The 110360-nt window shown below is 48.2% G+C and overlaps 1 protein-coding gene across 2 annotated transcripts; it reads left to right on the top strand.

The window, feature by feature from the left end:
* The first annotated feature begins 47545 nt into the window (after positions 1-47545).
* On the top strand, positions 47546-88654 carry LOC132597868 (uncharacterized). Of its 2 annotated transcripts, XM_070046318.1 has the most exons (8): positions 47546-47805; positions 68730-68809; positions 77333-77478; positions 79426-79613; positions 80231-80616; positions 86036-86127; positions 87249-87438; positions 88356-88654. In XM_070046318.1, the coding sequence occupies exons 4-8, from the start codon at positions 79427-79429 to the stop codon at positions 88557-88559; spliced, it is 1059 nt and encodes a 352-aa protein (XP_069902419.1). In that variant the 5' UTR covers positions 47546-47805; positions 68730-68809; positions 77333-77478; position 79426; the 3' UTR covers positions 88560-88654. The 2 variants fall into 2 exon arrangements, 1 of the variants encoding a protein (XP_069902419.1); XR_011377714.1 differs by lacking the exons at positions 47546-47805; positions 68730-68809; positions 77333-77478; positions 79426-79613; positions 80231-80616 and having other exon boundaries at positions 83194-86127; positions 88351-88654.
* The last annotated feature ends 21706 nt before the right edge of the window (positions 88655-110360 follow it).

Below are 110360 nucleotides of genomic sequence, written 5' to 3'. Positions count from 1 at the left end.
GGGTTGGAACATGAATTTATCTCAATTATGTTTCCATTGATGAAACACATTTCAATAATGCATCTTTTGAAACAGGGAGAATGTGAGCCCCACAGAAATATTCCTTGTGTCGCTTTTTCATCCCTCGCTACGTGGAGCCCCTCTGTCCCCTCCCACCTTGAGATCATGCACACCCAGCTCCCATCTGCCCAGCGCTGGGTCTAGCTGGCCCCAGGTTCCCAATATATCTTACCTGGAGAACTGCCCAACTCTTCTAGCATATTCCTGCCTTCTCTCCTCTTTAAGTCCACTCTACAGGTTAAAAAAATCCCAAGGGCTTCTCAGACTGCTCGGCCTGACCCTTCCTTATCTGTGGCTGACCTAGTCCTTCACCCATGCCTGCCCACCCACCCTGCTCCTCAGAAAACTAAACACCCCGGTCTCTTTGTCCTCCTGTGCCTTTGCTAAAGGCAATTCCCGCTTTCTAGAACGCTCTTTTCCACTTTCGCTGTCTTGAGATCCTTTTGACTTTCCAAAGACCAGCTCACATGTGACCTTTATCCTCAATTCATCCCCAAGGAAAATTGATCACTTCTCTTTGTGTCACTTTGGACAACTTCTATCAGTGCCTACATTTCTCATTATAATGACTGTCTTGTGTATCTTTCCTGCTGAATGGCTAGATCCTGAGGTCCTGACTGAGAAGAGTGTCTGGCATGTAATAGGCATCTGCCAAGCTGCAGTAACCTGTAGATTCATGATATAAATGATTTTTGTTGCAAGCCACTGAGATTTTTTTTAAGTGCTTTGTTACACAGCATTATTATGTCAAGAGCTGATGGAGACAAATGGGTCCAGGGAGACGGGAGCAGTACGGGACTGAGCATGCAGCCTGGGCAGAGAGCTATTCCATAGGCGGGGTGAGTGAGTGAGTACTGATGTTGGGGGTGGGGTAAGGTTGCTCTTAATGTGCCGATAAAGAGTCAGACCTCCCAGGTTCAAGTCCTTGTTCTGCCACTTGCTGCCATGTGTGTGTCTCTGGGCGAGTGACTCATTTTCCTCATCTATAAAATAGGGAAGATAAATCATCTCTGTCTCATGGGGCCGTTCTGAGGAGCAAGTGAATAGATACCAAGCCCAGTGCCTGCCGGGTGGTGAGGGTTCCACAAGTGTTTGTGGTAGACGACTACGACTAATTATAAACAGTCATCGTCTGCCCCTCATCCCTGGTCCAGCTCGCCGGCCCTCTGCCTGGTTCTACACAGCATGAGCTGCACCTGTCGAGAGGAGCTCCACGGGAGGGAAGCAGCTTTCCTCTGCCATTTTCCATCAAGGTTCCTCTTGATCTTTGATGTGTCGCGAGGGCCTGGTAGCAGCCTGTGCCCTGCCTTCCCTCAGAAGAACCGAGCAGCTCTCTGGCTCCTGTCACAGACCTCTCATCATGGAGAGAGAGTAAGTCACAGCTCAGAAAGGCAGGGCTTGACAAAAGCAAGGGATGGAGGTGGCACTGATGATGATGACTCCGTCTTCCCAGCTCTTATGAGTCATGTAGACCCGCTACCAAGACCCCCAGCTTCTAGACATGGACAAGAGTCTTGAAGTCTCCAGGTCACCTCCTTTTTGGTCACGTCAGCGGACAGTCATTGTACCACATCCCCAGGAAGCAGAGACTGTGGGGATTCAGAGTTGGGGGTGGCTCAGGGCCTGCATTCCAGCCTGGCTGGGGTCAGAGGGACACTGGAAATAGCCGAGCAAATCACCACATCACGTATCAACAGGACCCTCAAAGCTGCCCAGCCGAAGATCCCATGACGAAGGGAGGTCAGCATCTTCCAAGGAACACCCGAAAGGGGCTGGAAGGATGGCAAGGGCTTGGATAAATGGAGGCGAGGGCAGACTGAGGCATCCCGGGCGCCCCTCTCCAAATGGGAGACACGCCCTGTGTGGAAAACTGTGACTGTCTCATTGCCACCACAGCAGCTGTTCCCTCACCAACTCATCCCAGGAGGGGCCAGGCCTCATCAGCAGCCTCCTTCCAGGCTCGGCTGGAAATGGTCCCCAGACGGAGAGACTCCCTCCTGGGCTGCCATTTCCCAAGGCTCCCAGCACCCCAAAGCCAGAAATAGGGGACGGGGGAGGAATCAAGTCCTGCAGACAGCTGGTGTCTCCAGGCTCTGGGGCTGGCGTGAACAGAGAACTCAGAGCTCCCAGGAATCCTGCCCCCACTGTGGCCGCAGCAGGAGACATGGCAGAAAGAATGGTGGGTGGGGAGGGTGGAGTGCGGAGGCGGGAGCTGACGCAACTGGTTGACCTGGAGCAGGCCACCGCCCCATCGCTGCATGGCCTCTTCCTCACCTGGAAAGTGGGGAGACCACCGGCCGGGCCAGAGCAATGAAAGAGACAGACTTGGGCTCAGTGGAGGTGAAGGTGTGGGGGGAGGGCTGTTAATGGTGAATATTAGGGTAGGGTACTTCTCTCCTCTTCGAGAAGAATTCCAGGCACATGGACCCCTCCAGCAGAAGCAAAAACCTCCAGCCCCATCTGTACCCTCCACCACTGGCAGCACAGGGACCAGCATAACAGTAACAGCACTTACACAGCATTCACTGTGTGCTGAGCCCTGCTCCAAATGCTTCACACGCATTCACTCATTTTCCCTGTGAAATAGTTTCACTACACCCCTTTTTTCAGATGAGGGGGCTGAAGCACAGAGAGGTTGAGTAACTTGCCCAAGGTCACACAGCTGGTGAGCCGTGAGGTTGGATCTGGACCTGGCCGTGTTTGTAACCCCTCTCTTATGCTGCCTCTACTCCTCAGAGGTCCCCGGTGAATCCTCTGGGCAGCTCTTGAATCGAGAACTGGGAAGATCGAGACGGGGCAAGTCCCCAAGGTGTGCCATGAAGCAGTTTTCTCTGTGTGGTGCTCAGTAGAATCCCCCGGAGTGACTTGGGGCAGGGGCGGGGATGGGGAACGGGGACAAGAGAGACACCTCGAGGTAAATTAAATGACTGAAACCAAGAGATGCTCACGGAGCTGAGAGCAAATGAGAGGCCGAAGGTGGGGCTGGAAGCTGCTGTTTTTAAGATTATTCTGAAGGGGAAGAAAGAGAAGGGCCTGGAGAGATGGATGGATAGGAAACAGCACGTGTGCTCCAAGCAGGGCCCAGCGCCCCGCAGAGGCCTCGGCTCTCCTTGGTTCACTCATCAGGTCTCCGCTGTCACCGAGCGCCACCAGCCTTGAGGGGAGGCGTGCAGGCTGGGAGACTCGTGGGGTCAGAGATGCGTCCCAAAAAGCCACTTCCTGATCAGAACTGGCTACGCTCCCGGTGAGGGCCACTGAGGGCCACAGGGGTGCTGGCTGGGCAGGGCCTGTGGTGGAGGCGTCGGCCGCCCCTCAGGAAAGGACATGGCCAAGGGTGTGAGCACTCCTCTCCCGCCTGCAGCGTTGGGCTGGCAGGGAGGAGGCCTGGGCAGGGGCACGCAGGGCAGCTCCAGGGACAAACCTCTTTGCAGTCGGTGGGTCCTGGCCTCCCCCGAGCAGGACGCCGGGGGCTGGGGGCTCCGAGGCTCACTGGCTCCCGTGTCTGGCAGCTGAGGCTGACAGAGGCTGGAATCTCCAACACCCACACATGGCCTTTCTCTGTGGCCTTTCTGCTTGTGAGTCAGTTTGGGCTTTTTTACAGCACGGCAGCCTCAGGGCAGTCAGACTGCTTACGTGGCAACTGAAGACTTCCAGAGTGAGAACTCACTCCAGCCAGTGAAGCAGGAGCTTTATCGCTCTTTCTGACCTGGCTTTGGAAGCCATGTAACGTCGCTTCCACCGTCCTCGCCCAACACTACCTTGCAGCCTCACCAGCCACAAAGGTGCACTGGGGGTCAAGGTCAGGGGACATGGATTCCCCACCTGATCTGGGATGGGAGATACCATCCTGGAAAGGGCAGTCTGCCACACTTGTAGACTATGCCCACAAAAGGAGGTAACCCTTCCTTTCAAATCCCAATTATCATGCCCTGAGTTCCGCCAAGCCCTCCCTCCCCCAGGTTTATCAGGGAGCGTCCCAAAGGTACTCCATGTCACATTGTCACACAGGAAATTACCTCCGTGCACGGTCAGACTAGCTGTCCCAGAGCTCACGGGACAGAAAGGCTCACAGACCAGATAAAGATTCTCGAATTACATGGCTTATTAAATCAATTAAACTTGCACCGTGAGAAGCATGGGGAAAGAGACGGGTAAGTCAGCACACTTAGGCTGGGGTGCCCGCGGGTAGAAGGAGCACAGCACCGAATCCTGGGTGCCGGTGTTCACGTGTCCTGCTTCTCCCTGCTGCATCAGTCTGGTCACTGATGGTCAGGGGAGCAAAGGGGCTCCGTGGATGGCGGTGCCTGGAGCCAACACTTGCTCTATCAGAGACAAGCAGAGGCAAGGCTGGCTCACCAATGAGCCTGTAGAGCAGCTATTCATGTTTTTAAAGATTCAAACCCACTTGGTGCTTTATGTAGATTATTAAAGGTATTTTCCACAGTAGGTGTTAATAGAAGTTAGCATCTGGGATGCTTGAACTTAGTAATTTTCTTGGGCACAGCACACATGGAGCCAGAACGAGTGTCACCGGTGGGCAGCCAGATTAGGACCTTGTGAACACTGAGCATCATGTCTATTTAGTGTATCATGGGTATTTGATGCCTGTGTTTTTAGTCTTTCTTATCTATCAGTAATACTCTTATTTGTTCCGTTCTTTGTCTCTCTGTTCACGTACATAGATTCTCTATACTTCACAATGTTTCACCAGCTATTTGCTTTGAGAGTCTCTCTTAGTTGTTGTTTCTTTTTTATCAGAGTTGGATATTCTTAAACAATCCAGCCAACACACATTATACACATTCACTCTGGAAAAGGCCCTCCTGGGTGTCTTGGCTCTGTTTTCATCTTCTGATGCACTGCTGCCTCTCCTTCCAGTCACCACTCTTCTGCATCCCTAGGTCTCTGCTGGTGACTATGGCTGAGGCCCTCACTCCAGCCTTAGGAAGGGGTCACTCTTCTCTGCTGTGGCTCTTCCTCTGAAACCTGGACAGACTTGCCAACTGCCATTAGAAGTGGCTGTCCTTGGAGCCCACAGGCCCTAACCTGCTCTGGGTGGGCTGGCCCTCTGACGAGCACAGTTTGCACTGAATGGCAGAGACCAGCTCTCTGCCACCCTAAGGATGTTCCATGAGAGCTAGGTTTGACTCAACAGAAACCTCCCCACTCTCAGACCTGCCCTGTTTCCTATGGGACCAGCCATACCTTTTACAGGCAACCCAAAAAGGCTGTGGTTGACCTTGTCCTGACAAGACCATCCTGAGAGTCCAGCCACGTCCTTCCAGAGCCGGGTCTATGCGGTCACATCCCTGCATGTGGTCACCGACCATCCGTCCCAGGTGTGCTGGCGAAGCCCATCCGAGTTCTGGACTAGGTCTTTCCTCCAATGTGAGGCGAAGTGAATGTCGGTCTTGGCCGCCTCATCCCCCAACCATATTCCCATTTCTGCTCCTCATCTCTAATGAGCAAAAGCTTCTGTTTAATTCAGTTGCATATTTGTTGACCGTCTGCTAGGTAACGCCAGGCACTCTGTTAGGCACTGCCGATTCAGCAGTAAACCAAGCAGGCACGATCCCTGCCCTCATGGCTCTAAAACCCTAGTGGAGGAGACACACGAGACACCACATCAACACATAATACAGTGTGTTAGAAGGTGCCAAGTGCCGAGGTCGGGGGCTGAGCACTAAACCAGGGAGAAGGTGGATATTATGGGAGGAGGGGAATGGGGCTACCACGTTAAATACGGTGGTCAGGGAAGGCCTCACTGAGAAGGTGACATTTAAATAGAATCTTGAAGTACAGGAGAGAGCCCACCATGTGAATAGCTGGGGAAGGGATTCCTGGGCAGAGGGAGAAGCTCATGCAAGGGCTCTGAGGCTTTGGACAAAGACGAAGATATCTTCTAGGTTTTAGATTAAAAAAAAAAATCTCTTGGAACTTCCTTGGTGGTCCAGTGGCTAAGACTCTGTGCTCCCAATGCAGGGGGCCCGGGTTTGATCTCTGGTCAGGGAACTAGATCCCACATGCTGCAACTAAGAGTTCTCATGCCTCAACTGAAGGATCCCACGTGGCACAACGCAGATCCCGTGTACCGCAACTAAGACCTGGCACAGCCAAATAAATAAATATTAAAAAAAAAAAAATCTCGCTACCTCTGCAAGGGCAGGTTCTTCCAAAGATGAGATGAGGGAGGACCAAACCACAGACCAAGCCTCCACTTTGGGTTAGGCCTTTAGGTCAGCAAGTGTCTGCACACCCGATCCTCCAACAGGGAGCAGGTCCTTGTCTCACCCACACGACTACATGGCTTCCTGAAGGGCTCATTTCAGAGCACAGGGAAGTCTGGTCCCAAAGACAAAGCCAGGTTTCCACCCTCCAAGGCAGAAGTCGCTTGCTTTTGTTTTCTAAAGATTGTTTTTTTGGATGCGGACCATTGTTAAAGTCTTTATTGAATTTGTTACAATATTGTTTCTGTTTTATGCTTTGGTGTTTTGGCCGTGTGGCATGTGGGATCTTAGCTCCCTGACCAGGGATCGAACCCGCACCCCCTTACATTGGAAGGCGAAGTCTTAACCACTGGACCGCCAGGGAAGTCCCCAGAAGTTGCTTTTAGTCCTAGAAGAAAAATCGTCCTAACATTCCACATTTTAAGTCCAGTCTTTCTGACAACTTCTCTGCACTTACTGAATTTTTGAGGCCAGTATAGCTGTGAAACCCTTTTAGGAATGATTATTGTCACTCCAATTTTGCAGTTTGGGAACTGAGGTTCAGAGAGGGCAATTCCCGTGTCCAAGGACACACAGCCAGTCCCTCCTCCCTGTCCTCTTTTAGAGGCTGTGTCTTTGGCCAAACAACTTGGCCTCAAAGCCTCAGGTGGTTCATCTGAAAGATGGGAATGATGCCTGCTTCCCAGCAGGGTGTAGTGAGAACTAAATGAGGTAAGGTAGGGTGGCACATAGCAGAGGCTCGATGAATTGTTAGTAGTATTACTGCTTTCACTCTAGGGTAGAAAATGGGGCTCTGGATCTGTCAGAGGTACCGGTTCCCCACCTCCACCTCAGTCCGGCCTAGAGGGTCCCGCGGGGACACGAGGGGCACTTTGTGGGGCGCAGGAAGGGGAGGGGCTCTCAGGATAGGGGCTGGGCTCCTCTGGGCTCTCTGACCATTTTCCATCTTCCTTTTCTTCACAAGCTGCAATAATTTAACAACCCTGGAAGTGAAAAAAGATAGCTGGAGAAGCAAAGGTGGACTAGCTTAAATTAAAATTAAATTGAAGTAAATTAAATTAAATGGGCAACTTTCCGGTGCTCATCTCTCAGGCCAAATTATTGTGGAGCGCTCGGGCTGCAGAGGAGACATCCTTGGGCGGGATTCTAGCACTTCCTAGTGGTGGTGCAGGGGGGCCCTCAGCTGCCCACCTGCCCTCTGGCGACTCCTCCTGGTTGAGGAAGGTGCTAGCGGGGAGCACAGGAAGCCAGAGGCTCCAAGCTGGCCGCACCCACCCCTGCCTCCTTCATCCTGTCTGCTTCCACCATTAGCTACCAGGTAGCTACCACACTGACTCCAGCATGGGTGATCTCCACTTCCAGGTCCCTTGGCTGGAAGAGGTACATCTCTGATTAGCAGCCGTGGGGCTAGAGCACCACCAGGGCTGCAATCATCTTGACCCCTTGGGATTCTAAGGCCTAACTTGGACTGGGGTGTGGTGAAGCCCAGCTGCTCTGCAGGGCACAGGCCCTTCAGCTGATCCTCCCCTCCCAGGCCACCACGGGCGCTTCAGACCCAAACAAACCAGATTCCACAGGCTGCAGGAGGATGATTAATTAATTAACCTTCCTTAAGGGCTCAGGCACAGGCTAATGGGCAATAGGCATTCTCATTATTATTTTTATCAGACTTTGCAATTTTATAGCTCCCATCACCCAGGGCTATCAGTGTCTCTGGAAGTTAATTAAGCCTGCCAGGGATGGACTCAGAGGGAGGGGGAGGCGAGGGCAGGGTCTGGGGGAGAGCTGGGGGATCCTGATTCCCCTCAGGGTTCGGGCCCAGGGCGCAGGGCTCCCCCACTTTAGGGGGAGACACAAGAGGGTGGGGGAGGACCCACCTCTGCTGTGCTCCGTGGTCACATGACTGAGCCTGAGGGGAAGCAGGGAATGGATGGGATTGAAGGTAGCCAGAGGGCCCCAGGCTCCAGTCTCTGACCCTCACACAGGGACAGGCCCCCTGCTCTCAGTTTACCTCGCTGAGCAGTGGGGAGAATTAGGAGCTAGAGACTGATAACAGAGCTTCTCTTGTTCTCCGTGACTTTCATTCTGCCAGCGGCACCAGTGTATGCAGCACTCTCCTTTTATGCCCCTTTTCCTCATTTCATCAGGCAATAAATACCTCTTGGGTGTGTCATGCCTATCCCTGGAGCTGGAGACAAACGGGTGATCCAAGTGTGGTCTGCCCGGCGCCGAGAGGACAGTGGTCCTTGGGTGGCCTGTGCTCCTGGCTGGGAAGACAGCAGTAAAAGTTCTGGGGATAATGGAGACTCTGGGAGTGGGGACAGTGCAACCATCAAGTGGGCCTCCAGGGCCCCCAGGCAGCCCACGAGCCCCTGAGGCCCGCAGCTTCGGTGCCCAACCCTCCAAGCTGGCACCAGAGCAGACCCAGCACGTGTGGCAGAGATGGGGCAACCCACCCCCAAGCCCAGCCTGGAGCCACCCTCTATGGAAGCAGCAGCAGGAAAGAGCTGCTACAGACTTAGGGTGTTTGGTACAGAACAGACAACCAGGGAATGGGAACCCAGGGCACTGTGGATATCAATCTGACCATCCAGGCAGGGCCTCCAGCCCTCACACTTACAAACGGAGCCCCATCATCTCAGCTGCCACACACAGCAGGTAACCCTGGAGATCACCGGCAGAGAGAATCCAGGGAAGTGAGCTGTGGAAATCAGGACAGTTTAGGAAAGCAAGACCCCTCAGGGCACCCAGAGGCTGTGTAGCCTCTTAAAACAGGCCTTGTCACATCAAGATGTCCAAGGATCCTGCTTCCCTGCTCTGTCTATTCTGGGATCTGATTAGGCCCAGCCCTTGTGTGCAGGGAGAGCTGGAAGGAGCCTTTTGGGAAGACAGCAGAAGGATTCATTGAAAACTACTGGCCTGAGAGCCATACAGAACCCTGTATGCTATCAATTGAACACAGTTATGCCCAAAAACCTATGGCCAATATGCAAACCATTCTGATACACATTTATATTTTTTATGATTTGGAGTTTGAATTCATCTCAGTTACAAATCAATACATGAATCTATTCACCTTAAAAATTATCAGAATAAATCTCAAGTCTCTATTGGCCCAACTCTTCTGCTCCTCCCCGTCTCCAGAGGAAGCCACCATCACGATTTGGGTGTGGGTCCTTCAGAGTCAAAAGAATTTTTTTTACTCCATTAGAGAGACCCACAAAAAATATATAGTATTATTTTGGGAGAGTGCTTTTAAAAATATGTAAATGGGGCTTCCCTGGTGGCACAGTGGTTGAGAGTCCGCCTGCCGATTCAGGGGATGCGGGTTCGTGCCCCGGTCCGGGAAGATCCCACATGCCGCGGAGCGGCTGGGCCCGTGAGCCATGGCCGCTGAGCCTGCGCGTCCGGAGCCTGTGCTCCGTAACGGGAGAGGCCCCAGCAGTGAGAGGCCCGCGTACTGCAAAAAAAAAAAAAATAATAATAATAATAAAAATAAAAATATACAAATGGTATCATAGGTATTCTACGTAGGGAAGAAAAAATAATTTTCCCTCTACCCTTCTAGGTTCTTGCCTGAGACCCCTTCCCCCTTCCCCCTTCCCCCGGTAATAGAACACAGATTAACAGGAGAAAACAATTTAATTATGTACATACATATAGGAGCCCCACAAAGATATGAGACTCAAAGAAATGACCAGAGCAGGAAGCGTTTATACCTTTTAGACAAAGAAACAATATATTTGTGAAGAATTGACAAGACAAAGAGGCTTGCACTTGGGGTAATAAAGTGCTGAAGAAGTAACAAGGTTTGTTTTTACAACCTTCTCAGCCCTAACTTCCCTGTCTCTGGTGATAAGGGTACCTCCTCCCTCCCAGAACAGAGAAGGTACCTTTCACATGGGAGATTTGTCGCCTGCTTTTCAGGGAGATAAAGGAGGGTCAGAGGGTCCTTCTTACACCAGCTGTTTCTCAAGTTCCTTTAATTCAAAATAATCAATATGCCAAAATGCCATATTTGGGGGGCGACTTTCTGAAACCTTACATCTGCAACTGACTTTTTCCCTCAGTGATATTTGTCACACTGATACATTTAAACCTGGTTCATTCCTTTGGGCTGAAGTGTCATCTTCTATCCTAAGAAGGTATCACATTTGACTGCTCTTTTTTTTTTAAATTACTACCACTCTTTTTAAAAAAAATACTACCACTCTTTATTTTAAATTAATTTATTTATTTGGCTACATCGGGTCTTAGTTGCAGCACACAGGAACTTCGTTGCAGCATGCGGGATCTTTCGTTGCAGTGTGCGGGCTCTTCCTTACGGCGTGTGGATTTCTCTAGTTGTGGTGCCCAGGCTCCAGAGTGCATGGGCTCTGTAGTCTGCCACACGCAGCCTCTCTAGTGGCTGCGCGTGGGCTTGGTTGCCCCGTGGCATGTGGGATCTCAGTTCCCTGACCAGGGATCGAACCCACGTCCCCTGAATTGGCAGGCAGATCCTTAACCACTGCGCCACCAGGGAAGTTCCTATACCACTCTTGTTATTTCAAAAATTCCTCAATGATCATTCTTGTGCATGCCTGTGTGCACATCTGTGAGTATTTCCACATGTGTCTGTCTCTCTAGTGTGGACACAGAAGCATAATCACTAGGTTCTAGGATATGAACGTTTTCCATTTTAAATAGATACTATCAAATCACTCTCCAAAGTGGCTGTACCAATTAACACCCCTCCCCCAGCCGCTATATGGGCATGCCCATTTCCACACACCCTCACTAACACTTGATATTACAAAGAAATTTTTTTCCAAGTTGGTGATTTAAAATAGTGGAGTTTTGAGTCGCATTTCCTTGATTACTCCTAGGATGAACATCGTTTGTTTATCAGCATTTATATTTTCTCTTTTGTGAATTGGGTACTTATACCCGTTGTTCATTTTTTTCTATTGGATGTTTTTTCCTTTTTCCTATTGATATAAAGATATTCTATAAATGCTAGATTTTAATTCCTTTTCTATATATTTAAAATGTTTGCCATCAGTGTGTTGATTGCCTTTTAAATGTGTCTGTGGTATCTTGTACCCTGTATGACTTTTAAATTTTGAGTTGTAAAGTTTCCTTTATGTAGAAATCTCCTTTATGATTTGACATGTAGACTTTCTGTCATGTTTAAATAAGCTTTCCCTGCTATAAAGTAAAAAAGATAGTCTTCTATAATTTATTCTAATAATTTTAAAGCACTTCTTTTTACATTTAGGTCTTTAACTCATTTGGAGCATATTTTTATGACAATAATATATCCAGATAAAACTATATTTCCCTGCCTCCTCTTCAGGTAAGGGCTCCATGGGACTTAGTTTTGGTCTAGGGGAAGCAAGCAGAAGTCTACGGGGGAATTTAGGGGAAAGTTTTACTTTCCTGCTATAGGCACTGCCCTTTCCTCTTTCTCACTTCTTTCACTGCCCAGAATTCAAGTGTGTTACCCTTTCACAAGAATTTCAGAATTAGTTTGTCAAGTTGCACAAAAAAATCTTGTTGGAAGTTTAACTGGGATTTCTACCAACTTTGAGTAACAGAGGCAACAGGCACTTAACATAATATAAATTTTAGTTTTGCATAAGTAAATTCACAAGAATGCAGACCAAAGCTGGTGCAAAGACCCCATGATGTCAACAAGAAACTGAACTTCTTTCTTCTCTACTTTTTTTAGCATGTGGCTTTTATATTCTTGGACTCAGGATGTGCTGTACTCCCAGGGATGGCATCTTAATAGCAATGTGAACTCTAAAGTATCTAGCATAAACCTAATGAAAAATGTCCAAGTCCCATGTGGACCCTTCCCACCCATGAACATGGTATAGCTTTTATTTATTCAACTCTTTTCTTGCAAATTCTTCTGCAACAACCCTACTTTGTCACTGATTGATTCCTATTTGTATATATCTCTCTTTCTACATAAATTTTCATCTATACTTATTTCCATATCTATGTTGAAGGCCATTAGTTCATACCAATGTGTCTAATCACAGTCCAACATCATAGGGTTCTTTCTAATTTTCTCTTTTTCGTATTTGAACTTTTTCCACCTGTGAGAACTCTGAATCCCATCATCCTCAATATATTTGCTTATTTGATCAATTCTCATATGTAACCAGTCTTCTATTGATGCCGACATATTGGAGAGAGAGAGAGAGATTTTCTAACTCTGTCTACTGAGAGGGCCTGGAAGTAACGCAATCCAAAATCAAAAAGCACACTGACTGCCCAGATCTTGGTTTCTTAATACCACTGTCCCCTAAAAGGAACCAGAGTTCCTTGGAGATAATGGCTGATTCCAAGGCAGAAGCAAGAAAAGTACAAGATAAGCCTGGAACATCTTGTACCAGCAAGTAAGGACGTGCTCAAAACATGTCAGAGGGACACAGAGGCCAGCCTGAATGAGTGCTCACTGGTCAAATCTGGGACTATTTGGTTATTAAATAAAATAATAATAACAACAGATTATAACTCAGTGAATAAAGTAGGAATCCATGAACTTATACTGATAGAAAGCGAGAAAGAGAGAGAGACACACAGAGAGAGGGAGAGACAGAGAGACACAGAAAGATGGAGACAGAGAAAGGGGGAGAGACAAGGCAGGTGGGGGCAGGGAAGAATAGAGATGACAAAGCTTTTCTTTAATAATAGGATGCCACCTAATAAATACAGAAGGAATGACGGAATTAGAAAATTTGGCAACCCTCATAGTAATAACGACCTCAGCCAAGAAATATCAATGGGTGCTAAAACTAGTGAATGAAAGTTTGAAAAGTAACAGGATAGTACAGAGCTTCAACGTACTTATGGATTACCAAGAGGGAAAGAGTGGCTTTCAGTGGAGACACCTGGCAGTCACTACCTCTGTCAACTAACAAGGTTAACATCATCAGTAATGAGACTAATTGAAATCGTGTACCACCTGCCAGGACTCAGTGAGAAGAATGTAGCATCGCTTCTGTGATACTCCTGCCAAAGACGCATAACCTGAATCTAATCATGAGAAAACATCAGACAAATCCGAGCTGAGGTACCTCTACAAGATAACTGGCTGTGATCTTCAAAACTGACAATGTCCTGTAGGTTAAGGAAAGACCGGGGAACTATTCTAGACTGGAGGAGACATGACAACTAAGTGAAACACATGATCTTGGATTAGATCCTTTCGATGGAAAAGACATTATTGAGACATATATAAAGACATCAGTGAAGGTTGAATGGAGTGTGCAAATTAGGTGGCAGTGATGCATCCATGTTAACGTTTTCATTTTGCTGGTGTGTTGCAGGAGAATGTTCTTATTTGTAGGAAATGTACACTAAAGGAATCCTGGGTGATGGGGTGTGATACCAGCAACTTTCATTCAAACAGTTCAATAAAAAGTTTTTTATACTATTTTTGCACGTTTTCTTTAAGTTTGAAATATTTTTGAAAACAAAAAGAAAACAACAAACAAAAACACAAGAAAGAATACACAGATGAGAAAGCCAACAGTCAAATGCAGAATATGGGCCGTTGTAAAGGACAACTGACTAGGTTTTTTCAATGTCAGTGAGATGAGAAATAAAAGGGCAGGATTCAGGGGGAGGGGTTAATCTAGTCAAAAGAGATTTAAGAGACACAGTAAACCAGCGTGGATCCTGATTTCAACAAAACAGCTCTGAAAAGACATTTTAAAGACAATCAGGGAAATCTGAGTAAAGACTGAGTGTCAGATATTACCAAGTGATTCTTGCTAATATTCTAAGTGTGAAGAAGCCATTGTGATTATATAAGGAAATGTGCTTTTTCTCCCCAGATACACATGGAAATAAAATAACTTGAAGTCTGGTGTTGGCTTTAAAATACTTCAGAAAGAGGGGATAAACCAATCAAGTAGAGAAAAACCTTTGATAATTACTGAATCTGGGTGATGGGTGTTGTATTAGGTAGCTCAGGCTGCCATAACAGAATACCACAGGTTTAAACAACATAAATTAATTTTCTCACAGTTGTAGAGGCTAGACATCCAAGATCAAAGTGTCAGCCAGTTTGGTTTCTTCTGAGGCTGCCTTCTCACTGTGTCCACACCTGGTCGTCCCTTGGTCTGTGTTTGTGTCCTAATCTTCTCTTCTTATAAGGGCACCAGTCATGTTGAACTGGGGCCACCCGTATGACCTCATTTTACCTTAATTACCTCTTTAAAGCCCCTATCTCAAAATATGTCACATTCTGAGGTCCTGAGAGTTAAGACTTCAACACACAAATTTGGGAGGAATACAATTCAATCTCTTAACAGGTATATGGGAGTTTATTATACCATTCTCTCACTCTTTTGAGTATTTAATTTTTTCATGATAAAATTTTTTCATCATAAAAACAAATGAGGAAAAATTAAGTGAAGAGAGCCACTACAGATGTATCTCTTTTTTTTTTTTTTGGCTGCGTTGGGTCTTCGTTGCTACACACGGGCTTTCTCTAGTTGCTACGCGGGCTTCTCCTTGTGGTGGCTTCTCTTGTTGTGGAGCACGGGCTCTAAGCACGTGAGCTTCAATAGTTGTGGCACACAGGCTCAGTAGTTGTGGCTCATGGGCTCTAGAGTGCAGGCTCAGTAGTTGTGGCGCACGGGCTTAGTTGCTCCATGGAATGTGGGATCTTCCTGGACCAGGGCTCGAACCCGTGTCCCCCTGTATTGGCAGGTGGATTCTTAACCGCTGTGCCACCAGGGAAGTCCAAGATGTATCTTTTGAGGAATTTTGCTGCAGAAGACATCAGAGAAACGAGATCATGCCTGGAGGTGGGACACGAGGTCAAGGGCATAATATTTTTCTTTTAAAATGACTCTTTTTTTTTTTTTTTTTTGCGGTACACGGGCCTCTCACTGTTGTGGCCTCTCCCGTTGTGGAGCACAGGCTCCGGATGCGCAGGCTCAGCGGCCATGACTCACGGGCCCAGCCGCTCCGCGGCATGTGGGATCTTCCCGGACCGGGGCACGAACCCGCGTCCCCTGCATCGGCAGGCGGACTCTCAACCACTGCGCCACCAGGGAAGCCCTAAAATGACTCTTTTATTATGGCATATTTGTATGTTAATAGGAAGGATCCAATAGAAAAATCTGATGTACCATGGAGAAGGCAGGTGACGATTGCAGACAAAAGTCTCTGAGTTGGCAAAGGGGTTGGAATATTCTGATAGGAATGGAGGTCCTGCCCACCGGAAGGGCAGGCTGCAGGGGGGCAGTTGCTGCTGGGGAACCTGGAAATCCTCTTCCAGTTGATTACGCTTCCTCAGTGAAATAAGAAGCAAGGGCATCCATCAGTTAAGAGTGAGACTTGTGGTTGCCAAGGGGGAGGGAAGTAGGGGAGGGAAGGGTTTGGAGTCTGGGGTTAGCAGATGCAAACTATTTTATATAGGATGGATAAACAACAAGGTCCTACTGTATAGCACAGGGAACTGTATTCAGTATCCTGTGACAAACCATAATGGAAAAGAATATGAAAAAGAATATATATGTATAGCTGAGTAACTTTGCTGTATAGCAGAAATTAATACAACATTGTAAATCAACTACACTTCAATAAAATTAAAAAACTTTAATGAGCAAAAAATAAATAAATAAAAGTAAATAAAAGCTATCAGAAAATTATTTTTTTAAAAAAGGGTGAGAAGTGTTGGAAATTTGAGGAGAGGAGAGAAGATATGAACTGTTCAGCTGTAGAGTGGAGAATGAATTGAACACGGAAATGGAGAAGGAATGCCAGGGATTAGGGAGCCCCCTTTTGCAGGTCAGGAATATGGTTTGCAAATATTTTCCCCCAATCTGTAGCTTGTCTGTTCATCCTTTTAATAAGGTCTTTCTCACAGCAACAGTTTTTAATTTCAGTGAAGTCCAATTGTTCAATTGTTCCATTTATTGAGCTTGCTTTTGGCATCAAGCCTAAGAATATTTTGCCGAGCCCTAAATCCCGAAGATTGTCTCCTACTTTTATTCTAAAACTTTGATAATTTTTACATTTTACAATTCAGTCTGTGATCCGTTTTGAGTTAATTTTTGTATGAGGTGTGAGACAGCTCAAAGTTCATTTTTTGGTCTCTGCACCAGCACCAGTTGTTGAAAAGGCAATCTTTCCTTCATTGGATTGCTTTTGCACTTTTGTAAAAAAATCAGTCCAATATCTTGGTGTTGGGTCTATTTTTGGATTCCCTATTCTGTCCCATTGATCTACGTGTCTATCCCTTTGGCAATAACACACAGTATTGATTACTTTAGTACCTTAATGTCAGGTAGGGTGATTCCTCACACTTTATTATTCTTTTTCAAGATTGTTTTAGCTATTCTAGGGCTTGTGTGCTTCCAGATAAATTTTAGAATAAGCTTGTCTATTTCTGCAAAAGAGCAGTTTGGGGAGAACTGACATCTTCACTATGTTGAGTCTTCCAATCTTTGAACACAATATCCCTCTCCAAGTATTTAGGTCTTCTTTGATTTCTTTCATCAGCATTTCATCATATTAATGGGATCTAGGTGGGGCAGAAATCAGTGTGTGTCTGATGCCTTGAACTGGAGACTTTGCTTTGGAGCCCTCCCTTCCTTCCAGTGTGCTCTGCCACCTCTGCCATTGCTTATTAATTCTTGGGTTAATCACTACTTCCCAGCTGTTGGCCCTACAGCTTTCTAATGCCCTCTCATGCTAGTGCACATTTCAGTGACAGTACATTCACAATATTGTGCAACCATCATCACCATCTAGTTCCAGAATATTTTTATTACCCCAAACCATGAAGGATTCACTCCCCATTTCCCCTTCCCCTCAGCTCCTGGTAGCCACTAACGTGCTAACTGTCTCTATGGATTTACCTTTTGCAATTATTTCATATAAGTGGAATCATACAACATGTGGCCTTTTGTGTCTGGCTTCTTTCACTTAGCATGTTTTTAGGCTCGTGCATGTTGTAGCAGGTATCAGTACTTCATTCCTTTAAATGGATGAGAAATGTTCCATTGTATGGACATACCACATTTTGTTTACCCATTCATCAATTGAGGGACATTTTGGTTGTTTCTACTCTGGGATATTATAAATAATGCTGCTATGAATATTCACATACAAGTTTTCGTGTGGACACGTTTTCAATTTTCTTAAGTATATACCTAGGAGTAGAATCACTGAGTCATACAGTAATTCTATGTTTAACTATTTGAGCAACCACCAAGTTGTTTTCCATAGTGACTGTAACCATTTTACATTCCCACCAGCAATGTATAACGGTTCTCCAAATCCTCATCAACACTTGTTATTTTCCTTTTTCTTTCTTTCTTTCTTTCTTTTTTTTTTTTATTATTGGCATCCTAGTGGATGTGAAGTGGTTTCTCATTGTGGTTTGTTTTGTTTTGTTTTGTTTGCGGTACGCGGGCCTCTCACTGTTGAGGCCTCTCCCGTTGCGGAGCACAGGCTCCGGACGCGCAGGCTCAGCGGCCATGGCTCACGAGCCCAGCCGCTCCGCGGCATGTGGGATCTTCCTGGACCGGGGCAGGAACCCGTGTCCCCTGCATCGGCAGGTGGACTCCCAATCACTGCGCCACCAGGGAAGTCCCCTCATTGTGGTTTTTATTGTATTTCCCTAATGACTAATGATGAGGAGCTTCATTTTATGTGCTTGTTGGCCATTTGTATATCTTCTTTTCAGAAATGTCTATTCAACTCCTTTGCCCATTTTATTTATTTATTTTTAAAATTTTATTTATTTTTGGCTGCGTCGGATCTTCATTGCTGTGCGTGGGCTTTCTCTAGTCACAGTGAGCGGAGGCTACTCTTCTTTCCAGTGTGCGGGCTTCTCCTTGTGGTGGCCTCTCTTGTTGTGAAGCACAGGCTCTAGGCCTGTGGGCTTCAGTAGTTGTGGCGCACGGGCTTAGTTGCTCCGTGGCATGTGGGATCTTCCCGGACCAGGGCTCGAACCCGTGTCCCTGCATTGACAGGCAGATTCTTAACCACTATGCCACCAGGGAACTCCCTGCCCATTTTAAAATTGGGTTCTTTGTCTTTTTGTTGTTGAGTTGTAAGAGTTTTTAATATATTTTGTATATTAGACCTTTTTCAGATTAATGATTTGCAAACATTTTCTTCCATTCTAAGAGTCTTTTTGCTTCTTTGATTGTGTCCTTTGATGCACAAAAGTTTTAATTTTGATGAAGTCCAATTTGTCTATCTTTGTTGTTAATTCCTTGTATTTTTGGTGTCATATCTAAGAAATTATTGCCAAGCCCAGTCATGAAGATTTACCTTCATATGTTCTTCTAAGAGTTTTATAGTTTTAGCTTTTACCTTTAGTTCTTTGCTCCATTTTCAGTTAATTTTTGTATACAGTGTGAGGTAAGGATCCATTTCTTTCTTTCTTTCTTTGCCTGTGGATTTTCAGTTCTCCCAGTACCATCTGCTGAAGAGATGACTATTATTTCCCCCATTGAATGGCCTTGGTACCCTTGTCAAAACCAATTGACCATAGAGGTATGGGTTTATTTCTGGACTCTCAATTCTATTTCATTGGTCTATATGTCTACCCTTATGCCAGCAACACCCTATTTCGATTACTGTAACTTTGTTTTGAAACCAGATGTCTGAATCTTCCAACATTTTTTGTTCTTTTTCAAGACTGTTTTGGCTCCTGGGGGTCTCTTGCAATCCTACATGAAGTTTAGGATCAGCTTCTCCATTTCTGCAAAAAAGGCCATTGGGATTTTGATATGGATTTTATTCAACCCGAAGACCACTTGAGGAGTATTGTCATCTTCACAATATTCAATATAAAGTCTTCTGACCCATGAATACAGATGTTTTTCCATTTATTTAGGTCTCTAATTATTCAACTCAGAGCTTCCCTGTTCTCATCCTTTTTACACTCGGTCTTCCGGGCGGCCTCTGCTTTCCTTCCCCATATGCTATCAAAGATCTTTCCTTTTAACTGCTTGAATTTTCACTTCACTTTTACACTCTTTCTGAAATTCTACTAATTGTATTAGAAATTTGTTTGAGTTAATAAGATTTGTTCTGCTTAAAATTTTTTTAACTGTAAAAGGAGAAGGGTTTGTCAGTTATTACGGTTTAATGTGAAATTGTTTAACCTCCTAGTCAAAGTTTCCCACCCTGAGGAATAAGAGTCGAACTGATGGAGTGGAAGGGAAACATGTTGGAAAACAGAGTGTCCCAGGTGGGCATTTGGGGTGAATAAGGACACTGGGATGGCTACCACTGTCTCTTCCCTCTGCACGCTTCTCTCCCCTGGGCCAGAGCTTTAGTTGGTACTAAAAGTCTATTCCTTTATAGGTTCAACAGACTTTTCAAGGTCATATGTAAAACAGTCCATATGGAGAAAATACATTCTGGATTCCAAAAAAGGACCAACCAACATATAAAACAGTGTGAAGTCTATCCGTATTACTACAGGGAACACTCATCCACACTCCTGGGTGTGTAAGGAAGGCTCCATTGGTGTAACTGCTAGCTTTTCAACACCCTTTACTCTCTTTTCCTCCTGGGCATGAGCTCATCCCAGCCCGGGAATGAGTAAGCGAGGCTGCCTCCCTTTGGGGTTCAGTTAGTGAGTCTTTTTCTTCTCAGGCTGAGTCCTGCAGTTTAGGCCTGGTCATCAGGAAAGGTGACATTTTATTTCTCCACCTCCTTGTTCCTGTCTTATTTTTCAATTTCTCTAGAACCTAGTCAGAGAAGAGAGATGCTATTTATTGGACTCTCTCAACATCTTATTGAACATTGCTGGTTTTCAGTGTCCCACTAAATCCTGGACCAGATTTAACTAGTCAGGGAGTCTTAAAAATTAAAACTTTTTTCTGCTTCTGAAAAATATGGTCTTTAAAGGACGCAGACATCATTAAGGTGAGCGTAAAATGTGTTCACATAATCATTTATTCATAAATCTCATCAGTGGAAGATTGGATGTTTCCACCTGTTCACATAGGAATTTTTATTATTTGCAAAGATTCCTTCCGCAGGCATTTCTGGACTCACCAAGGGGTGTCCTGGACTGATTAGGCACCAGTCTTCGCCATCACTTGTCCTTGCTCTGAATCCTGCCGCAGCCCTCCCCAGCCGCTGCCTTTGCCATTTCTGTTTCAGCCAGACAACTGCCCCTGTCTTCACTGTCACAGCTGGTGGTGCCAGGGTTCTGTGGCTGCTGGCCTGACCACTGTGCAAAGCTGCCCCTGGGCTGAGCTGCAGCAACTAGTGCTAGGGACCCTCTGTCACAGACCCAGGGAGGCTCCTTGGGTGGGAGGAGAGTGCTCCTTCAGGGGTACATTGAGTTAGGTCAAGGTGGCTTGGGTTCTGAGGAGTTAGAGTCAGCGGACAACTCATCCCAAAGCCCTAGGTCTCTCCAGGGCACACTCACACTCCTGGGGTGGATGAAGCAAGATAAGTTCCAGGGCAAGCAGCCACCCGGCCCGTGCTGGTGCCGACACCCACGGCTGATCTGGCTGGCTGGTCCAAACTCCCTTCTCTCTTAGAGAGACCTGCGTACAAGACCCCCGTGGTCTCTGCCTATAGTGCGGTCCCATCCAGCAGCCCCTTCTGCCAAAGCCCACAGAGCGTAGCAGTGTGTCCCAGCCTCACCACCTCAGCTCGGACGAGGTCAGGTTGATTTGCTTTGGAAGGTGTTGCAGCCCTCCTGTAAATGTGGACACAGACAGGTACTGGGGGCAGGGTGGGGAGGGGAACGCCTACCCAGGGGATCCTTACTACCTGAACAACCATCTCCTGACTAGAGCTTTACCAGCGTCCCTGATTATCCTTAGTGTGAGTCTTAAAAGGCCAGATGAGAGCAAATACGGATGAGCGAGTGATACCCTCCAAGCAGGAGCCCCATTTTGGGGTCGTGTTTGGAAAAGCCCCTGTTCTGAACTTCCTCAAGTCAAAAGCGGACAGTGAGATGTTTACTCTGGAATGGGGGTGGGGGGTCTTGGTGGGTCATGGACCGTGGGTCCCCTCGTTCCACCTCCCGCCTGGAGCTCGGGAGGGTGAGCTGGAGGCTGGGTTTGAAGGAGGAAGAAGTCCATTCACAGCAGCTATGGGGTTTGCCACCCCCTTCCCGGGTGGGCTGCGGGGACGAGGCATCTGCAGCGTGGGAAGGAACCTTGGGGACCCAAGGGGGCCGGAGGATTTGGCCAGGCCGTCGCCCCCAGCCCTCTCCTGGCTTGGAGGGAGCCTCACTTCTGCCCTGGGTGAGCCGCCGCCGGTCCCAGGTCGTCGGGGCCGGGGCGGCGCCGCGCAGTGTCTCAAGGTTCCACAAGGGGGCGCGCGAGCTCAGAGTCTGCGGCGCGGCAGGCACGCAAGGCGGCGGGAGGACCGCAGAGGCGACCCCGGCCTGGTGGGTGCCCTGCAAACCACGCACCTCGGGAGGATGGGCTTTACCTCGGAAGCACAGCAGATCCTTATACAAGTTTTTGTTGATTGAGTCATAAACCGAATTACACTGAGAATTTCGAGCTTTAACTTGTTTTATCTTATTCTATCGCCAGACGGGGATAATTCTTTTTACATATTAAAAGAAGCCTGCTGGAAGAGGGCGATGCAAGCCCAGACGGCCTTATGCGTTCTATCTGGGGAAGAAATGACTGAAGAGGTGGTGTGGGATGTGCTGGCCGGGGGCGGGGAGCGCGGAGAGCAGCTGTCCCACCGGCCCTGTGTTACCTCTTTCTGCTCAAAGCCTCAGCTAGGTTGGCCCCAGGCCCCGGGGAATTTCCTTGCCCTGGTCGGCTTCCTGGTTTCAGGTTAAGGACAGCACCCGAGGGCCAGAGGCAAGGTGAGCTAGCGCCAGGGTAGGGCATCTTTCCAGCCTTCCCAGGGACTCTCTTCCCCCGGGACACCCCCCAACACCGCCGTGCTCAGACGTGGGCCTTTTCTGGCTGCTCATCCCTCTACGGGGCGTGGGCATCACTTCTCCAGGAGAGTCCGTAGCCAGCTCCCCCAGACGCCTAGGCTGGGTTAGGACCCCTCTTCTGTTGTGTTGACAACGGGGGATGGGCAGTTCTACAGACCCAAATTCAAATCCCTATTAACAGCTGTGTGATTTAGAGCAAGTTACTTAATCCTCTTTTTCTTCCCAGTTACACCAAGAAATGGGACCTACCTACCACAAGAGTAGCCATGAGATGCTCTAAGACTTTAGAACAGGAACTGGCATATCTTGACTAATCTCAGCTGGGAATGCTATGGTACCTTTTCTTGGTGGTGGAGACAGGTCTCCATCCACTGTCTCATTGTCAGTGGATGTAAGCCCTTCAAGGGCAGTGGCTGTTTTACTCATCTGGAGCAGTGCCCTGCACCCAGGGCCAGGCTCAATAAATGCTTACTGCAGACAGTATGTCCTACCTGGGACCAGGCTGACCCAGGGAAGGACCTCTCACAGCTCCTGCCCACCCCCTCCTCCAGAGGTTCTCTGGGTCCCTGCTGAGGTCCTAGAATGACCCCCTGCTTCTGCCCTCTCTCTTCCCCAAGCCAGCTGCACAGCCTACAGCCCAGCAGCTCCTCAACTCCACAGGCTCTTGTGACCCATCCTTGCTAGCAGCTCCTGGTCTCTGCATGAGATGGTCCCAGCAGGGGACCCACACCCCAGAGGGCTGCTCCCTTATCACCCGCCTCACCTCACCCAGGCTCCGCCACTGACCCCATGTTCCCCTTTAGAGTGAAGAATCCTGTGGAGGCCCCCGGTCCTCTGCTCCCTGCACACTCTGAAGTGCGTGACCCAGTTCTCTGCTCCTTGCACACTCTGAAGTGCGTGGCTCTCGACTGCAGTCTGAACACAGGTGTTGACAGAGGTTTAGCAACAGTGGGAGAGGGCTGCATGATGGCGTGGGGCGGAGAGCTGAACCCGGCCCGGAAGGAATGGTGCTCTCCAGCGCTCTTGCAGTCTGGCTTCAGCCTGCTTCCTGGAAGTGTGATGGTCTCTGCTCAAATGAACCCCCATCTCTGTGATTCTTGTCCCCTATCCTGCTTTATTTTTTCCATAGTGCTTATTACCACCTGGCATATTATAGATTTATTTATTGTCCATTATTTCCCATTAACATTCCCCACAAAGGCAAGGGCAATGATTTATTCAAAGATTTAGTTCTGAGCTGGGGTTTCCAGGAATGCCAAGTAGAGACTCTAACAACAAAAAATGCCAAAGAGGGAGAGGGAAAAAAACCCAAACCACTGAAACCTTCTACTGAAAATTATGAAACATATGAGGAATTCTAATGCTAAGAAAGACAACAAAATCAATGAAACAAGACAAAGTCACTGAAGATTGCATTCATTTATAGAATAGTTTGACAAATTTTTAAAATAAATATGTTGAAGGGGCTCAAGGAGATGACTGAAAGAATAACTTCTATTAAATAAAAATTTTTTAAAAGAACAAGACATTCTAATAAGGAAAAGTGAGCCAAGAAATAGACATCTTGGAAGTGAGAAAAATTAGCCATTAAAAAATGTCATAAGATAAATTCCACAACTGAAACAAAGGGTATATTAGTGAATTTGAAGATAGTACAAAAGAATTAGCCTGGAATGCAGCAGACAATGAAGAGATTTAAATAAGGGCTAATTAAGACACATGTATGATAGGAAGAGGCTCCAACGTATGAAAATAGGAAGGGGGGAGAAGTAATATCTGGAGAGATAAAGCTGGGAATTTCCTATATTGAAGAGGACATGAATCCTTTGATCATAAGTGCACTCAAGGTGCCAAACAAGGTTAAAAAAAATGGGTCTACACCTAGACACACTGTACTGAAACTTAGAACAGGAACAATAACAAGACAATCGTAAAAGCTATTGTCTTAGTCCTTTGGTGCTGCTAGAACACAATACCACAGACTGAATAGAGATTTATTTCTCACAGTTCTGAGCCCATTTGGAAGTCTGAGATCAGGGTGCCAGAATGGTTAGGGGAGGGCCCTTTTCTGGGTCACAGACCTCATCGTATACTCACATGGTGGAAGGGGCAAGAGCCCTCTCTGAAGTGTCTATTATAAGACCCTAATCCCATTCATGAGGGCTCCATCCTCATGACTTAAGTACCTCTTCAAGGCCCAACCTCCAAATGCCATCACCTTTGCGGGTTAGAATTTCAACATAGGATTTTCAACATTCAGACCACTGCAGTATTATAAAGAAAAGATAAAATACAACTGAAGGCAAGTCCATTAGACTGTCAGCTGACTTACCATCAACAGTAATATCTGTTAGAAGACAATGGAGTAATATCTTCAACCCCTTGAGTTTACATGCAGCTACATTACCATGCAGGAGCAAAGATAAAATAAAGACACTTCCAGACGCACAAAAACAAAAAGAATTTTCCTCCCACAGATGTTCACCACAAGAAAAAGTAATTCAGTGAGAAAAGAAATGAACCCAGAAGGAAGATGTGGGATGCAATAAACAATGGTAGCCCAGACATTGATAAAACGTGTTAGTAAAGTTATTAAACTTTAAAAAGATAGTTTTTGTGACTTAAAAACGGTGAAACAAATTTTAAAAAGACAATAAAGTCATAGGGAGGTATGGTGTTCAGTGGTGGTTAAAATAAGCTAATGGGCTTATGTTTAGGAGAGTAGAAATACTAAATTTTGACATTGCTAGAATAATTTATTACTAAAATGCATATTAAAAATATAAAGGTAATTATTAAAAGAAAAGAAATACAATCCTTATTGTGTTAGTCTGCTCAGGCTGCTGTAACAAAATACCATAGACTAAGTGTGTGAAACAACAGAAATTTATTTTCTGACAGGTCTGGAAGCTGGTAGTCCAAGATCAAGGTGCCAGCATGGTTGGGTTCTGCTGAGACCTCTCTCCTCAGCTTTCAGACAACCGTCTTCTTGCTGTGTCCTCACATGGCCTTTCCTCTGTGTTAAGGCAGAGAGATAAAATAGAAAACAAAACTAAGAGGTACGAAAGTCAAAAAGTAAGCCCACATTCAAGGGAAGGGGAATTAGTCTTCACCTTTTGAAGGGTGAAGTGTTGAAGAATGCATGGGTGCTCCATCCAACACATTAGGGGTGGATTTTTCTTTTTAATGCATCTTGCTTAGGAAAAATGAAGATTGATGTCTTTCACCAAGTTTAGAAAATTCTCAGCCATTATCTCTTCAATTCTTCTCTATTCTTTCTATTATCTCCTCTTGGACTCCTGTCAGACATATACCAGATTATTTCATATCTCTTAATCTTTTTCATAGCTTCTATGTCCTAGTTGGTGCTGAATTATTGGTCATATCTTTGTATTTCTCTTCCAGTTCACTAATTCTCTCTTCAACTAAGTCTTCAATTGGGTCTAATCTGCTATTTATCCCACTCTGACTTTTTAATTTTAAAATCTTATTTTTCATTTCTAAAAGTACTATATGTTTATCAGTAATTGCAACTCTTCACAGTCAGTTTTGATAGTCTTTCATTGCTAGCCTATATTCATGACTCAGTCTCTCATATCTTTATACACTTGCTACAGTTACTTTATCTAAAGATTCCAATATCCAATATCCTTAAGGACCTAACTCTATTGTTGGTTTTTCTCTTGACTCTCACTAATGGGAGCTCTTCCTTGTGTCTTTGGAGATCTTTTACTGTGAGTTCACATTGAGGGATACTAATCTGTGGAAATCTTTGGGCCTTAATTGAAGATGACTTTCTCTAGAGAAGATTTGCATTTGTTTTTTCTGGATGCCAAGGGATGTACCAACACAGGGCTGTAGCCACTTTAGCCATCTATCAGTGTTCGAGCTCTTTGCAAGTGTCTTGGGTTCAGCTCCTCCTTGCTGCTGGATGAAAGTTTAGTCTTGCAAAGTTTATCTTGTTGCACTTATGCATGGACATTGGCACTCAAGGCAATCCCATCATTCCTGTATGCTTATAATTTCACACTTTGGTTTCAGCTCACTTGGTCCCCTAGAAGTTTCCCATACTTGCTGCAATCCCAGCTGTGCAATAAGAACTGTTTTGAGAAAGATAATCATGATTGTGGCCACAAGTCTTGTCACAGTATCTAGGCTGCCTCTTCTAGAAATAGAAGTCCCAGGAATTCTTTACCATGAAAATATCCAGAAAAACAAATGGAACTAATAAGGGAACTCAGAAAATTGCTGAAAGAGGTCAACATAGAAAAATCCATACTATTTCCATACATAGGTAATAACTAATTAGAAAATACAATAAAGAAGTAATTCACAATGCAATAAACTTTGAGATACTTAGGAATAAATCTAACAAAAGATACGTAAGACCTTTACAGAGAAGAATGACAAAATATTATTGAAGGACGTAAAAGAAGATCTGAAAAATGGAGATTTTTATATGTTCATGGAAAATATTCATGGGTTGGAAGATAATATCATAAAGGTGTCATCTCTTCTGAACTTAATCTATAAATCCAATGCAGTACAAATGAAAATTCCTGTGAATTTTTTTTTGTGTGTGTGGAACTTGACAAGCTTATTCAAATATTATTATGGAAGACCAAAAAAAAAACCCCACAAAAAAACAAACAGAAGAAGAAGAAGAGCTAAGACAATTGTGAAGAGGCATAACAAGGGACAAGGGGTGGAGCAGACTTTCCATAGTAGACATGAAGATTTACTATAAAGTTATATAGTAAGACAGTGAGGTATTAGCACAGAGACAGAAAAGTAACTCCATGGCTTAGAATAGGCTAGAGTCCAGAAAATAAACCCACTCATATTTGGAAACTTGATAAATGAGAGAGGTTGTTACATTAGTGGGGAAAGAAGGACTATTTAATAAATGATGCTGGGACAAGTTATTATCTTTATGGGATAATCAGTCTTCACAGATACCATACAAAAATTCTATGTGGACTTTAATGTGAAAAGCAAAACTTTATAATACTTAGAAGAAAATATAGTAGAGTATCTTCGTGATCTCCAGTTAGGAGGGGAAGGCTTTCATTTTGTTGTTGTTGTTTTTTAGGAGGATTTCTTTTTTTGTTTTGTTTTGTTCTGTTGGTTTTTTTGCGGTACACAGGCCTCTCACTGTTGTGGCCTCTCCCGTTGCGGAGCACAGGCTCCAGACGCGCAGGCTCAGCGGCCATGGCTCACGGGCCCAGCCGCTCCGCGGCATGTGGGATCTTCCCGGACCGGGGCACGAACCCGTGTCCCCTGCATTGGCAGGCAGACTCTCAACCACTGCGCCACCAGGGAAGTCCCCAGGAGGATTTCTTAAACAAGGCACAAAACCTCCCATTTACAAAAAATGATTGATAAATTTGACCTCATTAAAATTTAGAACTTGTGTACAACAAAAGATACTATGAACACAATTAAAGACAAGACACAGATGTTTTTGCAATGCAAATAACCAACAGTGAGTTAGCATCTAGAATATATTAAAAAGTCCTACAAATCATTTTTTAAAAAGGTATAATTTAAAAATGGCAAATGATGCAAACAGGCATTTCTCAGAAGTGGAAGCCCAAGTGGTCACTATGCCAATCTGAAAAACTGCTCAATGTCAAAATTAATCAGGAATTTGCACATTAACTGCACATCATGACATTGTCAGTTATTAAACATTTAGTATTAATACATGTTTACAGTTTTAAGTGTGTAAACTGGTATAATCTCTTTCAAGAGCAATTGGCAAAATCTAGCAGAGCTTAGGGGTGTATCCTTACAGCCAACAATTCTACTCACAGGCACATCCCCTAGGGAAATCATTATGCATATGCATAAGGAGATTGTAAACAGGAACTGTCACCCCAGCATTGTTTGTAATAATGAAAAACCAGAATCGTAGGAGAATGGATAAATCGTGATGTGTCCTGGGACTTCCCTGGTGGCGCAGTGGTTAAGAATCCGCCTGCCAATTCAGGGGACACGGGTTTGAGCCCTGGTCCGGGAAGATCCCACATGCCGCGGAGCAAATAAGCCTGTGAGCCACAACTACTGAAGCCCGCGTGCGTAGAGCCTGTGCTCCACAACAAGGGAAGCCACCGCAATGAGAAGCCCGTGCACCGCAACGAAGAGTAGGCATCGCTCGCCACAACTGGAGAAAGCCTGCGCGCAGCAACGAAGACCCAACGCATCCAAAAAATAAAGAAAGAAATTTATTTTTTAAAAATTATTTTAAAAAACGTGATGTATCCCTATAACAGAGTACAGTGCGGCAGTTAGAGTAAATGAACAAGAGCTACATATAGCAATGAGGATGCCTCTAAAACCAGTGTCTACATCATTCAAGTTGCAGAAGGGTGCATGCTGTCTGATGCCTTTTGTGAAAATTTCAAAATATGCAAAACGATTCTCTATATTGTTTATGGTTATGGCTACTCCATAAATTTGTAGGAAAAATATAAAAACTCGGATGGGAAGCAAATACAATAAAATGTTAAAAATTGAAAAAGTGAGCATTTGATGAAGTGGGCACAGGGGTGTCTCATTTTTTGAAATATTTGAAAAAAGCATTCTGCAGCTGTGTGTGGGATGGATTAGAAGGGAGCAAGACCCGTTGGTGGCTTTTGCGGTGGCAGGAGTGAGAGGTAGTGGGTGGCTGCATGAGGGGGTGTGGAGAGAGGATGGTTTTAGATTTGTCCTTGTGGATATGGGTTTGTGCTTGCTTTGTTTTGTCTTGCCCTGAACAACTCTATGGCTAAGTAAAAATTGAAAAGTCTTAACAATTTCAAGAGTTGTCAGTGAAGTGAGGAAATAGCACCCTGGCACAGTGCTGGCCTGGATGTAAATTGGTTCAGTGGCTTTATTGGCAATCTGGTGGCAGCTCCACTGCACTCAAACCTATGTGCAGAGAGGCTTGTGCAATGATATTCAGTGTGGCAACAATCCTGGTGTCCCACCAAAGAAGGATGTGGTAAAGATAATGGCTGGGAATACTGAGGTCTTTGCCAGACTGATGCTTAAAATCTTGAGAAGCTTTTTAGTTAGAAAGCTTCTGCACAGCAAAGGAAACCATCAACACAATGAAAGGGTAACCTACGAAACAGGAGGAAAATATCTGCAAATCATAACCGATAAGGGGTTTATATCCAAAATATATAAGGAACTCATACAACTCAATAGCAAAAAAAAAAAAAAAAAAAAAAAAAATTCAGTTAAAAAATGGGCAGAGGAGGGACTTTCCTGGTGGCGCAGTGGATAAGAATCCACCTGCCAATGCAGGGGACACAGGTTCGATCCCTGGTTCAGGAAGATCCCACATGCCGCGGAGCAACTAAGCCTGTGCGCCACAACTACTGAGCCTGCGCTCTAGAGCCCGCGAGCCACAACTACTGAGCCCACGTGCTGCAACTACTGACGCCCATGCACCTAGAATCCGTGCTCCACAACAAGAGAAACCACCGAAAGGAGAAGCCCGCACACCGCAACGAAGAGTAGCCCCCACTCGCCACAACTAGAGAAAGCCTGTGCACAGCAACGAAGACCCAACGCAGCTAAAAAAGAAAAAAAGGGGGGGGGGCAGAGGAACTGAATATACATTTTTTCCAAAGAAGACATACAAATGGCCAACAGGTACATGAAAATGTACTCAACATCACCAGTTATCAGGGAAATGCAAATCAAAACCACGATGAGATATCATCTCACACCTGTTAGAATGGCTGACATCAAAAGAAAAGAGGTAAGTGTTGGCAGGATGTGGAGAAAAGGGATGCCTTGTGCCCTGTTGATGAGAATGTAAATTGATGCAGCTACTATGGAAAACAGTACAGAGCTTCCTCAAAAATTAAAAATAGGACAACCATATGATGCAGCAAACCCACTTCTGGGTATATGTCCAAAGGAAATAAAAACAGTATGTCAAAGAGATATCTGCACTCCTATGTTCACAACAGCCAAGACACAGAAACAACCTAAATGTCTAAATATATACTGGAGTATTTTCCAGCCATTTGGGACAACATGGATGGACCTTGAGGGCATTATGCTAAGTGAAATAAGTCAGACAGAGAAAGACAAGTACTGCATGGTATCACTTATACGTGGAATCTAAAAAAACCAAAAATAAGTCAAACTCATAGAAACAGAGTAGAAAAAGTGGTTGCCAGGGGCTGGTGTGTGGGGGAAATAGGGAGAGATTGGTAAAAGGGTACAAACTTTCAGCTATAAGATGAATAATGTCTGAGGATGTAACGTGTAACATGGGAATATAGCTGATAACACTGTATTGTATAATTGAAATTTGCTGAGAGAGTAGAACTTAAATGTTCTCACCAAAGACAAAGGATAAATATGTCAGATGGTGAATGTGTTCATTAACTTGATGGGGGGAACCCTTTCACAATATATACATATAGCAAACCATCATGATGTATACTTTAAATATCTTACAATTTTATTTGTCAATTATACCTCAATAAAGCTGGAAACAAAGAGAAAAATAATCCATTTTCCTATGATTTGAAATGCAAATACATGCATATAGTCATTTATCATCTGATTCTTCTTATGGTGGCGTTTGCCTTACAGACATTTTTTTATCTCTACATAGTTGAATTTACCAATCTTTTATGGCATCTAGGTTTTGTTTTGTACTTCAAAAGACATTCTTCACTTTGAGATTATAAAAACTCCTTCCATGGTTTAAAAAAAAAGAAAAGTTAGATCAACATGTATCGACATGGTAGATCTCAAATGATAATATTGAGTGAAAAAAGCAAGATGAATGAAATGTGCAGCATGACGATGGTTTATGTAAATAAAAACTGCAAAACAAAGTTATATATTTTCTGTGGACACAGTTATGTACCTAAAATGCACTTTTAACAATTAGAAGGAACTCACCAAATTCATAATAGTATTTCTCCTAGTGGTGGGAGAGGATTAGGATGGGGTGTTGGTAGAGGTAAGGGGAGACATTCGTTTTATTCATTATGCCAAAATTTTTTTGGTAAGGGACACTGTATGTATTTATTTATTTATTTTAAAATTAAATTTATTTATTTATTTATTTGTTGCTGCATTGGGTCCTCCTTGCTGCGCGCGGACTTTCTCTAGTTGCGGAGAGCAGGGGTTACTCTTCCCTGTGGTGCACAGGCTTCTCATTGCGGTGGCTTCTCTTGTTGTGGAGCATGGGCTATAGGCACGTGGGCTTCAGTAGTTGTGGCACACAGGCTCAGTAGTTGTGGCTCGCAGGCTCTAGAGTGCATGCTCAGTAGTTGTGGCACACGGGCTTACACGGCATGTGGGATCTTCCCGGACCAGGGCTCAAACTCGTGTCCCCTGCACTGGCAGGTGGATTCTTTTTTTTTTTTTTTTTTACGCGGGCCTCTCACTGTTGTGGCCTCTCCCATTGCGGACCACAGGCTCTGGACGCGCAGGCTCAGCGGCCATGGCTCACAGGCCCAGCCGCTCTGCAGCATGTGGGATCCTCCCAGACCGGGGCACAAACCCGTGTCCCCTGCATCGGCAGGCAGACTCTCAACCACTGTGCCACCAGGGAAGCCCTGGCAGGTGGATTCTTAACCACTGTGCCACCAGGGAAGTCCCGGAACACTGTATTTATATATTACTTATATACTTTAAAAATATATAAACATAAAATATAAGGCAGAAAAGCAAAAATACCAAAATGTTATACTGAGGTTATTTCTTGGAGGTGAGACTATAGATAATGGCATCTTTATCCCTGTATTTTTTTGGGTATTATTTGAATTTAAAACTTTAACAGTTTGCCATTCAGGGAGGTTATGAAGAGCAAGTAAAGTCTTACATATAAACTGTCCTGTGGACTGAAAAGTGCATTATAATAACAGAGTCCCAAGACATATTTGCTGATTTGGAGGTAGAGAAGCAGTGACAACTGCTTTAGAGAAGGCTTACCGTTACATGGAGCAGATACTGACGGGTCTTTGACCATGCAGGGACAGTGGGCATGGGTATTTGGGTGAGTATGGGTGCTGGCAGCTCAGCAGGGTGGGGATGGGGTCGACTGCTGTCAAGAGCCCAAACTTTTGAGTAAGACCCACTTGAGTTCAACTTCTTACTCTGCCTTCAAGTAGTTATACACATTTCAGACGTGTCAATGAAGCTGCCTGGGCCTCAGTTTTCTCATCTGTAAAATGGGGTCAAGAGTACTTACCTTGCAGATGTGCTAGTGATCACTGACCTAGCTCTGCAGATCTTGAACTGGTTTGATCCTCCAAATACCTACCCCTCCCTACCTCTACCCCATTTAGAACTCAGGAGTCCACGCCTCTTTTCTGGGGCTTGAGGAGTATGGAAAGGTTAGAGGGTTGGCAGGGACTGTGTTTCGGAAAGCCAAAAGGTGGATTGGGCAAAGGATTGCCTCTGCTGGCGGTCACTAGGCCAGGCTGAACGCTGGCAGAAATGGCAGTGACTGGTTGCCTGTGTGTAGGTGATGGCAATACTGTTAGAATGGATGGGAGGCGCTCCCAGGCAATGACTTGGCTTCCATCGGGTGCTGGGGTTTCAAATAATCCTCCTTGCAGTGGTTGTTGGCCAAGTCTGCCCACTGAGCTCTTTTCAGGCAAGGGCCCTCCTCTTCTTAGGAAACTACCCTCTCAGGAAACCCCTTCTCCCTCCTCAATTATTTCATAAAAACACTTGATGGCTCATTAACCTAGAGCATGAGCCATTCCCTCTCTGGGAAAGCTTAAGCCTCCTAGCCTTCCAGAGCAGCAAAGAACCAGAAGGCAAAGGGGAAATGGTCTGAACTCTCATACCCGCGCCAAAAGGAACTGAAACCTTGCCATGCCTGGCACAAAGCAGGTGCTTGTAGATGACAGCAAACATGCTTTCCCCTCCAAACATTGGATAAGCAGTTGATATTAGTAGGTAGCTAACAAATTGGGGAATTGCTGACTTAAAGTTAAGCGGGTTTATTGTGGGATTTGTCTGAGCCTTTATTATTTTTAAAATAAGTTTATTTATTTATTTTTAGCTGTGTTGGGTCTTCGTTGCTGCGGGCGGGTTTTCTATAGTTGCAGAGAGCGGGGGCTACTCTTCGTTGCGGTGTGCAGCCTTCTCATTGCAGTGGCTTCTCTTGCTGCGGAGCATGGGCTCTAGGCATGCAGGCTTCATTAGTTGTGGCACACGGGCTCAGTAGTTGTGGCTTGCGGGCTCTAGAGCACAGGCGCAGTAGTTGCGGTGCACGGGCTTAGTTGCTCCGTGGCATGTGGGACCTTCCTGGACCAGGGCTCGAACCCGTGTCCCCTGCATTGGCAGGTGGATTCTTAACCACTGCACCACCAGGGAAGTCCCTTGTCTGAGCCTTTAAATTCTACTGCTCTTGTGACTTTCCAGGGAGAAATTTACACAGGAGGACTGTTCACAGTTCCCTAAACTTCCTGCACTGCGAGGCCCTTGTTCAAGGAATATGTGTAAGTGTCCTGTGGAACCAGAGTCTGAGAACACTGTTTCGGAAATACATTATGTAATTGGATTACAGTAATTTTGAATACTGATGATCATTCATCATCAAAAGAGTGATGATCACTCTTTGCCTTATGAAGACTTGGGCTTAGACAGTGGCTGCGGTGGGAGGGTCCCCCAAACCCAAAGCACCCGATTTCATGCTCTTAGGATAGATTGTTAGTCATGGGGGATGGTACGGGGCCGGGGTCCCATATTTTAATCAGCTGGGGAACTTCAGCCCACACCACCTCTCTCTCCCCACCTGTCTGCGGTCTGAGTTCTCCTTACACCCTCCCCTGCATCTCTAGCTTTTAAACACAGGGTTCGGTGCTCAATACTCATGGGCTATTTTAACAATAATACACCTTCTCACCTGGGCATATTTTTAAAAGCATTTTCTTATTTCTAGGGTGAGGTAGATTAAACTTCCTCAGGTGTGAAGCAGGGTGATTGTGCTTGGCTAGTGAGGGGATGTGTGTGTTAACTTCTAGTTAATGAAAAACTTCAGATGTAGATAAAAGTAGAGAAAATTGTTTCATGAACCCCATGAGGGGCTTTTGCACAAAAGGTTAGCTTCTAATTTGTTGATCGGGACTACAACCTAAGATTTTTTTAATTAAAATTTTAATTTTGAGATAACTGCAGATTCACAGGCACTTATAAGAAATGATACAGAGAGAACCCAAGTAGCCTTTACCTCATAGCACAGGAACGTGACATTGGTACAATCTACCGATCTTATTGTGATTTCCCCCATTTCACGTGTGTGTGTGTGTGTGTGTGTGTGTGTGTGGTTATTTCTACACAACCTCACCACATGTGCAGGTTTGTGTATCCAGCCCCACAGTCAAGATACAGAGCAGTTCTAACACCCCGAGGATCCCCTCCTCCCTCAAGGCCAGTCAGGGTGCTTCGGTCTGGGGGTGTGAAATGCCAGAGACTAAGGAGAGGGTGGGCTCAGGAAAAAAGAGGTAAGACCCTGTGTGGCAAAATAAGAAATGTATATTTGATCTCTGCCCCACTTCCTGGGGCAGATTTCCTAAACCCCTGAGAATTTCCTGGGTGATAGGAGGGTTTTTTTGTTGTAACGAGGCAACTCTTGGTGGGTTCTTGGATGGGGGCTGGTCGTAAGAAAAAACAAGGGAGAATTAGAAGCTTAGATCTTTCAGCCCCACCTCCCATCCTCCGGGGAGGGGAGGGGGCTGGAGACTGAGTTAATAATCGATCATGCCGCTGGCATGAAACCTTCATAAAAATCCCTAAAGTATGGGGTTCAGAGAGCTTCCAGTTTGGTGAACACATCCACGTGCTAGGAGGGTGGTGCACCCCAAATCCACGGGGACAGAAGCTCCTTTGCTTGGGAACCTTCCACATCTCACCCTATGGACCGCTTCACCTGGCTGTTCATCTGTATTGTTTGTAACAAACCAGTAAACGTAAGTGTTTTCCTGAGTTCTATGAGCCACCATAACAAAGTATCGAACCTGAGGAAGTGGTCTGACGACTCCGTATTTGTAGCCAAGGTGGACAGAAGGGTGAGTAACCTGGGGCCCCACTACGTGTGATTGGTGCCTGAAGTGGGGACAGTCTTGGTCACCTGTGGGAGCTGCATTAGCTCCAGGTAATTAGTGTCGGAATTGAATCGTAGAGCACCCAACTGGTGTCCAGAGAGCTGGATAACTGGTCATAGTGGGGGAAAACCCATACATCTGGTGTTAGAAATGTTAAGTGTCAAGAAGAAAGTGTTTTCCTTCATCTTAGAAGACTGAGGCGGCTGCAGTGGGAGAGGGACCTCATGGAAAGAACAGAGAAGTTTAAAGGGGATTTTCAGAAAGTTCTGATGTGCCGTGAGTGATTCAACACCTCCATTTCCCCACAGAAAACCAAAGAATCTTCCATCGATTCCTTCAGAGTTGGATTTGCTTGGGGAGGGAGTGCTGAGGTGCTGAATCAGGTAGGGATTCCTAATCAGGGTCAAGGGAAATCACAGCTGATCCTCACTACCATCCAGACAGGGATGAGCAGGAAATATTATCTCCATGTTTGAAAGAAGAGAAAAGATTGGATAGAAGTGAACTGCCCCAGGTCACAGAGCTTGTAAGCAACAGGCTCTGGAAAAATCCAGGTGTGGAAGCACCTGCTCCCTGGGCTCCAAATCACATCTGGTTGAGTCCATTAAGGCTCAAAATCATGAATTCCCTGGCGGTCCAGTGGTTAGGGCTTGGCGCTGTCACTGCCAAAGGCACGGGTTCGATCCCTGGTAAGGGAACAAAGATCCCACAAGGCACGTGGCCAAAAAAAAAAAAAAAAAAAGACTCAGACTCAAAGTGGCCCAGCTGGAACCGCTGCTTCCCCTAGATCTAGATCTGCTCCTTCCCCGTGGTCCCCTCAGTGAATGGTGCCACTACCCAGTCAACCATGACTGCTCTCCTCTCTCACTCCTGCATCCTGCTAATCAGCACATCCTGCGCCCCAAGCCCCAGCACACGTCTCACCCCAGAATCCTCATCACCTCCACCGCAACCACCCAAGTCAATCCTTCTTCACCTCCTGATGGATGATTTTGCAAAAGTCTCCACAACAGTTTTTCTGCTTCAATAGCGGTCCCGCCTGAGTGATATAAATCAAGAGCTGGCCAATGACAGCCCGCAGGCCAAATCCGGTTCGTGAGCTAAAAATGATTTTTACATTATTAAATGGTCAGAAAAAAAACCCAGAGAATATTATTCTGTGACACGTGAAAATATGCAATTCAGGTTTTATTGCCCATGAGTAAAGTTTTATTGGAACACAGCCATGCTCACTCCTTTATGTTTTGTCTGTGGCCGCTCTCACAGAGTGAATCGTTGCACCAGAGGTCATACAGCCACACAGCCTAAAACCTTCACTGAAAAAGTGTGCTGCCATCACCCCCTTCCCAACCTCCTCCATGGGCTTCCTCGGCCTCTCAGAGTGAAACTTGAAGGCCCAGAGGCCCCTGCCCACCTCTTTGACACCTCACACCTCTTCTTTCCCTCGTGTCCACCATCGTCACACTCCGGTCACGCTGGCTTTGGGGCCCCCCCAACCAAAACCACCACCGCCCATTTACTGTACATGCTAAGCTCTTTCCCTCTCAAGCCTCTGAACCGCTGTTTCTCTGTCTGGAATCCTCTTCTGCTCTTTGCATGACTGACTCCTTTTCTCCAGGTCTCTCCTTAAGTGTCATCTCTTCCAAGAGGCCTTTCTTGTCCGCTCCGTCGCCCCATTACCCCATTTCATTGTGTGCTTCTTCCTTCATTGCGTGTTTTTCTCCTTCATTGCACTTTTGTCGGTCACCCCCACCAGGACACAAGCTCCATCTGGACAGAGCACATATTAGAGGCTCAATGATTGTTTGCAAATGAATGAATGAGTGGCCTTTCTTGGCCCAGGAGCTGTGTGTCCATTTCCCAAGCAGAGTGATTTCCGTCTCAGGGATTGAGATAATTCCCATCAAGTCCTCCCCAGTATTTTATTCTCCTCTTGGATCCATTATTGTTATTAACCACTGAGTTTCTCTTCCAAAAATGTTATCCTTAGGTGATTCTGCAAGAAACCAAGGAGACAGCTGGTACTTAACCAGTTTAGGGAAGAAATGTGTCCCCTTCTCAGCAGGTGAAGAGGCTCCTTGTTCTACTATCAAGAGACCCAATCCATAAAATATATTCATCTTGTAAACATCCAACTTTGGTGAGTGGTACAAATATAAAAAATTCCAACTCACTTTTTTTTTTTTTTTTTTGGCTGCCTTGGGTCTTCGAGGTTGCTGTGCACGGGCTTTCTTTAGTTGCGGTGAGCGGGGCCTACTCTTCATTGAGGTGCATGGGCTTTTCATTGGGGTGGTTTCTCTTGTGGAGCATGGGCTCTAGGCACACGGGCTCACTTGTTGTGTCTTGCGGGCTCTAGAGCGCAGGCTCAGTAGTTGTGGTGCACAGGCTTAGTTGCTCCACCGCATGTGGGATCTTCGCGGACCAGTGCTCGAACCCGTGTCCCCTGCTTTGGCAGGCGGATTCTTAACCACTGCGCCACCAGGGAAGCCCCAACCAACTCACTTCGTTTTCTAAGTAACAGAAAACAACCTAGGCTAATGAACACAGTAAATTGCTGGGGGCGTGACTGTGAAAAGTACAGTGACTAGGCTGGATTGCCTAGGATATGACATACACCCAAAAAAAAAAAAAAAAATTTCCTAAATCCTAGTGTCTGAAAACAACACAGGTTTATTTCCTGCTCACTTCACACCTCCATCATGGTTTTGGCAATTCGACGTGGTAGTCATCAGGAATCCAGATTGGTGGAGCACTTCACCCACCAGCCAGGGCTGGTCTCAGGGGCTCAGTCCCCAACCACAGGGGACAGGAAGGGCAGTCTATCCTGTGCCTGAAAGGGGTGGGGTTGCTAGATGAACAGCAGTAATGACAACATAGGGGGGTGAAGAGAACGCGTTCTCTTTAGAGGCGAAATAAGACCAGGGAAAAGGAGGGCGAGAAAGATGGGAGCCAAGCAAGAAGGGCCTCAGAGGCTCCTAAAGGCATGTCAGTGAGACTAACAGCTCTGGTCACACTCCTATGTTCACCTGAGCTGTAAATTTCTGTGTCATCTATTGTCATGGTGTTTGAAAAGCTGATTCTGCACTCTTGCAGAGCTCTTCAACGACTCTTTACTCTTCGACATTTATAGCACCTTTCCAAACGGGTGAGTTACAGCAATCCTCCTCAAGTAAAATTATTCTCCAAGCTCCTGCTTCCTTGAGAAGAGGCATGTAAACCCCAGGGGACACACAAACCAAGGCATGAACTCTGGCCAGGCTCAGTTTCTCACACCTCGCAGTAAGGACAGAATCAATACAAGACAACTCATCTTTCTCTTTAGGGCTGACCCTAAAATGTGCTTTCCATTTATAGCCAACCCTTCCTGTTCGGTCAATATCTTCCTTTGGAGCGGTGTTGTCCAACAGAACTTTCTGCAATAATGGAGATGTTCTACATCTGTGCTGTCCGATAAGGTAGCCACTGGCCACATGTAGCTCTTGAGCACTTGAAATGAGGTTAATGTGACTAAGGCATTGAATTTTTAATTGTATTTAATTTAAAAAAAATTAAATTAGAATAGCCACATGTGGTTAGTGGCTACTGTATTGAACAGCACTGCTTTGGAGTAACAAGGAAAACTGTAGCTTTGTATTCAGCTCCTATCTTTGCTACACCAAGAAGAAGATAACAGTGGGCCAGAAAGACCAATACAAATGCTGGTCACGGTGCATTCGATTCTGTTATCTCCTTCTGACTCATACTGCCCTGCACATGGTCACCTATCCACGGAATATGTCTCGACTGTTCCTTGTATAAGAGTGACCTCTAATCGGAAGGGGGGTTTGTGGTGGACCATTGACCAAAGGGTATGTCATCCATCCATACGCTGGCCAGAGCCCAGGAAGGTGGCCTGTCTGGAGCCTCTGAAGGAGCCCTGGTGATGGACTAAGCCAATCAGGCTGCCTTCCTTGGCCTTTTAAAAGGTTTGGCCAATCAGCTGAGAGAGGAGGTGGGAGCCGGCAAACCAGGAAAGGCAAAGACCCTAAAGTTGAGAGAGCTGGGTTCCCTCCTGGCAGCTGTCCTGTTCTAACCCCAGTTGCCAGCCATATACATCCTTAAATAAACAAGCAAATAAAGTACCCTTTCCTTTAAGGTGGACTGAGTGACTATTTCTTCTTTACTTCAAGAGAAATTAACTAAAATTCCTCTAACTCAGGGTTTCTCAACCTGGGTACTCTTGACGTTTGGGGCCAGAGAATTCTTTGTTCTGGGGAGCTGTCTTGTGCATTGTAGGATGTTTAACAGCGTCCCTGGCCTCTACTCACTAGATGCCAGCAGCACTGCCCGCCCACCCCCACCAGTCATGATAACCAAAAATGTCTTCAGACATTGCCAAATGTCTCCTGGTGGGTGGGGGGACAGGGGACAGGGCAAAAATCTCCATTCTCCACCCCCTTGAGAATCAACTCTCCAAATGCATCCCAAGTCCACCTCTTCTGGCCTCCTTGAGGACAGAAAGATAAAAACAGCAGTTTATTCCTAGCAACTCGCGGCTCTCCCTCCCTCTCTTCTCCAGGCTAAATAAAGATAGCTTTTTTAGTCTTTTTCCTAGAGTCTGTTTCACAGATATTGATGGCGACATCTAAAGATGAGACTGAAAGCATTTGGTTGAGAGGAACTTAACGCTTAACGCTCCCTATTTATAGAGACTGTGGGCAGACACATCTGTGCAACCCTGGGACAGTGACAGCTCCCTGGTCCAGGAAGGGGCACCTCCAAACTCAGCACAGCACTGGGTCCGTTCTTCCCATGAGCTGATTAAGATCTGCTGAGCCAACAAACAGCTGATTTACAGAAAAAGAGGAAATGATCTTTCAAGGCCATTGACATTTGTCTCTTCCCCTCCCTTTGAATATTCCAACTGTTTTGGAGATCTCTCCACTTGGTATTCTCACGGACACCTCAAACTCAGTCAAACGAAACTCCTGTCTTCTTCCACAAATCCATGCTTTTGCCAGTGTTTTCTATTGCGTCCGCCTAGTTTCTTGAATCAGAAGTCTGACAGTCATCCTCTGAAGCGATGTGAAAGGAAGAGTTTGGTAGAAGAATCTGCAGAGGGAGATAGTAGCTGCCTCATGGAGGATTTTGTGTGCTGTGCTAAGGCTTTTCAATGGTGATAGCTGCTTCCCCTTTCTCCTTAGTCATCTCCTCATTCACCTCCTGCAGTTTGACTTGCATCCCCATCATGCCACCGTAGATGCCCTCTTGAAAGCTCCCATCATATTCACAAGTCCAATCCACGGGGAGGGGTTTATCCAGGGTGTGTATGCCAGAGGGGTCAGAAATCTTATGGGTCAGCGCATAACTCTGTACTCTACTGTCCCCTGTTTCAAACTCAACATATTCGAAAACAGTTATTTTCCCCAACTGACTCCATTTTCAACTTCACCATTTAAGAAAATGAGGCAATGGCAGAAACTGTTAGCTCTCTCCCAGGGTCCGAATTCTTCTTCTTTCATAGAAACAAAATTCACTTCTACCACAGGGGGTATCAGAATTTTGTAGCCAGGTACAAGGCCACTTAGAAAATAAAGACCACTTTTCTCAGCTTCCCTTGCAACTAGGTGTGGCCATAGTCAACTTTCCAGACAATAGAATGTAAGTGGAAGTGATGAGTGACAGCTACAAGAATCCTCCCTCACAGAGCCCCTGGCTCTTGCCTTTTGCCAGTTCTTCGTTCCTTTCCCCATAAGGATGCTAGAACCCAAGGGCCCCAAGCTGGTACCATGAGGACGGACACCACGCTCCAGGATGGCAGATGAGTGAGCTGCCAGGAGCCTGGCTCTCCCAGGACTTTGTAGAACAGAGCTGCCTTCCCAGCTTTGAACTGAACACCACTGGACGTTCATCTGGGAAGGAAATAAACTTCTATTTTGTTTAAGCCGTTGTTGATTTGAGTTATCTGATACTCAGAGTTAAATATAATCCTAACCAACACAAGGGTTATTTCCCTAGTCCCGCTAGACTTGAAAACTTAAATTTATTTTTCTTCCTTCAATCCCTTTAAACTCTTACGTCCATGAAGGTCCTAAATCCTGTTGATTCTTCCTTTGTGCTTCACCTCACACGCATCCCTTCTTTGCGATGTCTACTGCCTGTTCAGGTCCCAGACTATTCTCTAGGCTCCATCTCCCTCCCTCCACTCAAGGCTGCACAGCCCTAGATTCCTGAGATGTCATGTTCATCATGTCACCCCTCATCCTCAAACCCCCAAACCTGGGCTCCTGTTGTGCTTATTAGGATGAAGCCCCAACGTGTCACCCTGTCATGAAACCGTTCCTCCGTAGAGTCCCGACCATTTTAATTTCTCCTCCCTCTGATGCGGATCTGCCCCAACATCCAGGAGAGCTCCCCAAACAACCCAGTGTGTCTTTTGCTTCGTGCTGGAGATCTTCAGTCCTGGCTCCACATTAAATCATCTGGAGCCATTGAACATAACCAGTGCCTGGTGTGTTAGTGTTTAGCGTGTGAAAGCATTATCTCGTGTGAGCCACAGAGCAGCCCCGTGTACCGTAGGGACTGTCATTGTCACCATTCTACAGATGAGGAAACAAGAAACTTAGGAAGTTCAGGACATCATTCCTGGTCAGATGGCCGTTGAGTGTGGAGGCAGGACTCTAACAGACAGGACTGCCCTCTAAACCACTGCTGTTGTAGTCCCTAGAATTACAACAAATGAAGAATAACTGATAGCATGGCACATGATTAATGGTCGATAAATCACAAAGTACAAATGAAAATTTTAAAAATGTGAATGCCGGGGAATTCTCTGGCGGTCCAGTGGTTAGGACTCCAAGCTTTCACTGCTGAGGGTGCAGGTTCAATCCCTGGTCGGTGAACTAAGATCCCACAAGCCAGGAGGTGAGGCTAATAATAATAATAATGGTAATAAATACAAATGCCAAACCTCCACCCTAGACCAATGGAATCTGAGTTTCTTGGGAGGAGGGCCTGAGCATCTTTGCATCATCTTTGGGTTGAGCCCAGGTTTATCCCAGGATGATTCTAAGGTGAGCCGGGGTTGAGACCCACTTCTTTATACAGTTGCTCCCGCCTATCTGTCTTCCTCTCATTTCCTCTCCCCAGCCCAGGTTCTACTTATCTTTTGAAGTTCAGCCCAAGTGTCATCTCCCCTTGTGGGGCTGGCCGGCTTTCTCCAGCCCGAGCGCGCCTTCTTCTGAATGTTGGTTGCCGAACTTGTCTACACCAGCTGAGCTGGTACCTCTTCCACCTCTTGGTTTGAACCAAGAGGTGGAAAATCTTGGCTTTATACCACTGGATCCTTGGCAAGTTCCAGATTTAATCATTTGCTGCTCATCTTCCTCCACCTTTGCCCGAAAGAGCAACAAGCATAATTGCGCCCCTATCAGAAGCAAGACCCGAACCTAGGGTCCTGCATAGTTGTAACTTTGGCTCAGCGCTCCCCTTGCAGGGATTGAAAGCTAGGAGGATGTGGGGAAAGATTGTGGTTCAGGAGATGGGGGACCAGTGCAACAGAAGAGAGGGAAGTGGGTGGGGGCTTTCTAGGACCCTCAGATGCAGAGCTGGAGGTTGGTAAGATGATCGGGGGTGCTGCTGCCTCTAAGGGAGAGACTGGACCCATGGACTGAGAAATTTTAAGAGCAAAGCCTGGGCAGGACCTGGGATGAAATCTGGTGGTCAAGGAACGGGAACTGAGAGAAGAACAATTTGAGCAAAAATGGCATTGGACCAACTGAGGTTGTTGAATGACTGAATGAATGGATCTTCACGTATGTTTTGGGAAAGAACTTAAAGCACTGTGGCATCCTTGCTTGGTGCAGGAACCTGCCAGACAAAAGAGGCTAAGGAGGCACCAGATGAGGGGTTTATTGGGAAAGAGAGACCCAGCCAGCCATAGGCCGTATCCCAAGAGTGCAGCTCACTCTGCCATCTGCCCACCACAGCCCCCAGGTTCAAGGGGCTCCTGTTGGCTGGGTCAATTTCCACTGAAGTTAAGGGTGTGACCAGGTCTCCACATCCATGCTGATAACCCTGCTCGATTATCTCCTTCCAACAGTAGGTGAAGTAGGTGGTGAAAAGAGTCCCAGGGAACAGACATCAGTTTTCTTGAGTTACATGGTGACTTAATGGCAGTGCTGGGATTAGAAGCCAGTTCTAATTCTCAGCCCAGGGGTCTTTATTCCTGACTCTGTTGCCAAGTTAGTCACTTTACCTTTTGGGGGCTCAGAACAAGGCCTCTAGTGGGGAGTGGGGGGACTGGATGCCTCTTCTCCTGGCCAATCTGTGTTCCGCAGGAGTCCCAGGTCCTCTCTGACTGAACCTGTTTTTGAAAACTAAGTGGGGGTTGAGTGGGACAAAGAGCAGTCTCTGGGGAGACAGTCTGGCAGGCTCCTGCTGTCCTGTCATGAAACCTGCTGTCCACATGATGAACCACATCCTGATCTTTCCAGGCTAGGGGAGGAGGGAGAGGTCAATTCCAGAGGATGTTTGTATTGGACAGGCCAGCCAAAGCATTCAACACATCAAAGGAATCTTTTCAAGAGGGTCACCATTCCTACAGCTCTACTGAGGGCCGCCTCCACCCCTACTGGGTCCTACTCCAGCCCTATGGGTTAGTCTGAACTCAAGGTCCTACAAGCCAAGGGTTGTAGATCTCTGGACATCCCAGGAGCTTCAAGGTGGCCTGGGGCAGACGTTCTGGCTGACCAAGGACCAAGGTTACCCTACCTGCAACATTCGGGTTCTCCCCTTCTTAGCAATTTGAACTACAGCTGCAGAGAGAGGGCCAGGAAGCAAGGACACATGAGCACTGAGCAGCCCTGGAGGCAACACTCTAACCTGGCACCTTGCAGCTCCTGCTGCCTCGGGGCTACAGGACACCCCAGGCAGTCAGAGAGGCCCCCGGATCCAAAGAGCCCTCCAGGCCCTCTGTGCTCCAGTATCCACCATGTATGAACATACACAGAATATCCCAACTGCCTTATTCCCAGCCGTCTCCTCAAAACACAGCCGGTCACCCGAGGCAGCCTGAGTGAATCTCTGTCACCAAATGGCCCAGAGACACGCTTGAGGAGAGGTGCATCTTGGAGGCAAAGTGGGGTACCGCTGCACCTCCCTGCACAGAGAACTCCTCCACGCCCCACCTTGAAGGGCAGGGAAGTGTTCCATTAGGAGACCCCAGGTGTGCTGACTGGGATTCAGAGCTGAGAGTCTAGGGAAGCACTGCAGCCAGGATGGGGCTGGGCCGCAGATAGAGCCAGTCACAGGACTGCATGTGCGTGGAGGGGGCTGGCGGCTGCCACATTTTCACTGGCTGGGGCAGAGCCCCTTCCTCACCCACAGTCCCTGGTTTATTGTTGTTTGCTCAGTAGCAGATGCTGCCATGGGCCCAGATTGTGACTTTGACCCAGGTGGGTTTCTTCCTTCCATCACCTCCCCACCATACTCCCAGGTTGCCAGACAGACTCTGCACTTTCCTCCAGGGTAGAAGAAAAGCAGGAAGGATTCTCTGCCAGGGCCTCCCTCCTTGGAGCTGGGTGGAGTGGGGCATCCCCAGACTGAGATTGCACAGGTTTCTCCAAGCCCAGGTCTGCAGAGATATCACCATCAACATCACTCCCATCTCAAGGCAGGTCCTCGGCTGAGAGACGGTGAGCAGACCTGCAGCGTTCAGGTCAGCAAACATCTCCTGAGCTGAGCTCTGTGGGGCACGTGGAGATGGGCAAGACCCAGTTCTGGCTCTGAGAAGTTACGACCCGGCAGGGAGATGTAGAATTTACACAGAGAACAGTAACTCAGGGCAGGATAAGACCAAAGTCATGAGAGCCCTTCCAAGCGATCCAGAGACTAAGGACAAGTGAGCTCATATCCCTGGGGACAGAGAGGCCTGCATGGAGGAGTCAGCATTTGACCCTGGCCTTGGGGACCAGGTGGACTTTGACATGGAGAGAGAGATGGAAATAGTGGGGCCGGGGCAGGAGATTCCCAAAAGAAGAACTGTCAGTCATTACGTTACCAGCAATTAATGTCAGCTGCTGTGCCAGGCACTGTACCAGGAGTTGCTGGGGGAACAGAGTGCCACATATCCCTGCCACGGTCCCGGGGGGAGCCAGACAAGTAGATGATGGCTGCAGCTCAGTGGGACAGGAGCTGTGGGTGAGCAGGGCAAGGGTGAGGGGATCCCAGATCATGTAGCCTTGGTGCAAGTCCTGCTGGAAGTTAAGCCTAGAGAAAGGGAAGCAGAGACACACCATGTTCACCCCCACCCTACCTCTAGCCACCGCCACTTGACTGACCTTGAATCTGAAGGCTTTAGAAACCTACTTTTCGGCTTTGGTCAGAGGCTGATGATGTGGAGGAAAAGAGCACACATGCCAACCTTTTGGGGGCTGTGCACTCGATGTCACTGTTTCCCCGCTGTCCTTTTACAGGCTTCCCCCAAAGATATCACCAGGGAGTGTATATATATTGAGGAGTGTGGGTTCACTCACTGTTGCAAAAAAAACCACCCACAGGAGGGTCAGGACCAGAAATAGAGCATGTCATTTCTCCAGCACATTCTAGGTATCATCTCTTGTCATCTTCACAACAGCCTATGGAGTGAGCTTTATGACCTGGCTTTGCAGATGAGTCCCTGCAGCTCAGGGAGTGAAAGGCATATGCAGAGGAAGGACACACGGCTCACAAGGGGTAAGGCCAGGCCTGTTCTCTCCAAAGCTTGCTCTTTGGTCTGGTTCCTATTTGATAGGTACAACTGGGTGTGTCCACCAAGGTCAGTGTGTGGTTGCCTGTTTACCATCTTTGTGGTCAACAGGAACAAAGGCCAAGTGTGGATACCACGGGTCAGGGTGCTATGTGAGAAGCAGCCCTCCCCCCGTGCTGCGGGACAGTGTGCTGTGTGAGCCAAGTCACTGTCCTGAGGTCTGCACACAGCACAAGGAGACAGAGTCCTTGGGGGACATGTGTCCAAACCCCAGGCACACACCGCCTTCCAAGCCAGAGAGAGCAAAGGTGAGAGAAGCCCAGGGTGCAATGAAGCAGAGAGAAAGGACCTCTCTGCGACCTCTGGGAAGAAGGGGAAGGCTGAGCCGTCTCGAAAGACCCTCCCTGCTCCCCCCCCACCTACACTTAGGTGCACTCGGAGCCCGCCAAGCCCGCTCCGCCCAGCGGTCTCAGCGTTTGCGCTCGGAGTTCCCAGGCCCCGCGCGCAGCCTCCCAGCCTCCGCCCCAAGGCTAAGCCCTTGCTATTTTGATCCGGAGGAGCCATCTCCTCACCCTCGCGGAGGCTGAGTCAACGGCCCAGTCACGGCAGGACGGAGAGCTTAGTAAAGAGCCTCTGAAGCTGGGTGCTCACGTTTCTGTGTGCCGGGCCCCGCCGAGAGCGGGAACGAGGAGACGCTCAGAAAAGTCGGTCGCTCCCCAGCACAAAAGATTCCAGAGCCTGTGACAAGCACCCCGGCCCCCAGTGCTTCCGTCCGAAATCAGTTCTCTCCTGATGCCAGAGGGTACGGGGGCGCCGACCTGTGGCTTGGCGGCGGGCTGGACCCCTGCAGGGTTCTTCCTGCCCGCGGGGTCCGGGCGCGGCCGGGGGAGAAAGAGCAGGGGTGCGCCTGCTGCCTGAGAGAGGAGCCCCTCCCGCTCGGGTCTGCATAGGTGGGTGTGGATGGGCGTGTGGAAGGAGGTCCCCCGCCGGCCGGCCGCGCGGGGTCGCAAGGTGGGGGGAGGGAGTTCGTCCTTCAAAGCCCGCACGCAGGGCAGGAGGCCCTGACCTGGACCTACCCTTCTGCCCCGGGGCTCTGGCCGCACACCCCAGCAAGTCCCTGAAAGAGCCCGAATGCGGGGAGCGCCTGCCCGAGACAGACAGACCCAGATGTGCTGTGCACTGTGTGTGTGTGCGTGCGCGCGCGCGTGCAAGGCGAGAGGGTCTCGGCGTCCCCCGCACCCTCTCCGGGATTCTAAATTTTGCCATCCTTTGTTCTCAAAATAGTCGGCGAGCGCGCTCGGCGCTGCCCTCGGAGCGGGTGGGGACTGCAGCGCACTCGCTCGCGCGCGCAGAGTTAGCTGCAGGGTTACAAACAGTCTCTCCCTGCTCCCCCGGCCTGAATTAATGTGTTACTATTTTGGGCGCGCCAGTGTTTCCAGGGGAAACCTAATGACGCAATGACGTCAATGCAGGTCAGCAGCGGACTCTCCGCGAGGGCGGGCGGGCTCCCGGCTTTCAGGCTCCGAGCAGTGTACGGGCGGCAGGTCGCCGACGAGGCGGCGCAGGCGGCGGGCGCGGGGGCCAGGGAACCCCGGCCAGGACCAGGGACCAGAGGGCGCTCGCTCCTAGCGCCCGCACCTGGGTAACTTCCCGCCGCCCGGGACGGAGTTTCTTTGCTGCCCACGGACAGGAGGCGGCTTGGAGGGCACGCGGGGTAACCCGCACTCCCACCACACCTGTATCCAGGGGGACCAGAGGAGCCTGCAGGTCCGGACTCGCTGAGGGAGCTCCATGCGGGGCCTCCCACGCAAGGTACGCGCAGGTCCTCAGGGTGTCCCCAGCATGGGGGAGGGAGACACTCGCGCTCACTCCCGTCCACACTCCTCTAGTCCGTAACTGGGCGTCTGGGGAAAGGAGAAGAGGTGTCGGAGACCTAGCCCCTCCTCCTGTCTCCCCCACCCTTCTGAGCGCAGGAGCCGCCTCTCTGCTCCTCTCCAGCACCTTATCGGGTCTCAAGCTAGAACTGGGCCTTCCCAGTGGCTGTGCCTCCCTTGGAGGTGCGTCTGAGTCCGGGAAGCTAGGTGGGGAGGGACATCCAGGCCAGACTTGGGGATGTGAGACTGGAGTGGGAGCCTCAGAAGCCTGGAGGCAGGAGCCGGTCCCGTGTGCAGGGCGCGTGTATGGGACTGCTTGAGTGTGCCTGGTGTGTGCGTGTTCTGGGGCACGCCGTGTGTCCATGGGGTGTGTACCTCTGCTCTCATGGAAGTCTGCTGTGCGAGTGTGTCAGTGCCGTAGGTGTGAGAACGCTTCATCCACCCCTCCTTGACCTGTAGCTGGGGTACCTTCCAGGAGTGTAGGGGGGCAGCGAGGGACCAGCCCAGGTCCAGGGTCTTTTCCCTGCTCATCTGCCACAGCTGGCCCAGATTGCACCCTACCCCCAGCCAGGCCATGACCCGCTTTCACCAGAGCTGGCTGTAGCTTCGGCTAGAAGCTCACTTCTCAAAGCTCAACCTGCCTTCTCGCTCGAACTCATTTGTGCTCTTCTCTCCTTGGAGCGTGAGTAGAAGGGGGAATTCATTTCCTTCCACCCGTTCTCACTGGGGCAAGGCTCAGGCTCGAGAACTGCTCTCCACCGGCTCCGCTGCAGCCCTCGTTTTCAGCACCAGAGTGCGGACAGCTCCACGCCCGCCCTTCCGCCGCCTCTTTCCTCCCAGCACTGAGTGCCCGGCCTGGGAGTGAGCAACCCCTGCCCGGGCCTCTCTGGCTTCTAACTCACTCCTGAACCCGACCCTAAACCCTCCTACGTCACCGCCCTCAACACACACAGAAGTCTGGCTCTAGCCTCCCTATCCCAGGCCTCTATCCGGAAGCTGCAAGGGGTAAAACCAACCTGCAAAATCTCCGAAGCTGACTGCCAGCCATCACTGCTTTGTGGCCTGATTTCCTCCAAGGGGTAGTGACTCTGAACAGAGGCTGCTAAGGCCCTGCCACAACTTCCCCTTTCCCACCTCAGTTTATTAAAAGTAAATAAAGCCAAATTCCTTCCCCCAAAAGGCAAGCCAGCCTTCAGAAGGCTGGGTCCAGGGCTTTCTGGATTCTCAAAACACAATTCATGGCCCCTAATATCCCTTTCCAGACATCCTTACAGCCCCGTCCATTCCTCCTTTCCTAAATATAGACCTCACCTAGCGGAGGGGCAGTGGGGATGAATACTACCCACATCTCTATCTCCCCCAGCAGTCAGAGAGGGTTCAGCTGAACGTCATGGCTTTGGGGCTCTGGATGGAGTGAAGTCTGTGTGAGTTCTCACCAGAGCTGTGCTCCAGACTGCCCAAGAGGCCCCCAAAGTAATTTTTGTGGTGGCAGAGCTCTGTGTAGACCACATTCGTTGGACTGTGGTCACACAGAGGACTCTGAGATAGCCCCCACCTCTCCCCCCCCCCAACGTGGAATCCAGGACGCAGCAAATCTACCTGTGGCTCTCTCCACTCGTGGTTTCCTTTGGCTGATAAAAGCACCAGAGATGGTGCTGGAATATTGTCTCAGACACCTCTCTCCACCTTGCTCATGTGTCTTCTTACTGTCATCCCAACTCCTCCAGGAGGAGCAGACTCAGGGATGGAGGAGGGAAGCCAAGGAGAAGTCACCTCTCTCCATCCTGCCCCGCCCTATTTCAGAGACCTTTGGCAAGCTGGGGACCATGAACCTCTTTCTCTACCTGGAAATCAGAACATTTTTCCTCCTCAGATATTCTCCTCTCTCAGGTAGCAGAGATTAGGCCAACCTTGTCATATCTGACCCGGGGCAGATCCAGGTGTTGTCTTTGTCCTACTGAGGCTATAGCGCTAGAGGGGGTCTGGGCTTAGAGAGCAGAGTGCCTCTTTACAGAAGCTCTGGGACCTGGAGCGAGGTGTGCACACTGTCAGCAGGAAATGGCCTTTTCTCTGAAGAAGCCATTGTTCTGCTTGCTTTTGAGCTATCAGAGTGAGGAGAGAGAAATCCCCAGGCTAGGGGCAAGGGAAGGAGAGACAGTCACCCCCCTCCAGGAGCACTTCCTTCTCACAAGGTGGAAACCTAAGCCCAGCTCCTACAGCATCCTGAGTTTCCACGGGTCTCAAGGGGAGTCAGGAAATGGCTGTTCTTCCAGAGGAATTAATTTTTATGACAGAGCTGTGTGTGGTTAGGGAGGTGGCAGTGTGGGCAAAACATGCAAACAGCAAGGGGGTGTGGCTTCCGCAAAAGGACAGTGATCCCTACCCTGCACCCCAGGACTTCTGCAGCTAAAATTTGATCCTCCGGGAGTAGCACATTGACCACCATCTGCTTAGCCCCACTCCTGGCTACCCTTCCATGCTGCCCTGGCTCCCTGGCTCCCTGGCTTCCTTCTGTGCTCAGTTAGGTAACATCTGGCTGTGGCCTCAGGGGAAGGCTGGCCAAGGTCAGGCAGATAGAGGGATGTTTGCCCCATAGGTCTGAGCCTGGCCTGTCCTCTTATGTGCACAGTAGGGACCTGGAGAGGAGAGCCAGGGAAGGTGAGGGGCCCTACCCTGCAGGAAGCCTGCATGTGACATCGCACTGGGTGTGGGGGACAGCCCAGGTCTCTGATATTGTCCTCGCCTGACCACAGGCATCATGGGCCAGAGGGGCTTCTGGTTCTACTCCCCCGGGTCAGGTGCTCTGCAGGGAGCTGGACTGACTCAGCACCATTCCCCATACAAGGGGCCGAATTCTCCTTTTGGCCCCATGCTGGTTGTTTAAGCAAGTCTTTATGACGAGCCGCGTTTTCTCCATCTGCATGATGGGGATTAGCTGAAGCAGAGGTGGTCCCCAAAGCTTGAGGGTCGACTTGTTCTGAGGGTGACTTGTTCTGCGGGTGCAGTAGCATCTGAAATCAGATAGCCAGCTCCTAAAATACCTGGGTTCCTGAGAGGCTCAGGGTGCCTTGGGGCATGGGAAAAGCTGCCCCACATCCACTGGTAACTTTCCTGCCTCCTGGCCACGGTCAGCCTCTCCCTACGGATGGACGCCCAGGTCCCATCATAGCAGCGAGAAATCAGGGACTCACTGCTATTAGAGAGGTACCCACGGGAAGCACGTGTGAGGAAATGGCTGGTCAAAGTCGCACAGCTCTAACCCTCAGCTCAGAGCTCTAGCTGGCAAACCCCAAACAAAAGACAGAAGAGCTCAATGGAAACAGTCCTAAAGTTTAGTCTTAGTGCCAAGAAGCTTGGAGTATTCCCTTCCATAAGGAATCACGTAGAAGCCTTCCAATCACCTCGCTATCCATCAGTGGGGCCTCTGGGCCCAGTAGGGACGAGACAAGGTCCAAGTGAGCTGGGACAAAGTCACTGTGCTTTCCTCACTATGCGGAGCTTCCCAGGAAACATGGATCTCATGCCCAAGGCCAACCTTCGGATTCTGCAGACCTCAGAAGCGAGACTAAGAGGGTGTCTCCTCCGCAAAGGGGAACAACCCCCATGCACAGTGCTGCGGCTTCACCAGAGGCTGCAGGTCACAGGGTTGGCACTGACAGTGGGTCGGGTTTAATCCAGGGATTAAACCCCATCTCTCCTGTCTGTGTGACCTTGAACTAGTAATTTCTCTACACAGCGAGAAAACAGAGATAAAGCATCTGCCCCAGCCCCTCACAGGCACTAGTTAGTCTGATGAGTACAGTGAAGACGAATGTGTCGGGGGCATGGAGGGCTATTGACCCTAAGAGCCTGAGAAGACCCCAGCATGCTGTCTCCCCACATGCTGTCTGGCCAAGTTCTGTTGTCAAGCTCTCAGCCTGTCTCTGTGCCTGGAAGCCAAGTACCGCATTCGGGAAGACAAGGAAATACAAATGCGCTAAATATCGTGAGATGGTCAGACATCCAGCACCTGACAGTGGACCGATGAGCCCCGCAGCAGTTTGTTAGTCACATACACTCACGGCCTGGGGAGGGGTGCGGGGGGACACCGCATGCCTTGCAGGGTCACGTGGCAGCCACACCAGGGTTGCACTCAGGAGCTGCCCTTGGGAGCGGAGCAAACCAGCGGGGGCTGCGTAGTACAGGCTTTGCAGTGATAAGAAGGTGGGTGCCCCCCGATTCTTGTGGGGGGTTGTGATTGTCTCATTTGAATAATTTCTTGGGCTGGCAGGGAAGTGAAACCCATTAGCTGAAGACTGGGGAGGGTGCAACTGGGGGAACTAGCTGGGTGGGGACCCTTTCCAGCTGGATGGGGGGCATATCTAGAAGGAGCAGGGAACTCACAGTTAGGCTTTGGGGACGCATGTCAGGGCAGCCCTTGAAATTTTAGGCCTTATAATACAACGACTGAGGTCCTGTGCCCATCTCATTTCATCTGCACGACACCCAGTAAGAGAGTTACATTTCACAGATGAGGAAACTGAGGCTGGGTAACTAGCCAAGACCATCAGATCAAGCTTTGTGCCCTGGTCTCCTGACTCCATAGCTTATGCTCCCCTTGTGCTATCCATCAGTGAGACCATCTACAAACAACAGCTGCTTCTCAGACACAGTTTGTGGGGCTGGCCCAGGCAGCCCCGCCATCTCCAGATGCCCCAGGAAAACCCTTTACATGTTCAGAACAGGATTCTCTGCAGCTTTGCTTCTGGTTGGGTTGTAACCAGGGAGAAGCAAAAGCCCTCTATGGCTCCTCTTTTTATTTTTTTTTCTTGCGTTTCACGGGCCTCTCACTGCTGTGGCCTCTCCCGTTGCGGAGCACAGGCTCCGGACGCGCAGGCTCAGCGGCCATGGCTCATGGGCCTAGTCGCTCCGCGGCATGTGGGATCTTCCCGGACCGGGGCTCGAACCCATGTTCCCTGCATTGGCAGGCGGATTCTTACCCTCTGAGCCACCAGGGAAGTCCCAGGTAGAAGCATTTGAAGGCAGGTGGCAGGAGGGCATTTTTGTTCCCTTAGAGTTGGGGAGAGTGACGGTGACTTAGTTCCCTGGGGTGAATAGATGCTGGGATGCTGGGAGTCAAGACCCTCCCCCAGTCCTTAGCCCAGCCAGGGTCTCATGTGCCTCAGGGAATTGGCTGGGCTTTTTCCGGAAGAGGCCTGTTTCCAGAAGATGCTCTAGGGACAGAAGAGTTTGTGTAATTTAGTTTTTGAGAAAACCAAAAGAGTAAGCTGTCTGGTTTTCAGAAACTGGAAGCCTCCAGCCCAGACCCAGCCCAGCCAGACAGGCCTTCCCATCCAGGCCTGTCTCACAGGAGTACTTGCTGTTCCTTTTAACTCCTCCTTCCTTTCCTGGAGCGTTGCTGGATTTATCAAATAAGTATGCAGGATGCCCAGTTAAATTCTAATTTCAGATAAATACAGGCAATTTCAAGATTCCCTGGAACCGAGGACCCAGAACCTGTACCTAGCCCTTCTTCACACCTTGAGGCTCTGGGTTTTCTGCTGCTTCCAGAGACAGGAGTGTGCCAGCTCGGTCCAGGGCCCTTGTATATGTGTATATGATGCTGATAAAATAGAAAGTAATAATAACAGCAGCTAAGGAAGCTGAGCCCAAGCTCAGGCAGCCAGAGGTGGGACGTGCCAATAGGATGCCAGTCATGAACCTACTTTTTCTGTTCCTTTTGTACCCTTCTTGCAGCAGCTGCATAGATTTGCAGAGACAGCTCATCAGAGAGGAGTTCGGTGCAAACCCGCAGGCTCCTTGCTATGGGTCAGGTGGCAGCGCCGCGGTGTGTGCAGAGAACAGCGGGTGCGCCCTGTCACTGCGCAGGGCCAACCAGCCCACTGTGCAGCATCCAGGCTGTAGGCCAGAATGCTTTGCAGGGGTTGCGTTTGATTCCGCCTCTCAGTCTGCCCGTGAGTGCAGGTCCTTGTGACATCCCCTCTGGTGGCCTGGGCTGCTACCAAACCATCTGCTTCCTAGCTGGGCCTGACAGAGGCTTCCCTCGGCGATGGGCCTCTGAAGCCAAGCTGATAGGTGGGGACGCAATTGGTGACCACATATTAGAGACGTGCAGACAGGCTCCTGCGTGGGCAGCCTTCCCAATTCCGTTCCCCATTCCATTCCAGAAGACTTAAAATTAAAAATTGGGGTAAGGAGGGCGTGTATTTTTAATCGTATTTCAGTGATGAGGCTAAATTAACCTCTCCAAAATTATACATAACTGGAGAGCCAAGACTGGGGTCTGATTTCACACCTATTCTGTATTCTGGGCACTTTATCCCTCAAACCTGCAGCCATTCCTCAGACCCAGAGCCTGAAAACAATGAATTGCAACACTGGCTGCATATTAGAATCACCCGGGGGCTTTAAAAACATTCAGCTCCAAACCCCAGAGAGTCTGGTTTAATTGATCTGGGCGGGGCCCAGCCTTCAGTAGGTGATTAAAAGCTCCCCAGATGATTCTAATGAGCACCCAGGGCTGTGATTCATCACAGGCAAAGTCAGAGGTGGCACAGGTTAGGAGTTCCCCAACTTTTCTGCACATAGAATCACCTGGGAATCTTTTTTGTTTTGTTTTGTTTTTGCAGTACGCGGGCCTCTCACTGCTGTGGCCTCTCCCGTTGCGGAGCACAGGCTCCAGACGCGCAGGCTCAGCGGCCATGGCTCACGGGCCCAGCAGCTCCGCAGCATGTGGGGTCTTCCCGGACCAGGGCACAACCCCGTGTCCCCTGCATCGGCAGGTGGACTCTCAACCACTGCGCCACCAGGGAAGCCCACCTGGGAATTTTTAATAGTACTGCCACCTGGCTCTCTTCCCCAGGCATCCTGGTCTAGTGTGGCATGCACCCTGGGTATCAGGAGTTTTTAAAGCTCTCCAGGTGATTCTAATATTCAACAAGTTTGGAAACCATTGGCATAGGATAGGGCCTGGCTTCTCTGAGTGTGGTCTGTCCACAGCAGCATCAAGATCACCTAGGAGCTTGTTAGAAATGCAGGGTTGGACTTCCCTGGTGGCGCAGTGGTTAAGAATCTGCCTGCCAATGCAGGGGACAAAGGTTCGAGCCCTGATCCAGGAAGATCCCACATGCCGTGGAGCAACTAAGCCCGTGCACCACAACTACTGAGCCTGTGCTCTAGAGCCCACGAGCCGCAACTACTGAAGCCCGCAAGCCACAACTACTGAAGCCCGTGCGCCTAGAGCCTGTGCTCCACAACAAGGAAAGCCACTGCAATGAGAAGTCCGCACACCTCAACGAAGAGTAGCCCCTGCTTGCTGCAACTAGAGAAAGCCCGTGAGCAGCAACAAAGAAACAACACAGCCATAAATAAATAGATAGATAGATAGATAGATAGATAGATAAATAAATAAATTTATTTTAAAGAAAGAAATGCAGGATTTCAGGCCCCACTCTGGACCTGCTGAATCCGAATCTATTTAACAAGATTTCCAGGTAATGTGTATGCATGTTCAAAGTTGCCTAGGGAATGATGAAGAGGCAGACAAGGGCATAATTTTTTTTAATCAACCCATCTGCTCATTCATCTATTCAGTCATTATACTGATAATCACAGAGTGCTGGCTGTGTGTTAGCACTGTACCGGGTGCTGTTTATTCAAAGATGAATGAGGTTGGGGTGCAGTGAGAACTAAACTGTCAGAACACGAGGCTGATGCCAGCATCTATAGTAGCAGAAAGGAGATACCGTGTGAGATAGAAGAAGGACTGGTGCCCTTTACTCTCTGGAGAGCAAAGGTTCGTCTTACAGGGCAGGTGTGTTCAAGGGTTATGGCGGCTCAGGATGGCTGCTGTAAAGGTGGCTGGGCAGGGTGGAGAAGGGGTTCTGTGCCTTCCAAGGACCCTCAGCTTTAGCTGTGGATAATGAGGTCTCTATGGAGGCCGTAGGTAAGACAGAGGAGAATGTCCTGACTCAGATGGGTCTTCTAAAGAGAGCTGTGAAAGGTTAAGTGGAAGGACTGGAATGGAAGGAATCTGGTGGCCATGGAGACCCACTGGGACACTTAGAAAGAGGTCCAATGATGAGGGGGTGGCCGAAGGGATGGAGAAGAGAGCCAGGTTTGGGAGAGGGCTCTGAGGGAGGATCGGTAGGGCTTAGGGACACGTTGCATGCTGGCTGGAAGGGAGAGAAGTTGAACATGACTCCTGGGTGTGCAGTTTAGGCAACCAGATGGCGGTGGCACCATTCAGTGGGGTGAAGATCCCAGGAAGCTGAGCAAGTTTGGACAGGTTGAGAGGCAGCTGTGTGTTTGGGACTGGAGCTAAGGAGAGAGGTTGAGGCTGGCTGGAGATCAGGGAGTCAACAGCATCCAAGGGTTGCTGAAGCCATAGGAGTGGGTGAGATAATTTAAAGATGGAAAGGAAGGGGAGAGGGATAGACAGAATAGTGGGGCCTTACCATTTAAGGGGAGATGGGAGGAGGAGAAAAGGAGGGGAATGGGAAAGAGGGTGGAGAAGTGGGAAGGAGCCAGTAAAGACAGGCTGGCAGGAATGGGTCAGAAAAGGAAAAAGAGCATTAAGATAAAGGATGCCTTGGGGCTCCCCTGGTGGCACAGTGGTTGAGAGTCCGCCTGCCGATGCAGGGGACACGGGTTCGTGCCCCGGTCCGGGAGGATCCCACATGCCGCGGAGCGGCTGGGCCCATGAGCCATGGCCGCTGAGCCTGCGCGTTGGAGCCTGTGCTCCACAACGGGAGAGGCCACAACAGTGAGAGGCCCGCGTACCGCAAAAAAAAAAAAAAAAAAAAAAAGAGGATGCCTGAACATCACAAGACACTCAGGAAAAGGAGTCTAGTTCATGGAGTAAAATACTGCAGAGAATTTTGGAGATGAAGATTGAAAGCTGGATTTGGTAATTAGATCACTAGTGACCCAGTGGTCGCAGTGGTATGTGGGTAGAGGGACCAGATTGTAGTGGGCCTGGGGTACTGAGACAGAAGACACAGAAAGTGTAGATTCATCTCCAACGTTGGTGGGAAGAGAGAGGGAGAGACAGAGCGGTAGTTTAAAAAAGAAGTAGGACAAAAGGGTTTCTGTATCCTGTTTAGGTTGGAGAAGACGAGCCCATTTCTGAGCTAAGAGGAAAGAGTTAAAATTGGTTAAAGATACAGGGGGAGAGAAGATAACTATTGTCCAGCTGGGAGGAGGAGATGAGATTCAGAACAGAAAGAGAGGAATTCATCTTGAAGAGGAGAGGGATGTTGAAGTAGCCCCCATCAATGTTCTCTGTGTTCTGTGGCTGGAGCAAGTCATCTGCGGACAGCCAGGAGGAAGCTGCGGGCTGGGCAGCCGCAGGAGCCACGAGAGGTTCCTGGAGCAGAAGAGGTAGAGCCAGCCAGTGGGAGATCCCCAGCTGCAGGGACCCCAGCAGCCTGCACTGCACTGCATTTTTTTCCCAGCCACAGTGGCCCAGGAGGTGAGGAGCATAAACGTGCTGTTTTCCTTCAGGTTTGGGGATTGGCTAACCTGAGGGGCGAGTGAGCAAGGGCACCCAGGGTTCTGTGAAGAGCACCATCGATGCCATGATTTTAGGTCAAGTTTTCCTGCCATCCTCATGAAGGTCAAATGCAGGGGCAACGCCCATTCAGTGAGCCTCCTTCATGGCGCTGGGGGCTAATGGGACTGCCAGTACCGTGGCTGAGCCAGATACGTTTGGAAAGAGGAAACCCCTACAGATGCACGAGGCAGAGGCAACTCTGTGTCACCCAGCCCCGGTGGCTCTAGAGATGGGGATACCAGACTCATCTGTCCTCCTGCTGACTCTCCAGCTCCTGAGGGAATCAAAGGGTCCTCAAAGGGCTGGAAGGAACCTTAGCAATCACCCAGTCCAATGGTTTGGCAGCAGTGACCTCTGGGGATATTTTGGAAATACGGGGAGGGGGGAGATTTTTGATTGTCACAATGATTAGAGGAATGCTACTGACACAGTATTAATGCACGAGACAGTCCTGCACGGAAAAGACAAGAAAAGGTTTGTCCCACTGTCCATGGCTTTCAAATACCTTGCCAAGCAGCGGAAAGCTGTCCACAATTATCTTTGAACTCTGGCCCACATATAAACATAGTTGAGTTTGCTAGGAATGTTTCTGTATATAAATCAAGGAAGGTTGTACTTCAGAACGTCGCTAAGAGCTGGGTATTAGGTTGGAAAATCACCTCTCTGAGAGCAAAGATCCCACAGTCACTGAGTTACCGAAATAACATACCTGTGTCCATCAGCATTGGCACCTGTCACGTTCATGTGGCTTCTACACATAGACGCAAGCATCTCACAGTTTCATCCTATTCTGCATTACCATGCTTCAGCATTTACATGCTGAAACACATATTCCTATATTATAATTGTGTCATTTTAATTTTTATATGTCAGTTAGGGAATTGTATGGATTTTTTATTGAATGAAAGATTCTTTAAATTCCATTCTTTAAATTCCAATTTTCAAAAGATTCACATACATGATTTCATGTAATACCATAATAACCCTTTTTTCCCCGTTCCAATATTGCCCCTCCCCCTTTTCCCTCTCCCCACTGGTAACCACTAGTTTGTTCTCCATATATGGATCTGTTTGGTTTTTGTTATATTCACTAGTTTGTTGTATTTTTTTAGATTCCACATATAAGTGATACCATACAATATTTTTCTTGTCTGACTTACCGCACTTAACATAATGCCCTCCAAGTCCATCCACATCGCTGCAAATTTTATTCTTTTTTATGGCTGAGTAATATTCCATTGTGTGTGTGTGTGTGTGTGTGTGTGTGTGTGTACACTACATCTTCTTTATCCATTCATCTGTTGATGGACAGTTGGGTTGCTTCCATACCTTGGCAATTGTAAATAATGCTGCTATGAATGTTGGTGTGCATGTATCTTTTTGAATTAGTGGTTTTGTTTTTTTCAGATGTATACCCATGAGTGGAATTGCTGGGTCATACGGTAGTTCTATTTTTAGTTTTTTGAGAAACCTCCATACTGCTTTCCACAGTGGCTGCAACAATTTACATTGTACTGATTTTTTAAAAATATTTTTAAAGCAGGTTTTAATCTCTATTATTTTATTTCAGAATAATAAAGAGGATACTATCAACCATTTGCTATAAAAGAGGGTGCTTTAACTCCAGTAGAGTTAGAAACGAGTTGAGTCTAATCTCTCAGCGAGTGAATTCTCTCTACTGCAACTCTAATGGCTAGTTGTCCAGATCTGCTTGACCATTTCCAGGGCAGGGAATTCATCCCCCCACCAGTAGTCTGTTCTATCATCAGGCAGCTGGCTGAGCTGAGAAATGAAGAGATGGCTTGCATATAAGGAGCTGAACCTGTCATTGAATAACTTCCCCCTTCACTAGTTCTACTTCTGTCCTCTGAGGCCACATCGAAAGTGTCAATCCTTCTGCATGAGATCTCTCTGATATTTGTATGTGGCCAGAAACCCCGTGTATATCCCCTCTGCCCCCCTGCTCACTGTCTTCTCTTCTCCAGACAGAAGGTCTGCAGGCCCCTCATCATTCTGTACATGACATGATTTTTGTGCCCCTTTGTTATCTTGGCCAAACAGACACTGTATTAAGCATGAGGGCTTCAGAGAGACCAGCAGGTTCCATTCTGTTCAGAGGATACTTTACAGACTGCTGACTTATTCACTGTGCTCAGCTCTGGGCACACAAAGATGATTGAGAAACAGGTATTGTCCCTGGGAGCTCAGCCAATGGTGAAATAGTCACATGAAATGGCACACAGAACATACTGTTATCTCCCTTCGCTCCCAAGACCCCTCTAGACGTATAGGAAGGGGATATTCTTTTTAAAGAAAAATACTATGATGAGGAGAGGCCATCAGCAGATAAGAGGTTTCCACAAACTTTTAGAAGGGTAAGAGCAGGTGGAGGTAGGGAACAGTCGCGTGGCAGAGTGGAGAAAGAATCGGCTTAGAGAGCTCAGAGAAAGGGAGGCGGAAGAGAAGGGACTTATTCACTCCTGAGAACTGGTCCCCGCAGGGCCGGCAGTGGCAGAAGGCAAGAGTGAGATCTGATATCGGAGTAGGGAGATTATTTGAAAGTCCACTTATGTAACTGTCAACCTGCACCACCAAACAAATATTTACAGCCAGGGTTCTAACCCTCACCTCAGCCACATGGTTAGAGGTTTCTTCTCAGGAAGATGGAATGGCCCCAGAAAACAGGCATGTGAGGGTCCCCACATAATAGCTGGCTCCCACTGAGAACCCAAAAGCCAAACTCAGCTCCTGAGAAAACCCCACCCAAGCACACAGAACTCCCAAATGACATTTCAGTGTCTTATGTTTCAACATACAAATAGATAGAGCCAAAGATAATCCAGCCCCAAGGAGAGTCTCTGACATAATGCGACGGAGGGAAACACAGAGAAAGAAGACCCCTGAGAAAATCGACATAACGTCAGGAACAGAAAAGAATTCAGACAAAACAGACACAGCCTCTAATTAATGTCCACAGAGACAGTACCAAAAGGGAAAACTCAGAGGACAAGAAAGCACTCATGGAAATTAAAACATTTTAAGAGTGCTGCCCAAATAAAATACTCAGTTGAATTAAAGATAAGATTAAGGAAATTTCCTGGAAAGCAGAAGATAAAAATTCAATAGTGTTGGAAGATGAAGTTGAGGAAATAACCCAGAGAGCAGATAACAAGACAGATGAAAAAGATAATAGAGATGAAAAGAGAATCAATTTGGTAGGTTCACGTGGGACTAATAGGAGTTCTAGAAAGAGAGAACAAAGAACATTGAGGAGAGGAAACAATCAAATCAATAATACAAGAAAATTATCAGCTCTGAAGTTTAGAGGTCTTTACAGAGTTCCCAAGTCCATACAGAACAAAGAGTAAAATCAGTAGTGTATGTCAACCTAAAATTTCAGTATATCAGGGACAAAGAGAATAACCCGAAAACGTCCAGAGAGAAAATATCAACATAAAATCCCTGTGAACATTACAGAGGCATGAGAATTCTTAATGGCAACACCAGACTCTAAAATGCAGAGAAACGAGACCTTCAAAATTCAGAGGGAAGGGAATTTCAACACAGAATTCAATACACGACAAATTATCATCATCTAGTATAGAATAAAGACTTTTTTTAGATTATATAAGAACTCAACACACCATTTAAGGAAGTTATTAATAACGTACTCCACAAAATAAAGGCGGAAGCCAAGAAAGGTGGACAGGAAATTCCAGAAACAGTGGCTCCCATCTGGAGAGCAGCTGGGAGATGTCCCAGGATGGTAGCTGAGCCCAGGGAGCTGCCATCTAGTTGGGAGCCCCAAGGAGAAAGGGCTCATGACAGGGGGTTTCCCAAAGGTAAAGTACCTGAGGTGCCAGAGCTTCTGAATAAAGCATGGAGGATTGTTTGAAGGAGATCATGGCAAAAATAAAATAGAGACAATTAGAAAGTCCTGGTAAAGCAAAAACCTACACACACAAAACTTAAACCTTGTACCCTAATTGATTCTGCAATGGGCATGTTTACATTGTCACAATACTATAAACACTAATTAACCAAAGATGGTGATACAACAGGAGAGGCAAGGCATGGGCAGTGTAATATAAGTGAACCCTCATCCGTTATATAAGAAGTATAGATGAGGGTGAGCATATTTTCATATACTCATGATCCATTTTTATTTCCTCTTCTGTTTTGTGTTTTCATTATTTTTCTATTTCTATGTATTTCAAACCAAATTCATCGTATAGCTTACTGATAAACCAAAGAAGGATTCCCATCAGGGTAAGGAGGAGTTAGATGAAGTATTAACTAAAGCAGTTAAGTAAGAGACAGAAATGTAGCACCAAATTAGGAAACAGGAAGTAAAATTGTATCATTAATGTAAAATGATGCGATTGCATAACTTGAAAACCCAAGAGAATCAATGGAAAACATTGCAAATAGTAAGAATTCTGTAGGATTGATGATGCAAAAGTAATATGGCAAATTAACAGCATTCCTATATAAAATGAACAGAAGTTTAAAAATACAATGGACGGGGCTTCCCTGGTGGCGCAGTGGTTGAGAGTCTGTCTGCTGTTGCAGGGGACGCGGGTTCGTGCCCCGGTCTGGAAGGATCCCATATGCCGCGGAGCGGCTGGGCCCGTGAGCCATGGCCGCTGAGCCTGTGCGTCTGGAGCCTGTGCACCGCAACGGGAGAGGCCACAACAGTGAGAGGCCCATGTACCGAAAAAAAAATATATATATACAATGGAGGGGAAAACCAATTGTAATAGCAATAAAGGGTAAGGTCCATCATGAAGAATTCTGAAACATTGTTGAGGAACGTAACAGATGAACTCATCAAATGGAGATGAAAAACTTCTTGGGTTGGAAAATGTTGATCCTAAGTATAACGTTGTTAATTCTTCCTAAATTATGCCTTACACTTAAATATCTAGATAATACCTAGATAATTTTTTTCTTGAAACCAGACAAGCTTATTCTCAAGTTCATATGGAAAAATAAACATGCATGAATAGCCAGGAAATTCTTATAAAGAGGAGTCGTGAGAAGAGAACAGCTCTACCCTATGCAGAAACATAATTAAAATAGAGAGGCACTGGAGAACATTTGGTCAGATCAATACAACAGAATAAAGAGCTCAGAAATAGATACAAATTTATATGGGCACTAAAATAAATAGGTCTGGGCACAGCTGGAGACATCTGGGGAAAAGGTTGACTCCTACTTCTTTACTTCAAAATAATGGAACAATATATAAAAGTTAAAACTGAAGCCATAAAAGTACTAGAAGAAAATATAGAGCATTAAAATATATATATTTCTAAATATATATATATACATATACATATATATATGATCTTGGAATAGGGGAGAACTGTGTGCTCATGGAGCAATTCAACAAAAGACTGGCTAAATCAACTATTTAAAAATATACATCTGGGGACTTCCCTGGTGGTGCAGTGGTTAAGACTTCATGCTTCTGATGCAGGGGGCCCAGGTTTGATACCTGGTCAGAGAGCTAGATCCCACATGCATGCCACAACTTAGAGTTCACATGCCACAACTAAGGAGCCAGTGAGCTGCAACTAAGGAGCCCATGAACCACAACTAAGGAGCCCCCCGCCACAACTAAGGAGCCTGCCTGCTGCAACTAAAACCCGACGCAACCAAATAAATAAATAAATATTAAAAACAAACAAACAAAATACCCCACTCTTCCCCTTCCCCTTCCTCAATAAAAAATATATTTATATATACATATGCATTGGAAAAAAGCACATATAGACAAGATCAAATAACAAATGATAAATTGCTGAAAGATACTTGCAGACATATATGGCAGACAAATGCCTACTTTTTTCTATAGAAAGAATCACTACAAATCAATATAAAAAATGAAAAATCCAATTGAAAAATGGGCAAAGGATGTGAATAAACTTCAGAGATAAAGAAAAATTCATTGCTCTTGCACAGATAAAAAGATGCTCAACCTTACTTATAATGAGGGAACTGCAAGTGAAGATTGCAATGAGATGTCAATTTTCATCCATCAAAACTCAACAAAGATCAAAAATAGAATAGCGTATTGGCAAGGATGGGGGGCATTCATGCATTATTGGTGGGAGACTAAATTGGTATAAACCAAGATCTACTGTCAAGTGGAAAAGGCAAGGATAGAACAGTGTGTACAGCATGCTACCTACCATTTCCATTTTAAAAAGTAAACACATATATTTTGTATAGATATAAAGGAGCTCTGGAAGAAAGCACAAGACACGGGTCTCCTTTCTTCCTTCCTTCCCTCCCTCCCTCCCTCCCTCCCTTCCTTCTTTCCTTCCTTCCTTTTTAAAAAAATAGAAATAATTTTATTTTTTCTAATTATAAAAGTAATATTTGCTTCTCATAATAAAAGAATCTGAAAAATACAGAAAAATGTTAAAAAAGGAAGCAAAACCATCTTCAGTCTTATCATTCAGAAAAATCACAGTTAACATTTTGGCATATATTCTTTCAGATATTTTTCCTGATATATATTTTTTGAAATGGCATCCTAGCTTGCACACTATTTTCAATCTGATTTTTTTCTCATTCAACAGCATCTCTGTCTTCCTATTTGAATGGTCAAAATTTATACTGCTTTCTAAGAGAAACATGTATTAAGGACATTTATCTTTGTGTGTCATATCACAAATATTTTCCTAGTTTGGATTTTTAATTCGTATGAGGTTGAAAACTTTTTATTTGGGGGAATTTTCAAACATATATAAAAGAAGGGAAGAATAGTGCAATTAGCCTCGGCATGTCCATCACCCAGCTTCAAAATATAGCAAATTTTGTTTCATCTATATCCCTCCCACTTCCCGCCCATTATTTTGAAGCAAATCCCATATATCATAACATTTTATCTGTAAATATTTTGGCAATATAGTGTCTTTGACATATGGAAAATTTCATTATTTCAGTAAATCAAATCAAATCAGAAGAAAATAGTGTTCATAAAATCCCAGCACGATTTCTTTTTTTTCCAGTTTCTAATAGTATTTATTTATTTATTTATTTATTTATTTTTAACATCTTTATTGGAGTATAATTGCTTTACAATGGTGTGTTAATTTCTGCTTTATAACGAAGTGAATCAGCTATACGTATACATATATCCCCATATCTCCTCCCTCTTGCGTCTCCCTATCCCACCCCTCTAGGGGGACACAAAGCACCAAGCTGATCTCCCTGTGCTATGCGGCTGCTCCCCACTAGCTATCTATTTTACATTTGGTAGTGTATATATGTCCACGCCACTCTCTCACTTCGTCCCAGCTTACCCTTCCCCCTCCCACTGTCCTCAAGTCCATTCTCTACGTCTGCATCTTTATTCCTGTCCTGCCCCTAGGTTCTTCAGAACCTTTTTTTTTTTTTTTTAGATTCCATATATATGTGTTAGCATACGGTATTTGTTTTTCTCTTTCTGACTTACTTCACTCTGTATGACAGTCTCTAGGTCCATCCACCTCACTACAAATAACTCAATTTCGTTTCTCTTTATGGCTGAGTAATATTCCATTGTATATATGCCAGCACGATTTCTTGAACAGCATATTCTTTCCCCCACTGTCTCGAAATGCCAGTTGGATTTTCTGTTCTGTTCCTTTGATCCATCTGTTGACTCTGACACCAATACTTTACTGCTGCAATTACTATAGGTTTAAAATATATTTGTTCATATTTGATATGACAAGCATCAGGGGATGCTCTAATTCAGTCTTTTTTTCCCAGAAAAATTCTTATGTATTTCTTCACATTTATTCATCCAGATTAATGTCAGATTTATTTTATCAACTTCAACTCAAAAACTCAATTGAGATTTTGATTGCACTTATGAGAAATTCATGATGAATTTGGGGAAGATTGACATTTTTACAATATCAAGTCGTCTTATCTTAAAACCGAGTATGGCCCTCTATTCATTTGAATTGTTCAGTAAAATGTGAGAGCTTTTCTTTATAAGGTCCTGCACTCTTCCTGTTAAGATTTTTTCCCTGATATTTTATATTTTGGTTGCTATTGTGAATGCAACCCTTTTTCCCATTATATTTTCTAACTGGTTGTTACCATTATGTAGAAAATCTAATATATTTTTCTATATTTCTTTTGTAACTACCTTAATCAACTTATTAATTATAATAATTTTCACTTGATCCTTGGATTTTCTGTGAAGTTAATCAGGTTTTTGACTCTCCCTTTCCAATAATTATATCACTTTTTCTTTTTCTTTTTCTTTTTCTTTTTTTTTTTGCGGTACGCGGGCCTCTCACCGCCGCGGCCCCTCCCGTTGCGGAGCACAGGCTCCGGACGCGCAGGCTCAGTGGCCATGGCTCACGGGCATGTGGGATCCTCCCGGACTGGGGCACGAACCCGTGTCCCCTGCATCGGCAGGCGGACTCTCAACCACTGTGCCACCAGGGAAACCCTCTTTTTTTTACTATGGCATTGACTAGAACTTATTTCCATACAATCTTTCATGACAGCTTGAATCAAGGACGTCTTTGCATAGTTACAGGATAACGTTTTATCTTTAAGCATGACATTAGTTCCTGGTTTAGACTTGTACTTTATCCCTCTTTGGAATTATCACTCTATTCCAAGTTTACTCTGGGGATTTTTTTTTAATGTACACTATATTTTTTCAAATGCCTTTTGGGCATCTATCAAATGGCCGTATGATTTTTCTCCTTTAATCTCTATTCCTGAGACAAGTTGCATTGATAGATTTGTTAAGGTTGACAGTCTTCGAATTCCTGCAATAAACTTCACTTTGTCGTTTATACTATTATATTTATTACTCTTCTGCTGGATTCAGTTTATAATATTTTTTATCCCATTAATGTTGGTGTACGAGACTACAGACTACTCTTTCAGAAGCTTAGCTGAGAAGGGGAAGAGAGAGAGAACCAAAGCTATAGTGACTCAGAATGAAGGAAGTACGTATTTTGAGCATACTTCCTCAAAGTATGAATAGGTTTGTGGAGACATGTCCACGGGAGAGGAAACACTTGAGGACGTAAGAGAAAGAGGACATAACTGATGGAACAGGAGCCTGTGACGCTGAGACTGGAGGGGAAGAGTCCAGGACAGGTGAGAGAGGCCACATCAGTTGGGGCCGGTCATGGTTGGAGGCCTCAGTTGCCATGGCGTCAAGGAAGCACGGTTATCCTCCCGGGTTAGTGGTGAGGGCTGGAGGCATGTAGTGGAATTTGAGAACAGCTGCTGAGAGAAATGAGGAAAATCAGAGGATTGTCATGGATGCCAGGCCACACTGAGGTTGAAGACCTTGGCTTTGGGAGGCTTCAGTTTGCAAGATGATGTAATTATTTTTTTCTAGGAGCGCTGTGGGTGTGGAAGGGGACTGTGGGCCTGAGGCGGTGTTGGCGTTCTGATGGGTGAATGTGGAAGGCAGCCGGTGGAGCTGTGGACCTGGCAGGTCCCACACGTTGGCAACGGGGATCATGAGGAACTGAGAGGATACACACGACACAGCAGGCCTCTCGGAGAGCACAGGTTGTCTTTTTTTTTTTTTTTTTTTGGCGGTACGCGGGCCTCTCACTGTTGTGGCCTCTCCCGTGGTGGAGCACAGGCTCAGGACGCGCAGGCTCAGCGGCCATGGCTCACGGGCCTAGCCGCTCCGCGGCACGTGGGATCCTCCCGGACCGGGGCACGAACCCGTATCGCCTGCATTGGCAGGCGGACTCTCAACCACTGCGCCACCAGGGAAGCCCACAGGTTGTCTTTTTTAAAACGTCCACCTTGAGGCAAAATTTTCCATTTTTGCCCTGTCACAAAACAAACAGAATGCACCATGGCTTAAGCCAGATAACTTATGTAACTGATTTCATGCTCTGTCACGTTTCTGACAGTTACAAAAAGTCTGTGCTTGTGTTGGGACCACAGGAAGTGTGTTCTACTGCAGGGGAAACGCTGAGAGGAGGGAGTGGTTCAGGTGATCTGGCCAGCAGATCCAGCTGGCCTGGTCCACTGGGAGAAAGGGGGCTGGTGGAGACAGGGCGGCTGGGAGCTGGCCAAGGCTGTGAGTGCCTGAAGGGAGCTAGAGGTGAAAGACCTGGAGAGCAGGAGGCCCAAGGCCCCAAGGCTGGCCTGTTGAGTGGGCATTCTACCTGGATCTTGAGGTCACCCCCAAATGATGCTGGGAGAGACAGGGAGACAGTAAGCTGGACATAGGTTTCAGTGAGTGTGGAGGAGTGTCCAGGGAGTTGGGAGGATGGCACTGAGGCGGGGAGGTGGGTGTGGCTGGAAAGTAGGCCCTGCAGAGGAGGAGCAGGTATGTTTGGAAAGTTGCAGTGGGGAGCGAGAAAAATGCTGACTCGCCCTGGGCCCGTTGATGGAGCCTGGGAGGCCCAGAGAGGGGAGTGACCCACTGGAGACCATCCCTCACCCCCACCCCCGCCCACCCAGCTAACAAGCAGCAGGGCTGGGATACACACCCGGGTCTGTGGCTCCCTGAGGGTCAGCAGGCAGACTTCTGGGTGAGGGTGTGACCTGTAGGCACTGCCATCCCCATCCTGCAAGACCCCGTCAGAGCTGAGCTCAGAGGCCCCCCCGGCACTCCCTGCTGAAGGTGGCCTCTGGGCGGCTTGGCCATAAGTGTCCAACCCTAGTAATAAAGATGCAGATGTAGAGAACGGACTTGAGGACACAGGGAGGGGGAAGGGTAAGCTGGGATGAAGTGAGAGAGTGGCATGGACTCATATACACTACCAAACGTGAAATAGACAGCTAGTGGGAAGCAGCTGCATAGCACAGGGAGATCAGCTCGGTGTTTTGTGACCACTTAGAGGGGTGGGATAGGGAGGGTGGGAGGGAGACGCAAGAGGGAGGAGACATGGGGATATATGTATATGTACAGCTGATGCGCTTTGTTATAAAGCAGAAACTAACACACCACTGTAAAGCAATTATACTCCAATAAAGATGTTAAAAAAAAATTTTAAAAACTGTCCAACCCTGAATGTGCCCAGGCAGCACAAGGATGGAGCACCCTTCTAGGACCCAGGGGCTCTGCCTCCACATCAGAGTGGCCCAACCTGTCTCCCCTTCCTGGTGCATTCTTTTGGGGCTGCCCCCTCCTGGATGAAAGAGGATGTAGTGCCTATGGGATTTGGCCCTGGATGGAAAGGGTTTACATCTGACTGTAGCTATTGCGGGCTCTGGAACCTTGGGCAGGCAGCCATCTAAGTTTCAGACTTATTACCTGCCAAAAGGGGATGCAGGACTTAATCTAGCATGTATGTTTCCCTTGCTAGTTGCTGTTATGATGAAAGGAAGGAGTCCATGTGTCACCGGTTGAGTTCTCCAGGTTCTCCCAGAAGCTGACTCTGGGAGGGTGAGTAACAGACTGGACGTTTATTAGCTCGCACTCTCAAGATCTGCACCCACTGGGGAGGGGGGGGAGCCCTTCAGAGCCGCCGAGTCAGTTAACTCCTGTGCTTTGCCTTGGGAAGGAGAAGGCAATGGGCAAGGTGCCCTCCCCAGTCAAGGACGGTTCCAGAAGAGGGATGGGGACCGTCAGGGTGGCAGCACGCCCTGCAGCTGGGACAATAAGTCCTTCAGTTGTAAAGCCAGTCCTGGGCTTAGCCCCTGCATGGATTGGTTGATCTGGGGGAGCCATGAACCCCCTAATATCATGAGAAAAGTTAGTATGTTTTCTAAGGTGAGAGTCTACTTTTTATCAGCTCCCCAAAAGGGTCTCTGACCCTAGTTTTTAGGAACAATTACTTTAGGGTCACATTCTAAGTGGAGAAGGGGGTGTCCTTGACCTTCTCACCCTACAGTGCGCCTCTCCCCAACTGGTCATGTCTGGAAGCCCCTTCTAGGTGTAGTGGTTAATAGGGAGATGTTGGTGCCAGACTCACTGCCTGGGTTCAAATCCTGACCCTGCCCCTTGCTGGCTGCGGCACTGGGGGATTTTCTTCTGTAGCAGTGGGGGGAAACATAGCCCCTATCTCACAGATAGCCGTGTGGGCAAATGTCAGTGCCTAGAGCAGCGCCTGCTCTCGTCTAAGTGTGAGCTACTATGGGAAGGGATCATGATTTTCACCACACTTTCCAGGATTTGAGCTCCGTCAACCTCCTTTCTCACCACGTTGAAACATCATTTACCATATCCTCTGTTTCTCTTCAGAATGTGTTGGTATTTTTGAGGGGCTTCCAAGGGGCTCCCCCTGAGTCCTTGGCTTCATACCTGCTTGACTCCTTCAAAAATCATCCTTGCTTTTTTTTCTGTCTTCCGTCATTTCACCTAAGCCATCTGCCCCTTCCCCAGGACCTGTAAACAGCAACAGCTCCCCTCACCCAACACCCTCCTCAGCTGCTTCCTCTTTCTACTTCCTTTCCCTTGACCAGTAAACTTCTAAAAAATAAAATAAAATACCTCGAGCTATTGCCTTCCCACTTTCCCCTTCCCCACCCTCTCGTCAGGTGCTGACTGTGGGCTCTACCCGGTTTCTTTCTCCAGAGCTGCTCCCTGAGGTCATATGTCTGCTGAGAGCAAAGGACTGGCACTGCAGATGCTCTCCCTCCTATCTGCCCCCCTTTCCCAGCCCCTCCCTCCCTCCTTTCTCCCCTTGTACTTGCTCAGCCCAGGCCACACTCCCAGACTGATTCCCAAATTACCAGCCTTCTCCAGCTCTCTGGTGCCTGTCCAGCCCCCTCTTCCTCCTCAGCCTCAAGTCAGGGCACTGCTCTTAGATCTGTCATTTCTTACATCTGTAGGTGGACGTTTTTCACCAAATTAGGGGAATTTTCAGCTTTTATTCCTGAAAATATTCCTTTCTGCTCAATTCTCTCTCTTCTTTCCTTCTGATTCTTTTTATGTTAAATTACCTGATGTCGTCCCATGGGTCAGTGAGTCTCTGTTCCTTTTTTAAATCATTTTTCTGTGTTCTTCAGATGGGATAATTTCTATTGATCTATTTTCAAGTTCAATGACCCTTTCTTCTGAGACTCCAATCTGATGTTTTAAGTTTATCCAGTGAATTTTTTATTTTAGATCTTGTAGCTGTGAGTCCTGGAATTTCCATTTAGATCTTTTATATAGTTTCCATTTTCTGCTGAAATTTCTACATCTGTTCACTCATTATGAATATCTTTTCCTTTTAAATGTCTAAACATATTTATGGTAGTTGTTTACAAATTCCTTTCTATTGATTATAACATCTCTATTACTTGGGGACCTGCTTGTATTGGATCTATTTTTGTTGATAATGGGTCTCATTTTCCTGTTTCTTCTCACATCTAAAATGTTTTCTTACTGTATTGTTGGCCATTATGGATGAGACATTGTAAGGAGTCTAGTTCGTGTTTTCTTCCTTTAAAGGGTGTTGATTTGGTTCTGGTAGACATTAATTGCAGGTGGATCATCTTGATCCTGGCAGGCTAATGTTTTTTTCTTCGCTGTTTTTTATTTTTTTTCCTTGGTCTTAGGGTATGACACTGACTCTAAGTCATGGCTGTTAGCCCAAGGTGTTGACTTTCCGGGATCGCTCCTGAATGCTCCAAGTACTTACTGAGGTCTTGCTACTTCTGGTTGGACTGGAATTTGGTCTCTGGGCCCTGAATGACCTGTAGTAACGCTGTACAGCAGCCGCTCCCTGCTGGGATTTGTGGAGTCTTGTCCTGTGCAGAGCAGCCCAGCCCTCAGCACCCTTGCAGATGCCACAGTCTCCTTCAGCACAACTCCCCTCTCTCCACTATTGTGTTTGTTTGCTAGGGCTGCTGTAACAAAGTACCACAGACTGAGTGGCTTAACCAGCCTCACAGTCATGGAGGCTGGAAGTACAAGATCAAGGTGTCCCTCTGTGTATTCAGATTTCCTCTTCTTATAAGGATGCCGGTCAGATTAGATTAGGGCCCACCGTAACAGCCTCATTTTAACTTACTCATGTCTTTATTTTTTTATTCTATTTTTAAAATATTTATTTATTTATTTATTTATCTTTGGCTGCATTGGGTCTTCATTGCTGTGCGTGGGCTTTCTCTATTTGCAGCGAGCGGGGGCTACTCTTCGTTGCGGTGGCTTCTCTTGTTGTGGAGCACGGGCTCTAGGCATGCGGGCTTCAGTAGTTGTGGCACGTGGGCTCAGTATTTGTGGCTCTCGCGGCTCTAGAGCACAGACTCAGTAGTTGTGGCGCACGGGCTTAGTTGCTCCGCGGCATGTGGGATCTTCCTGGACCAGGGATCGAACCTATGTCCCCTGCATTGGCAGGCGGATTCTTAACCACTGTGCCACCAGGGAAGCCCTACTCCTGTCTTTAAGAGCCCCGTCTCCAAACACAGGCACATTCTGAGGTATGGGGGTTACAGCTTCAACATGTGAATTGCTGAGGGTGGAGGCACAGTTCAGCCCATACCAGCTATCTGGCCCCTCAAATTCTGGCCTCTTCAACAGCCCTGAACTCTGATCTCTGCCATGTGGAAATCGCCTGGGTAGAAATCTGAGGCAAACGGGGGCCTCACCTCCTGCCTCTCCCTTCTCAGCAATTGCAGTCTTGTGCTGCCTGTGACCCGATGGTTGAAAATAGTTGCTTTACACATTTTGTGCTTCCAATCAGGAGGGCAAGTCCAGTCCTAGTGACTCTATCGGGGCTGGAGTCAAAGTCCAACAGCTGCTTTTGCCTTCTCTGCCCCAGTTCAGGGGTCAGAATTACTCATGATGCCATACAGACTTTCCTTGCCCACGCCGTGAGGGTCACAGTCACGCTGCGACACTTAGCAGGTGCCTGGTGCGCGCTGGCCTGCTTTGCCCGAGCTTCCCTCCCAGCGCTGCCCGGGTCTCCATGGGGACCTTGGATGGGGACTGGGTGCAAACACCCTCCCCTTCACTTTTCTCTCTGCCTTTGCCTCCCTTGGCTTTATTTATTGCCCCAGGAAGAAGAAAGCCACATTTCCACAGGAGGCAGTTTTGGTGGGGAGACAGGCAGAGAGGTCGGGGCAGAAGGAGGAAGATGGAGATCTAGAGAAAGGCTCTTCCAAGGGCAGTCGACCAAGGCAGGGGAAGCAGGGGAGTAGGAGGGCAGTGCTGGCCTCTCTTCAGGGCTCCACACGGGCCTGCGCTTTGGGCCCAGAATCTGGATATGACCTTTGCAGCGTCAGAATCGTGAGTTTCCATTCACTCTCCCAGAGCGGTGCCAGGGCCAGGGACCTGACTCATGAATAGCAGAGAAGGCCTGAAGACAGGCTTATCCCTTGACTGTGGCTGGGAGGGGTCGGGGTAACTTTCCAGGGCCGACACACTCCAGTCCGGCAGCTGCCCACAGCTTAGGGATCTGTACGGCCACCAGAGGACATCAGGGCAGCCTGGGATGAGGCTGGGATGAGCCCTTCCTCCTCTAGACCCAGGCTGCCTCCTTCCCCCACAGGGTGGAAAACCAGCCCCAAGCCTCCGCTCCCATCTCCCTGTCCCAGGCTCCCTCCAGACCACCTCCTCTGCTTTCATTTGCTGAGAACCATCTCCCCGATGCTTGGATGTGCCCTTGGCCACAGCTCTGAGCCCCAGACCCTCTCCAAGGGCCCTTCGAGGCAGGTCCAGCAGCACAACTCCCCAAACCACTCCTCCTCGGGTGCTCGCCTGCTGTACCATTTACAGTGCTTCTTGATTCCCTGAATCCAGAGGGTGATGCTTCCAGGCCTGGCCTCTTCTTTAAATGGGAAGGAGGGTTTTCTCTGCACATGTGAATATTTGACCTTTGGGAAAAGCTCCTTCTGCTGGAGGTCAGATCCTGGAGACCCCCAGCGAATCATGGCAGTTTTCAGATTTTGAGGCCCTCTTTTCAGAGTCCAACTTCCCAGATCCAGTGAGTTCAGATGGCAGAGTGGGGGTGGGAAGTTGGGTTCCTATTAGCATCAGAAAGAAACACATCAGGAAACTCTAAGATTATTAATAGAATGAAATTCTATAAACTGCAGTACCTCAGTTCACCCACCATTCAGAATATACAATAGTTATTTTTATCTAAATTATTTCTTGAACAAGATTCAGATGTTAAATTAAACAACTGTTACTCTATTTAGTTTCATTTTATGGTTAATAAAACTATGAGGCACAATAAGAACTTACAATAGATCCAGAAAATATTATTACTGAGCATTTAAAAAGAATGTCCTATAAATTAATGAGTAAAACTTGAATAAGGAGTGTTTCTACTTTAACACGAAGAAAGGAAAATGTAAATATGAAATTGAGAAAATTACGAGGGCCAATGTGTTACCAAGGGTGTTGCATCGAAACATATGAAGCTAAAATGAAGAAAGATACAGGAAAGGTGATTTAGCAAGTGATGAAATCACAATGTAAAAAGGCCTAATTTTAGCAGGGGTCCTATTACACAGGACTAGGCTGGATGCACGTATGAAGAGGCCGCCTCCTGCAGCTCTGTGGGGAGGGTCTGCTGAGGTAGCAGCAGTTATAACATGAAAACACAGCCCCTTCCCCCTCCCCCTCTCTTCTCTCCCTCCCTCTTTATCTTCCTTCTTTAATTTCTCACTTCCTTCATCCCATCAACACTAACTGTGGGTGCTAGGTGTACATCAGCTAACAAGACAGACAAGGTTTCCGTCCTCACGGATTTACAGTCCAGCGGGATAGGCAGACATTAAACAAATAAACAAACAAATCACACTAATAAATATACATTTGCAAAAGGAGATTAAGTGTTGGGAAGACGTACAGGGTGCTATGCAACGGACTAACCGAGTGGATTTCATCTGGGTGCTCAGGGAAGGTTTCTTAGAGGGAGTGCAGAGAAAGCAGGAGTTATCCAACCGGAGAGGGAGGGCTGGGGCTCCTGGCAGAGGGGACAGCAAGGGCAAAGGCCCCAAGGCAAGTCTGACGTGTTCAAAGAGCTGGAGGAATGCCAGTGTGGCTGGAGCACGGGGAGAGAGGGAAAGACTGACTCAGGAGGAGCCCCGGGTGCTGGGCAGGGCAGGTGATCATGCATGGATTTAAGTTAAGGGTGATAAGAGACCATTTAGAGATTTTTTTAAGGAGGAGAAGGACATGAGCATATTTGCACTAAAAAAAAAATAATAATAATTGCAGAGGTGTGAGTGGACGTGGAGTGACCAGGTAGGAGGCTGCTCTGGTCAACAAGGTAGCCAGCGGACGGAGTCTTCTATAGGGCAGGGGCAGTGGGGCAGAGGGAGCGAACAGGTGGATTCAAAATGCATTCAGGAGTTTGAATTTGAGACATATTAGAAATAAGGGGTGAGGAAGTGGAGGTGCCCGTGGTGGCCTCTCCACTTGGGGCAGAACAGCCAGGAGGTGGAGGCACCCTCTCCTCTGTGTGTCTGAAACGCTCTTGTTTTACAATTAAGAGGCATTAAAGGTGGCCTTTGAGAGGGAACACGGAGGCTCCCAAGGTCACCCAGCCAGTTGACAGAGCTGGGACTGGATCCTGGTGCAGCGGCTACCACTCAATGGTGCTGGGAGCAGATCTCCACTGAGTTCCCTGCTCCAGGCTGGGGTGGGGATTCCACGGTCTCAGGAGACCCCGGCCCACCCGGCACCCTGTGCAGCCCCGCCTCCCTCCCAGGCTGGGCATCCCCCCAGGTCCAGCAGCCTGCTGGGTGGCCTTCCTGCAGGCATGCCCTGCGGAGCCCCTCCACCCAGCCAGGCTGCAGGGACAGTGCCAGGGAGGCCTCCACATGCCAGCCCGGAGCACAGTGGCCACATCCACGTGCCCGCCTCCCTTCCTTCTGCTGTTTCTCCTCTCTGGGCAGCCTCCAGCTTCTATTTCTGCCTCCCTCTGTCCCTTCTGCCCTTCACATGTCATGGTCATCATCATTGCTGAAAGTGGCCCTCTACACAGTGGGTCGTCAACTTCCGTTTATTAAATTGGACTGCAGGTCACTTTCCCCCTGAGTTTGCCCCTCTGTCCCCATTGCTCTGACCCCTCTCCCCGCCTCCCAGATGACCTGTACATCGTCCACTGCTGACTATGACATCCTCATAAATTTGTTGCATCCATCCTGCCTGCCATCTTTCTGGGTCAGGTCCGCCCTGTTACCTCTCATCAGAATTGTTGCAAAGCGTCTAACTTCTCCCCCACCTGCAGCCTCTCCTCCAATCAATTTCTTTTCTCTCTCTTTTTTTTAATAGATCTTTATTGGAGTATAATTGCTTCACAATACTGTGTTAGTTTCTGTTGCACAACAAAGCGAATCAGCCGTATGCACACACATGTCCCCATACCCCCTCCCTCTTGAGCCTCCCTCCCACCGTCCCTACCCCACCCCTCTAGATCATAGCAAAGCACTGAGCCGATCTCCCTGTGCTATGCTGCTGCTTCCCACCAGCCAACTCTTTCACATTGGGTAGTGTGTATATGTCGCCGCTACTCTCACTTCGCCCCAGCTTCGCCCTCCCACCCCATGTCATCAGGTCCATTCTCTGTCTACTTCTTTATTCCTGCCCTGCAACTAGGCTCATAGCTCTGACCTTAGACACTGCCATTGCCCTCTCTGGGCCTCAGTTTCTCCATCTTTAAAGAGAAATGTTAGACTAAGGGTATTGATAACTCTAAGAATCTGTCTTTAACGATTCACGTTAATTGGCTCTTATGATCTATTCAAAGATACGCTCGGTCAGTGACTCTCAGCGGGGAGTAGGGGCTACATCCCCCGAGGTGAGGGTGTGTCAGAATCTGCCTCCTCCAATCAATTTCATACATTTTTCCTGCTCAAAAACCTCCAGAATTCTTTTCCCATTTAGGTTGTTACATAATATTGAGCAAAGTTCCCTGTGCTAGACAGTAGGTCCTTGTTGGTTATCCATTTTAAACATAGCATATATATAACTGAATCACTTTGCTGCACACCTGAAACTAACACAACATTGTTAATTAACTATGCTCCAATATAAAATTAAAAATTAAAAAAAAAACAAACCCAACCTTCAGAAGCGGCCCATGGCAGCTGGAGGAAACGTCCAGCGCTGCGGCAGCTCGGCCATGGCCTTGCACCCTCTCTCACTTCTCCCCATCCCTCCCCGACACACCCCCACCCCACCCCCACCCCCAGCCTGTTTCCACCTAGAGCTTTTGCTTCAATCTCTCTCTCCACCCCCCAGTGCTAGAAGTTCAACACCCCCCACTCCTCCCAGCACAGCTCCTGCCAGGCTCCTTGGTGAAGCCCCCCCCTCCCCGTCTCCTCATGCTGCCCCCACCCCGCCTGGAGGAGTCCCCCTTCCTGGGCACCCTCAGCTCTGCCGCCTCCTCAGGCGCCCATCGCTGCCTACCTGGCCCGTCACTGTTTGTGCTGGTGCCTTGGCACAGGGGTCCTGAGGGAGATCGGCTCCTGGGGAGGCTGACGAACTCAGTGGGGGCTGAGTTTTGTCTGAGGGGCTCAAGGCATCCAGGGGGCCGTGTCTACACTTCGCTTCTAAGCTGGGAGCTCCTGGTGGGTAGGGACGGTGGTGGGCTCATCTCTGGATCCCCAGCACCCCGCACAGGTATGGCATCTGGCCGGCACGCAGCTCACCTCTGCCAGGTGAACAACCAGGGGGCTAATGGGTGGCCCTGAGGCACGTGCGGCAGGAATTCAGGACAGGGATTAGGGAACCCAGGGAAGCGCCAGGAAGGAGGTGGAACTGGTGGACTGAGCAGGGAGGAGTTCAGTAGGGAAAGAGGGGAGGAAGAGGATGAAGAGCCTGCGGGGAGCGGGGGAGAGGCAGTCTCCTTGGGACGAGCAGAGGGGCTGGGTTTGGGCTCGGACAGGGGACAGTGTCTGGACCTGGTGAGGTTGGTCCTGTGTGGGCAGATGGTGTGCCAGGCGGAAGAGCTGGGGAAACAGAGGGAGCCCTGGCCTCCCCATCCCACAACGCACTGGACAGGTCCCTCTCCCCTCCCATCAGCAGGGACGTGGCCTGAGGACAGCACTTCTGAGAACCTGGTCCAGCCTGCGTGGGAAGAGCTGGAGCAGAAGGGCAGCCTGAGGCCCTCTTCCCGTGCGCCACCCCACGTTTTACACTTTCCAGATTCCAAGAGGCACATTGGGAAGGTGAGGATCTCAGCAACGTACACAGCTATTGCCAGAGGAGGGAGGCACCAGGATCAGAACGGCTCGGCCAATCCTGGGGCATTAGGAGGGATGCATAGAGACTCAGAATCAGAGAGGCCTTTGGAGGCCGAACCTGGAGCCGACTGGAAGCGCGGGTGCGGGGGGGGGGATGGAGTCACAGTTGACCTGGATGAGATCACTAAAGGCTGAGTGTGGAGGGAGAGGAGGGGAGGTGCACGCACTGCACCCTGGTGATTCTGGCACTGGGGGGCGGCGGGGTGCGGGCGTCAGGGAGATGAGGCGGTGACTCTCAATGCTGCCAGCAGAGGAGCAGCCAGTGGCGTAGGCGGACAGGCGGGGGAGGGGCACTCCTGGAGCCGAGGGAAGAAGACCTTTCCGGGAGGATCAGGCGACCACCTGTGTCCAAGGCTATTGACAGGTCAGGTGAGACAAGTCTGGAGAACCAACCACTGGACTTCCAGCATGGACATGATGGTGACCTTGACAGGAGTGGTCTCAGGGACAAAATGACTACAGGGGGTTGTAGAGAGAGTGGGACCAGGGCAAGCGGAGTAGCAAATAGTTTTGCCTGAAAGATAGGCAGTAGCTAGAGAGGGCCGCGTGGCCAGGGGAGAGCTTTTATTCGGGTGGGAGTGACCCAGGAAGGGAGCACAACCAGTCAGTGTCCGTGAGGTGGCCGGGATGGGGAAGGGGTGGTGCTCCAGGCACAGGGGAGGGGTGGGCCTCAGGTTGGAGCAGGACGACTCACCGGAGGTCAGAAGGGGACGAGGTCAAGGGCACAGGTGCGTGCAGGTGGGGAGACTTGGTAGCAGGAGCATGAGGTGTTTCTGTCTGAGCCACGCACGGGGTTATGACACCCACTTTAGAGATGAGGAAGCCGGGGTACAGAGAGGCGAAGTACCCACTGTTAGACATTGGACTTGACCTAAGATTCAAAGGCAGCAGAAACTCCCCAGACAGGGAGTGGGAGAAGGAAAGAGTCAGGCAAGGGGCAGGGAGGGGCCGTCGGCCATAGTCTAGGTCCTGTCTGTCCTGGAGGCCAAGGGCCAAGGGGGGAGGGCGCTGCGTGGGCTTTAGGGCCAGACTGACCCCCGGCTCGGTTCCAGCTGGCTCTCAGCCGCTCGCTAGTGGTGATTAGACAGGTCAGCTCCCCCCCGTGAGGGGTGTTGAGAGTACCCACTCAGCGGGGTCTCTGTGAGATGAAGTGGGCGGCATGTGCCGGCCTGCAGCGAGCCTCCACAGGGGAACACATTGGAGTGCAGACGTCAGAGGGAGGACCCTTGGAGAGGAGGCTTCAGGTGATGCCTGTGGGGGGCGAGGGGGCCAGTGCAAGCAGGGAGGGCCTGGCTTACTCCCTGGTGGCCCTCAGCGGCCCTGCCTCATGGTCCAGCACCAAGGCCTGCCTGGCTCGGCTCCAACCCCCCAGTGTGCCTTCCCCAAGCCACTAACGCCAGGTCCACGCTGGCTGTGGCACAGGCTGCAGCCGTGGAAGTGGGGCAGGAGGGAACCATGGGATCCCCAGGGAACCATGCTGGTGAGGGTGGAACGGGGTGGGGGGACAGGACCCGGGAGCGGCCAGAGCTCAGACGGGCTGGGGGTGGTTCTCCACTCCTGTGAAGACTCTGCAGCAGCCGCAGGCCCCAGTCCTCGTGATGCAGCTGAGTCACCATCAGGTATGGACTCCCGGGGGTCGGGGCGGGGGCTGGGGGGAGGGCTGAGCAAGCAGGCTCAGGTCCTGAGCTGCCGTGAGTGAGGTCCAGGGCCCCCCACGTGGAGGCACAGGCTCTCCTCCGTGGCTACAGGTCCCACATTCTTGTCTCTTCCTTGGACCACCCCACAGAGCAGGGCCAGGGTCTCTAGGCGGCCCCTGCTAACAAGCCCGTGTTGGGAGTCGGGGAGGCATGAGGGCCCACTTCTCTCTGGCAGGATGCAGATGCGTCCTCGACTCATTCAGGAAAAGCACAGGCCAAACCATCCCACCCTGAGCTCTGCAATGGACCGCAGGCCGAAGCCATCCGTTCTGCACACCTGTGATGTTGACCGGGCTACAACTCCCTGCACTCCTCAGCACCTGTGGCCTCTGGGGGTCGGGGGGCGTCCTCCAGGTAAGGCAGGTAAGACCCAGGCCAGGCCAGCTCAGGGACTTCTGCTGACGCCCCTCATTAGGGAAGGACACTGAGATGCGGGGACTTAGCTGCCACTTTTGCGAAGCAGCTCACTTGATACGAGCAGGGGAGGTTTCTCGGGCTAAGCCAGCTGGCACCTGACCCCTGACTTCACCATAACGGTCTCATCTGCTGAAACAGAGGGCGTTGTCAGAGCAGACCAGCAGCAGACGCCTGCAAGTTCAGAGGTGTCTGGCCTCAGAGCTCTCATCCAACACCATCCTCTTCTTGGGGCTCTTGGCGTTTTGTGACTCTGGGAGAGTTCCCAGCAGGACCTGGGTACACTGATGCGGCAGTGCCCACCCCTACACCAGCCTGACTATCTAACTGAACCTCAGTCACAGCAGGAGACTAAAATCCTCCAAGGTCAGAGAGGATACAGGGGGCCCCCTTTGCCTGGGGGTGCACTACCGTCCTCCCAGCCCTGCCGGCCTCCCCACCAAACGGACCAGGTAAGAATTAGGTTGTGACGTTGGGTGGGTGGAGGCAGGGGTTACTGGGATTCCAGCTGCTCACCTGCTTCCTGGGGCTCAGCTCTCTGCTCCCCGCCCCTCTCCTCTCCCCAGGTCCTGGCTCCATCGCGCTAGCAGAAGGCGTCCTGCGGGCCGAGCCCTGGAGGGATGCGCCTTCCCCTCCTGCCCTTCTGCCCAAGCAGGGCTGCCGGCCCCTTTGGATCTTTTTGCGGTCTGGGCTTGCTGTTCCTCTCTACAGTAGTCAGGAAGCCCTTACCCCAAAAAGTATCTGCGGGAGGCCTTGTCTACAGAGGGGACGCCCCCGAGGGCTCCAGGGGGGTCACACACCAAACCCGCAACATGGAGTGGAGCCGTCAACCTGGCCATGCCATAGAGCTGCTGGTGACCTCAGCGCAAGTGCTGAACCTCTCTGTGCATCGGTGCTCCACCACGCCTTCGATCATTTACCTGTGTGCAAAGTCTATGGGAGATTCCACAAGGTAAGGAAAAACGGGAGTGGCTCTGTTGAAGGTGGCAGATGTTGTGTGGCAGCTGGGCTCCGGCCTTCTGTCCTGTCTAGAGACCACCTCTGTCTAGGCTCCTTTTGGGGAATTACCTCTCCCACCCTGTGGGGACTCCTGGTGGGACTGTCACTCGAGACACCTTGCCTTTCCCTGCCCACTTGGATAAGAGACCCAAGACAGGCCTGGGAATTGGAATCCCGTGGGGAGGGTACAAGATTGGGAACGAAACCGTCGATGCTGATTAAGTAGCAGCGGTGTCAATGGGAAGACTGTGAGCTCGTGCCGCCGGCATCCCCTGAGTTGTCTGGCACCTGCCTTCCGCCAGCCTGGACCTTCAGCTGCCCCGTTCACCTTATGAACCACCCCCAAATCCTTCCAATGCAATCCTTTATTGTGTTAGTTAAGCATTCAATAGAGCTGCTTGCCTCGGGATACAGAGACCTCTAGAGACAGGAGGTGGGATTGCTCCCGCTGGAGAGGAGGAGGGGCAGGGCGTCGGGGAGCTGAGGGACCACCCTTGGGGGAGGCCCACATGGTGTCAGCCCCCAGGGCACAGGGGACAGAACAGAGGACAGAGGTCATATACAAGGCTTGGTTTAAGGCCCAAGGAAACATTACCAAAGGTGCGAACAATGTTGGGATGAAGGACAGAGGAGGACGTATGTGATATGGAGAAATGTGAAATAAAGATAAACAGGGGGCTTCCCTGGTGGCGCAGTGGTTGAGAGTCTGCCTGCCGATGCAGGGGACATGGGTTCGTGCCCTGGTCCGGGAGGATCCCACAGGCCGCGGAGCAAAAAAATAAATAAAAGGGAAAATATAAACAGGTTCTTCATTTTCTAAATGGGGGAGAGGATGGGTTGTGACAACTGCAGGTGGCTGTGGATCGCCGTCCCTCCTGCCAGCTGCTGGGTGTCTGGACATCACTGCTGTGGCTGCAGTGAGCCCTGTCTCGTGTTCCACCACTAAGGGAGGTCCCGAACTTGACACTCTCCATCCAGGAAAGGCTCGCTCCCCTGCCCCTCCTTATCTGGAATCCTCCCACCTGGCCCTGGCTGGCTGCTGTGCCCGAGAAGCCCACGGTGAGGGGCACCGTGTCAGGCCTCCCCAGGTCCATTAGCCATTAGAGGCCACACCAGAGCCACAGCCTGCAAGAAACAAGGCAGCTGGAAGTTTCCTTCCCCATGCAGAAGCCGCAAGAGGCAAGTCACACATGAGCTGATGTGTGGCCCACGCTGAGTTCAGAGGTGCTAAAGGATCCCGAATGAGGCTGGTGTTCACTGGGGGCTGGGGCGGGGGTGGTGTCAGGAATGAGGGCTGGGCGTGTGGGTCCCAGAGCAATTACTGTAGCTGTGTGAGGTCAACGGAGCCCCCGCCCGGACACAGACATCAGTGGGCGATGATAGGGTGGTGACAAAGGCAGTAAGGCTGACTAGTGCCTGTGACTGCCGGACCTCCTACCCCTGGTGCCACCCTGACCTCCCAACCCCACGCAGTGCAAAGGAGGTCATGCCCTGCCACCTGCCCACGGGCCCGCGAGTGGGGAACGCATCTGCAGCTCAAGGGTGGCATCGTGTGGTGAGAATGGGGTAGTGCGCCCCACAGCCTCCAGAGAGCTCCACTCACGGGTCGCTCCACCGCTGCAGAGTCCGACTCCGCTCTAGGAGGGCAAGGCCTGCAGATCTTGCGCACAGAATTGCAGTTTCTTTGAGGCACAGGCCTGAGGGGCTCAGGGCCTGAGAGGGATGGAGAGGAAAGAAACAGATGGAGGGCAGGAGGGAGGGGAGGAGGGAGGGAGAGGTTGCTGGAGGGAAGAAGCCTCTCAGTGAGGGGGTCTGCACCACAGGCCACTCTCCTGGGTCTAGGCCACCTTTCAAAGGGAATTTCTGGGTCCACGTTCCAGGCGTTTGACTGTCCCTGGCCCTTCACTTGAGCCCCTCAGGCTGCAACTCAGAGCCTTGCACCCCAGGGAAGCTGTTCCCAGGAAAGAGAGCAGGGCCCAGGGAGAGGGAGGGTTCAGAAAAGGCACCTGTTTCCGATGTTAATGGAAACAACCTGAATTTCAGAATCAATCAGATCTGGATTCGAATCTCAGGTCCTCCCCCTGTGAGCTGTGTCACCTCGGGAAAGTCCTTTACCCTCCCTGTGGGTACCTCAGTGTCCTCATCAGTAACATGGGGCCAATGATGCCCTCCCTGCAGGGGCGTGGAGGGGAGTCACTGTCAGTCATGACCGTGGAGAAGAAGGCCCCCCACTCTGAGCCTAGGGCTGTCAGCTCTGGGGACTGTCTGCTCGGCTGCCTGTGCATTGCTGCGTCTTCCTGCTTTCGTGTGTATGTGTTCATTTGGCAGTGAGCTGTCTGATTGAAATTAGCCGTGGTTGCATGCCCCCTACCTAACGCACCCAAACAGACAGGAGGTGTGCTGTGGCCCAAGGACCGTGGCCAGCACCGTAAGGGGTTGAAGCCAGTCCGCAGATCCTGGGGGCAAGAGACGAAGATGGGAGGGGCATGGCCGCCAGAGCTGGAGGGGCCAAGGCTGAGTCTTAGGGAGAGGGAGGTGGGGGAGGGGAGGTGGCACAGAAAAAGCGAAAGAAAATCTAGAAAGAGAGGGATGAAAGGAGAAGAGTTCAAGGCAAAATGGGAAGTCTCTCCAGGTGGCCGGTGTCCCCCCTCTGCGGCTGTTCAAGGTTCCCCAGCAGCACCTGAGCAAGGCATCCCAAGCTGAGGGAGTGTCCCTGCACCAGTCCCCTTCCTTCTCTGGGCCTCAGCTTCTGCCTCCAGAAGATCAGAGGAAGCTGGATTCCTTCTCTCAGCTACCATCCCTCCCCTCCCAGGCCCACCGGCTGTCTGGAGGGTGGGAGCTGTGAGGGTGCAGAGGAGCTCGTGGGCGCGCCAGCCAAGGGATGCTGGGGGGTGCGGTACGGGGGTGGGCAGGCTGAGACAGAACACTGAGCCTCCGGGAGGAAGGAGTCAGAGAAATTACCGGCAATGAAACCTATAGGTTTCCCCAAAGTACCGTTTGAATAGAAATGTCAAATGCACCTGGAGTTGTTATACCCTGTAATCCTAATGACATATAATCCTATATACCAACTTGATAATATCACGGAGCGCGTATGTTAATCCTGCCTTCCTCCCGGGGATGAGCTTTCTCCTCCCAGCAGAGCCTACAAAGCCTTCTTTGTTCTCCCCAGAGGTGGCCTCATCCAGGCTGAGCCTGGGGAAGTGACAGTGGAAGGACCAAAGAGCTCCCAGAAGAGAGCTGTCATTTCATTAGGAAGGGAATAGACAGTTGTCATCTGGTGCTTTCATTTGTGCCTAATCTGGGTGTAACCTGAGTCCCCTGGGAGTTGCTGAGCCCTCCCCCCCCCCATCATCAGACTCTGTTCTGGACTCTGTCTCCTCTCCCACCCTCCCTCTCTATCCTTTTCCTATCCTCTTATGCCTCCTTTCCCACTTCCCTCCCTTCTTTTTTTCCCAGCGTCGCAGGACACCCTCAGACACTGTTCTTTCCTTCGAGAGCCCCCAGGGACTAGTGTACACTAATCCTGTGGGACGGTGTTCCCTCGCTGCAGGGCCTGGGCGGGGGGAGAGAGAGCAGACCATCGCAGGAGGTGGGAGCAGCACGGCTAGTGGTCTGTGGGCAGGGGGCTTTCAGGACAGGGGACAGAACGTCAGGCCAGTGCACCCCTCAAGATGCACCCTGGACTTGTCTTCCCAGCGGTCCAGCCCATGCCCGTCCCCAGGACATAAAGCTGCCTTTGCTTTCAGAGCAGGAAATCTCCTTTTGGGCTCCTCTTAAGAAGGTGGGATTTTTAAGGTCCAAGTTGCAGTCACCCACACAATCCAGGAATCCCATCCCAAACCCCACGCTCCTGTGCTCAGCCTTCCAGGGCTGTGGTTCTGGAAGTGTGGTCCCTGGGCCAGCAGCTTCAGTGACACCTGAGATCTTATTAGAAACGCACATTCTTGGTCCCAGCACCCAGCACCAAGGGCGTGCTGAGATGGTTTGCGTCACCTTGGGAGAACGAAAATGTGCGCATCTGCTCCCCAGCTCCACCTTTAGTGACAGTCGCCTTGGGGTCTTGGAATCAGCTGCGGTGGGAATATTTACACCATGGAAACTGGCAAACATTACAAATCAGTGCCTATTTTCTTTTCAGAGAGCAGCTTCCAGCACACCACTGGGCCCCATCCAGACCTATTGAATCAGAAACTCTGGAGGTGGGGTCCAGCAATCTGGGTTTAAGTAAGCTTTCCAGGTGATTCTGATGCACACTCCAGTTTGAGAAGGACTCAGTGGGTCAGTGCTGGTGGAATCATGAATCTCAGGGCTGAGATAGAAAAGGGAGATGTGGTGGCCAAGGAGTAGGGAGGGTTTCACGAGGAAACTTTGAGAAAGGTAAAGAAAGGACAGAGAAAGTGAACCAGACCCTGGGCCTCCCCTCCAGGCAGAGGGGCAGCAGGCGTCTGGCAGGAAGCCCTCCTGGGCAGAGGTGAGACTCCAGCCCAGGGACTGGGCTAAGGTGCCGAGGAGGCTGGGTGAAGCCTGCTTGGATTGTACCTGTTTCTCCAGGTATCCGGGTGACGGAGCCATGCGTGAGATCAGGAGGGCACAGAATAAGTGGCTGGAAAAATGTCCCTTTTGATGATATGTCCAAAACAACAACAACAAAAGCACACAAGCATTTTGTTAGAGGTATAAGGAAGGGAAATCTTGAAAGTTTTCTTTCAAGGACAAGATGAAAATGGAAAATCACAGTACCATACCCATTACTGCTCATGTAAATGGGGGCAAAATGCCACGGGAATTTTCTTTGTTCAATTTTGAAATATTTCAAACATACAGAAAAATACAAGGGGGTAATATAATGAAAGTCTTGCACCCACTCCCAGAAATAGCAAATGTTAACATTTTGCCACATTCATATCAGATCAGTTAAAAATAAATAAATGAGTAAACAAACCAACAAACAAAAACCTTACAGACATGGCAGAGTCCCCTTTGCACCCTTTTTCCTCCTTCAAAAACATGGCGACTGTCCTGAAATTGATGGATTTTCTTTTCATACATGTCTTCCTCCTTTACTACATATGAATAACTCATAAATTACACCTTGCCATGCTTTGAGTGCTTCTTAATTCACATAAGTGGTGTCACACTGAACTATCATTCTGGAACTTGCTTTTTTTCCACCTAACATTATGTTTCCAAGCGCTATTCATGCTAATGGGTGGAGACCTAGCTCATTCATTTTAATTGATGAATAACATTAAACTGTACAAATAGACCACAATTCATCTGCTCACCTACTTATGGACATTTAAGTTGTTTCCAATTTTTCACTGTCACAAATGATTCTGCAGTGAACATCCTTGAACTTGTTTCTCTAGGGTATATTCCTAGAAGTGGTGCTGCCGCCCTTGGGAGAGTGCATTCCCAGTGATACTCACGTTGCTGAATTGCTCACTAGCTTGGCTGACAGGTTCGTATTTCCATAGGTGTGGATATGATATGTTCTAGAATACTCTTTATTCAGTATGTGCTCAGATTGGGTTCTTTTCTGAACATAAAAACCATTATAAGGGTTTTCTCTAGTTCATTCCTGACTTTTCTTCTCCTAACTCTCTTCTCCCTGAAAGTCTTAAATTCTTCAGCCATCAATTCCTTTACCAGCAGGGTTTTCCAGAATATGAACCTAGAAGGGATGACCCCCCTAGAAGGCCCAGAAGGGATGACCAGTATGTGTGTTATAAGGTGGAGTGGTGTATGTGTGTTTGTGCTTGCAGCTTGGTACCAAAGCCAGCAAGGAGGGCTGGAAAGGGCAAGACTTTCTGCAATGGCTTTTCAACAATCCATCACAACCAGGAGACAGGGGGGCACCCGCTGTGACCCAGAATCGCTCTCATGGTCCTCTTCCTCCACCTCTCTTACTTGGTGTGGGTTAGGAGCAGAATGGTCCCAGGATGTCACCCTACTGTCCCATCTTCCCTGCTCTCCTACCCCGACCCAACTCCAAATACTCTCTGAGCCATACAAACCCACGGGAGGTGCGATGTCCAGGGGAGGGGCAGGGCAGTCCCATGTGCTCCATCTGGGGGAAAGGGCTGACTTTTTGGCCCTGAGCCTAAGAGCTCTCTGTCCATGCCAAAGGCTGCCTCCTGCATCTGGGCCTGTGGGGCCAGGAGAGCTGCCAAAATCCTAGACTGGGCAGTGACAGTGGACAGCCTAGATCTTGGCCAGTGACTCTGGGGCCATTCAGAACTGCTCTGGAGTTCCCTCCCAGACCATGAAGCGAGGAGCCTTAAAGGTCTCTGAAGCAGACTTGAGAAAGGGGATAAAGGGACACCACAAAATCGCCTGTCTCAGACTAGAGGCGTTTCAAGGGGCAGAAACCCAAAGTGAGTGAAAAAATACAATTCACAGTTAAGTGGGAGTGTGGAAGGCCCTGATCCGAGGACTATTTCTGGATGAGACATTTTCCCCCCAACACTTTAAGTGCGGCCAGCAGGAGTTGTTTGCTTGTGGGGGGTATTTGTCCTTTTTCAAAAAGATGAAGCCTGAAATTCTTTTTGGCCCTAAACGTCCTGCTCTCGTGGGCAACAGGTGGCTTGCTTCGTGCTGGAGGATTCATGCTGGAGGACAGGAGGCTTACCCCTGCGCCAAGCAGGTCCCATCGGAGTCCTCACCTTTGAGCCCCGCCCACCAGCCAATGAGGACTCGCGGAGGTGATGTCACTACATCCCGTTTCCCAGCCCTGCCGGGAGGATGGGACCAGCTGGGGAAAAGAGCCAATGTAAGTGACGGATGCCACAACCATGTTGGTAAAGAAGTGGAAGGCAAATGAGTCAGCAGCAAGTTTAAGCAATGAACAATTGCACCACGGGGTGTTTCTCAAATTCTTGTCTACTTTTAGAAAGTATGCAATGCCATTGGGTTGAGCGTCTTGGTTCTGAAATAGCTACAGAAAATGTTGAAAATGCTGTGGGTGAAGATGTGCCCACATTTACCTCTTCTGAAACAATAGTTAACAATTGCGCTGCGTGTCCCTCAGCAAATGTTTTAACGCTGGTTGTTCCTTAGTTTCCGTATCTGTCAATGAGGGGAATGTATGAAAATTGTCTCTGACGATTCCTTTCAGTCCGACAGTCCATGATTTGATATTATGCTCACATTCTTTTTTTCACACTTTTTTTTTTTTTTTTTTTTTGCGGTACGCGGGCCTCTCACTGTTGTGGCGTCTCCCGTTGCGGAGCACAGGCTCCGGACGCGCAGGCTCAGCGGCCATGGCTCACGGGCCCAGTCGCTCCGCGGCATGTGGGATCCTCCCGGACCGGGGCACGAACCCGTTTCCCCTGCATCGGCAGGCGGACTCCCAACCACTGCGCCACCAGGGAAGCCCCTATGCTCACATTCTTAATACTCAGGCTGGGTCTACACAATGCCAAGACCACTAGCCAATTCAGTTAGTGTGGACAAAATGTTCTTTCCAATCAATTCCTTGGCACCATGTAGATAAAACAACCAGTTAATTGACACAATTTTTCATTTTCACAATGGATTGGCCTGGCATCATCTTGACCAGCAGTTCCTTCATGGTGATGTCCTGACACACTGCATGTCTGTTATGAGGTGTGTCATAGAAAATTTGTTATTAATAATGAACTATTCAGATTTTCAAATGATTGATGCATTTTTTATCGATTAGATCAGATTCAACATATTCCTATGATGACGCCCCTGTCACTCACTTGCATTCTGATATGCCTCCCTGTCTGGAAGAAGAAGCATTGGAGTTACAGCCGCCAGCCAGGGATTGCCTGTAGCCCTGAGCCAATGGGCAGTGTGTCACGGACATGTGAGTGTCATCCGTCACCTGCAACATGGCATTTGACCTTGACTGATGGAGACCCTTGACACATGGTCAGACATCAAGTCACTGGAGACCCAGGCCCTGGGACAATCTGACCCAGATTGTGTACTGCTGCCAGCATCCTATGATCCAGCTGAAAGCCAATAAAGAAAAAAGTGTTGAAGAAAGTGCAAAATGAAGGGCCTGTTCATTATGCCAGTCTCTTAATCCAAAGAAGCATTATTTCACCATGATCTGTTCATAGCCGGGGAAGGGGAGGGGGCATACAGTGGTGTTTACTGAGCATTTAGGTGCCAAGTCCCGCTCCAGACACTCATGGCAGGTTTGAATGCTACTTGCCATACTTTCTGTTCTCTGCTGTCCAGTCAGACAGCACTTCCGCCCCCTTGTGGTTTGGAATCTTCATGTAATATTCTGGCCAGTGAGTTGTGCGTAGCAGCAATGTGTGTCAATTCAATGTCAGGGTATTTAATTGCTAGTTTTAGACCCTTCAGAGCTCCCGCTCCCTCTACCATGGGGACTGGCAACAGTCCAGTGGCTGCCCCATCTTCAGCCTGAGTCCTGGGGGATGATGGGGCAGAGCTCCCAGCCAACTGTGATGCATGTGAATAAGGCATCACATGCGAGGATAAAGCAACACTTGGTTGTTAGAAGCCACTAAGATCTGGGGGTCTCTCTTTACTGCAGCACAACCTAATTTTGTGCTGGTCGGTGCAATGTTTTATATAACATAGTATCATGTGGGAAAATGTGAGCTTTAGAGTCAAAAAGACCTAGGCTGGAATCTTAACACTTACTGACCTTGAGCAAATTCATAACTTCTCTGGGTTTCTTCATCTATAAAATGGTAGTTACGATTCCTATCTCATGATCTTGTCATTGGGTTTGGAAATCGTATTTGTCAAATACCTAGTAAAGGATTTGGCATGTAGTAGATGTTCGACTATAATTATTTTAATTTCATTTATTCCTCAAAATAGGTCTATGAGTAAGTAGGGTTAGGGAGTATAAGAGAAAGGGCCAATTCATTATTGATGTTCCAAATGGCATCATATGTTATGGACAACGCTGACCAGGGACCCCAAGGGTAAGTGGATATGTGAAGTCATCTGTGCCTACCCTCCCCTGAGCTCAGAGAAGCTCTAGAAAGGAGAGGAGACCCCAAGGATACCATCTACAATTCCATCTATTGCCAGAGGGAAGGTGGATTCCACTTACAGAAGTCATTATGGATACAGTCAGCTTATAAAATAAGAATATGACGGTGGAGTGGGCTAGTATCCCTGTTAGCTTCACTGAAACTTACCTTACCAAGCAGAGTGCCAGCTGAGGTCTTTCCCAAAGGCCCAATGAGCTAAACTCCTCTCTTAAATCAGCTTATTAGTATCATGCCCACTTCAACTGGCTCGCCCAGGACCCAGGAACAGTCTGGAGATCTGACTACAGAGGAAGCGAGAGGAAGAGACCATGCGTGCGGAAGCGGGGATTGCGGGGCCCTTTGCCTCCTCCCGCTGCCCGCAAACCTTCTTCCCTCCCCACCAAGCCTGGCCTGATAGAGCAGCAGGAGCACAGCCAGGGAAGGAGGTGGGGGAACCATCCCTTCCTCCCCACTTCAGTCACTCTGGAAGCCATCATGTTCCAGGGCTAGCACTTGCTGAAATTCCCACTTATATTTAATTTGGTGGTGTACATTATCTCCAAGCCTAGTTATCTCCAAGGTCTGCTCCCAGATCTCTGTTTTCATCTGAAATGCCACGTAGTGGCCATGAACTTAGAATTACAGACATTCAGTGGTCTGCACCATAGAGCTCCTCAATTCTGCCTCTGGGATGGAAGCTCCCTAGACATATTCACACACACGGAGTGCAGACAGTCACTCAGGGCCCAAGGAGAGCTTGACCACCACTTTGTGACCCCCCTGGTCATCAGCAGTAGGTCAGATAGGAAACACTGGTTGAGGCCCCCAAACACAGCCTTGGTTGAATGAAAAATAAAGAGATGTCCAGTTTCAGACAAAGCACCACATACTGGGACAGCTTTTTTTTTCCCCCTAAATTTCTTTCTTTACTTTTGGCTGCGTTGGGTCTTCGTTGCTGCGCACTGGCTTTTCTCTAGTTGCGGTGCGCGGGCTTCTCATTGCTGTGGATTCCTTTGCCCTGGAGCACGGGCTCTAGGCATGTGGGCTTCAGTAGTTGTGGCACACGGGCTCAGTAGTTGTGGCTCACGGGCTCGAGAGCGCAGGCTCAGTAGTTGTGGCACACGGGCTTAGTTGCTGCGTGGCATGTGGAATCTTCCTGGACCAGGGCTTGAACCCGTGTTCCCCTGCATTGGCAGGTGGACTCTTAACCACTGCGCCACCAGGGAAGCCCCTCGGGCAGCTTTACACCTGCCATCAGTCTGACCCTGACTTGTTCTTGGTGAACTTTTGACTTTTCCCAGGCAGATCAAGGCCTCATGAGAATTCCCATGGCCAGAGGGGTGACTGATCTCCAGCAAATAGGTGATTCTTCTAAGTTAGGAAGGTTTAGAAGAAGCATGTATTAGAGATACATGGATCTGTGCTCAGGGGTTTACAGCATGATGAGAATGGAAGATTGTGGGATTGGATCCTGGACGGGCCTGGCAACCTCATTTTAATCAAGATGTCAGGTCGTACCCCTGACTCAGATTAAAGTCTCCAAAACAGCTTTTGTAACCAGGAGCAGAGCAAGCTGCAGTGTGCTGGAGCAGACTCACACTGGCTCATGAGAGGCAAGTGTAAAATATTCAGGAACTTTGTGAACTGCCTTTTAAACCACTGGTAGCTTGAAATCTATTACAGTGGAGTATTTACACCACGGAACTTGGCAAACTCTGCAAATCAGGGTGCTTTTTTAAGAGCTAGTTTACCAAGGTATGCATGGCTTCTTGCAAAGCCATTCCTTTCATTGGAAAAACGATTCCAGGGGTAGAACCAGAGAAACCGGTTTCATATATGGAAAGATCATAGCCCTCTGGATCCCTAGACAGCTATGAGGACTCAAAAAAAAATGTAATATTGATAGAAACTTTGACCAGATAAGGGGCTGTGGCTTCAGTCCCTGTGCCAAGACGGTAAATGTAAAAGCTTTAGCTGAAGTGAAAATTACACGTAAATGTTGGGTTTTATAGAGCTGCAGGAGTCTGTAGTAATCGTCTGTTAAAAAAAAAACCAAACAAACAAAAAAACCTTTATTGAATTCTCAGCAGGGCAGTGGTCTCTCAGGGATGTGGCTTCCAGAGAGCAGTCTCTGGCCCCCAAGTCTTGCAGAGAGGGGCTGACACCTGGGATTGAGCTGACTGTGCCCCACGTTGTAGGGGCTGCTGTAGGAGGAACACAGAGCTTTGAATAATCTATGCGGGAGCTTGAACAGTGTCCCCTCAAAATGCATATGTTAAAGCCCCAACCCCTAATGTGACTATATTTGGAGACAGGACTTTAAGGAGGTAATTAAAGTTAAATCAGGTCATGAGGGTGGGGCCCTAAGCCAACAGAACCGGTGTCCTTATATGAGGAAGAGACACCAGGATGTGTGCACAGAGAGAAAAGGCCATGTGAGGACACAGCCAGAAGGTGGCCATCTGCAATTCTTGCCAGACATCTATCTTGCCAGCACCTTGATCTTAGACTTCCAGCCTTCAGAATTGTGAGAATATAAATTTCTGTATTTTAGCCTCTCAGTCTGTGGCATTCTGTTTTGGCAGGTCTTGCCAACTAATACAATCTACAATGCAGATTGTTTTCTGTTTTTGTCTGTTTAGTGATTTTGCAGAATAAGACACCTTTCCACAATTCTTCAGACCCTCTTAGTCTTGCCTGTGATTCTCAATGGTCCCAGTCACCCAGCTGGGAAGCCAAAGGGTGGAACTCTATAGACTGAGTCAGAACCATGGCAGGTGACTATATTAGGGAGACAGATTGAACATGGGGAGAGCTTGCCAGTCAGCCTCTAGTTGTGAGATCATTGGCAAATCCTCATATTTTCTGTGCTTCAGTGTTCTCATCTGTAAAATGGGAGCAAAAATACTATTCTCCCTCCATAAGGTTATGATGAGGATGAAATGAGATAACGTAATGATAAGCACATAGCACCATGCTCAGCGAGGAATCCCTCCCAAAGTACAGGCAGCCTGGGTGCAGCCTGGGTGAGACACAGGTCGGCTGGCCCTGGCACTGGTGGGTGGAGGAGCCCAAGGGGATGGGGGTAGGGGGTGCCTGAGAGAGGAGGGTCTTGGCACTGCAGGAGACCTGTACCGTCGAGGAGGAAGTCATCTTACTAGGACAGCCCCTCTTGACACCAAGACCCGTCCCCAGTCAAATTTTTCTGTTTCCTGATTGTTCCCAAAGAGGATGAGACCTTCCTCTGGAGAACCTTGTGCATCTTAAAAAATAAGATAATGAAATCTGGCTCTCAGCAAACACTCAATAAACGTTAACGATTTCTATCCATATACCACCCACAAGCAGTTTCCACTTCACCCCTCCTTGCAGCTGTGGCCTCAGGATTGAGGCATAACATGGACCCTTTTAATCAGACTGGCATTAGGTAACTTCATTAACCAACTTGGTTCAGCCTTTCTAAGGGGAAAAGCTCTGTCCATGTCAAAGGCTTCTCCAGGCCCTTCCCAAATACCCTTGCTTAAACAGGCTGAACTCCCCAAGAACGACCCCCGCCAGGACGCAGCAGAACCAAGCAGTGGTCCTTCCTGATGCTCTGGTCCTCCTCACCCTGCCTTCTGATGGGCAACTCGGCTCTGTGACTTTACTGAACTCCAACCCGCTCGCCTCTGCATGCTCGTGTCTTCCCCTATAAGCGAGAGCTCTTGTGACCTGGGAAAGAACCAAAACAGACACCAACCCTGACCCCGGACATTAGCCTTGAAGCAGGATCGGGAGCTACAGGGAACAGCTCCCCTTACAGGTGGTCTGAACCCAGGGGAGTTCGCCTCACTGAGTCAGACTCAATGGGCTGTGACACTTGGGCCATGGTGCTTTGTATCTGACTCCCAAGGGGCTCTCCCTAAAGTGACTGCAAGTTCCTTCAACACTTTTCTATTTTTGCATCGGTCTGAGCACCAGGGATGCTCGGGTAGAAATCACTTTGTGTCTCTGAGTCACCTTCTGGTTAAAGGGGCTTTAAAAGTCATGTTGTGGGATGGCCTGCTTTCTACCTACAAGAGAGCAGGTGTGCAGAGTCAGGCAACATTATGGGTCAGCTTACAATCTAACCTTATCAGGGACCTGGTTGCTAAGGGATCTTTCAATAGAGATTAGTGATAACAAACTCAGCAAAGAGCTGATTCTTTTTTCTTTTTCTTTATAGCACAATGGTAAATAACATGGGCTTTTTTTTTTTTTTTTTTGGCTGCGTTGGGTCTTTGTTGCTGCACGCGGGCTTTCTCTAGTTGCAGCGAGCACGGGCTACTCTTCATTGTGGTGCGCGGCCTTCTCATTGTGGTGGTTTCTCTTGTTGCAGAGCACAGGCTCTAGGCACGTGGGCTTCAGTAGTTGTGGCGCACGGGCTCAGTAGTTGTGGCGCACGGGCTTAGTTGCTCCACGGCATGTGGGACCTTCCCGGACCAGGGCTCGAACCGGCGTCTCCTGAATTGGCAGGCGGATTCTTAACCACTGTGCCACTGATTGAGCTGATCAACCAGCTGATTCCTGAGAAAGGCATTCAGGTGAGGAAGATTCGCCTGCTGATTCAGAAAAAGGCAGTCACAAGTTTCCAATATTCTGGAGACATCACACCTTTGTATAATTTACTCTTTCTCTCAGCAAGGAAGCAGGGATGATGAAGCAAAGAAACCTAGAAGAAACTGAATCCTTCTTCTGAGAAGTTGTAAGAGGTCGGGAGGGGGGTCCTTAATTAAACATCAGAGATCAAGGCTGGAGAAAAACTGCAGACCGGGGCTCTTGAAAAATCTGACCAGATGTGGCAAACACCTAAGACGGTTAAAAGATTCAGAGTCAATGAATGTTACTCCATCCTAAGGAGGACCAAGATTAAATTAAATAAAGGCTGGCAACACTAGTAATGAAGATACTGCTTTATGCCTAGGTGCTTGCATTTCTTTGGATCTAACTCCGACTATGGATCTTATTTTTAATTAATACTTTTTCTTCTTTGTTCTTGGTTATTTTCATAAAAAGCTCCGTTTCAGGTTGTTTAAAGAACACCAATGCCACTAGGAAAGCATGCTTCAGTTACAAATACCTTTGGGGAACTAAGCAATTCAAACCCAGCTAACTATCTCGTGGCAGTTTGCTCTAAGCATAGGCAAGGAACCTCAAAGGACATAAATAATCTGTGGGGTACTGGTGATGTGAATCTATAAAGTTCTTATAATTGTCATAATGAAAAACCCCACCCTGGAAGGGGCAAGAATTAAAAGCCTGAAAATAATGATAGCCAATGTCTTAACGATGAATGAATAAGAGTGAAGGGGAATCCCACACGGCATTTCCCTGGGGTGATGCTGGTGGGTGGAAGAGCCCAAGGCCTTGTTGCTTTAGGCAACAATGGTTCAGGCAGTATGGCCAGCGGGAGGCCCAGGCCTTCTGCCAGACCCTGCTTCTTGACTTCATCCCTTTGTTTAGGTGAAAGGGATGAAAAGAATGTTTCCTAAAAACCTCACAGACACAAAAAGCACAGCAAGTTCTGCAATAGTGAAGGCGGAGGTATCTGTAAAACATAAAGTCAGAACCCTCGGAGGTTCCAGGAGCCCAGGGGAGATCCCTGGGGTTCTGAGATATCCTGGGGCAACCCCTTTGGCTCAGACATGTAGAAAAGGAAACACTGGAATCCCAAGAAAGAGATGGCAAAGTTCCCCGTGGCAGAAACACTTACTCCTCGCCAAAAATCCATGTGCTCACCCACAGTCCGAGCCCTCTGATCGGTTAGGGACCACGTGGCTGACAGCAGAAGTGACAGGTGTTGCTCCTGGGCTGAAATATGCAACCTGGCAGCAACACACCAACTCTCTCTCTGTCCTCAGGGGCCGCAGAGGCCGCACGTGGAGATGTCAGGGCAGGATGTGGAGTAGAACTCCTCCACCAACCTGAGTTGGTCATTTGGCAAGAGCACACAGTAAGCCTTGGAGGAGTAAACCCTGAGAATCAGAGTCGATTGCTCCTCAGTTTAGCCTAGATGGATCCAACGTACACACTATGCATACCTCGTTCCAGTGTCAACCCAGCAATCAGACTAGCAGGCCATAGAATCTCTCCCAACAACTCAGGTGTGACCTTGAGGAAGTCACTTTTCTTCTCTGGGTATTGTTTTCCTCCGTGGCAACTTAGAGCTGGATAAGTTGACCTTTCTGTTCTGTTACTCTCTCGTTTTGCATTTTTGAAAATTTCAGTCTAATATCAACTCAAAAGTTACTAGTTACGGGCTCCCCTGGTGGCGCAGTGGTTGAGAGTCTGCCTGCCGATGCAGGGGACGCAGGTTCGTACCCCGGTACGGGAAGATCCCACATGCCGCGGAGCGGCTGGGCCCGTGAGCCATGGCCGCTGAGCCTGCGCGCCCGGAGCCCGTGCTCTGCGGCGGGAGGGGCCGCGACGGTGAGAGGCCTGCGTACCGCAAAAAAAAAAAAAAAAAGTTACTAGTTACCAGTATTAGTGTCTGTCTATCCCTGTCTATGTATCTACCTATCTGCCTCTCCATCTACCCGTTTATCTACCTGTCAATCCATCCTTCCTCGCACTTCACTCCTGTTTTGTTATAAAGGGAGCTGTGACAGTTGACATAGTGTTTGGGACTCCCCATTAACCTCTCTTCCCTGAATCCTGGAGAGACTCCCAAGTATCCCAGCTATCATTTGCTGTGATGGTTAATTTTATGTGTCAACTGGGCTGGGCCACAGTGCCCAGATAGTTTGTCAACTGTGAGGGTGTTATTTTGATGAAACTAACTTTTTTTTTTTTTCTGCTGTGTCACACAGCTTGCAGGATCCTAGTTTCCCGACCAGGGATTGAACCCAGGCCACGGCAGTGAAAGCGCTGAGTCCTAACCTGGACTGTCAGGGAATTCCTGAGACTAACATTTAAATCAGTGGACTTTAAGTAAAACAGATTGCTCTCCATAATGTGGGTGGGCCTCGTCTAATCAGTTGAAGGCCTGAATAGCACAAAAAGATCAAACTCCCCTCCCCGTCCCAGGGCCTCCCCAAGCAAGAGAGATTTTTCCAGCAGGCAGCCTTTGCACTTAAACTGGAACATCTGCCCTTCTGAGTCTCCAGACGGCCAGCCCACCCCACAGAGTTGGGGTTGGTTGGCCTCCATAACTACCTGAGCCATTTCCTTATTATATGTATATCCCATTAGTTCTTTTTCTCTGGAGAAGCCAGACTTAGACTCTCGCCCAGGGAAAAGTAGAGTGGATCCCTGGGCCTGAGTGTGGAGAGGGGATGGGAGCCAAGCCAGGAGCAAATGGAAGGCCCAGGAACCCAGATCCCTGTGCTGCCCACTCCATCCACTTCCACAACATTATCCCCGCCTCCCTCGCACACACACCTTCTAGCAACCAGAGAGTTAGGGGCTTAGGGCTTTAGGGCAAAGCTCCCCCAAGCCTGCTTGCCCAAGGTCACAGCCACCTTCGCTCTGTAGGCACTGCTCCCAAGGTGGCAACTGCTCCTGGGCTGGAAAGCAGGGATTTATGCAGTCAGGAGAAACCTGAGCGAGCTGTTAACCAGTCCAACCTCAGGATCTTCCACAGTTGAATGGGAATAACAACATCTGGCTCTCCCTGCCCTCTGGCCTGTGGGAGGATGAGCGGAGAACAGTATATGAAGAGTGCCTGGTGAGTGCTATGCAAATATGAGGTGCTGTCACCCAAGAGTCATTCGTTTCACCGGCTCACTTTCCTCTAAGAACTGTGCTGGATGGTGGGAAGCCAGGGATGAAAGACACATTCTGTCCTCAAGGAGCTCCCCATCTAGTGGGTGAGACAAAGAAATGAGGGATTCTAGCAGTGAGTGGAGAGTGCTCTAATACAGGCACGTCCAGGGTGAGACGAGAGCACAGGAGAGGTACTCCCTCTTCATCCCAGAGGGGCGGGTAAGGCCTCCTGCCGGAGGGGACATCACTGAACGCTGAGCAGGATTTATCTAGATGAAGAAAGAAGGGGAGGGTGTCCCAGGCAGACGGACCTGCAAGTGCAAAAGCTTGGGGGCATGAGAGAGTTTACATGTTTGGAGCCAGGGCTCGCAGCCACCAGCAGCCAAGTGTTGGACCAGGAGAGTGAAGAATAGTGGACCAGGTACAGCCCAGAGCATGTGGGGAGGCAGGTGGAGGCTGCTCCCAGTTCCACGAGGACTGGGCCCTGTCAACACATCATCCCAGCCTCAGTGACCCTCCCTCTCTGCTGACACTGCCTAGGACCAAGAAACTGCCAGACTTACCCCAGCCACGGCTCGAAAAGTGGGATCCCTGGAAATTTCTCCCCTCTGCACTACGAACAAGAACGTGTCCACACATGCGACAGACACAGATACGCAGCAAAACTTGCTCAGAGACACACAGGGGTGCAGAAATTTAGGATCCTGCTCCGAATTTTCTAACATAAACATAAAAGGCCACACGCTGACAAACACACCCTAAAGGTCCTGCTCAGAATTTGCCAACACAGGACAAGCACTGTCCTACCACATGCACCTCAGAACCATCCCCCCCATCTGTACCCCCAACCTGCCCAGAGCCACCCAGTGCCCCCTCAGCTGGTCAGCTCTCCCTGCATCCACCCCCTCAGCCCCACAGCCCCCTTCCTGGGATGGTTCTGCCGGATTGTTTGCAACACGAACACTCAGAGCTTGGGAAGACTCAGCAGCTACTGTGCTGTGCTTTGCAACTCGCCCCTCACTCCTCAATTCTTTTTTTTCTGGAGAGCACTTAGCAGGAAAGGCTAATTTATGAAATCCCTAAAGATCTGAACTTTCCACAGAATTGGCTGCAGCTTCTAGTGGGTTAGAGTCTAATTGGAGCAGAGCAGAAGCTAGGAGCTGTGCTGGGAGGAGGGAGCGATAGAGCCACCACCACCCAGGATCCATGCCTGGCCGGGGTCCCCAACCTGCCTTCCTGCTGGGCAGGGAGCTGAGAGAAAGCAGAAGGTCCGGAGCGGGGAGCAGACACACAGGATGGGTCCAGGAAGGCGGAGGGGTCAGGGGATCCGGGGTGTGGGTGACACCTATTACAACTAGCATCTTAGCCAAATCTGAAACTCCCAAGAGCTGGAGGCAATGTTCACCCTTGCTCCCCACCCAGCTCGCAAGACCAAATCCATCTACGTCTACACTACCCCTCAGATTGCCTCAGGTTGTGAGCCGATGCTGCCCGGAGGTCAAATGCTCACAACCCTCTGCAGCAGGAACTACATGAAGGCCAAAGCAGAGCTCTGGAAGGGTAGAGAAAAATCCAAAATAAGAAGCTTACCTCTCCCTGTTGACAATAACAGAAGAGACTTGCCCACCCCACCTCACTCCCTTTCCTTAGAGCATTTACCTTAGAAAACCTGTAACTGGAAGTGCTTTCTTGGCCTCTTTGAAATGTATGTAAATCTTTTCAAAAGTCAAGTAAGCCTCTTGCCAGCTTTATGACCCACGCATGTCTTTCTCAAGGACCCAGGAACCATTTCTTTGAACTGCAATCATCCAGGAAGACAGCGCCTCACCTCCTAGTTTCTGTGGGAGGGTAGGACTCTAACTTCGGCTTCCAGTAGCAAAACTAGCTCTTGTCATAAAGATATGAGTTTATTTTGCTTTTGGATAAAGGCAGTAAGCCAACACAGACGGCCACACCAGTAATCAGGTGAATCTAGGATGCACTACGCATGACCAATGGTGCTATCAAGTTCTCTTGCCTGATGGCTGGTAGCTGCCTGTCTAGAGAAAAGGTGATTTCTTTCTGTCTTTGCGCTCTCTGAGCAGGTGGCCTCACATTCTGGTTTAATGTTAATTCAATAATAAAACTGTTTTCTTTGTCTGCTACCTCCACGGAGAGGTTTGCTGGGCTGGGAGGAGAGTTTGCTTTAAATTCCATTTCCTCAGTAATTCCCACACTCTCGTAAAGGGAGTTTATGTCAGTGTTCTGCCCAGGCCCTTCAGAAGGAGGGAGGGCCCAGAGTGGAGCGGGGAGAAGCACGTGGGCCCTGAAGGTCATATCCAGCACGGATGACGGAGCCTGGGCGTCACCTAGAAGAGGGGGGCTCAACCCCACCCTGGACTGGCCCCTGTTTCCCAGCCCCCAGCCTACCCTCCTCACAAGGCTCCTGGCCCTGGCTTCACCTTGTTCTTTCATGCACTGATTGTCAAACTTCTTCTGTTTTCCCCTTCAGCATAGTAATCCTATTCAGCAGTTCTTTTCCACTTTGCATACAAAGTCAGCATATAATAGATGCCCAGATTCCATTTCTGTCTTTCTGCCGAGTCCCCTTTGTTCCCAAAGTCAACCTCATTCATCTGGATCCCATTCATGAAAATTTATTTTTTAATCACTCTTCTAGACAAAGACTAAATTACACTTGGCTTTTTCTGTGAAGAAAGATTATGTCAAGTAAATTTGTCAAAGAATTTGCTGGGCAGCATTTAATTGATTTGAGAGTAAGAATTCTTTTTGAGCATTTAACGACGTCTTTGCATACTGGATTGTTGGATGTTGATTCTTTTTTCTCCTTCTTCCTCCCTCCCCACAGCTAGCTGGGAAGCCAGCAAAGGACAGGCCCCCTTGTCACCTTATCTCTGCCCTGGTCAGGTTGGGGCTGGTCAGCTGCCTCTCCAGGCCATTTGGTTCAAGCCTTTGGAGTCGAATTCTCAACACGGGTTGCACTTTTACCACCTGGGGAGCTTTAAAATTATATGTGCCGGTGCGTGTTTCCCACCCCAGCATCTCTGCCTTAATTGATCTATAGTGGTGCCAGGGCGGCATCCGTCATAAAGGTTCCCAAGTGATTCTAAGGTGAATGGAGTGGGAGCTCTGTCACTTGGGTCAGGTCCCTCCCTGTGAGTTAAGAAGCCACCGGTTGACAGCTGAGCACAGGTCCCACCTTCCCTACCCTGGCTGCTCATCTAAGTACCTGAGGAGCTTTTAAAACATACAGATGCCTGGCACCAAGCCTAGTGATTCTGATTTTATTCGGCTGGGGTGGGGACTTGGGCACCAAGAGCCCCTGGTGTGTACCGGGGGTGAGAACCACCCAGATGGGGGAGGGAGCCCTGACTCCTGAGTCAGACTGACCAGAACTAGAATTGCGGCTCTGCTGGGCAACTTTGCGCAAGTTAATTAACTTCTCTGAGCCTCAACCTTCTCATTCCCAGCACTGGAGTGGTTACCCACGTTGAAGGGTTGACTGCAGCCGACACACATAGGGGCTTCCTCCACCCTCCCGGTACAGCAGGGGTTAAATGTCTCCATAACCTTCCCTTGGGCAAATTTACTATCAGTAATTAACCGTGCTACCAATACAAATTCAATTTTTATCAATGAAAGGGTGCTGCTTTGAGGATGAGAAAAAGAGAATGCCAGGGTCTGTCTGTCCTCCCAGTCTTTGGTAAGTGTCAAGACAGCGGCTCCTCATCTCATAAAACCCCATTCAGGAAGCTGGCACTTTTAAATCAAATTTTAGTTCATTAAACCCTGCCTGGAACTCCCTAGGGGAACCCTCTGCATATATTTAAAGTCTTGCATGCTAGATCTTATTGTAAAGGAATGAATGCTTTTCTGTTAGAAATAATCACATTTGTATCACAATATAAACATGAAGTGATTTGGCTGAGAAAGTGAGCATCAACCTTGAAATCAGATCAGACAGGTTCTAGACTGTTCGTGTACCTTGGGCCAATGCCTTTCACCTCTCGTGGCCTCCATTGGCTCAAATAAATTTTAGACTGAGATTCTAAAAACTGGGGTTGAAAATAGTGCTGCTACTACAAAGGGTGTGTGGTCCTGCAGCTCGTCCCTGATGATAATATCTGTAGGCAGAAGACTGGTCTCACAGCGCTGTAGGGAGTGACTGCGACACTTTAAAAGCACCTCCTTCCCCAAAGCGCACCCTTCCATCCAACCTTCTGAACCTGCTCTTGGTACCACACTCTGCCAGATGTAGAGTAGGATGAAGATAAAATAGCTGTGGATTCCGCCTGCCAGCCCTCAAATAGATTGTGGTTTGGAGGTTCAGATAAATCATGCATGTAACTGACTCTAATGCACAGTAGAAAAGATGTCCAGCTGGGGGTCAGGGCAGGCTTGCTAGAGAAGGTAGTATTTTATCTGTGTCTTGGGGGGAGAGGAGTTTAGATAATGGAACGGGAAATGCCTTCTTCCCCATGGTAAGTATGCTAAGGAGACCAGGAGGTGAATGGGGAGTGGTGTGAGTGGAGGGGGCATAAAGAGAATCCAGGGGAAATGGAGGGGAAAGGCAGGCCGGCAGCTCCTGGGGGTCTTGGATTACTTTAGAGTAAATCGCCAGTTAGAGGTGAAATCGCCAGTTGAAAGGAGTGCGTATTTTAAGACCTTTGGTATACATTGCTCAGGTGGCCTCCAGAAAGGATGCTCCAGTGTCCACTTCAAAGGCAGTGAGATGCCAGGAACGTTGATCTAAACGTGTGGGATGAGGAGGTGAAAGGTCTGTGAGTTGGGATGCAGTCTATCCTGTCAGTTTAATAAATATTTATGGGTCACTGGGCCGGCAAGACAAATGAAAATATCCCATTGCAAAATGGTATTACTGTATGATTCTATTTATGATAGAAAAAAGTATATATGTACATATCTACAGAGACACAAAGAAGAAAGAATTATGCATAAAAAATATAAAACATTAGTGATCTCAGGATAGTGAATTAGAAGAAATTTAAAGCATCTTCTCTGGATGTTGTCTGCAAGAATGTTCATTACTTACGTAATCAGAATAACCCTGTTTCTTAAAGTGACATCTTCCCAGGCACAGAGCGATGTCTCCCATCTGAGATATGCTCAGGCAGGAGCTGGGTACTGGGTGCTGGGTGCTGGGCAGCCACACTCTTTGGGAGCAGGCCTGGCCCAGGAGGGTCCTCCAGAGCTCCTGGTGCCCCAGGGCTCAGCCATGCAGGGTGCCATGCAGCAACCCCTCTTATGCAACGTGCTGCAGGAAAAATGCGCCTGGCAGCCTGGCCTCAGCCCTGAGCAAACAGATCTCCCCACTCCTTGGCCTCATTACAGGCCATGATGAGACAAGCCAGGACTCAGGCCCGATGATTGCATAAAAGAAGGATGGATGGATTTCTGGTCATTGCGTTCGACTCCACTGAGCAGACATATTTGAACTTCCCCTCCCCAACTGCTCAGCCCATACAAGCGAGGCGCCTTCTTCAGGGAGCTTTCCAGGCTAACCCCACCATGCAGTGTACTCTGAATGCCCCTGCTCTAATTAATAATTAACATTTGTAGAGTGGCTACCAAGTGCTTTACTTATAACAACGCAAATTACCCTGACAACAACCCTATGAGGTGGTACTGCAATGCTCTCACTATGAACAAGGAAATAGAGGCAGAGAGAGAAGGTAACTTACCTAAAGTCATAGGCTTATAAATCACAAGGATTCAAACTCAGACGGTGTGGCCCCAGAGCCAGCCCTCAGACACCATCCATACAGGCTCTCTGGCACACCACTGATGTCACAGTCATGTTTCCAGGGTGATTTTGAGTTCTTCCCAGATTTGTCCTGGAAGACTGAATTCCCCAAGGGTCACTGAGAAGGTGCTGTGTACCCAGCACAGTTAAGATTCTAACTGCAGGAGAAGTGAGGGTAGCCTATAGAGCTAGCTTCCAGCTGCTAGAGGCGTGTCTACAGGTGAGTATGCAATTAGTGCCGTAAAACATCTTTAGGGACAAAATTGGGCTGGTGACTTGGGAAGCCTCAGGATGCATTAGATCTTAGCCTTCTGTGGGATAGAAGGCTTCTTGCTACTTCTCCACAGCATCTTCCCAAATGCCTGTTCAACCCCGGGTACCTGGGTAGGGTCCAGCTCTACACAGGATCATGGCCCGAGTCCTTCCACTCCAGTGGGGAAGAGAGATTAGAGTAGAGAAAGAGCACGCAGCCCAGAGGCTGATCCTATTGGAGTCAGTCTCTTGGCTGTCATCTCCTTCTTCAGAGTTTCCAGGCTGGATTCCAACCCGGGAACTAAGGTACCGATACCAAGACTGGGCAAACCAGCACAAATATATTAACAAGTTATCTCCACATGGTGCAATTAGGGGTGACTTTTTTCACGGCTTTGCTTCTTTGCATTTTCTAACCTTCTACAATGAACATGAGAGTTTGGTCAATTAAATCATTAAAGGGAAGGGAAGTCACTGTTCTCGCTCTGTTCCTCGCAGGGCTCTTTCCCCAGCCGTCTGTAGACAGCTAAGCTCAAAGTGCCCTCTATTCCATGTAACTTCCTCAGAGCCCCTTCTGTCCTTCACACCAGCCAATTCCCATCGCCACCCTCTTCTTTCACACCCTCCACTGCACAGTCATCTACTCAAAACCTTGCCGATTGCACAGTTTCCCAGGCCTGAGGCTGCTGGCCCCCCAAACCCTGATTTGATGAGACGTCATCTTTCCTGTCTTTGAAGATGATGCCTGGAACCACATCTCCACCTGGACTTCAGCCCCAATTAACTACTGGACATCTGCAACCAGATGTTCTAAACAACCACGCTCACAGCACACATCTTAGTCCCACCCTTCTTGTTCCTCAGCTTCATTGCCTCTGCCGGGGGCACCATTGCTAAGCTCGAGGCGGGAAAGTCTATGGAACTATGACCGCTTAGTTTCCTCCCAGAAGAAAATTCAGTTAACAGGGCTGATGTTCTTTTATTCAATAGGTCTCTTGGGTCTTTCCTTTTTCTGTTTCCTCACTCATGCTCCTGGAACCATGGCTGAGGTCCAGGACTAAATCTGACTCATTTTTTCATCTCTAGGATCTAGCATACGGCTCAGCACACAGTATGCTCTCAGTGTATGCTTCCCTGGTTGGACGAATGAACAATGGGTGCAGAAATAACCTTTCATAATCTGTCTCTTTGATTTTAGTTTTTTTCCCTGAAATTCTTCTTATATTTCTCTGCCAGTTGAATCACATGGTGACTTGACCATGTGAATCCCCTCTCATGCTTTTAATGGCTCCCACTCTCTGTCAAGGCCCTTCAAAATCCAGCCCCTCTTTCCCTTTCCTTATAAAGAATTTGTTCTCTCGCTCCCTGAGGCTCTCCTCTGGCTGGGATCCCATGGAAGCCAGTGGACCTCATGGTGGGCTGTCCATCCATCTGCGGCACTGCTGGGCAGCCTGGCTCCCTGGCCCTCCTCTGCTTTGTTAAGCTTCAGTCTTCAGCTCAGTTGTTGGAGGTGTGTGATCGTGAAGTCACTGTTCTATGTAGTCAGAGTTTATTCCAGGGATGTTTATTGAGGGCCAACTATGTGCCAGACACTGCTAAGCGCATTTGCTCAAAGCTTCATTTAACAGCCTCTAGAACCCTTACTACGTATCAGGCCCTGGGCTAGGACTGGGCAGACCCAGTCTTGACTCTCATGGAACTTACATTCTTATGATGGAGACAAAAGTATTAACAAATTAGTAGTTAACTGATTGATTGATTGGTGCTATGTAGAAAGAAACATGGTGTTCTGACAGATGAACAGGGAGGACATCCGTCATTAGGAGAAAGAACTCAAACCATTCATGCATCTAATAGGCATTTATGGAGCCCTTACTATGCATCAGGAGCTCTTCCAAGGGCTGGCAACAGTGAGGTGAATAAGATATGGTCTTTGCCCTCAGGGAGCTCACCCCGGAGAAGTCACATACATATAGAAGAACCATCCAGTCTACCACCCCCCCACACACACACAAATATTTAATTTAGGGGAAAAAATAGACCCATTATTTGACTGAATTATCCTGTTGCTTTTTTCGTCCAGTCTGTAAGCTTGTATAGACCTTCCTCACTGCAGGTTGAAAGGCATATTTCACACAGGAGAAGGTGCTTGGGGTTGGCTAAAATTAGAACAGAGATCTAACCTTTGTCTGCCTTTCTTCTCCTTCAACAGGGCACCACCAGTGGCTCTGCAAAGCACAGAGCTCTGTGAGGCCACCCTCAGACCCCCGGCACACTATGTGAGCCTGCAGCTCGTGGCTGACCTCAGTGCAAAACCACAAGGGCCACAGCGACTGAGAACTGTGACCTCTAATGATGCCACTTGCTGGGCCTATTCCTTGACCACTCTGCATCTCAGGCTCTCATTCGGAACAGGGAAATAAGACCCGCTCTATTTCTTCCTGTGGGTTACTGTCAGTCAAAAGATATCATGGAAGTGCTTTGAAAAAGAAAAAGCAATACTCAAATCCAAAGGGTTAGAATTACCTCTTTTTTTAATTGTTAAGGTTGTCAAGGTTCAAACAAAAAGGATTTTGCTTTGCTTTGTTTTTGGCCGTGCAACGCAGTTTGTGGGATCTTAGTTCCCTGACCATGGATTGAACCCACGGCCTCGGCAGTGAAAGCACGGAGTCCTAACCACCGGACCAACAGGGAATTCCCACAGAAAGTATTTTTAAGTTTTACTATTTAAGAATAAAGTCAAGTGCATCGGAAGTTTGATAATACACCATAGTTGAGTGTAGCAAGCACTGTTCACTGCGTACCCAAGATCCATTTCTCCTCTCCTTCTTCCAAGCTCACAGAACCCCAATTCTTTCAGGAAAGGACAGAGCTTCCATTCATCTACCTTGATCTACCACAGCCCCAGAGGGGAGACTTATGATCAGTCTAAATCAGTCATGGCAATCACATTCCATTTGGCCAGTGATTAGTCTAAGGATGAACCTACATCCCATTTCTGGTCAATGAGAAACAAGGGCAAATGTGACTTCTCTTCCCCAACTTGAAACAGAATTTCAAGAGGAGAAAACATTTTGCTTCTGCCCTGCCCTTCCTACTGGGCACTCATGTGACGACATGATGCCTGAAGGAGTAGCATCCATCTTGCAACCGTGAAGGAATAAGCACAAGGACACAATGAAGAACAGAAGGTCAGAAGGAGCAGAATTCTTTTTTTCTTTCTTAACATCTTTATTGGAGCGTAATTGCTTTACAGTCATGTGTTAGTTTCTGCTTTATAACAAAGTGAATCAGCTATACATGTACATATATCCCCATATCTCCTCCCTCTTGCGTCTCCCTCCCACCCTCCCTATCCCATCCCTCTAGGTGGTCACAAAGCACCGAGCTGATCTCCCTGTGCCATGTGGCTGCTTCCCACTAGCTAGTTATTTTACGTTTGGAAGTGTATATGCGTCCATGCCACTCTCTCACTTTGTCCCAGCTTACCCTTCCCCCTCCCCGTGTCCTCAAGTCCATTCTCTAGTAGGTCTGTGTCTTTATTCCTGTCCTGCCCCTAGGTTCTTCAGAACCTTTTTTTTTTTTTTTTTTTAGATTCCATATATATGTGTTACCATACGGTATTTGTTTTTCTCTTTCAGACTTACTTCACTCTGTATGACAGACTTTAGGTCCATCCACCTCACTATAAATAACTCAATTTCGTTTCTGTTTATGGCTGAGTAATACTCCATTGTAGATATGTGTCACATCTTCTTTATCCATTCATCTGTTGATGGACACTTAGGTTGCTTCTATGTCCTGGCTATTGTAAATAGAGCTGCAATGAACATTGTGGTACATGACTCTCTTTGAATTATGGTTTTCTCAGGATATATGCTCAGTAGTGGGATTGCTGGGTCAGATGGTAGTTCTATTTTTAGTTTTTTAAGGAACCTCCATACTGTTCTGCATAGTGGCTGTATCAATTTACATTCCCACCAACAGTGTATGAGGGTTCCCTTTTCTTCACACCCTCTCCAGCATTTATTGTTTGAGAATTTTTTGATGATGGCCATTCTGACTGGTGTGAGAAGATATCTCATTGTAGTTTTGATTTGCATTTCTCTAATGATTAATGATGTCGAGCATCCTTTCATGTGTTTGTTGGCAGTCTGTATATCTTCTTGGGAGAAATGTCTATTTAGGTCTTCTGCCCAGTTTTGGATTGGGTTGTTTGTTTTTTTGACGTTGAGCTGCATGAGCTGCTTATAAATTTTGGAGATTAATCTTTTGTCAGTTGCTTCATTTGCAAATATTTTCTCCCATTCTGAGGGCTGTCTTTCCATCTTGTTTATGGTTTCCTTTGCTGTGCAAAAGCTTTGAAGTTTCATTAGGTCCCATTTGTTTATTTTTGTTTTTATTTCCATTTCTCTAGGAGCTGGGTCAAAAAGGATCTTGCTGTGATTTATGTCATAGAGTGTTCTGCCTATGTTTTCCTCTAAGAGTCTGATAGTGTCTGGCCTTACATTTAGGTCTTTAATCCATTTTGAGTTTATTTTTGTGTATGGTGTTAGGGAGTATTCTAATTTCATTCCTTTACATGTACCTGTCCAGTTTTCCCAGCACCACTTATTGAAGAGGCTGTCCTTTCTCCACTGTACATTCCTGTCTCCTTTATCAGAGATAAGGTGACCATATGTGCGTGGGTTTATCTCTGGGCTTTCTGTCCAGGAGCAGGCTTCTTGATGATGTCACCGAGCTACGGCACCTGCCTTCCTCCAGGCTTCTGGTTAAAGGAGACAATGAAATGACGTTAATGCCTAAGTCACTGTTACTTGCAGCCAATTGCATATGTAAATCAGTGCAATCTCTAAGGAATGTAACTTGACAATATATTTCTGTTTTGAACGTATGTGCCCTTTGATTCAACAATTCTGTTTATCAAGAAATTCTCCCACTGCTATACGCACACTGTGCTCAAATAAGTACATTTGAGTGAATGAATTACATTATGTATGTAACAATACAGTTAAATTGATTATGGTACACCTGTAAAATGAAACATACGCTGACTTTTAAAGGATTTGGAACACCTGTGTGTTGGTAAGAAATCGTGTTTTAGATATATTAAGTGAAGGAAGTGAGATTAATAATGGTTGAAGTTGGTTGATGGTACACGGAGATTTGTAATGCCATTTTTCCTTGCAAATGTATTGTGGAGATTTGAAATTTTCCAAAATAAAAAAATGTAAAGGCAAAGGGCAAGAACATTAGTGTGAATAATATGACATTTTTGCATGTTTTTTTTAAGGTAATAGATGTACGAAGGACAGAAAAAGAATATCCAGGGAAGGACACGCCGTAAACTGGGAATGACAGTTACTTCTAGGGAGAAAAGGAAGACTTGGGGGAGACTGAGTTTTCATGTCTCTTTGTCCCTTTTGATTTTTTTTTAAAAAAATAATATTTTATTTTACAGTATTTTATTTTAAAATAAAATAATTATTAATCAACCAAATGCAAAATATAAGTAGGGATAGATAGCTAGGCAGACAAGCAGTCCATAGCCTCTCACTGTGGTCTCAAGTGCTGCCTGATGTTCAAGCAATAACTCTGGTCCCAATCTGAACTGTGACCCTAAGAAAAGGTGATGCTGGGACAACTAACCTGAGGCTGCTAAGGCCCTGCCTATAAGCTACGTCTCTACTTAGAACCAAGTTACAAAGATGTTGGGGACAAGAAAAACTTGATTGTAGTGGGTGCTACAGTCTATATATGAAAAACAATATAAAACACCATTTCCGTGGGATGTGAAAGATTTTCTTCAAAATGTAATTCCATTGTAGACACTTTTTTAAAAGCAGAAAAGCACAAAGAAGAGCTTATAAATTCCTGATCCCGTTCCCAGTAGTGACAACATATATTTTGGTGTGCAAGTGCGTGTGTTGGCATGTGTGTGATCAGAAAACACATACCATTGTATAATCTGATTCTTTCCATCTCACAAAATAGAATTATTTTTTCCTACATCATTAAATATTAGTTTTACAACAGAATTTTTAATGTGTGCATATTACTGTCATGTGGCTTTTCAATAATCTTACCAATTTCCTATGTTGGACATTTAGTTTGTTTCCCACATTTTGGTAGCAGTATAATTAGAATTCATGGTCAGTGCTAACAATCTGTGACTTCCACAGATATATAGCTCAATTTCCTTCCTCCCTCCCTCCCTCCCTTCCTTCCTTCCTTCCTTCCTTCCAAAAATATTAAGAGCAAAACAACCAGGCTCAAACAAAGCAATCATAAAAGACATTTTTTAGGTATTGGGGGAAATTGAAACGCAGACTAGCTCATGATGTGAAAGAATTACTCTTGTGTGATAATGATCTTGTGATTAAAAGTAGAAATGCTTCCTTATTTTTCAGAGATATATACTGAAGTATTTAAGGGTGAAACGTCATGATGTTTGTAATTTGCTTTAAAATATTTTAGCCAAAAAGATTAATGAAGCAAATATCGAAAAATAATATTTGTTAGACCTAAGTTTGCGATTTTCATTTAAAAATATATCTTAGAAATTAAATACTTTGTGCAATGCACTAGGCTATCAACCGGGGGTATAGCGGTGAACAAAGGAGACCCTTGCAGTCCCGGCGGAGCACAGGAGACTTCGGGGAGCATGCTCCCGTTAGGAAGTCTCCAATGCAGCATGAGTGCTGCCTCCAGACCGTGTGAGCCTGGCTTTCCTTATTCCCTCCACACCATCATCACTGCAGGTGTGTTTTCCCAGGCCTGGCGCACGGCGGGCCGCTCTCGCTAACCCGAGGCTTCCCAGGCGCCCAGGGCCCTCGGGTGCCGCCGCCCAGCGGAGCTGGCTGCTGGGCCGCGCCGTCCGCGCACCACCGACCAGCAAGGGCGCCGTCCGAGCCCACAGCCGGCTCAGAAGAACCCCTCACCGCCGCCCTGTCCCTGGCGCCCGCGCCC

Source organism: Globicephala melas, chromosome 9, assembly GCF_963455315.2.
Source record: "Globicephala melas chromosome 9, mGloMel1.2, whole genome shotgun sequence".
NCBI classification, from domain to species: Eukaryota; Metazoa; Chordata; class Mammalia; order Artiodactyla; family Delphinidae; genus Globicephala; species Globicephala melas.
Note: the sequence above shows the minus strand (reverse complement) of the source record. Positions and strands in the feature narration are given on the sequence as shown.

Coding starts and splice junctions, on each gene's coding strand:
- LOC132597868 (XM_070046318.1), top strand. CDS start 79,427: ATGCAGATGCGTCCTCGACTCATTCAGGAAAAGCACAGGCCAAACCAT. Junction 79,614..80,230: donor GCGTCCTCCAGGTAAGGCAG/GTAAGACCCAGG, acceptor TCCTCTCCCCAG/GTCCTGGCTCCATCGCGCTA. Junction 86,128..87,248: donor CTCACTAGCTTGGCTGACAG/GTTCGTATTTCC, acceptor CGTGGGCAACAG/GTGGCTTGCTTCGTGCTGGA.